At 37.3% G+C, this 123902-nt stretch overlaps 1 protein-coding gene across 1 annotated transcript; it reads left to right on the plus strand.

Moving 5' to 3' along the window:
- Positions 1-16209: 16209 nt before the first annotated feature.
- Positions 16210-81870, plus strand: otk (protein tyrosine kinase 7). The gene is made up of 9 exons (XM_073991052.1): positions 16210-18027; positions 28674-28811; positions 28904-29065; positions 69670-70595; positions 76068-76503; positions 76571-77406; positions 80704-80861; positions 80940-81276; positions 81345-81870. Exons 1-9 carry the CDS (start codon positions 17958-17960, stop codon positions 81435-81437), a joined length of 3156 nt encoding a protein of 1051 aa, XP_073847153.1. The 5' UTR covers positions 16210-17957; the 3' UTR covers positions 81438-81870.
- Positions 81871-123902: the final 42032 nt, after the last annotated feature.

A 123902-nucleotide genomic window follows, 5' to 3' on the forward strand; every position in this document is an offset into this window, starting at 1 on the left:
AAAGCGTCATAAGAAGCAGCATTTCCTTTGGAAAGGGTCATAAGAAGCAGCATTTCCTTTGGAAAGGGTCATAAGAAGCACCCTTTCCTTTGAAAAGAGTCATAAGAAGCACCCTTTCCTTTGAAAAGAGTCATAAGAAGCACCCTTTCCTTTGAAAAGAGTCATAAGAAGCACCCTTTCCTTTGAAAAGAGTCATAAGAAGCACCCTTTCCTTTGAAAAGAGTCATAAGAAGCACCCTTTCCTTTGAAAAGAGTCATAAGAAGCACCCTTTCCTTTGAAAAGAGTCATAAGAAGCACCCTTTCCTTTGAAAAGAGTCATAAGAAACACCCTTTTCTTTGAAAAGAGTCATAAGAAGCACCCTTTCCTTTGAAAAGAGTCATAAGAAACACCCTTTCCTTTAAAAAGAGTCATAAGAAGCACCCTTTCCTTTGAAAAGAGTCATAAGAAGCACCCTTTCCTTTGAAAATAGTTATAAGAAGCACCCTTTCCTTTGAAAATAGTTATAAGAAGCACCCTTTCCTTTGAAAAGAGTCATAAGAAGCACCCTTTCCTTTGAAAAGAGTCATAAGAAGCACCCTTTCCTTCGAAAAGACTCATAAGAAGAACCCTTTCCTTTGGAAAGCGTCATAAGAAGCAGCATTTCCTTTGGAAAGGGTCATAAGAAGCACTCTTTCCTTTGCAAAAGGTCCTTCGAAGCTCTCTTCCCTTTGGAAGAGTTCCTTAGAATCAGTCTTTGCTTTGGAAAGGGTCCATAGATGAACTTTTTCCTTTGAAAAGAGTCATAAGAAGCATAATTTCCTTTGGAAAGGGTCATAAGAAGCACCCTTTCCTTTGAAAAGAGTCATAAGAAGCACCCTTCCCTTTGAAAAGAGTCATAAGAAGCACCCTTTCCTTTGAAAAGAGTCATAAGAAGCACCCTTTCCTTTGAAAAGAGTCATAAGAAGCACCCTTTCCTTTGAAAAGAGTCATAAGAAGCACCCTTTCCTTTGAAAAGAGTCATAAGAAGCGCCCTTTCCTTTGAAAAGAGTCATAAGAAGCACCCTTCCCTTTGAAAAGAGTCATAAGAAGCACCTTTTCCTTTGAAAAGAGTCATAAGAAGCACCCTTTCCTTTGAAAAGAGTCATAAGAAGCACCCTTTCCTTTGAAAAGAGTCATAAGAAGCACCCTTTCCTTTGAAAAGAGTCATAAGAAGCACCCTTTCCTTTGAAAAGAGTCATAAGAAGCACCCTTTCCTTTGAAAAGAGTCATAAGAAGCACCCTTTCCTTTGAAAAGAGTCATAAGAAGCACCCTTTCCTTTGAAAAGAGTCATAAGAAGCACCCTTTCCTTTGAAAAGAGTCATAAGAAGCACCCTTTCTTTTGAAAAGAGTCATAAGAAGCACCCTTTCCTTTGAAAAGAGTCATAAGAAGCACCCTTTCCTTTGAAAAGAGTCATAAGAAGCACCCTTTCCTTTGAAAAGAGTCATAAGAAGCACCCTTTCCTTTGAAAAGAGTCATAAGAAGCACCCTTTCCTTTGAAAAGAGTCATAAGAAGCACCCTTTCCTTTGAAAAGAGTCTTAAGAAGAACCCTTTCCTTTGAAAAGAGTCTTAAGAAGCCCCCTTTCCTTTGAAAAGAGTCATAAGAAGCACCCTTTCCTTTGAAAAGAGTCATAAGAAGCACCCTTTCCTTTGGAAAAAGTCTTAAGAAGAACCCTTTCCTTTGAAAAGAGTCATAAGAAGCACCCTTTCCTTTGAAAAGAGTCATAAGAAGCACACTTTCCTTTGAAAAGAGTCATAAGATGCACAGTTTCCTTTGAAAAGAGTCTTAAGAAGCCCCCTTTCCTTTGAAAAGAGTCATAAGAGGCACCCTTTCCTTTGAAAAGAGTCATAAGGAGCACCCTTTCCTTTGAAAAGAGTCATAAGAAGCACCCTTTCCTTTGAAAAGAGTCATAAGAGGCACCCTTTCCTTTGAAAAGAGTCATAAGGAGCACCCTTGCCTTTGAAAAGAGTCATAAGAAGCACACTTTTCTTTGAAAAGAGTCATAAGATGCACCCTTTCCTTTGAAAAGAGTCTTAAGAAGCCCCCTTTCCTTTGAAAAGAGTCATAAGAGGCACCCTTTCCTTTGAAAAGAGTCATAAGATGCACCCTTTCCTTTGAAAAGAGTCATAAGGAGCACCCTTTCCTTTGAAAAGAGTCATAAGAAGCACACTTTCCTTTGAAAAGAGTCATAAGATGCACCCTTTCCTTTGAAAAGAGTCTTAAGAAGCCCCCTTTCCTTTGAAAAGAGTCATAAGAGGCACCCTTTCCTTTGAAAAGAGTCATAAGGAGCACCCTTTCCTTTGAAAAGAGTCATAAGAAGCACCCTTTCCTTTGAAAAGAGTCATAAGAAGCACCCTTTCCTTTGGAAAAAGTCATAAGAAGCACCCTTTCCTTTGAAAAGAGTCATAAGAAGCACACTTTCCTTTGAAAAGAGTCATAAGATGCACCCTTTCCTTTGAAAAGAGTCTTAAGAAGCCCCCTTTCCTTTGAAAAGAGTCATAAGAGGCACCCTTTCCTTTGAAAAGAGTCATAAGGAGCACCCTTTCCTTTGAAAAGAGTCGTAAGAAGCCCCCTTTCCTTTGAAAAGAGTCATAAGAGGCACCCTTTCCTTTGAAAAGAGTCATAAGGAGCACCCTTTCCTTTGAAAAGAGTCATAAGAAGCACACTTTTCTTTGAAAAGAGTCATAAGAAGCACCCTTTCCTTTGAAAAGAGTCATAAGAAGCACCCTTTCCTTTGAAAAGAGTCATAAGAAGCACCCTTTCCTTTGAAAAGAGTCGTAAGAAGCACCCTTTCCTTTGAAAAGAGTCATAAGAAGCACCCTTTCCTTTGAAAAGAGTCATAAGAAGCACTCTTTCCTTTGCAAAATGTCCTTAGAAGCACTCTTTCCTTTGGAAAGGGTCCATAAATGAACTATTTTCATTGAAAAGAGTCATAAGAAGGACCTTTTCCTTTGGAAAGGATCATAAGAAGTACTTTTTCCTTTGGAAAGGGTCATAAGAAGCACTCTTTCCTTAGAAGCACTCTTTCCTTTGGAAAGGGTCCATAGATGCACTATTTCCTTTGATTGATAGTGTCATAGGAAGCACCCTTTCCTTTGGAATGGGTCGTAAGAAGCAGCATTTCTATTGGAAAGGGTCATAAGAAGCACTCTTTCCTTTCCAAAAGGTCATTCGAAGCTCTCTTCCCTTTGGAAGAGTTCCTTAGGACCAGTCTTTGCTTTGGAAAGGGACCATAGAAACACTATTTCCTTTGGAAAAAGTCCTTAGAAGCACACCCTTCCCTCTGCTGTGAAGCAAGTTAGGCATATAACCTTTAAACCCCATAAGTGATCATTTATTTATAGAAAGGGTCATAAGAAGCACTCTTTCCTTTGCAAAAGGTACTTCGAAGCTCTCTTCCCTTAGGAAAGGTTCCTTAGAACCACTATTTCCTTTGGAAAGGGTCCTTAGAAACACTATTTCCTTTGGAAAAGGTCTTTAGAAGCACAACCTTCCCTCTGCTGTGAAGCAAGTTAGGCATCTAACATTTAAACCCTATAAATGATCATTTATTTATAGAAGTCCTTTTAAAAGTCGTTGAATATATTTTTATCGCTAAAAGTCTCAAAGAGTGTCACTGTACTTGTTTATTAGACCGTACTTATTAACAAAGAGCAAGTGGGGTGGCCAGCCAGCTTGGAGATGAGAAAGAGTTTCACTTCCTTGTGTTTTTAGGGGGGGTTTTTTCATCGACGATTTTAATCCTGACAATGATACTCTCTAATGACGATTATGGGAAGGTCGTTTTAAGACAAAAACACACACACACTCGCACTCCATAACAAAAAAGGGAAAACAAAGCAAAGCAGAAACCAAAACCAAAACAAAAATCCAGGACGAACAGTTAGTCCAAACAAAAAAATACTTACTGTAAACCAAAGCAAAGCAAAAAACAATAAAACAAAAACAACAAAGAGAGCAGAAGAGGAAACAGGGACTGCTTGCTGTTTTACTACCGCACTTCCGAGCGGTAATTCTCAGTTTTTATAGTTTTTTTCCTCTGCTGCCCTCCTAGCAACCCTCAATTTCCACCCATCAATAAATGCAATGAGTATTTTTATATGTTTTTTATGACTGTTGAGCTCTGGTGAATGGTTCCAGTTGTGTGTCTGTGTGTGTGTGTTAGCAAGATATGCAGATACAAGAAGGTAAGCAAGTTCGGTGATCCTTTTTGGGTTTGTTGGTTTGGCTGCTTGGCTGGCTAACTGGGCGCTTCTGCTACCATTACTATTACTCCGTGTTGTTGTTGTTGCTGTTCCATTCATTTGTTTGGTGCGGCATTATTACACCAAAAATGCTATAAAAATCCTTTTTGTTTAGTTTCATTTTTATATCGTGGCATTACAACGTTAACCCAACAACTCCCCTCGGTTACAACGGGGTGGAATTTGAATTTGGCACACACAGCCAGCCAGTCAGCCAGCCAGCAAGCTATTCTATTACTGCTGCTGATAACAAAATACGCAGACACATATCGGACCTTAACACAAACCCCGCATAGCTTAGTAGCAGTAGTAAAACGCACAAACTCAAAAGGATGAGGAGGACGAGGAAGAAAACCACGACGACGACTACTACGACGAATGAACTGAACACGACGAAATCATTTCATTCTTTGACATTTATTGATGCCATAAACTTGAGAATTTATGTTTCACGGCGTCTGCTGTTATTACAATGACAGCTACAGCTGCGGCGAGAGCGACAGCAATGAATGACGAAGACAACATTGACGGCAAACACACACTCTCCCCGAAAGAATGGCACAAAGAAATGCTAAAATTTTAGTCGCCTTACTTAACAGTTACTTTTACTATCGCTGCTTGCTGCCTGGCTTAGAGCCACTTTTAGTGCCCTTCTATGGCATGTCCTGGTGGCACTTACTGTAGTTATTACCGCTGCTACTGCCAATTTAACTGTTTCCACTGCTGCTCCCGCTGCCGCTGCTGTTAATGTTAATTTGGTTGCCGCTGTTGAAAGCATATCCTTTTTATCCTAAATCCGGTAAAACTAAAATGGGAATTATGTTGATTATGGTAGATCTAAAGCACTAACCACCACCACCACCTCCACTGCTTAGAACAGAAACAACAATATTTTCATAAATTGAAATTAAATATGTGTCGGATAAAGTTTTCCTTAGAGAAGTGTAAAATTTTTTGAGTTATTATAGCTTTGATGGAGGCCATAAGAAATCTAATGGAAAAAGAAGTCAAGCCATTGGAACTGAAAAAAAATAACAGAGGATTAATAGAAAAGTTCATCGGACAAAACTTTTTCTACAGATAAGTTCATCGGAGATGACATTTTCTAGAGTAACGGCCATAGGAGATGACTTTTTCTGCTGAAACTGTCATCAAAGATGACTATTCCTACAGAAAAGCTAATCGGAGATGAATTTTCCTATAGAAAAGGTCATCGGAGATGACATTTCTATAGAAAAAGATCATCGAATATGACTTTTCATATAGTAACGATCATAGAAGATGACTTGTCCTACAGAAACGGTCATTGGAGATGGCTTTTTCTAAAAGAAAAGTTCATTCTAGATGATTTTTCCTATAGAAAAGTTCATCGTAGACGACTTTCCCTATTGAAAATTCAATGTAGATGATTTTCCTATAGAAAAGTTCATCGTAGACGCTTTTTCCTATAGAAAAGTTCATCGTAGATGACCTTTCCTATAGAAAAGTTCATCGTAGAGGACTTTTCCTATAGAAAAGTTCATCGTAGATGACTTTTCCTACAGAAAAGTTCATCGTAGATGAATTTTCCTATAGAAAAGTTCATCGTAAATGACTTTTCCCATAGAAAAGTTCATCGTAGATGATTTTCCTATAGAAAAGTTCATCGTAGATGACTTTTCCTATAGAAAAGTTCATCGTAGATTACTTTGGCTATAGAAAAGTTCATCGTAGATGACTTTTCCTATGGAAAAGTTCATTGTAAATGACTTTTCCCATAGAAAAGTTCATCGTAGATGACTTTTCCCATTGAAAAGTTCATCGTAGATGACTTTTCCCATTGAAAAGTTCATCGTAGATGACTTTTCCCATAGAAAAGTTCATCGTAGATGACTTTTCTACAGAAAAAATCATCGTATATGACTTTTCCTATAGAAAAGTTCATGGTAGATGACTTTTCCTATAGAAAAGTTCATCGTAGATGATTTTTCCTATAGAAAAGTTCATCGTAGATGACTTTTCCTATTGAAAAGTTCATCGTAGATGACTTTTCTTATGGAAAAGTTCCTCGTAGATGACTTTTCCTATAGAAAAGTTCATCGTAGATGACTTTTCCTTAGAAAAGTTCATTGTAGATGACTTTTCCTATTGAAAAGTACATCGTAGTTGACTTTTCTTATGGAAAAGTTCCTCGTAGATGACTTTTCCTATAGAAAAGTTCATCGTAGATGACTTTTCCTATAGAAAAGTTCATCGTAGATGACTTTTCCTATAGAAAAGTTCATCGTGGATGACTTATCCTATAGAAAAGTTCATCGTAGATGACTTTTCCTATAGAAAAGTTTATCGTAGTTAACTTTTCCTATAGAAAAGTTCATCGTAAATGATTTTTCCAATAGAAAAGTTCATCGTAGATGACTTTTCCTATAGAAATGTTCGTCGTAGATGACTTTTCTTTTAGAGAAGTTCATCGTGGATGACTTATCCTATAGAAAAGTTCATCGTAGATGACTTTTCCTATAGAAAAGTTCATCGTAGATGACTTTTACTATAGAAAAATTCATCGTAGATGACTTTTCCTATTGAAAAGTTCATCGTAGATGAAAGAAAAGTTCATCGTAGATGCCTTTTCCTATAGAAAAGTTCATCGTAGATGACTTTTCCTATAGAAAAGTTCATAGTAAATGATTTTTCCCATAGAAAAGTTCATCGTAGATGACTTTTCCTATAGAAAAGTTCATCGTAGATGCAAGAAAAGTTCATCGTAGATGCCTTTTCCTATAGAAAAGTGCATCGTAGATTACTTTTCCTATAGAAAAGTTCATCGCAGATGACTTTTCCTATAGAAAAGTTCATCGTAGATGACTTTTCCTATAGAAAAGTTCATCATAGATGACTTTTCCTATAGAAAAGTTCATCGTAGATGACTTTTCCTATAGAAAAGTTCATCGTGGATGAAAGAAAAGTTCATCGTAGATGCCTTTGCCTATAGAAAAGTTCATCGTAGATGACTTTTCCTATAGAAAATTTCATCGTAGATGACTTTTCCTATAGAAAAGTTCATCGTAGATGAAAGAAAAGTTCGTCGTAGATGCCTTTTCCTATAGAAAAGTTCATCGTAGATGACTTTTCCTATAGAGAAGTTCATCGTAGATGAAAGAAAAGTTCATCGTAGATGCCTTTTCCTATAGAAAAGTTCATCGTAGATGACTTTTCCTATAGAAAATTTCATCGTAGATGACTTTTCCTATAAAAAATTTCATCGTAGATGACTTTTCCTATAGAAAATTTCATCGTAGATGACTTTTCCAATAGAAAAGTTCATCGTAGATGACTTTTCCTATAGAAAAGTTCATCGTAGATGACTTTTCCTATAGAAAAGTTCATCGTAGATGACTTTTCCTATAGAAAAGTTCATCGCAGATGACTTTTCCTATAGAAAAGTTCATCGCAGATAACTTTTCCTATAGAAAAGTTCATCGTAGTCAGCGAAGATATAGAAAAGTTCATCGTAGATGACTTTTCCTATAGAAAACTTCATCGTAGATGACTTTTCCTATAGAAAAGTTCGTCGCAAATGACTTTTCCCACAGAAAAGTTCGTCGGAAATGACTTTTCCCATAGAAAAGTTCATCGTAGATTACTTTTGCTATAGAAATGAACTTTTCTATAGATAGATTACTTTAGATTACTTTTGCTATAGAAAAGTTCATCGTAGATGACTTTTCCTATAGAAAAGTTCATCGTAGATGACTTTTCCTATAGAAAAGTTCGTCGCAAATGACTTTTCCCACAGAAAAGTTCGTCGCAAATGACTTTTCCCATAGAATAGTTCATCGTAGATTACTTTTGCTATAGAAAAGTTCATCGTAGATTACTTTGGCTATAGAAAAGTTCATCGTAGATGACTTTTCCTATAGAAAAGTTCATCGTAAAAGACTTTTCGTATAGAAAAGTTCATCGTAGATGACTTTTCCTACAGAAAAGTTCATCGTAAATGACTTTTCCTATAGAAAAGTTCATCGTAGATGACTTTTCCTATAGAATTCTTTTATAGGAAAAGTCGAAATCGTCTCTGAAGAACTTCTCTATAGAAAAGAGCATCTACGATGACCTTCTCCATAGGAAAAGCTATATCTGATGCAATTTTATAGGAAAAAGTCATCCCTGATGAACTTTACTATTAAAAACAAAACATATCTGATGAAAGTTCCTGCAGGAAAATTCATCTTCGATGAAGTTTTCTGTAAGCAGAGTCGTCTACGATCAACTTTTCTATAGAAATTGTCATCTTCGATGAACTTTTCTATTGGAAGAATCCTCTACGATGAACTTTTTCATAGGAAAATTCATCCACGATGAACTTTTCTCTAGGAAAATTCTTCTACGATGAACTTTTTCATCGTAGATGACTTTTTCCATTGGAGATAACTCTTTACATTTGTCTAACTTTGAAGAGCTTTTTCTTTGTCTTGTTTATGAACGATTTTAGTTAATAAATTGTCTTCCAAGCATCACAGACACACAAATCCAATGGAAGAAGGACGGATGGATGGATGAGTGGTGGATAGATGGATGTACACAAAAAAATATGTAAACAAATTCTAAAGTGCACAAATGAAAGATGCAATTTATTAAAAAAGGAAAAGAAAGCAATTCAAAATATCCCCTCCCCCATCCTCCTCCCAAAAGACAACGACCACAATAGACTAAACAAAACAATAAACTACATAAATAGCGAGAGAGCAAGTGAGAGCTTGAGAACAGGGCCAAGCAGGTTAGAGGAAAGAAATCAAATTAGTTGCTTGTTTTATGGACATGCATTTAATTTTTATTTCTTTCCTGGCTAGAAACAAAAAAAGAAGCGAAAAGACGAAAACTAAAACCCCAAAACAAGAAGCTACAACAACGAATCTCCACACATTCAGGGCAATAAAATCAATGGCAGGCAATACGTTTGCAGAGGGCAGCCAGGCATGCATTCCTGTTTCTTTGATTTCTATGGAGAAATGCATAAGGAGAACCCCAAACACACACACACCCATGTGTCCCATGTGTGATGGTTGCAACACCAGCATGAGTAAAAGATATTGCCAGCAACAACAGACGATCATTGACTCCTGAACTTCAATAAAAGTGCAATAAAAATACAAATTACCATTCAAATGCAGCGGCAGCATCTTCAGCATCCATCCACTGGCATCAGGGCCGTTCGTTCGTTCATTCGTTTGTCGTATTAGTCGTTTTCGTCATTGCCACCAGGTTCTTCTCTTTTTTTCGTGAAGTCTCTGACACTAAAATGTAGTCAAATGAAGTGATGTTCATTCCACGGAGGCTCCCTGCCTTCGTTGCGCCCCTTGAAAAAAGAGATGTGTCCAAACATCAAAGAAGAACAGAAATCGCTGCTCCTGAAAAAAAGAAACCGAAACGACAACAGCAGCAACAACAATGTAAATGATGTGTGTGAAGAATGCAAATGTAGTCATTTAATTAGTAGTAGCTGGGACGACGACGAAGTTCTTTCGTTTTGTATTCGTCATTATGATTTTGATTTGCCATATCGGCAAGTTGGAAAGAGGGAGGAGGGCTGGTGGTGGGCAAATAGTGTAACAAGATCAAATAAATAATGATGATGTTGATGATCATGATTATCATCAACGCCTCACGAAACTTCATAGCCACCCGCAATACAAACTAAATCATGAAATAAAATACACAATAATAATAAAACCAAAAGAGAACTAAAACAAAAACAGCTCATAAAATACAACAAAATGTTGCCGATGGCGGCATTAAAAGGAAGTGCAGTGACGGAGCCAACATAAAAGTGAAAGTTCGTTGGGGAAACATTTTTCGTAATGAGTTTTTCTTCAGAAAAATTAATCATGGTGGACTTCTCCAATTGGCCTTTTTATTAAAAAAGTTCGTCATGGATGCATTTTTCTATAAAAAATTTCATCGTAGATGACTTTTCCTATAGAAAAGTTTATCGTAGATGACTTTTCCTATAGAAATGTTCATCGTAGATTTTTATACCCTCAGCCTTTAGGCTAAAGAGGGTATTTACACTTTGATACGACCAAAAATGTGCCTCATCGAAATAATGGTTTTAGACCCCAAGTATGTTTGTACGATATCCGTTTCAGACAATTTGGAGTAGATCTAGCAATGTCCGTCCGTCTGTCTGTCTGTCCGTCTGTCTGGCTGGCTGGTGCGCACGATAACTCTCGAACGGATCAATCGATTCGGTTCAAATTTTGGGTATCGAAATATTTTGTCCAGATTCGATTTAAGTTCGAAGATGGGCCATATAGGTCCACTCCTTCAGGTACCTCCCCCACAAATTTTCAAAAATTGTCGCAAAACTTGTGCGCACGATAACTCTTGTAGGGAATAACAGATTTGGTCCATACTTTGCACATCGTGTAATTTCTACCAAACTTAGATGAGGTTCTAATATGGACTCAATCGGTCCACCCCTTCGGGTACCTCCCACCCAAAATTTCGGAAAAGTTCAGTTTAGGACCTGGTCTCGAATCGCTTTGATTTCTGTTTACGCAAGTTGTATTCGCTGTCCTCTGTACGACGCTGAAAGTTTCATTAGGGGCAAGTCCATACTTCCTGAGAAAATAGCCTGAAAGGTACAAAAAACCCTATGACACCGTGTGTAGTGGTTGGAGCGCAAGATAACTCTCGAACGGATCTGCCATTTCGGTCCAAAATTTGGCTTTCGCAATATTTTGTCCAAACTTAGTTCAAGTTCAAAGATGGATTATATCGGTCTACTCCTTCCGGTCCCTCCCCCACAAAAGTTCGAAAATGTTCGGAAAAATTTTGCGCACGATAACTCTTGAAGGGAGTGACCGATGTTATCTATACGTTGCACATCCTAATATATCTACCAGATTTAGATCAGGTTCGAATATGGACTATATTTGTCTACTCCTTCTGGTACCTCTCACACAAAATTTCGGATAAGTTCACTTTAAGACCTGCTCTCGAATCACTTTTATTTTTGTTGAAGCGATTTGCATTCGCTACTTCCATTACGGCGGTAAAAGTTTTTTCAGGGGCAAGTCCATATTTATTGGGAAAACACCCCGAAAGGTGTAAAAAACACCTATCGGTCGGAGAGCACGATAACTCTCGAACTGTTCAACCGATTTGGTCCAATATTTGGTCTTCGTCATATTATATCCAAACTTAGTTTCATGGGCAATACCGGTCCACAACTTTCGGTACTTCTCCCCAATATTTAAAAAATGTCACTAAAATGCTAAGACGATATCACGTAAATGGGGCCACCAATTTGGTCCAAACTTTGGATCTCCTAATGTTTTATCAAAATTTAGTTTAACTTCTAAAATGGCACATATCGGTCCTTCCTACAAAAGTTCAACAATTGTGTCTTAGTGCAGTTAATTCCTAATCCACATTTTTGTCGGCAAGGTCCACAAAATTCTAAAGAGACCTTAAATACATTCGATCTGCTCGGATGTGAAAGTTTCGCTTTACCTTGGCTGAGGGTATATATCTGTCGGCAAAGCCGACTGACACTTTTTCACTTGTTTTTCCCATAGAAAAGTTTATCGTATATGACTTTTCCTTTAGAAGAGTTCATCGTAGATGATTTTTCCTATAGAAAAGTTCATCAAAGATGACTATTCGTATAGGAAAATTCATCGGGGGATGCCTTCTGCTGTAAAATTTTATCAGAACGACTTTTCTCAAAGAAAAGTCTATGGAAGAGACTTTTCCTATAGAAAATTTCCGCGTAGATAACTTTTCGTATAGAGAAATTCATCGGAGATGACATTTCGTATAGAAAAATTCATCGGAAATGGTTTCATCGATGATGACTTTTGAAAAGTTTACCGGATATGATTTTTTCTATAGAAAAGCTCATCCTTGATGACTTTTCCTATAGAATAGTTCTTTAATAATTAATCTTTTATAGAAATTTTCAACGGTGATGACCTTTCCTATTTCCGATTTCATCCTTGTCCAATAAATTATTTCCATTGAACTTTTTGATTCAATTATAAAATTTCCAATTATAAAATGTATTGGGCATTTAATTTTCTAAAAAGCACCACTTCTTTAAGAAAACACAAAACACTGATTTATTCACTCACTTTACCGTCTTAACTCAACGATTGTATTTAGAAAACTGAAGAAAAACGAACAACATAATTCATACCATTTTTTTCATTTCCTCTTCGCTTGCTACGTTGGATAACAACAACAAAGCACGAAATACACGTGTTTGGCAGCATACACACCACCAAAACACAAACTTTTTACTCTCACGTCTTCGCTTCTGCGTCTTCTATCACACCATACACACAGCTCTTTATTATAAAACAGAATCCTATCTCCACCCATAAAAAATATGTTGGTAACCAAACAAATGAAATTGAGATATGTTACAAAATGTTGCAAACATATATTTGTTCGGACACAAACAAATTATGTTTGGATCCAAACATATATCTGTGGACAACCAGTCCCAAACAAATATTTGTTTGGTTCCAAACATATTTCTAGCATATATTTTTCTGCGTGCAGTAAGAAAAGGACCAAAGACCGGCGGTGTCGACTATACGGATGAAAATTAAAAATGTCCGGATTATCGAGTAGAATAATCTCACTATTTTTTCACGTAGAGCACTTTAGTTCGGTTTAGCAATTACAATTTAAAAAGTATAATACGTCTACAACGGGAAAATAAAAAATAATTTTTATTATTCGGTAATTTGGACACCGCCGAAACATGTGTCCGGTTTATAGAGATTATACAGTATATATAGGAGCAATATCCAAATATGAATAGATTTCAATATAATTTTGCAAACTTTTATCCAGATCAAATTCGGCCACACATTCCAAATTTCATCAAAATGGTGCACCAAATACATAAAATTGTGAGAAAATATATATGATAGCTACATATATCCAAATCTGAACCAAAATAATTAGGGTTAGCCCTAAGGCCAAAACAATGATCTTCTTCAATTTTTAGGCGAATCGGACAATAAATGCGACCTGTGCTTTGTTTACAAAAATACTCGTACATGGCCAGAGGGACATGTCTAAATCTACGCAGAAAGTGAATCTATGCAGATCAACAAAATTAACTAAGGGTCCATTTCGTTTCGTTAAAATATGGTTATATGTCTGTTTGAATACCACTTATTTATAAAATATGAAAGATTTTATGTAAAATTCAATATTTTCTTTGTATTAATGTGTTGCATATGTTGCATAATTTGTGCATATGCAAAATATGCAGATATGGTAAAAAATAAAAATATGAGCCCGTCATTGCATTCAGTATTCTTCGAAACGAATTTTGGAACAGTCAGAATTTTCGTATCTTTATTACTAAATAAAAAATATGCAAAATACGATGTCTAGTGATGACTTTCCCATAAAAAAGTTCTTTATGGATGACTTATCCTTTTCCTGTAGAAAAAAATTCATCGGTGATGACTTTTCCTTTAATAAGTTCATCATAGATGATTTTTGCTATAAAAAACTTTATCATGGATGAATTTTTCATAGAAAAGTTCATCGGTGATAACTTTTCCTATAAAAAAGTTCATTATGGATGACTTATCCTTTAAGAAAAATCATCCTTGATGACTTTACCTATAGAAAAGTTCCTATATAATAGTTCATCATGGATGCCTTTTTCTATAGACAAATTCATCGGAGACGACTCTTTTAAAAGAAAAGTTCATCGGTGTTAACATTTCCTATAGAAAAGTTTATTGGCTATGACCATGAAAAGATAATCGGAGATCAATTTTGAAAAGTTTACCAGAGATGAAAAAAGGAAAAGGAAAAGTTCATCATGAATGACTTTTCTTAAAGAAAAGTTCTTCATGGATGAATTTTCTTATAGAAAAGTTCATCATGGATGACTTTGCCTACAGGAAAATTCATCGCGACTGTATTTGCTTATAGAAAAGTTCATTGGAGATGACTTTTCCTATAGAAAAGTTCTTCAGTGATGACTTTTCGCACAGAAAAGTTTATCGGTGATGACTTCTTTTCATACAGAAAAGTTCATCATTGTTGATGAATTTTCTTATAGAAAAGTTCATCTGTGATTACTTTTCCTACAGAAAGGTTCATAATCGATGACTATTCCTATAGAAAAGTTCATCATGGATGATCTTTCCATTAGAAAAATTCATGGTGGATGAGTTTTTTTTTTTATAGAAAAGTTCATTGTAGATGGTTTTCCTCAAGAACAGTTCATCGGTGATGACTTTTTCTACAGAAGGGTTCATCATATATGACTTTTCATATAGAAAAATTCATCGTTGATGACTTTTCCTATAGAAAATTCATGATGATGACCTTTCCATTAGAACAATTCATTGTGGATGAGTATGTCTATAGAAAAGTTCATTGGCAATGACGTTTCCCATAGATAAGTTCATCGCTGTTGACTTTTCCTTTAGAAAAATTCATCATGGATGAATTTTCGTATAGAAGAGTTCACCATGAATGACTTTTTTTTATAGAAAATTCAGTGAAAAGTCATCACTTTCCCATTAAGAAGATTCGGTGGTGATGACTTTCCCCACAGAAAATTTCAAAATCATCACGCCTATAGAAAATTCATAAAAAGTTTATGGATGGTGACTTTTCTTCTAGAGAAGTTCATCGGTGATGGCTTGTCATATAGAAAAGTTCATCGTGATGATTTTTCCTTTAGAAAAGTTCATTGGTGATGAGTTTTCCCACAGAAAAGTTCATCGGTGATGAGTTTTCCTATAGAAAAGTTCATCGGTGATAATTTTTGCTATTGAAAAGTTTATCGGTGATAAGTTTTCCCAGAGATAAATGAATTTTCTTAGAGAAGGGTTTATCGGTGATGTTGGTTCCTATCGAATAGTAAATTGAAAGATCAGCTGTGATTCTCTTTGTATAAAAAAGTTCTAATCCTATAATAAAGCTCATCAAGGGTCACTATTCCTATAGAGAAATGCATCGCTGATGACTTTTTCTATAGAAGAATTTACCGGAGATGACCTTTCCTATAGAAACTTTAATTTGTGTTGACTTTTTCTAAAGAAAAGTTCATCGGTTTCCACTTGTTTCCTGGAAGAGTTCATTGGAGAGGAGCAATTCCTCTACATTTTTCCTTGGCCCAAAAATTTACCCTCTCCGCCCATGTCCTCGTGTGTGGCTAATTTGTAATTTGGTACGATTTATTTCAGAGATTTTATTTCATTTTATTTATTTATTCTAGATGCGGTTGTTGATAATTTCGGAAGTCACAAAAAAACCAAAGAAAGAAAACGAACGATCATGAAAAAGCACTTGCTAAGCAACAAAATCCAAACATGCAGCAGCAGCAACGAACTGCGGTAATAAAATCAGAACTCTGTGTGTTATGGTTTTGTTCATTTTAGCGGTTTTTGTAAACAAAGAAGCAAAAAAAAACGACGATTTTATTAAACGCTCGTAAAAGTCAAAAGGAAACAACACAAAAATGCATAAAATTTTCTTATAAATAACATAAAAGGAAAATGCATGGGAGAGCGGGAGAAAAAGGGGGCCAATAAAATTCCCCCAAATGCATGAGGCAGGCGGTGCATTCTTATTGGAGTTTGTGGAGAAAATATAACATTTGGCTGTTATTATAGCAGAGAGGGAGAGATTTAACAGCACAGGACGAGAGTTGTTGGCCGATTGCTCTCATTCTTAGGGGTGTTGGGGGATACATTCATACTGCCCGAATGCCTGTGTTTTGTTTGGTTAGAACCGGCTTTTTATTATTTTGTGTTAAATTGCTTCCTTTGCTTCTTCGTGTTATGTTTCAGTGGTAGAGAGCAAGAGAGAGAGAGAGAGAGTGATGCAGAAAGCCGTATTGGCTATGCAACTCTACATATGTATGGAGAAATTGAGTTCGTAGAGTTTGTGCATTTCGGCTTCGCTTGTTGGCTTCAGTTTAGTTTGGTTGGCGTACGGAAACGGTTGTTTTAAAGCGGATACGGAAAAGCCAAGCACACAGGGTTGTGTGAAATGTTAAAACAAGAAGAAGCAACATATTTTAATAAGAAAAAATAAATACTTAAAAAAAAGAAAATTTAAGGAATTTTTAAAGCAAAACAGAAAAAATAAAGAAAACAGTTTTTAAAAGCCGGTTATTTTGTGTTTTTTGCCCTCGTGAGTGAATGTCTGTGTGAACCCATAAACCAAATTAAATGCATTTTTAACGAAAGGTGCACAACAAAGTGAAGCCAATAACAATAAATGTTTGTGTGTACGTGAGCATAAAATTAATGCCGCCATTGGCGTAGATAATGAGTCCCGTCCCGCTGTTTGATTAAGAATTTACGTTTACTTTGAAGTTAAACTGCCAAACGTGATAGAAAAGATAGATAGCCTAGCTAGGTAGATGACGATGATGATGATGATGGTTGTCAACCATTAAAAGGTGAAAAAAGGAAAATAAAAACAAAAACAAACATACAATTTATGTTGAGATAAAAAAGAACGTCTAAAAAACTTCTTTCCAACTTGGAGTTGTTGGTGTTGGTGTTTTTTATGGCTATCCAAATATCAATTAATATTAAGTGAAAACAAATAAAAACATATCACCATCACCGGAGTGGAGTGTAGTATTGTTGTAGTTGTGCATTTCAACGTGTGCATGCTTGTTTAACCAATGCAAACTGAAAACCCATCCATGCCTGAATGCATTTGACAATCATCATAAATGAACTCTCCGAAAACAACACCACAGACCAGAACGGAGTAGATTGACAACTACTCGGACTTTACATTTTGTGTGTGAAGTTGAAGTCCCTTTGCCGGGCAGCAAGTCCATTACCAGACATTCAGCCATTCACGGCAGACAAATAAAAGTCAATATACAAATTAACTGAATAACAACAAAAACAACAACATCCCCACAAACTCATTTGCCGCACAACGTATTTGCTTGTCGTTGTTGTTCTTGTTGCTGTGGTACACATTTCGTTTAATATTCGTGTTTTTATGCCTGTGATTTATAACACCGACAACGAACCAGACAGACAGACAAACATTCTGCGCACTGCGTTGCATTTTGGATACAACAACAAGAAACCAAAGACCCAGACTAAGCAACAAAAACAACAACATCGCCTCATCCTCCTCATAATTTCTTCCAGTCATCTTTACTTTGATTTACCTGCCAAGAAGAAGCAAATGTTTTTATAAATCCACGTCTTCCCTGCCCTCAACTGCCTTACCAACAGAAAAACACATTGGCCAAATATTGAAAGAGAAGAAACAAAACACACACACACCGAGATAGTCTTTATCATCCTCAGCATCATCATTATTTTACCGTTTGTTAAACTCTCAAATAAATCACAGACTAAAAAGCAGAGAACACAGTCGTCTCCCAAACAAGAGAGCACTTAAAAAGCATTAAACAAATACAATAACAACAACAATAATAATAGTTAAAAACGAACCAAGTCCTGCCAAAAAAAGCAAAAAGAACCCAGAAAATGAAAAGATTTTTATAAAAGGACTCAACTCAAAAAGGAGACACAAAGTAAACTACTGGCATTCTTCTGCTTTTAGACAGTTTGTCCGAGAGTGTTGTCAGTAGTCATCAATTAACTAATTGGATACTTGAAAAGAGAGGAAGGAGTAGCAAAAGGAGTCGTATCAGCATAACTTATCATCGTCATCAACATCATGGATCTCATTAACATTGTAAAGGATTTAAAGTTATTAACTTTTCTGCTAATTATTTGCAGTAAACAAGGTAAGTGTGGCAATTTAGGTAGATTGGCTTTGAAAAGGATATGAAGTAAATAGTAACTACAACAACAACTCAAAGGACCAAAGACATAATATACAGAAATCTTTAAAGGAAATATTTACAGTTCATTAACTATGACTTTTCCTATAAAAAAAGTTAATCAACAATGACTTTCGTTATAGAAATGTTCATCAACGATGACTTTTCTTATAGAAAAGCTCATCTACGGTGACTTTTCTTATAGAAAAGTTCATCAACGAAGACTTTTCTTATAGAAAAGTTCATCAACGATGACTTTTCTTATAGTAAAGCTCATGAACTATGACTTTTCCTATAGAAAAGTTCATCGTCGATGACTTTTCCTATAGAAAAGTTCATCGACGATGACTTTTCCTATAGAAAAGTTCACCAACGATGACCTTTTCTATAGAAAAGTTCATCAACAATGACTTTTGTTATAGAAATGTTCATCGACGATGACTTTTCTTATAGAAAAGTTCATCGACGATGACTTTTCCTATAGAAAAGTTCATCGACGATGACTTTTCCTATAGAAAAGTTCCTATAGAAAAGTTCATCGACGATGACTTTTCCTATAGAAAAGTTCATCGACGATGACTTTTCCTATAGAAAAGTTCATCGACGATGACTTTTCCTATAGAAAAGTTCATCGACGATGACTTTTCCTATAGAAAAGTTCATCGACGATGACTTTTCCTATAGAAAAGTTCATCGACGATGACTTTTCCTATAGAAAAGTTCATCGACGATGACTTTTCCTATAGAAAAGTTCATCGACGATGACTTTTCCTATAGAAAAGTTCATCGACGATGACTTTTCCTATAGAAAAGTTCATCGACGATGACTTTTCCTATAGAAAAGTTCATCGACGATAACTTTTCTATAAGAAAAGTTCATCAACGATGACTTTTCTTATAGAAAAGTTCATCAACGATGACTTTTCTTATAGAAAAGTTCATCAACGATGACTTTTCTTATAGAAAAGTTCATCAACGATGACTTTTCTTATAGAAAAGTTCATCAACGATGACTTTTCTTATAGAAAAGTTCATCAATGATGACTTTTCTTATAGAAAAATTCATCAACGATGACTTTTCTTATAGAAAAATTCATCAACGATGACTTTTCTTATAGAAAAATTCATCAACGATGACTTTTCTTATAGAAAAGTTCATCAACGATGACTTTTCTTATACAAGAGTTCATCAATGATGACTTTTCTTATAGAAAAGTTCATCAATGATGACTTTTCTTATATAAAGTTCATCTACGATGACTCTTCTTATAGAAAAATTCATCAACGATTACGTTTTTATAGAAAAGTTCATTAACAATGACTTTTCTTATAGAAAATTTCATCAACGATGACTTTTTCTGTCATTACCGATTGTTTTTTTCTGTAGAAAAGGTCATCAAAGATGACTTTTCCTATAGAAAAGTTCATCAACGAAGACTTTTCCTATAGAAAAGTTCATCAACGAAGAATTTTCTTATAGAAAAGTTCATCAACGATGACTTTTCTTATAGAAAACTTCATCAACGATGGCTTTTCTTATAGAAAACTTCTTCAACGATGACTTTTCATATAGAAAAGTTCATTAAAGATGACTTTTCTCACAGAAAAGTTCATCAACGATGACTTTTCTCACAGAAAAGTTCATCAACGATGACTTTTCTTATAGAAAAGTTCATCAACGATGACTTTTCTTATAGAAAAGTTCATTAACGATGACTTTTCCTATAGAAAAGTTCATCAAGGATGACTTTTCTTATAGAAAAGTTCATCAACGATGACTTTTCTTATAGAAAAGTTCATCAACGATGACTTTTCTTAAAGGAAAGTTCATCAACGATGACTTTTCTTATAGAAAAGTTCATCATCGACAATGACTTTTCTTATATAAAAGTTCATCAACCATGACATTTTTTTTCTTATAGAAAAGTTCATCAACGATGACTTTTCTTATAGAAAAGTTCATCAACGATGACTTTTCTTATAGAAAAGTTCATCAACGATGACTTTTCTTAAAGAAAAGTTCATCAACGAAGACTTTTCCTATAGAAAAGTTCATCAACGAAGAATTTTCTTATAGAAAAGTTCATCAACGATGACTTTTCTTATAGAAAACTTCATCAACGATGGCTTTTCTTATAGAAAACTTCTTCAACGATGACTTTTCATATAGAAAAGTTCATTAAAGATGACTTTTCTCACAGAAAAGTTCATCAACGATGACTTTTCTCACAGAAAAGTTCATCAACGATGACTTTTCTTATAGAAAAGTTCATCAACGATGACTTTTCTTATAGAAAAGTTCATTAACGATGACTTTTCCTATAGAAAAGTTCATCAAGGATGACTTTTCTTATAGAAAAGTTCATCAACGATGACTTTTCTTATAGAAAAGTTCATCAACGATGACTTTTCTTAAAGGAAAGTTCATCAACGATGACTTTTCTTATAGAAAAGTTCATCATCGACAATGACTTTTCTTATATAAAAGTTCATCAACCATGACATTTTTTTTCTTATAGAAAAGTTCATCAACGATGACTTTTCTTATAGAAAAGTTCATCAACGATGACTTTTCTTAAAGAAAAGTTCATCAACGATGACTTTTCCTATAGAAAAGTTCATCAACGAAGACTTTTATTATAGAAAAGTTCATCAACAATGACTTTTCTTCTATAAATTTTATCAACGATGACTTTTCTTAAAGAAAAGTTCATCAACGATGACTTTTCTTAAAGAAAAGCTCATTAACGATGACTTTTCTTATAGAAAAGTCCATCAACGATGAATTTTCTTAAAGAAAAGTTCATCATAGATAATTTTTCCTATTGAAAATATCTTCCTCGATGACTTTTCCTGTAGAAAATTTCATCAACGATGACTTTTCTACAGAAAAGTTAATCACTGTTGACTTTTTCTAGAAAATTTCGTCGTAGATGACGTTTTGTAGAAATGTTCATCGCATATGGCTTTGGCTATAGAAAAGTTCATGGACCTATAAAAAGGGACATCGGCGATGACTTTTCTTATAGAAGAGTTCATCGAATATGACTTTCCAAATACAAATAACAAAGTTCTTGGGAAACTTAATCGGAGATGACTTGTCTTGGAGAAAATTCCATTTGCTGTAGAAAATTTCATCAAATATATCTTTGCCTATAGAAGATCTCATCAACGATGCCTTTTACTGGATAAAAGTTCATTAACGACGACTTTTCCTAAAGAAAAGTTCATCAACTATGACTTTTCCTGTAGAAAAATTCATCGGAGTTGACTTTTCTTCATGAAAAGTTCATTGCAGATAACTTTTCTTATAGAAGAGTTCCATGAAGATGATTTTTCGTATAGAAAAGTTCATCGGCGATTAGTTTTCTTAGAGAAAAGTTATCGGATATGATTTTTCTGTAGGAAAGTTTATGGGAAATTTAATCGGAGATGAGTTGTCTTAAAGATACGTCCATCTGCTATGACTGTCCCTGTTCGTCTAAAATCTATTTTCCGGTACAAAAGTTCATCAACAATGACTTTTTCTATAGAAAAGATGAATGAAGATGACTTTTCGTAAAGAAGAGTTCATCGGACATAACTTTTCTTATAGAAAAGTTCATCGGAGATAACTTTTTTATAAAAAGGTTCATCGGAGATGACTTTCCCTTTAAAGAGTTAATCCGAGATGACTTTTCTTATTAAAAAGTTCTTCGGCGATGGCCTTTCTTCTAGAGAAGTTCATCGGATATGACTTTCCTTAAAAAAACTTTATCGTAGATGAATTTCTCTTTAGAAGAGTTCATAAAAGATGATTTTTCCTATAGGAAAGTCCATCGGTGATGATTTTGTTGATAGAAAAGTTCATCGCAGAAGACTTTTCGAAAGAGTTCATTGGATATGACTTCTCTTATAAAGAAGTTCATCGGAGATGATTTTCCTGTAGAAAAGTTGATAGGCGATGTTTTTTCTCATAGAAAAATTCATCGGAGATGACTTTTCTTATAAAAAATTTATCGCCTGTGACGTTTTCTATAGAACATTTCATTGCAGATGATTTTCCAATATAAATGTTCATCGTATATGACTTTCCTTATAGAACAGTTCACTCTTCCCTATCAAAGTGTTCATTGGAGACGAATTTCTGCAGAAAAGTTAATCGGAGCTAATTTTTCTTATAGGAAACTTCATCGATGATAACTTTTCTTATAGAAAAGTTCATCCAAAATGACCTTTCCTACAGAAAATTCATAGAAAATATATTTACCTATCAAAGGGTTCATCGGCGATGATTTTTCTAAAAAAATTCTATAGAAAAGTTCATCGGCCTATAAAAATATTCGTCGGCAATGACTTTTCCTATAGAAGAGCTCATCGGATATGACTTTCCTATATGAAAGTTTATGGGGAACTTTATCGGAGATGACTTGTCCTATAGAAAAGTTAATCGACGATGACTTTTCGTATAGAAAAGTTATTCGGGAGTTACATTTCTGATCGTTCATGATTTTCTTAAGTTCATAGCTCATAACTTTCCCTTTGGAAGAGTTCATCGGAGTTGACTTTTCTTATCGGAGAGTTCAACGGAGATACATTTTCATAGAGAAAATTTATCGAAATTGACTTTTAGTATAGAAAAGTTCATCGGCCTATAAAAATGTTCATCGGAGAAAGGTTAATCGAAGATGAGTTAATCGGTGATGATTTTTCGTATAAAGAAGATTAATGGTGATAAATTTTCCTTTGCAAAAGTTCATCGGAGATGACTTTTTTCATGGAAAAAGTTCATCGGGTATGACTTTTCTTATAATGAAGTTGATCGGCGATTACATTTCCAGTAAAAAAGGAAATCTGAGATGGTTTTTCCTAGAGTAAAGTTAATCGGATGATATGAGAGAAGTTTCCCTTGTCCCTTCCGGGTTGTTTGTGGAACGTTAGTAGAGATTACTAATTCTTTAGAAAAATTCATCGGAAATGTCTTTTCCCATGGAAAAGCTCATCGAAAACATCTTCCCTTATTAAAGTGTTTATCGGAGAAGATTTTTCTGTTCATCGTTGTAGGTTTGAGAAGTTTTTTTTCAATACCTTTCTTTGCTATAAGTAGCTACCTGGTCCCACTTCAGACACATAAATCAACTTTATCTATTCTCCTGTTGTATTGACATTATTTATTCATATGTTAACAAGTATCCTTAAATCTCTCTCTTTCGAATGGCTTCTCCGGGAGACCAATTGATGACAGGCCTTTGAGTGTGTGTGAAGATTGAATAAAATTGGCATCGTCTAAAGGAATTTCGTTTTTGTTTGCATTGTAGTTAAGAAGATATCCTCTTGAGATGTTTTCAGATCAATAAATACAAAAGTACTTGAATATTCATTCGAACTGTGGCTGGGAGTAGCTACTTTCGGGGGAAATGTTTTTGGTTGGGGGACTAAGGTTTTGTGTGTTTGGTTAATACTCTCTTTATGTGACCATGTAACAAAGACATTCATTCTTCCTTCTTCAAAATTAGAGGACAAGAACAATGTAGGTGAGGTCGGGGTATTGTTGTGGTCTTTTGTCATTTGTGCAAATAAGGAGGACAAAACAATCATGCGGAATGGAAGAAATGTTACTACAAAGTGGATATTACTGACAAAAAGGGAAAGAATGTCATTGTTCTGAGTAGAGCAGCTCGTTAGTGTTCCCAAAAGGAAAAGAACTTTTTCCCTAACATAAGTTATTTCCGATGAATTTTGTCTGAGGAAGAAGCCATCGAAGAGGAACTTTTCTAAAGCGGACAGTTATCACGGAAGAACTTGTCAATGAACTCTTGTGGCATTTTTAGTAGGAAAAGTCATCTATGATGTACGCGAATGAACTTTACTATGGGAAAAGCCATTCGCCAATGAACCACAATCATAACTGATGAGACTTTTCAAATTAAATTTTGAAATTGAACTCCACAAATCAAATTTTAAAGCATGGCATACTTGACTGATTAGAAGACCATTGAACCCTTTTCTGTGTATTAATTATCCTGGCTAAGGACATGTCAAGCAATATTTATGTTAAGCAAACACAAGAATACATTTCCTATCAACGCACAGAAGCAGCAGCTCAATTATTTAGTAGACCGACTGTGACGGACAGACGGACATGTTTGCATAGAGGCTTAATGAGGCTTCGACAAATAATGAATTGGCATGCGAAGTAGAAGAAGTACACATATGGAGGATTTTGCATAAGCTGGAGTATTATTTGATGGATATTCATTCCAACACACATACATATGCATTTTCATATATTCCACATATTAATCTACAATTTATGCCAATAGAATTGAAGCCTTTTATGCTTTTGTAGGTAATGTTACAAATCATAACCTGGTGGAGTACCTACTTGGCAAGTACTTAGAATCTGGCTCACACACACACACACTAGCACACTAACTGCAACAAACAACATAATATCCAACTCGTGTTCGTTTGCTGGTCATATTGTTGTGGTGGCCCAAACCCATCCTGGTAACCATAGCAGAACACAATTGAATAACAACAACAACAATGAGAACACATGGATGAATGGCTGGCCGGTTGGTAGGTTTCGCTGAAAATACTTAGGACGGCCACTTCAAACAGATAATTTGCACTCACTCAACGTTCGAGTGTAGGCAGGCAGACCGCTTGTTGGACTCCTGTAGACCATGAAAATGAAATTGTAACATCTTTCAAAGAGGGAAATCTAATACCTGGAATAGCAAAAAACTGCACAAAAAGAATAGCCACATAAATGAAAACATGCGTAAAACTACCAATGAAACGGTGGATGATGAGAATTCAAGTGTCCAACAGCAACAAAGCGATCGAATTATGTGGCTGCCTGCCATCCAAGCGAATATTACGTGGGCCTGTTGGACAACACTTATCTCCATTGTTTTTATTCCTGTTTGTTTTTTTGTTTTCTTCTTTTAAGAGGCTGTGTCCGCTCTTAAATCTTCCGCTCTCGATGTGCGTTTATTTGGGGATTTGTTGCACACAAATGTGTCTGTCTGTCTGTCTGTTGCGAAGATTTCGCAATTTTTTGACATCAAAACTTTTGATGTGTCAGCATTATCAAAACCTATCATTACCGTTCTCCGTCTGTCTGTCCTCTTGCTTCCTTTAATTCCCTGAAATTCTTTCAGTTTTTCTGTTTAAAGGTTGTCGGGCTTATCTGGCAAACGACGCAAAGAAATGACGAACCCAAATTCGCCATTTGCCCAGAACTTGAAAGGAATTGCGGATTTTGTGTAGAAATAAAAGAGGGATTGACAGAACCGATAATTATGATAATGATGATGACGATGATGAAGGTAATGATGGTGAACTACAACAACAGGAACAAGAATAAGAACAAACTATTGGACCCCTCACACGCACAAAACTTGCATGAAGATGAAGTTAAGAGGAATTTTGCTGAGTTAGCGTAAAAATTCCTTTAGAAGAAGTCGTGTTTTGCTGGATGTTCAGTATAGGAGGAGTGGTATAAGAAGGTGGTGAAAACTCTTATTCATAGGAGATGATTTTTCCTATAGGAAAGTTCATCGGAGATGGATTTTCCTATACAGAAGTTCATCGGAGATGTAATTTTCCTATAGAAAAGTTCATCGGAGATGAATTTTTCCATAGAAAAGTTCATCGGAGATAAATTTTTCTATAGAAAAGTTCAATTTTTACATAGAAAAGTTCATCGGCGATGACTTTTCCTATATACAAGTTCATCGGCGTTGAATTTTCTTATAGAAAAGTTCATCGGAGATGAATAGTCCATAGAAAAGTTCATTGGAGATGAATTTTCCATAGAAAAGTTCATCGGAGATGCATTTTTCCATAGGAAAGTTCATCGGAGATGAAAAGTTCATCGGAGATGAAATTTTCCATAGAAAAGTTCATCGGAGATGCATTTTTCCATAGAAAAGTTTATCGGAGATGAATTTTTCCATAGAAAAGTTTATCGGCGATGATTTTTTCCATAGGAAAGTTCATCGGAGATGATTTTTTTCATAGAAAAGTTCATCGGAGTTGCATTTTTCCATAGAAAAGTTCATCGGAGATGAATTTTCCCATAGGAAAGTTCATCGGCTTTGAATTTTCGTATAGAAAAGTTCATCGGCGATGACTTTTCGTATAGAAAATTTCATCGGCGATGACTTTTCGTATAGAAAAGTTCATCGGCGATGACTTTTCGTATAGAAAAGTTCATCGGCGATGACTTTTCGTATAGAAAAGTTCATCGGCGATGACTTTTCGTATAGAAAAGTTCATCGGCGATGACTTTTCGTATAGAAAAGTTCATCGGCGATGACTTTTCGTATAGAAAAGTTCATCGGCGATGACTTTTCGTATAGAAAAGTTCATCGGCGATGACTTTTCGTATAGAAAAGTTCATCGGCGATGACTTTTCGTATAGAAAAGTTCATCGGCGATGACTTTTCGTATAGAAAAGTTCATCGGCGATGACTTTTCGTATAGAAAAGTTCATCGGCGATGACTTTTCGTATAGAAAAGTTCATCGGCGATGACTTTTCGTATAGAAAAGTTCATCGGCGATGACTTTTCGTATAGAAAAGTTCATCGGCGATGACTTTTCGTATAGAAAAGTTCATCGGCGATGACTTTTCGTATAGAAAAGTTCATCGGCGATGACTTTTCGTATAGAAAAGTTCATCGGCGATGACTTTTCGTATAGAAAAGTTCATCGGCGATGACTTTTCGTATAGAAAAGTTCATCGGAGATGACTTTTCGTATAGAAAAGTTCATTGGAGATGACTTTTCGTATGGAAAAATTCATCGCAGATGACTTGTCGTACAGAAAATTCATCGGAGATGACTTTTCGTATAGAAAAGTTCATCGGAGATGACTTTTCGTATAGAAAAGTTCATCGGAGATGACTTTTCGTATAGAAAAGTTCATCGGAGATGACTTTTCCTATAGAAAAGTTCATCGGAGATGACTTTTCCTATAGAAAAGTTCATCGGAGATGACTTTTCCTATAGAAAAGTTCATCGGAGATGACTTTTCCTATAGAAAAGTTCATCGGAGATGACTTTTCCTATAGAAAAGTTCATCGGAGATGACTTTTCCTATAGAAAAGTTCATCGGAGATGACTTTTCCTATAGAAATGTTCATCGGAGATGACTTTTCCTATAGAAAAGTTCATCGGAGATGACTTTTTCTATAGAAATGTTCATCGGAGATGACTTTTCCTATAGAAAAGTTCATCGGAGATGACATTTTCTATAGAAATGTTCATCGGAGATGACTTTTCCTATAGAAAAGTTCATCGGAGATGACTTTTCCTATAGAAAAGTTCATCGGAGATGACTTTTCCTATAGAAAAGTTCATCGGTGATGACTTTTCCTATAGAAAAGTTCATCGGAGATGACTTTTCCTATAGAAAAGTTCATCGGAGATGACTTTTCCTATAGAAAAGTTCATCGGAGATGACTTTTCGTACAGAAAAGTTCATCGAAGATGAATTTTCCTATAGAAAATTTCATCGGAGATGCATTTTTCCATAGAAAAGTTCATCGGAGATGACTTTTCCTATAGAAAGCTTTAACTTAGCTGACTGTTCTTATTGAAAATTCATCGGATATAACTTTTCCTATAGAAAAGTTTATCGGAAATACTTTTCCGCATCTTTCATATCTACCTCCTCTACCTTTATATTAAAACCCAGTTTTTTTCCTCTCCAATGTGAGAATCTAAACTCACACAAGAACGCAATAATTCCATGTGAACTCACTTTATTGGTTGTCTGTCTGGTTGCTGGGTTTGTTGGCGATTCGTTCGTTCGTTTATCTGTCGTTCTGTCTATCTGGCTGTCATTTAATAAGTCAGATCTTTGAATCACGTTGATAGTGATGGTTGGTGGCGGGTATAGAGGCAATACATGTTTTGGGTTTAGTTTAATGAAAGTGGTCCCTTTTGGCTGCTGCCAGCGAGATGACTGGCTGGCTGCCTCACTGCTTGCCTGCCTGCCACGCTGGAACAAATGCTGATGCTGTTGATGGTTAATGGCGAAAATCGATTCTTCATGCATGAACAGTTCAATCTGTAGTTTTGTGATTTTTATTTAATGTTTTCGTTTCCTTCATCGTTCTGTGCGAGCGACACAGCACTGTGTGCCATGTTACGGACCAAATACTTTGGATTAAATGCCAAATAACATAAGTTTGGTTTTGTGCAGAATTAATAGCAAATTGCTGTTAGTTTTGTGGGGAGTTTCAGGAATTTTCTGTTTTTGTTAGTTGTCCCGATTGGCGTTTTATACGAGTTTTATGTTCGTTCTGCTTTTAATCAATGGCAAGGAAGTCTGTTCTTCCATGTTTACCTTTTGGCATAGCCTAGATAGAGAATGGAGGAGTAGCATGTAACGTGTGATTGCTCCATAAAATAATAATTTGTTCAGCACTATTATTTTTTATGAAAACCACACATTCGCAAACACATACACTCGTACTTACAGACATTGATTTCATTGTCCTTTGTGTTTAAATGTTGGCCAGAGAGTAGAGAGAGATAAACTTGTCGTTTTTATTGAATTTCTTTTTTTTCTGAATGTTTTTCTTTAATTCTTCTTTTCTTCTTAATTTTCTAGTTTTTTGTTCTTTGGCCGAGACATCATCACGTTTCCTCACTTTGCCCCAGTCACAGTCGGTTGCCGAAGGAGATACAGCAGATTTTAATTGTCATGCCACACCTACGCGTGGCCTAATCTATTCCTGGACATTAAATGGTAATTATCCCGGGCAAAATTTGTCATGGCTCACTTTTTTGAATTTGAAACCAAAAAATTGTTTTGTTCATTCTTTCTTTCTTTCTTTGTAGGCCAATTAATCCAAAATTCAAGTCGCATCTACCAGAATGGCTCCGATTTACATATTGAAGCGGTTAGCCGTGAAAGTGATGGCGGTGATTATGTATGCATTGCCACCAATGTGGCAAGTGGTGCTCGGCAAGCATCACCACCGGCACGTTTGACTGTCATATGTAAGTACAAACAAATATACGTACATACATACATGTAGATGTAAGATGAATACATATGTAGGTAACCATACACACATACATAACTCAAGGTGGAGAGAGAGGCAGTTACTCGGAAAACTTCAAATGAGCATCTCCGGCAAAATGTTTCAAGGAAAATTAATCTAGGGTGACATTTTTCAGAAGGAAAGTTATCCTGGATGAATGTCTTAGAACTGTCCTTTTGGATGAATTCTCTATAAGAAAAGTGATTCTTTTTTATATGAAAAATTCATCGCCAATGAATTTTTCTATGGGAAAAGTCATCCCAAATGAAATTCACTATGAGAAAAGCCATCGCAGAAGAACTTTGTTTACAGGAAAAATCATACCAGATGTACTTTTCTATAGGAAAAGTCCTTCCAGATGAATCTTTTTATAGGATAGGTCATCCCGGATGAACTTTTCTGTAAAAAAGTCAACCTAGATAAACTTTTCAATACAAAAAGTCATCCCCGATGCATTTTTCCATAGGGAAAGTCATATCGGATGAACTCTTCTATGAAAAGATAATACCGGATGAACTTTTCTATAGGAAAAAGTCAATTTCGATGAACTTTCCGATGAACGTTTCTATTGGATAATTTTTTTCTGGATGAACTTTTCCTTAGAAAAAATTATTATGGATGAACTTTTATGTGATGAAATTTATCCCTGATCAACATTTATATTGGGAAATTCACCTCGGAGGAACTTTTCTGGAGGGAAAGTCATCCCTGTTAAACTTTTCTATAGCAAAATAATTTTTCCGATGAACTTATTTTCTATGAAAAGGCATCTCTGATAAACAGTTTTTGGGAGTTCATCCCACATGAACATTTCTGGATGAACTTTTATAGCGAATGGACTTTTCTATAGGAAAAGTCATCACCGATGAACTTTTCTTACAAGCTTCTGGTATAGAAAAGTTATCTATAGAAAAAGTCATTATGGATGAACTTTTCTATAACAAAAACCATTGCCGATGGATTTTTCTATAGGAAAAGTCATATCCGATGAACTTTTCTTATAGGAAAATTCATCGCCGATAAACATTCCTGTAAGAAAATTCTTCTCCGAAGGACTTTTCTACACGAAAATTCATCTCCCATGAATTTTTCTATGAGAAAACTCTTTTCCGTTTAACTTTTCAGTTTTCTGTCATTTCTGATGAACTTTCCTATGAGAAATGTCATTGTTCATGAATTTCTCTATAGGAAAAGTGATCTTCGAGGAACTTTTCTATAGGAAAATTCATCTCTGATAAACTATTTCTATGTTAATGTTCATCTCTGATGAACTTTTCAATGGGAAAATTCATCTGCGATGAACTTTTCTATGGGAAAACTCATCACGGATGAACTTTTTTATCGGAAAATTCATTACCGATGAACGTTGCTATAGGAAAAGTCATCTTCTATGAACTTTTCTATGGAAAAATTCATCACCGACGAAATTTTCAATGGGAAAATTCCTCTCCGATGAACTTTGCTATAGGAAAATTCATCTGCGATGAATTTTGATAAGGGAAAACTCATCACCGTTGAACTTTTTATCAGAAAAATTATCACTGATGAAATGTTCTATAGGAGAATTCATCATCGATAAATGTTTCTATATGAAAAGCCATCTTCGATGAACTTTGCTGTGGAAAAATGCATCTCCGATGAACTTTTCTATGGAAAAATGCATCTCCAATGAACTTTTCTATGGAAAAATTCATCTCCGATGAACTTTTCTATGGAAAAATTCATCTCCGATGAACTTTCCTATGGATAAATTCATCTAAGATGAACTTTTCTATGGACAAATTCATCTCCGATGAACTTTTCTATGGAAAAATTCATCTCCGATGAACTTTTCTATGGAAAAATTCATCTCCGATGAACTTTCCTATGGAAAAATTCATCTCGGTTGAACTTTCCTATGGAAAAATTCATCTCCGATGAACTTTTCTATGGAAAAATGCATCTCCGACTAACTTTCCTATGAAAAAATTCATCTGCGATGAACTTTTCTATGGAATAACTCATCTCCGATGAACTTTTCTATGGAAAAATGCATCTCCGATGAACTTTCCTATGGAAAAATTCATCTCCGATGAGCTTTCCTATGGAAAAATTAATCTCCGATAAACTTTTCTATGGAAAAATGCACCTCCGTTGACTTTTCCTATGGAAAAATTCATATCCGATGAACTTTTCTATGGAAAAATGCATCTCTGATTAACTTTCCTATGGAAAAATTCATCATCGATGAAAATTTCTTACAAACGTTTGGCATAGAATAGTTCTCTATAGAAAAAGTCTTTGCCGATGAACTTCTCTATATACAAAGTCATCTCCTATGAAATTTTCTATAGAAAAAGTCTTCTTCTGAGAACTTTCCTATTAGAAAATTCGTCGCTGATAAATCTTTCAATTGGAAAATTCATAATCGACGAATTTTTCATAGCCTAATTCACATTCAAATTTTCTATATGAAAGTTCATCTTAAATGAACTTTTGTAAGGGAAAATTCATTCCGGATGAACTTTTCTATAGACAAATTTATCTTGGATGAACTTTTACATAGGAAAATTAATAACGGATGAACTTTTCTATAGGAAAATTCATCTTAAATGATCTCTTTTTCTATAAGAAAAGTCCTCGCCAATGAACTTCTCTATTCTGAAAGATATCTCTGATGAATTTTTCTGAAGAAAATTCAACTTTTCTGTAGACAAATTCATCCTGGATGAACTTTTGAAAAGGAAAATTCATTCCGGTTGAACTTTTCTATTGACAAATTTATCTTGGATGAACTTTTATATAGGAAAATTAATAATGCATGAACTTTCCTATAGAAGAATTAATCCCTGATGGTCTTTTCTATAGAAGAATTCATTCCGGACGATCTTTTTTATAGGAAAATTTATCCTGAATGAACTCTTGTAAAGAAAGATTCATTCCGGATGAACTTTTCTATAGGAAAATTCATCCTGAATGAACTTTTCTATAGGAAAATTCATCTTGAATGAACTTTTCTATAGGAAAATTCATTCTGAATGAACTTTTCTGTAGGAAATTTCATCCTTGATGAACTTTTCTGTAGGAAATTCCATCCTGGATGAACTTTTCTATAGGAAAATTCTATAGGAAAAGTCATCCTGAATGAACTCTTGTAAAGGAAGATTCATCCTGAATGCACTTTTCTATAGGAAAATTCATCCTGAATGAACTTTTCTGTAGGAAATTCCATCCTGGATGAACTTTTCTGTAGGAAATTTCATCCTTGATGAACTTTTCTGTAGGAAATTCCATCCTGGATGAACTTTTCTATAGGATAATTCATCCTGAATGAACTCTTGTAAAGGAAGATTCATCCTGAATGCACTTTTCTGTAGGAAAATTCATCCTGAATGAACTTTTCTATAGGAAAACTCATCCTGAATGAACTTTTCTGTAGGAAATTTCATCCTTGATAAACTTTTCTGTAGGAAATTCCATCCTGGATGAACTTTTCTATAGGATAATTCATCCTGAATGAACTCTTGTAAAGGAAGATTCATCCTGAATGCACTTTTCTATAGGAAAATTCATCCTGAATGAACTTTTCTATAGGAAAACTCATCCTGAATGAACTTTTCTGTAGGAAATTTCATCCTTGATGAACTTTTCTGTAGGAAATTCCATCCTGGATGAACTTTTCTATAGGATAATTCATCCTGAATGAACTCTTGTAAAGGAAGATTCATCCTGAATGCACTTTTCTGTAGGAAAATTCATCCTGAATGAACTTTTCTATAGGAAAACTCATCCTGAATGAACTTTTCTGTAGGAAATTTCATCCTTGATAAACTTTTCTGTAGGAAATTCCATCCTGGATGAACTTTTCTATAGGATAATTCATCCTGAATGAACTCTTGTAAAGGAAGATTCATCCTGAATGCACTTTTCTATAGGAAAATTCATCCTGAATGAACTTTTCTATAGGAAAACTCATCCTGAATGAACTTTTCTGTAGGAAATTTCATCCTTGATGAACTTTTCTGTAGGAAATTCCATCCTGGATGAACTTTTCTGTAGGAAAATTCATCCCGGATGAACTTTTCTATAGGAAACTTCATCCTGGATGAACTTTTCTGTAGGAAAATTCATCCTGAATGCACTTTTCTATACGAAAATTCATCCTGAATGAACTTTTCTATAGGAAAATTCATCCTGAATGAACTTTTCTGTAGGAAATTTCATCCTTGATGAACTTTTCTGTAGGAAATTCCATCCTGGATGAACTTTTCTGTAGGAAAATTCATCCCGGTTGAACTTTTCTATAGGAAAATTCATGCTGAATGGACTCTTGTAAAGGAAGATTCATCCTGAATGTACTTCTCTATAGGAAAATTCATCCTGAATGAACTTTTCTGTAGGAAATTTCATCCTTGATGAACTTTTCTGTAGGAAATTCCATCCTGGATGATCTTTTCTGTAGGAAAATTCATCCCGGATGAACTTTTCTATAGGAAAATTCATCCTGAATGAACTTTTCTGTAGGAAAATTCATCCTAGATGAACTTTTCTGTAGGAAAATTCATCCTGAATGAACTTTTCTGTAGGAAATTTCATCCTTGATGAACTTTTCTGTAGGAAATTCCATCCTGGATGAACTTTCCTGTATGAAAATTCATCCTGAATGAACTCTTTTAAAGGAAGATTCATCCTGAATGCACTTTTCTGTAGGAAATTTCATCCTTCATGAACTTTTCTGTAGGAAATTTCATCCTTGATGATCTTTTCTGTAGGAAATTCCATCTTGGATGAACTTTTCTGTAGGAAAATTCATCCCGGATGAACTTTGCTATAGGAAAATTCATCCTGAATGAACTCTTGTAAAGGAAGATTTATCCCGGATGAACTTTTCTATAGGAAAATTCATCCTGAATGAACTTTTCTGTAGGAAATTTCATCCTTGATGAACTTTTACGTAGGAAATTCCTTCCTGGATGAACTTTTCCGTAGGAAAATTTGTCTTGTCTAGAGGAGAATTTATGCAGGATGAACTTTTCTATGGGAAAAGTAATCCCGGATGAACTTTTCTTCACGAATGAATTTTTCTAAAGGAAAATTCGTCACGGATGAACTTTTCTATAAGAAATGTCATAACGGATGAACCTTTTTATTGGAAACGTCAGCCCTTATGAACTTTTTGATATTAAAATTCATTCCGGATCAACTTTTCTATATACAAAGTTGTCTACGATGAACTTTTAAATTCATGTCAAATCAACTTTTTTGTGAGAAAAGTCATCGTCGTTGCTTCACATTTTTGGGAAAATTTCCTCCCCACTCTCTTAAACTTTATCAATTAGTTTGATAAAGGTGCGCTAAGGAAGTTTCCTAGGGTTTTGTTCCCAACATTTAATGCCTACCACAAATAAAAGTAAGAAACAATTTTTATTTGGCAAATTATGTTCCATCTTTTGGTTTTGGCATACCAACACCCCCATCATCCTGGAAAATTCGTGACATTCTTTAGTTTCTGTTAAGGTGTTTCCTAGTTGGGCATTCCCTGCCTGGTTGGTACCTGTGATGTGATGATATTCATGGTGCATAATTTGTATGTTTTTTTCTCATCCTGACACAAAACTCACTTATCAATGTATGAATGTATGATGAGCATGTGTGTATAAAGCAAATGAGTATTTTTTTGTATAGAATCCTGAAATGAGGACTTTTATTCATTCGTTGTTCGTTCGTGGTATCTACTCCTGCCAATTTTATGTAAATTTTTGGGGAATGAAATTCAAAGCAAAAAAAAGTGATGTTAAGAAGAATTATATTGTGGTTCTGGAACATATTTTCACGTATTTTGAGAGAGTTTCTCACTACTAATTGGTTGTGTTGTTGGTGAGGAGGAGGAGTTGTCAGGTATGTTGGTTTCTGGAAAAAAATACCTAACCTTAGACATGTTGTGCAGAATTGCTCCTTTTGTGTGTTGATGAATATTTTTTGGAAGATGAGGAAAATGAAAATGGAATATAAATGAAGAATGATAGACATAAATAATCGACCTATGCCAAGCTATAAAATGTAATTAAATTTGAAATGTGTTTTAAAGGGAAATTTTGGAGAACTTAGGAATTTTTTGGTGTTAAAATAAAAAAAAACTTCTTAACAATTAATTGAAGATTGAAAAATACAAAAAATCTTCCAAAGGGAAATAAAAAATGTGTGAACTCATCACCCACGAGTTCAATGACAAAATGATTGACTGAAATGCATTTTAATATTAATGGAAACCCTTCTTAAGCTGCAAGCTGCGAAGCAAATTAATTAAAATCCCTTCCTTGGAATTTTTTAAATCCTAGAATATTCCATATAAAAAATACAGCTTTAAATTCCCCCACAATTTAAAGGAATATATGGTCCCTGATTTGTTGTTTTTTTTTTGCCTCTGCATAACCTGAAGTGGAAACAAGAACAACAACTACAACATCGTTATTCTCATCATCAACACGTCAACGTTAAGCAAATACCAAGAGGCAACCAACAACAGCAAAAGCAATAACAACAAGAAGGTAGCAAGCAATGGCAGTAGCTGTGGCAGTTGCATGGCAGGCAAATATAACGAATGAATAAAACAACAACAACAAAATTAAAATGTATGTTGCAGCACACATAAATACTAGGGCATATACAAATTCAACTAAGTACTTATATACATACATTAACAAATACATACATACACAAACACGTACGCACACACACACCTCCTCCGTCGATTATTCAGGCATTGCAGGCAGCCTAGCCTAGCCCATTATAAGTGTTTGCATATACAAATTTTAAGTGGTTTTTGAGTTTGCATTTTGTATCCACTACTGGGGTATCCTTAAGGATAATAAATGCAGTTACACTTACACACACCAACACAAATATTCATATTCATTGCATATTCAAACACATCACATTCATTTACCTCCTAGCTTGCTTACTTGCTGCTGTTTGGCTTCGTTCGGTTAGTTCATTCTCCCCAACCCCCTTAAACTTTTTTTACTACTCTTGACTTCTTCCAACTCATTTCCAGTTAAAATCAAAAAAACTGAAAAAAATAATTCTTCTCCAGCACATTGCAATACAAATGTCCCGAATAGCTCGACAACAACAACCATATGAGCTCCGTATTTGGCTGAAGTGCCAGATGTGTACACTTGGAGAAAAAGAAAAATAATAAAAACAGGCTCTAGGGTTGTTGTTGTCGTTGTTTTTTGGTGGATAAGTAGTAATGCCATGTAATATTCATTAGAAGCCAGAGGGAGGGATGGAGAGAGAGAGTTTAGATTTAGATTTTCAGGATTAAATTAAATGGAATTTAAAGCTGTAGGAAATGTGTAAAGGATTAATGAGGATAAGTCCATGTAATGAGGGCAATTGCATTTGAAAACTTAAAAACGAAAGAAAAAGAATTTCTTCTATAAATAAAAGATCATCATGTAGTACATTGTCTGCAGCTCTTCTATTGGCGTAAAATCTTCCTTGGAGGACCACTTTCTTATAGAAGTGGCTTGGAAGCCCACTTTCTTCACAAAAGGGTCTTAAGAAGCATCCTTTCTTTACGAAAGGGTCTCTAGAAGAACCCTTTCTTTACGAACGGGTCTTTGGAAGCTCCTTTTCTCATAGAGAAGCACCCGTTCTTTTTGAAAAGGTCCTTAGAAGCACCCTTTCTTATAGAAGGGATTCCTGGAAACTACTGTTTTATAGAAAATATCCTTGGAGACAGCCTATCTTATAAAAAGGGTCCTCGGTAGCACGCTATCTTATAGAAAGGGTACTTCGAAGCACCCTTTGGTATCCAAAGAGTCCTTAGAATCGCCCTTTCTTAATCAAGGTGTCCTTAGAAGCACACTTTGTTATTCAAAGGTTCCTTAGAAGCACCCTTTGTTATTCAAAGGGTCTTTAGAAGCACCCTTTGTTATTCAAAGGGTCTTTAGAAGCACCCTTTTTATCCAAAGGGTCCTTAGAAGCACCCTTTGTTATTCAAAGGGTCTTTAAAAGCACCCTTTCTTATACAAAGGGTCCTTAGAAGCACCCTTTCTTATACAAAGGGTCTTTAGAAGCACACATTGTAATCCAAAGGATCCTCAGAAGCCCCCTTTGTTATCAAAAAGTTCTTAGAAGCACCCTTTGTTATCCAAAAGGTTCTTAGAGGCATCCTTTGTTATCCAAAGGGTCTTTAGAAGCACCCTTTCTTTTGGAAAGGGTCTTTAGAAGCACCCTTTGGTATCCAAAGAGTCCTTAGAAGCATCCTTTGGTATCCAAAGAGTCCTTAGAAGCATCCTTTGTTATCCAAAAGGTCCTTGGAAGCACCCTTTGTTATCCAAAGGGTCCTTAGAAACACAATTTGTTGTCCATAGGGCCCTTAGAAGCACCCTTAGTTATCCAAAGGGTCCTTAGAAGCACCCTTTCTCTTGCAAAGGGTCCTTAGAATCACCCTTTGTTATTCAAAAAGTCCTTAAGAGCACCCTTTGTTATCCAAAGAGTACTTAGAAGCACCCTTTGTTATCCCAATAGTCCTAAGAACCACCTTTGTTATCCAAAGGGTCCTAAGAAGCACCCTTTGTTATCCAAAGGGTCCTAAGAAGCACCCTTTGTTATCCAAAGGGTCCTAAGAAGCACCCTTTGTTATCCTTAGAAGCACCCTTTGTTATCCAAAGGGTCCTTAGAAGCACCCTTTGTTACCCATAGGGTCCTTAGAAGCACCCTTTGTTATTCAAAGGGTCCTTAGAAACACCCTTTGTTATAAAAAGGGTCCGTAGAAGCACCCTTTGTTATCCAAAGGGCCCTTAGAAGCACCCTTTGTTATCCAAAGGGTCCTTAGAAGCACCCTTTGTTATCCAAAGGGTCCTTAGAAGCACCCCTTGTTATCAAAAGGGTCCTTAGAAGCACCTTTTGGTATCCATAGAATCCTTAGAAGCATCCTTACTACTAGAAAGGTCCTTAGGTGCACCCTTTGTTATCCAAAGGGTCCTTAGAAGCACCTTTTGTTATCCAAAAGGTCCTTAGATGCACCCTTTGTTATCCAAAAGGTCCTTGGATGCGCCCTTTGTTATTCAAAAGGTCCTTATATGCACCTTTTGTTATCCAAAAGGTCATTAGATGCACCCTTTGTTATCCAAAAGGTCCTTAGATGCACCCTTTCTTTTGGAAAGTGTCCTTAGAAGCACCCTTTGGTATCCAAAAGGCCCTTAGAAGCGCCCTTTGTTACCCAAAGGATCCTTAGAAGTACCCTTTGTTATCCAAAGGGTCCTTAGAAGCACCCTTTCTTTTGGAAAGTGTCCTTAGAAGCAACCTTTCTTTTGGAAAGGGTCCTTACACGCACTTTTTCTTTCTGAAAGGGTTTAAAGCGGCACCCTTTCTTTTGGAAATGGTCTTTAGAAGCATTCTTTCTTTTGGAAAGGGTCCTTAGAAGCACCCCTTTGTTGTCGAAATGGTCATTAGATGCACCCTTTGTTATTTATAGGGTCCTTAGCACCTTTTCTTTTGGATAGGTTCCTTAGAAACACCCATTCTTTTGGTATGGGTCCTTAGAACCACCATTTGTTATTCAAAGGGTTATCTAAAGGGTCCTTAAAAGCACCCTGTGTTATTCAAAGGGTTATCTAAAGGGTCCTTAAAAGCACCCTTTGTTATCCAAAGGGTCCTTAAAAGCACCCTTTGTTATCCAAAGGGCCCTTAGGAGCACCCTTTCTCTTGGAAAGGGCCCTTAGGAGCACCCTTTCTCTTGGAAAGGGTCCTTAGAAGCACCCTTTGTTATCCAAAAAGTCCTTAGAAGCACCCTTTTTTGGAAATTGTCCTTAGATGCACCCTTTGTTAACCAAAAGGTCCTTACATGCACCCTTTGTTATCCAAAAGGTCCTTAGATGCACCCTTTGTTATCCAAAAGGTCCTTAGATGCACCTTTTGTTATCCAAAAGGTCATTAGATGCACCTTTGTTATCCAAAAGGTCCTTAGATGCACCCTTTGTTATCCAAAAGGTCCTTAGATGCACCCTTTCTTTTGGAAAGTGTCCTTAGAAGCACCCTTTGGTATCCAAAAGGTCCTTAGAAGCACCCTTTGTTATCCAACTGGCCCTTTGTTATCCAAAGGGTCCTTATAAGCACCCTTTGTTGTCCATAGGGTCCTTGGAAGCACTTTTTCTTTGTTTAAGGGTCCCTAGAGGCACCCATTCTTTACGAAAGGGTCTGTAGAAGCCCCATTTCCTTTGGAAAAGATCCTTAGAAGCTCAATTTCGTTGGGAAATATGTCCCTTGGCATAAGTTTTAATCATCTGTGAGCTCCCCGCCTAAACATATGCCATAAGAATAAAGAACTCATGGCTCTAATTAATTTTCATTTGAATTGCGTTCGTCCTTCGCCTTCAAAGTCAATCAATCATTCGCATTAATTATTTACAACCCAACATTTATTTTCTATTTTAAATATTAACAAATTAACAGTATTGCCTAGGATATTTGAAGGACCTCTCATTTCAACATGTTGACTCTCCCTCCAACACATCATCATCAACATTCGTGTAGAGCTCATAATGCCCTCCTGGTATAGATGATGTCCTTTAGTAAATTATGGGAAAACCTTCCATGTTGTTTGGCAGTTGACTCTTGGTGGCGTGAAGAGCACTTAAATCATAACTCATACTTCCCTCCAAAAAGGAACACCTCCTCCTCTTCCTCCTCCAGCTTTCTTAATTGCTCTACAGCGTGCTGTACAACATGGCACGTACATTGACAACAAATTACGACGCAACAAAATATTTTTCAACACCCCAATTTAAATATTTTTCAAGTGAATGACAGGCAGGGGATCGTGGAAGGCAAGCAGAGTCAGGCAGGCTGGCAGGCAGTTAGAAAGGCAGACTATTAAATATAATGGCAGGCAGCAACAACAATAACCCAAGAAACCAGCTTGTAAATTATTCCTCATTACGGAGTTGATGATGATGATGGCTTGGTGCCTGATCTTCAAGTTGTTGTTGCTGCTGCTGTTGAGCACAACAACACAATGACATTATGTCAAAAATTTTTGAAGATTACAAAACTAACAACCAACCAACATTGTTTAGTTAAGTAACAGCAGCAACAACAACAAGAACAACAAACAACAACAGCTACAAAAGCCAACAACAAGGACATCACTTTGAGAATATTAAGTGGCCGTATTCTTTGCCAGTTTATGATGAGTGGTGTATGTTATCCTTTCGGGTTAATAGTATACAAAATTAAGTTATTATGGAGAGTAGAGCGAGCAGCAGGACACTGACACACGCACACAAACTGCTCATCATACAAGCAACCAGGCTCTGAACAAGCAAAACAGGCCGTTTGAAGTTGACGACCTACTACCCTTAAAATGAAAATTGAATTTAAAAAAACGTTTGAAGTGTATGAATATCCGTGTGTGTGTTTGGCATGCCTGTGACGTGACATTTGCCTTGTCATTTTGGCTTGTAAAGCATAATTCCAGGGAATTAGTGACGTTTTTGTTTCAACTAATTCGTTGATGAATCACTTAAACGTTTTGAAAAAGAGATTTGGAAATAGTGATTTGTATTTCTTCTTCTTCATCTAGGGCTTTGGGTAAGAAAATGATGTCATGTCATATGTGGTGTGGTGTGTGATGTCCTTAAGAGGTATTATGTCCAACACAAACAAATTTATGATCTCTATTAAAATGTTGGACGGCAGGGTGAGGGGTTGTCACCACACCACTGTGATGGCTCTGCTGGAGCCTTGGATGTTTTTAACGTTCCGTATAGAAATAACCAAACAACATGAACAACAACAACAACTGTTGTGGCAGCAGGAAAAAAGTAATAATTATCCTTAGAATCCCCTTTTTTGCAATAAAATTGTGTAGAAAAGTCCTTCAATTGTTTAAATGTGTCTGCATAAATACAAAACAGCAACAACAACAACTGCCACACAACATGGATGATGATATCAACAGCCAACCAACCAACCATTCCTATTCCTGGCGAAAGTATGGTCCATGATTATAAACAAACAGCCACCCAAACAGTAGTCGTCACAGCCAGCAGCGGGAGCATCAGGAACAACAAGCAGTCAGCAGCCAACAGCAGCCTGGATACAGGATGATATTGTCGAGGGAGTCATAGATTTAATGCTTCTGCTTTGCTCATAAAATTTTATGTGTTTTTTGTTTTGTTGGAATTGTTTTGCCACAAGGAGAGGGGAGACACAGTGGTTGTTCATGGTGGGTGGTGCTGTTTTTGTTCTATTTTTATGCCAGGACATCCTTGGTTATGTTGCTAAGTTGATATGGTCATAAAAACAACAACAACTCGATGACTAACTCCAATGTTTAGCCAAATGTTGTCGTGTTTTTGTTGTTGTTGTTTAGTTTATTTTAAATGTTTGTTGGGTATTCAATTCAATTCATTCTTTCCTGAAGTCAAAATGGAAAGCCAAGATCCCAGCACAATCCCAGTCCTCCGCTAAACCAGACAGCTAGCCAAGCCAAGCCAAGCAACTGTAAACAGTTAGTGAGCCAAAAAAAAAAACACACACATACAACCGATAGACAACAACATTCATTATTTCCGGCTGTTGGCATGAATGGGGAATTTTGAAGTTAGTCAAAACATACTTTGGAGGATGGCATGGAAATTTGGGTAACTTTTTAGGGAAAACACTCGCATTTGACCCCTGAACTGCCTAAAAGTATGCATCACACACAGATACATTATTCACGGAAATCTTCTGCACAGAGATAATAAGAAACTCTTTCACACGATCTCAGGATAAAGAGGAAATCGTGCCCATTTTCTGTAGATGGGGAGAAAAATCTATCCACGTTTTCAAAATAAGAAAAAAACTTTATCCACATTGTCCGGATAAATATAAAACGTTATCTACGCTATCTGGATAAGTAGAACAACTTGTCCACGTTTACTGGATAACTAGAAAACCTTATCCGATATGTCTGCATAAGTACAAAACCTCATCAAGATTGTCTGGATAAGTAGAAAACCTTACCCGAGTTGTCTGGATAAGTAGAAGAACTTATCTACGTGTTCTGGATAAGTAGAAAATCTTACCCGAGTTGTCTGGATAAGAAAAAACGTTATCCACGTTATGTGGATAAGTATAACAACTTATCCACATTGTCTGGGTAAGTAGAAAACGTTATCTGAATAAGTAGAATAACTTATCCACATTGTCCGGATAACTGGAAACCCTTATCCACGTTGTCTGGATGAGTTGAAAACCTTACATGAGTTGCCTGTAAATCTACAAAACCTTATCCACAGTGTATGGATAAGAAGAAAAACATTATCTGAATAAGTAGAACAGATTATCCACGTTATCCGGATAAGTGAAAAACTTACCCGAGTTGTCTGAATAAAAAGAAAACGTTATCCACTTTATATGGATAAGTAGAACAACTTATCCACGTTTCTCGGATAAGTAGAAAACCTTACCCGAGTTGTTTGCATAAGTACAAAACCTTACCCACATTGTAGAAAAAGTTATCCACATTACCTGGATAAGTTCAACACTTTATCAACATTGTCGGAATAAGTAAAAAACGTTATCCAAGTTTTTTAGAAGAGAGAAAACTTTATCCACGTTTTCGGGAAAAGTAAAGTAACTTTTCCACGTTGTTTGGATGAGTCGAAAACCTTACCCGAGCTGTCTGGATAAGAAGAAAACGTTATCCAGGTTATCTGGATAAGTAAAACAACTTATCCACGTTGCTCGGATAAGTAGAAAACCTTACCGGAGTTGTTTGGATAAGTACAAAACATTATCCACATTGTCTGGATAAGTAGAAAACGTATCCACTTTATCTGGATAAGAAAAAAACTTTATCCACGTTATGCAGATAAGTAGAAGAACTTATCCACTTTATGTGAATAAGCAGAAGAACTTATCCGTGTTGTCTGGATAAGTAGAAATCCTTACCCGAGTTGCCTGGATAAGTAGAAGAACTTATCTACGTGTTCTGGATAAGGAAAAACCTTACCCGAGTTGTCTGAATAAGTAGAAAATTTTATCCACGTTTTCTGGATAAGAAAAAAAACTTAATCCACGTTTCCAAGATACGAAAAAAAATTATCCACGTTATGTGGATAAATAGAGGAACTTATCCTCGTTGTCTGGATAAGTAGAAAACCTTACCACTGTTTCCAGATAAGTCCTAAACCTTATCAACATTGTCTGGATAAGCAAAAAAGCTTATCCACATTGTCTGAATAAGTAGAAAAGCTTATCCACAGTGTCTGGATAAGTAGAGAACCATATCTGGATAAGGAGAAGAAATTATCCATGTTGTCTGGATAAGTAGAAAACTTTACCCGAGTTGTCTGGATAAGTAGAAGAACTTATCTACGTGTTCTGGATAAGTAGAAAACCTTACCCGAGTTGTCTGGATAAGAAGAAAACGTTATCCACGTTATCTGAATAAGTAGAACAACTTATCCACGTTGCTCGGATAAGTAGAAAACCTTATCCACATTGTCTGGATAAGTAGAAAACGTTATCCATGTTATCTGGATAAGTGTTCTGGATAAGATAGGTGTTTTGGATAAGTAGAAAATTTTATCCACGTTTTCTGGAGAAGAAAAAAACTTCATCCACGTTTCCAATATTCGAAAAATCATTATCCACGTTATGTGGATAAGTAGAAGAACTCATCCACGTGGTCTGGATAAGTAGGAAACCTTACCTGTCTTGCCAGATAAGTACTAAACCTTATCCACATTGTCTGGATAAGTAGAAAACCTTATCCACATTGTCTGGATAAGTAGAAAAGCTTATCCACAGTGTCTGGATAAGTAGAGAACCATATCCACGTTATCTGGATAAGTAGAACAACTTATATAGGTGTTCTGGATAAGTAGATAAGTAGAAAAATTTATCCACGTTTTCTGGAGAAGAAAAAACTTCATCCACGTTTCCAAGATGCGAAAAAAAACATTATCCACGTTATGTGGATAAGTAGAAGAACTGGTTTGGATAAGTTGAAAACCTTACCTGAGTTACTAAATAAGTACTAAACATTATCCACATTGTCTCGATAAGTAGAAAATCTTATCCGCATTGTCTGGATAAGTAGAAAAGCTTATCAACATTGTCTGGATAAGTAGAAAAGCTTATACACATTGTCTGGATAAGTAGATAACCCTATCCACGTTATCTGGATAAGTAGAAGAACATATCCATGTTGTCTGGATTCGTAGAAAACCTCATCCGAGTTGTCTGGATAAGTAGAAGAACTTATCTACGTGTTCTGGATAAGTAGAAAACCTTATCCCCATTGTCTGGATAAGTAGAAAACTTTATCCATGTTATCTGGATAAGTAGAACAACTTATATAGGTGTTCTGGATAAGTAGATAAGTAGAAAAATTTATCCACGTTTTCTGGAGAAGAAAAAACTTCATCCACGTTTCCAAGATGCGAAAAAAAACATTATCCACGTTATGTGGATAAGTAGAAGAACTGGTTTGGATAAGTTGAAAACCTTACCTGAGTTACTAAATAAGTACTAAACATTATCCACATTGTCTCGATAAGTAGAAAATCTTATCCGCATTGTCTGGATAAGTAGAAAAGCTTATCAACATTGTCTGGATAAGTAGAAAAGCTTATACACATTGTCTGGATAAGTAGATAACCCTATCCACGTTATCTGGATAAGTAGAAGAACATATCCATGTTGTCTGGATTCGTAGAAAACCTTATGTCTGGATAATTAGAAAACCTTATCCATATTATCTGGAGAAGAAGAAAACCTTATCCACATCTCGGATAAGTTCTTCTACTAATCTAGATAACGTGTATAACGTTTTCTATTTACCCAGACGATGTGTATAAGGTTTTGTACTTATCCAGACATTGCGGATGGGGTTTTCTACTTATCCAGACAATGTGGATAAGATTTTCTACTTAACCAAACAATGTGGATAAAGTTTTGTACTTTTCCAAATAAATCGGGTAAGGTTTTATACATATTCGAGCAACGTGGATAAGTTGTTCTACTTATCCAGATAACGTGGATAAGGTTTTCTTCTTATCCAGATAACTTGGGTAAGGTTTTCTGCTTATCCAGACCACGTTGATGAGTTCTTCTACTTAACCAGATAACGTGGATGGGGATCTGTACTTATCGAGACAATGTGGATAAGCTTTTCTACTTCTCCAGACAAAGCGGATAAGATTTTCAACTTATCTAGAAAATGTGGATAAGGTTTAGCACTTATCTGGGAAGGTTTTCTGGGTAAGGTTTTCTAATTTTCCAGACATGAGGATAAGGTTTTCTACTTATCCAGACTACGTGGATAAGTTTTTCTACTTCTCCAGATAACGTGGATGACGTTTTATAGTTATCCAGATTGTCTACTATGTCTGGATAAGTAGAAAACCTTATCCTTATATCTGTATAAGTAGAAAACCGTACCCGAGTTGTCTGGTTAAGTACAAAACCTTATCCACATTATCTGAAGAAACAAAAAAGCTTATCTACATTGTCGGGATAAGTAGAAAAGCCTACCCACAATGTCTGGATAAGTAGAAAACCTTACTTGAGTTGTCTGCATAAGTACAAAACCGTATCCACATCGTCTGTATAAGAAGAGAACCTTATCCACATTGTCTGGATAAGTAGAAAACCTTATCCAGATTATCCGGATAAGTATAAAACCGTATCCACATCGTCTGGATAAGTACAAAACCTTATCTACATCGTCTGTATAAGAAGAAAACCTTATCCACATTGTCTGGATAAGTACAAAACCTTATCTACAACGTCTGGATAAGAATAAAACCTTATCCACATTTTTCTGGATAGGTAGAGAACCCTATTTACGTTGTGTGGATAAGTAGAAAACCTTATCCACATTGTCTGGATAAGTAGAGAACCCTATCCACGTTGTCCGAATAAGAAAACCTTATCCACATTGTCTGGATAAGCGGCAAACCTTATCCACATTTTTGGACAATTATAAAACCTTATCCCCATTTTCTGGATAAGTACAAAAACTTATCCGCAATGTCTGGATATGTAGAAAACCTTATCCACATCGTCTGGATAAGAAGAAACCTTATCAATTATGTCTGTATAAGTAGAAACCCCTACCCGAGTTGTCTGGAAATGTAGAAAACTTTATCCACGTTGTTTGGATATGCCTTAAAGCCTTATACAATTTGTCTGGATAAAACACATTTTCCGTGTTGCCAGGTTGGGCAGAAAACCATGTCCAAGTCGTATGGATAAAGGGAAAATCTTAACCACGTTGTGTAGACAACAAGAAGCTATTGTCTGCGTTGCCTGGATAAGTTTGCGGACATATCGTTTTTGTGGATAACAAAAACCCTTATACACATCTTTCTGGTAAGGGGATAACCTATACCATTTTTACCATTATCTGGCTAAGAGAAAATTCTTATCGGCGTTGTTTTTTTTAATTTTTAGATTCAGGGAACTCTATGCTTAATTCCTATGGAATAATTCTCCCCCTAAAAGTATGCACCAGTCATGAAATAAACCCATTGCTCTCCAATGTTTTCTCAAATATTTTCCCTGAAACTGCACATTTTAAATTGTATGCTTCATTTCTCAATTTCCATACTCCCCTCGAATGTATGTTGAAGACTAAACTCATTTCTCTGGAAAACCCATTTCAGAATAGACACTGTATTATTTTTATGGAGCTCTTCTGTGTGTTTTTTTAATATTATTAAAAAAATTCTAAAACCAGAATAGGGAGTTTGGTTTGTGGATTTGTGCAGTGCAATCGTCATCCAGACAACATCATCACACATCCTCATGCGATGTTGTTGATGACGGGAGCAGTGAGACAGACGCGTAATAACGAACTCTTCCACAACATACGCTCGCACTTGTTTCCAGTACAATGGTCATATTCAATGGCTGAAGAGTCACTTGAAAAAAGTTATATTTTTGTAAATATGCCAAACAAATTGAACAAAACATTTTAATTGTTTTGAAACAAAGTTTGCAATTTTTTTTATTTATTTATTTTGCATTTTTTCTTGTTTTTGAGAAAGAAAACAAAAACTGCGTGTGGAGAGAGAGGAAATAGAGACTTCGGTGGGGGCAGGCTTAGATGTAAATTTATTTGTGAGGACTATTGATTTTTGGAGTGTTTGTGAGGAATTTAACAGACAATTGAATGTAACCATATGTTTTGCTAACAAGAATTAGTTATTTAGCCTTATTTTCTTATATTGGTGCATACTTTTAGGCATTAGTAGTATGCTTCAAGAACTTTTGATGAGCATCAGGTAGTTCAACATTGTTTTACTGTTCGAGTGAGCGCGCGGATTATTAGATAGTTAAATTACAGTAATGTTCCCAGAGAAAAGACTGGTGCTGGCTCACTTTCAAAATTATTGAATATTATTGAATGTAAAAAAGTATATAGGGGTCAAAAATCTTTTGCCACCTAAAATTATGCACAAAACATAAGCTTATTAAATAAATTTTGGAAATTTTTGTTTTTGAAGTAATGAAAATACGTAAAAATTTGAGTTAAATATTTCTACATATCTCCATTACTTCAACAACTAAAATTCCAATTTCTAAAATTATTTAAATAGGCTCATGTTTTGTGCATAGTTTTAGGCGGCAAATAATTTTAAGACCCCATATTTCATTTTGTTTCAAACATCTTCAAAATTAAAATCTTTCTTTACGGATTTATAACTATTTTCCAATTTGTTTTATGGTTATTCTATAAACATCCTCCATTCTAACCCCGGTAAACTTTTTCCTTAACCTTAAATCGAAATTGTTAACTTTTTCTTATTTAATTTCCACATGTCTGCATACATTTCCATCTCTGAACGAAAAAAATGTTCATGTTTACGTTACATTTATTTTGTATTCCTCTCCTGTTGAAGAAATATTTTACTGAGCCAGAAGTGAAATACCATATCCTCCTCTATGTCCGTCCTCCCGCCGCTGTACGAAGCCCTATTTGCCGTGTTTGTTTGCTTGTTCGACGAATGTGGCCATAGTTAGGAGAAGAATAATAACTTGGTCCTTTCCAGGCTGGCAGACAGTATAATAATATCGACATACATACCGAGTATGTTTGTAACGATGAAATGTTGTATGTGTGTGACGGTGTGTTTGTTTTCGAATGTCTGGTTGGCTGTCTGCCCGATTCCTTAGGTATAAAATGTGTGCGATTTTTGTGCTCAGAACAGGGGGTCTTAAAATTATTACGACGAATTATAAGGATCAAAAGAACATGTTATCAACGAAGACTGGATAAGTAAAACTTATCCACTCTGTGTATATACGTAGATAATTTTATCCACATTGTCTGGATAAGTTTAAAACCTTATACACAATGGCTGGATAAGTTGGAAGCTTTATCCACATTGTCTGGATAAGTAGAAAACCTTATCCACATCGTTTGGATAAGTTTAAAAATTTATCGGCATTGTCTGGATAACTAGATAACATTATCCACATTGTCTGGATAAGTAGAAAACCTTATCCATATTGCTTGGATAAGTAGAAAACATTATCCACATTGTCTGGATAAGTAGAAACCCTTATCTACATCCTTTGGATAAGTTGAAAATTTTATCCATATTGTCTGGATAAGTAGAAGACCTTATCCACATTGTCTGGATAAGTAAAAATCCTTATCCACATAGTTTGGATAAGTGGAAAACTTTATACACATTGTCTGGATAAGTAGAAAACCTTATCCACATTGTCAGGATAAGTATAAAACCTTATCCGCATTGTCTGGATAAGTAAAAAACGTTATCCACATCGTTTGGATAAGTTTGAATTTTTATCCACATTGTCAGGATAAGAAGAAAACCTTATCCACATTGTCAGGATAAGTAGGAAACCTTATCCGCATGGTCTGAATAAGTAAAAAACGTTATCCGCATCGTTTTGATAAGTTTGAAACTTTATCCTTATCCACATAGTTTGGATAAGTGGAAAACTTTATACACATTGTCTGGATAAGTAGAAAACCTTATCCACATTGTCAGGATAAGTAGAAAACCTTATCCGCATTGTCTGGATAAGTAAAAAACGTTATCCACATCGTTTGGATAAGTTTGAATTTTTATCCACATTGTCAGGATAAGAAGAAACCCTTATACACATTGTTTGGATAAGTAGAAACCCTTGGATAAGTAAAAACCCTTATACACATGGTTTGGATAAGTTGAAAACCTTATCCACATTGTTTGGATAAGTAGAAACCCTTATCTACATCCTTTGGATAAATTGAAAACTTTATCTACATTGTCTGGATAACTAGAAAACATTATCTACATTGTCTGGATAAGTAGAAAACCTTATCCACATTGTTTGGATAAGTAGAAACCCTTATCTACATCCTTTGGATAAGTGGAAAACCTTATCCACATTGTCTGGATAAGTAGAAACCCTTATACACATTGTTTGGATAAGTAGAAACCCTTATCTACATCCTTTGGATAAACTGAAAACTTTATCTACATTATCTGGATAACTAGAAAACATTATCCAAATTGTCTGGATAAGTAGAAAACCTTATCCACATTGTTTGGATAAGTAATAACCCGTATCTACATCCTTTGGATAAGTTGAAAACTTTATCCACATTGTCTGGATAAGTGAAAAACCTTATCCACATTGTCTGGATAAGTAGAAACCCTTATACACATGGTTTGGATAAGTTGAAAACCTTATCCACATTGTTTGGATAAGTAGAAACCCTTATCTACATCTTTTGGATAATTTGAAAACTTTATCCACATTGTCTGGATAAGTTGAAAACCTTATCCACATCCTTTGGATAAGTAGAAAACTTTATCCACATTGTCTGGATATGTAGAAAACCTTATCCACATTGTTTGGATAAGTAGAAACCTTTATCCACATTGTCAGGATAAGTAGAAAACCTTATCCGCATTTTTGTATAAGTAGAAAACATTATCCACATTGTCAGGATAAGTAGAAAACCTTATCCACATAGTTTGGATAAGTTGAAAACTTTATCCACATTGTCTGGATAAGTAGAAAACCTTATCCACATTGTCAGGATAAGTAGAAAACCTTATCCGCATTGTGTGGATAAGTAAAAAACGTTATCCACATCGTTTGGATAAGTAGAAAACTTTATCCACATTGTCTGGATATGTAGAAAACCTTATCCACATTGTTTGGATAAGTAGAAACCTTTATCCACATTGTCAGGATAAGTAGAAAACCTTATCAGCATTTTTTGTATAAGTAGAAAACATTATCCACATTGTCTGGATAAGTAGAAACCCCTATACACATGGTTTCGATAAGTTGAAAACCTTATCCGCATTGTTTTGATAAGTAGAAAATCTTATCCACATTATCTGGAAAAGTAGAAAGCCTTATCTACATCGTTTGTATAAGTTGAAAACTTTATCCACATTGTCTGAATAAGTAGAAAACTTTATCCACATTGTCTTGATAAGTAAAAAACCTTATCCATATTGTATTGATACATAGAAAACCTTATCCACATTGTTTGGATAAGTTGAACATTTTATTCCCATTGTCTGGATAAGTAGAAAACCTTCTCCATATTGCCTGGATAAGTAGAAAATTTTATCCACATTGTCTGCATATGTACAAAACCTTATCCATATTGTCTGGATAAGTAGAAAACTTTATCCAAATTGTCTGGATAAGTGGAAAACTTTATCCATATTGTCTTGATAAGTACAAAACTTTATCCACTATGTCTGGATAATAAGTAAATCATTTCCACGTAGTTGGTATAAGTAAATATTCTTATCCGCGTGGCCAGCGTATGAAGAAACCCTTACCCACGTTTGCTGTGTAAGGAAAATCTGTTATCCGCGTTGTTTGGATAAGTACTAAACCTTGTTTACGTTATGTTAATGGATATAATACCATATCTACGTCGTCTGGATAAAGATAAAACATTATCCACGTTATCTGGATAACTAGAAAACATTATCTATGTTATCCATTTTTATGGATAAGGATAAAAACGCGTACACATATTCTTTGAAAAATATATCCATATTAGTTGTATAAAAAGAGAAACCCATGTGATTACTCTCATTTTTGCTCATTTTATCATTTAAAAATTTTTATAATTTTTTAAATTAATTTTTTTTCTCAAAATTTCGCCACACCCTGTTGTCATTCCATTGAGGAGTTGTATGTTGAAATTCCTATATTTTGCTGTTGTTTCCTTGTTTTTATTTATTTTTTCTCTACTCATATCCATTGCATATTTTGCTTTCACGATGTTGTTGCTGTTGTTTTCATGGATGTTTTTTTTTATTATTTTTGTTTATATTTTGTTGTTGTTGTTGTAGCTATATTCTATGACTGTAACTCAGCTGAGCTTTTTGGCTGATGACTAGGTCTGGTGTTTCTTTTTCTTCTTCTTGTTTTCTGTTTTTTTTTTGCAATTCCATTTGAAATGAATGAAGCTGTGGCTGGCTGTCGTCGGAGGGACTAGATGGCGGAATAGTAGTCTACTGTTCCTGCTGCATGTGTGTGCGTGTGTTTTTGTGTGTATGTCTGGTTTTGTGTCTAAATGAGTCGAGAGTTCAGTTCAGTTGAATTGAACAGAGTTGAGCTGAAGTTTTGGTTCGGTTCGTTAGGTTTTGGTTATGTCAGGATATGATGATGTTTGTTTGTTGGTTATGATGATGTTGCTGTTGTTGCCTAGAGAGTGTTCGCTGTGCTGCACAATGCCATGTGGAGATACATATATGGCAATGGGGTTGGTGGTGGGGGTGGTTGGTTTGCTTGGGATGCAGTTGGGTTTTAGCCAGCCAGCCAAGCAAAGTGGTTGATAATGTTTAACCAGTCTGTGTGTAACAAACACCACCAACAACAACAACAGCTACACATAACTACCCTTATAGAAATGATAGACTGTAACTTTAACATTGACTTGTATTCTTCTTCCTTAACAACAACAGCAAAGCACAACAGGAACAGCTATGGAACATAGGTGAGTGGTATGTGAGAGTGTGTGTGTGCGTTGCTCTAAGAGAGTGTTTTGTTGTTTGTATTTTGATGATGATGATGTTGTCTTCGTGTCTTTTGTTGTCCTTGTTGTTGTGTTGTTGTCTCATCATGCATTTTTCGCTGGCGTTGATTGTCTATCCTGCTTAAGGGGCTTTTGTGTCATAGCTTGACTCTGTTATTTTCTTCTTTATTTTCATGAATGGTTGTTGTTGTTTTAGTTCACCAGGGAGAGAGAGAGAGATGGAGAGAAAGAGTAAACCATTTAATTCCTTTCAAAGATTTTAATGATAATTTGTGTTGAAAATTGTCATTGAAATCAAATATGAAAATCGTAGAAAAAAATTGAATAGAATGAAAGTATCCAAAGAGACTAAAGGCAAGGGATTACATTAGCGTATTAATAGATTGTTATCATAATGAAAGAGTGATACATATACATACATAGATACATAGTGACATGGCAAGAGAAAGGGAGAGGAGCTGTGGCAGAGTATCAATTTTAATGAATTAAAATGAAATTGTTTAAATGTAATGAATACTCATCTAATCTCTGCTGAAAGAGATGTCATGGTTGTCATGGTTTAAATTGTGTGGTATTATTATAGAGAACTTGGTCCAATATTAAGCCATTGTATTAGGTTTGGGTATGTGTGGTGCATAGTTTTTGGGGCAAGTAGAAAATATTTTCATTCTCAAATTCTAGGGATTTATTTGGCATATCTTGTGGAAATTTAAGAGGATTTTTGAACATTTTTTGAATGCATTTTTGACAGCCTCTCTTAGAAGGAAACATTTTTAAACATATGTATGCCAAATATTATTATTAGAGAAAAATGGTTCAATATTAAGTCCTTGTATAAGGATTGAGTATTTGTGTTGTATACTTTTATGGGCTGTTAAAAAACAATGTTTTATTATGGTTGAACAAAGGTAATATTCACCTTAAATTATTTCAAGGAGTAGTGACTACTTTTAAGTTCCTTAACCTGGCCCCTAAAGGGTCTGTATATTTATTACTAAGTCTTAATTTTGGTCTTAAGAAGCACCCTTTCCTTTGGAAAAGCTCTTAAGAAGCACCCTTTCCTTTGGAAAAGCTCTTAAGAAGCCCCCTTTCCTTTGGAAAAGCTCTTAAGAAGCACCCTTTCCTTTGGAAAAGCTCTTAAGAAGCACCCTTTCCTTTGGAAAAGCTCTTAAAAAGCACCCTTTCCTTTGGAAAAGCTCTTAAGAAGCACCCTTTCCTTTGGAAAAGCTCTTAAGAAGCACCCTTTCCTTTGGAAAAGCTCTTAAGAAGCACCCTTTCCTTTGGAAAAGCTCTTAAGAAGCACCCTTTCCTTTGGAAAAGCTCTTAAGAAGCACCCTTTCCTTTGGAAAAGCTCTTAAGAAGCACCCTTTCCTTTGGAAAAGCTCTTAAGAAGCACCCTTTCCTTTGGAAAAGCTCCTAGAAAGCACCCTTTCCTTTGGAAAAGCTCTTAAGAAGCACCCTTCCTTTGGAAAAGCTTTTAAGAAGCAACCTTTCCTTTGGAAGAGCTCTTAAGAAGCACCCTTTCCTTTGGAAAAGCTCTTTAGAAACACCCTTTCACTTGGAAAAGCTCTTAAGAAGAGTCTTTCCTTTGGAAAAGCTCTTAAGAAGCACCCTTGCCTTTGGAAAAGCTCCTAAGAAGCACCCTTGCCTTTGGAAAAGCTCCTAAGAAGCACCCTTGCCTTTGGAAAAGCTCCTAAGAAGCACCCTTTCCTTTGGAAAAGCTCTTAAGAAGCAGCATTTCCTTTGGAAAAGCTCTTATAAAGCACCCTTTCCTTTGGAAAAGCTCTTAAGAAGCACCCTTTCCTTTGGAAAAGCTCTTAAGAAGCACCCTTTCCTTTGGAAAAGCTCTTAAGAAGCACCCTTTCCTTTGGAAAAGCTCTTAAGAAGCACCTTTTCCTTTGGAAAAGCTCTTAAGAAGCACCCTTTCCTTTGGAAAAGCTCTTAAGAAGCACCTTTCCTTTGAAAAAGCTCTTAAGAAGAACCCTTTCCTTTGGAAAAGCTCTTAAGAAGCACCCTTTCCTTTGGAAAAGCTCTTAAGAAGCACCCTTTCCTTTGGAAAAGCTTTTAAGAAGCACCATTTCCTTTGGAAAAGCTTTTAAGAAGCACCATTTCCTTTGAATAAGCTCTTAGGAAGCACCTTTTCCTTTGGAAAAGCTCTTAAGAAGCACGCTTTCCTTTGGAAAAGCTCTTAAGAAGCACCCTTTCCTTTGGAAAAGCTCTTAAGAAGCACCCTTTCCTTTGGAAAAGCTCTTAAGAAGCACCCTTTCCGTTGGAAAAGCTCTTAAGAAGAACCCTTTCCTTTGGAAAAGCTCTTAAGAAGCACCCTTTCCTTTGGAAAAGCTCTTAAGAAGCACCCTTTCCTTTGGAAAAGCTTTTAAGAAGCACCATTACCTTTGGAAAAGCTCTTAAGAAGCACCCTTTCCTTTGGAAAAGCTCTTAAGAAGCACCCTTTCCTATGAATAAGCTCTTAAGAAGCACCTTTTCCTTTGGAAAAGCTCTTAAGAAGCACCCTTTCCTTTGGAAAAGCTCTTAAGAAGCACCCTTTCCTTTGAATAAGCTCTTAGGAAGCACCTTTTCCTTTGGAAAAGCTCTTAAGAAGCACCCTTTCCTTTGGAAAAGCGTCTTAAGAAGCAGCCTTTCCTTTGGAAAAAGCTCTTAAGAAGCACACTTTCTTTTGGAAAAGCTCTTGAGAAGCACTCTTTCCTTTGGAAAGCTCTTAAGAAGCACCCTTTCCTTTGGAAAGCTCTTAAGAAGCACCCTTTCCTTTGGAAAAGCTCTTAAGAAGCACCTTTTCCTTTGGAAAAGCTCTTAAGAAGCACCCTTTCCTTTGTAAAAGCTCTTAAGAAGCAACCTTTCCTTTGGAAAAGCTCTTAAGAAGCACCCTTTCCTTTGGAAAAGCTCTTAAGAAGCACCCTTTCCTTTGGAAAAGCTCTTAAGAAGCACCCTTCCGTTTGGAAAAGCTCTTAAGAAGCACCCTTCCGTTTGGAAAAGCTCTTAAGAAGCACCCTTACCTTTGGAAAAGCTCTTAAGAAGCACCCTTTCCTTTGGAAAAGCTTTTGAGAAGCACCATTACCTTTGGAAAGGGTCTTAAAAAGCTTCAGAAAAAAGGGTCTTGAAAGAATTTCAGAAAATAATGTTTTTATTGATGATAGCAAAAAATTAGATAAAAAACTTCTGAGATTACAAAATTTAAAAATTTGGGGAAAATTAGGGGATTTTGAAAAATGTACTGGAATTTTTTTTTTATTAAAAATTGCTAAAAATAAGCTAAAAACTGCATTTAAAAACACGGGGAAATTTTTAAAAATATTCTAGGAATTTTTCTTTTTGCCTTGTAGGGGAGACCTAAGGAGATTACATTAAATAAATGATATCTAGCGAAGTCCTACACACACATCAGCCGCTATGCGACGATCGTTTCGTTAGCTGGTTAGGCTTACATCCTCAGGCATATTAGATGTTGTTGTTGCTAGACAATTTTCGCCACTTGGAGCCCCTATTTATACATCCACGATTGCAAATTTGCATTTGTGAATTTCAAATTGAAGCTTTTTTATTTTCAAAGACGACTCATTTGTCCCCCTTCTATTCCAGAAATAAATTTTTCAATATTACATTCATATTACAGCCAATGGCTTTTTCTAGGATTTTTTTTAATTGAAGATAAAAAAATCTGGGGATAATTGGGGAGATTTAGAAAAGTATTTATTTTATTAAAAATGGCAAAAATTAAAGATACGTAAAATATTAAATCCGGGGAAAATTAGGGGGGTTTTGAAAAATAACGGTGGAAAATAGTTTTGTATTATAAAATTTAAAAACATGGAAAAACGAGGGAATTTTTAAAAATATGGAGGGGATTTTTTTTAATTTAAAATAATAAAAAATATTGAAAATCTGGGTATAATTGGGGAGATTTAGACAAATTTTTTTTATTAAAAATTGCAAAAATTAAAGTTGCGTAAAATATTAAATCCGGGGAAAATTAGGGGGTTTTGAAAAAATAACGGTGAAAAATATTTTTGTATTATAAAATTTAAAAACATGGAAAAACGAGGGAATTTTTAAAAATATGGAGGGGACTTTTTTTAATTTAAAATAATAAAAAATATTGAAAATCTTGGGATAATTGGGGAGATTTAGAAAAATATTTTTTTATTAAAATTGGAGGATTTTGCAAAAAAAGCTGGAAAATAGCAACAAAAAAGCTGTTTTGGTATTGAAAATAAGGTTACACTATGCGACACGAAAATTATTAACCATATTAACCGCAGCGTGATAGAAGACCAAAAATAAGAAGACACGTGTCCCGACGTTTTTCCCTATAACTTCAACTTTCGCGGTTATGGACCCATAGAGTCCTGAGTCCTTGATGTCAAAAGGGATCATTTTGTCATGCACATATCTTCTAAACCGCTTAGATTTTGGGGTTACTCGTGGAAGCAAGGCTGTAGCTCTCGTCCTAAAGACTAATAGTTGTGAACACATAAAAACCATTCAACTTCATCTTCAAGGGCAAAATCGTCAAGGTCAAATTTCCATTATATATTTTTTCTCGGATCTTAGTCTGCAGATATCAAACCGATTAAAATTGAAGCAAACAACCAACTAGTAAAATGTTCCTTAGATCCCAATAAACAACTTTCTAGAACATTCGAACTCTGTAGAAACGGTTCTTAATGACCAAAATAGCTAAACAAATGTGATTTTTATCCTTTTTTCTCGGTTTGCGCTCCATAGATACTTAACCGTTCAAATTTTTAGAGAATTTTATGTTCTACAACTTTTTCTTTAGTCACTTTTTAATCGATCTAAGCGTTTTCAAAGCAAATGAAAAACAACTGCGTCATGTCAACTTCCTCTTGGGTGCCGTGGTAATGTTTGCATATTGTGTATTGATTGGCTTGTATCTTAGGAACGGTGACTCATATGCGGACATCGTAAAGAACAAACTTATAGGAAATATTGTAATATAAATCTTTTTCTTTAAACACTTTTTGGTAGGTTGTACGGGTTTCGAAATAAGTTTAATATAATCGCGACAGGTCGCACAGGTGCCATAAAATTACCTAAATTTTCTATATTGCGTGGCTCATATCTCAAGAACCGTAGAACCTAGGTCAATGGTTCAAAGAACATTTTCATAGTCTGTAGTCTACAAATCTATTCTTTGCATCGGGATGAAAGAACCTATAGTTTCTGAGATATGCCCAAAAAACCAACGTTTGTAAAAAATACGAGAAACAAAAAACAAGTTCTGCTACCAACTGCAACATCCGCATCTGCTACTCAACACTTATATAGAGTATACTACCAGGTTCAAACATGGCATGACTGGGGCTGGAAACTAAAAGATAATAGTCTAGAACCTATTAAAACGTTACTTCCACCTGCTCCAGAAAAACTTTTCAATACTATTTCTTGCAATTACAAAAAAGGTTGTAGTGATAAATGTGGCTGTAAAAAGATAGGGTTGTTATGTTCTCAAGCATGTACTAATTGCCAAGGTCAGTCTTGTTCAAATATCCAGTTGATTATCGCAGAGAAAGATACCTGTGATGTTAATGACTCAGCTACATTTGAACCAATTATAAAACTCCAAGAGGAAGAAGAAATAGAAAAAGAGTTTGTCGTAGAAGGATATGATTAGGACTAAAATATATTTACTAAGCTTTAAAATTATCACAAAAGATAGTATGCCTATAGGGGAAACCACGTTAAAAAAGCGCGCCGGGTGCACTACCCCACAGGTGGTGTGTCAATGTGTGCATATCATGAATTGATTGACTCGTATCTCAATAATAATTGATTTTATGTAGAATCTGTAAAGACCACATTTTTAGAGAATTTTCTATTCTACAACTTTTTCTTTAGTCACTTTTTAATCGATCCAAGCGTTTTCAAAGCAAATGAAAAACAACTGCGTCATGTCAATTTCCTCTTAGGTGGTGTGGTAATGTGTGCATATTGTGTATTGATTGGCTTGTATCTTAGGAACGGTGACTCATATGCGGACATCGTAAAGAACAAACTTATAGGAAATATTGTAATATAAATATTTTTCTTTAAACACTTTTTGGTAGGTTGTACGGTTTTCGAAATAAGTTTAAAATAATCGCGACAGGTCTACTAACTCACAGGTGCCGTAAAATTACTTAAATTTTCTATATTGCCTGACTCATACCTCAGGAACCGTAGAACCTAGCTCAATGGTTCAAAGAACATTTTCATAGAAAATTTTGTAGTCTACAAATCTATTCTCGGGATGAAAAAACCTATTGTTTCTGAGATATGACCCAAAAACCAAAAAAAGTCCCAAAATTGTACCTTACACCCCGAATAACTTTTTTTGCACACATGGGATCGATGGGGACTTTTAGGACGTTGCTTCTAATGGCCAACCCTAGCTCTCCACCAAAATTCAGCTTTGTGGGAATTTTTGCTATTTCCCCCTTATACGCATGTCTAAATAAATTTTAATTATTTGATAAAAGTGACTAAATTTTGCATTTCGTCTCTCTGAGGGATACAAAATCAGCTTGTAGAAGATTGTCAGGTTATATAGAGTTTTTAATTTTTGTTAAACAATTCTTGAAATTATTTTATTTTATTCTCCAAGTGAAACAAATTTAATACCCCTTTTAGCCCGTTTAATTTTACAACAAAATCGCTGTATCTGTTTCCAATTTCCTTTTTGGGCTAAAAGAAAGAAAAATTACATTTAAAGCCAAACAAACGCTTTATTGATTACATTTTAAAGATATGGGGATATGGGTTTATAAAAGCCTATAAATTTTCACTTCCACCTTACCCCTTCTCCAAGATTTTGATGTGTAGACAGAGCGACAGACAGACAGACATAGACCTGGATATGCGTGCAGCGTGACGACCACGGTATTTTTTTTTTTTTGGTTTGCAACATAAAAAGGGGGTAAATGAAATGAAATGTGCCGAGGAGTTTTTTGTTGTTGCTGTTGGTTTTGTTCTTTTGAAGTTGTTGCCTTATCAATTCCAAAGATAACAGACATTAAAAAAGTGAACGTGTCGGCAAAAGCTTTTGTTGTTCAAACATAAACAATAACAACAACAGAAACAAAAAAAAAAAAGAACTTGCACAGGCATTGATCGAATGCAAGCGAATGGAAGAAAGAAAGACATGTGCATTTCAATGGAAAGAAAGGCAGAGGCAGGCACAAAATGCCATAAAATCAACATTAAACAGAAAGCCCAATAACAACAACAACAAAAATAACAACATCGATATTAATATGAACATCAATCAATGCGCCTAACAAGGCAGGAAGGTGGGTAAATGGTTGGGGAGACTGGGGAGAGGGGACTGGTTGCTGTTTGAGTGTTGAATGAAGGGAGGAAGTGTTGGGTGATGAGAACTAGTGGGTGTTGAAGGCAAAGACTTTGATGGGCTTTTACAAGTTTTGTTACTCAAATCATCCTTAAATAATGTAGGCTGTAAGATTGTCTCCCTCCATGCTGTTGGGGGGTGGGAGCACAGAAGATATAAAGACTTGCAGATTTATATTGTAAACAGTTAAAAAAGGAAAACCAAATACGTGTTTGGAAATTTAACTAATTTAACGTACGTGTATCGCAGGCATACCTATGAATTTTCCCATCAAGTTGTAAATGCTACTCGGATATCTTTCGGTGGTTATTTACTCACGTTGTTGACGAACATTGGATCAAACTCAAACATTGTGTGGGCCCAAATAAAACCAAGGCACGTTTGCCTTGTTAACACCAACCAGAACAAAACCAACAAAAAATTAATAAAACAAAACTGAAATTGATTTGGTGTTGAAAAGTAACAACAGCAGCAACAAAAAAATTGTTGTTTAGACATCCTCATTTAAGGCATTGGGGGAAAAATCTCTATATGCTCATCCCCCCTTTTTTGGGTTATGTTTTCCCTTGCCACGTATCTCCGTGTTTGTTGTGTGTGAAAATTTACGATATGCTGAATGCAATAAAACAAAAAAACAACATAAAATTCCCATTTCATTTGATGGCTGTTTTGTTGTTGTTGTGTTTACCTAGACTACATTCTTTTTTTTTCAAAAAACATAGAACACACAAACAACCATAAAAAGTTATAACATGCTTTACATTTTGCTGTTGTTGTTGGTGGTAATAAACCCCTCCTGTCAGTCAGTCAGTCATTCATTTAGCCAGCCAGTCTGAAGTGAAGGATGGGGAGTTGGAAAATATCACACATGCCTGCCTGCACTTGGTAAATGCAGCCAGTCAGTCAGCCACTTGATTAGATAATATTATTTACCCTCTCTCACACTCTCATCCTCGGCAAACTCCTCCAAAACTCAACCATAAAATGAAATGTTTATTATTTACTTTTGCCCAATTTTAGTGCTTGAGTTTGAGTTGGTGTTTTTTTCTTCGTTCTTTTTGGGATAGAAAATTAATTAATTTATTTGAAATTTTTTATTTACATTGTGATGAGTGATAACCATCATCATCACCAGCACCAACCATCACTAGCACCACCACCACCAACGAATGCAACATCTAGCAAAGTGTTTAACTTTGATTTTTGTTTAAGAGGTTGATAACAAACTCTGCATTTTCGGAGGTTTTATAAGGGGGAAATAACCAAAAACAAGGGGATAATAAAAAAAATAAAATTCACATGTTGATGTTAAATTTTGTTAACAATTGATAAATATCACAAAATAATGCTAAAAGTTTCATAAATCATTTCAAATTAGAAATAAAGGAAGGGAAATTTTTATATTTAACCAAATTTTTTTTTTAATTAATTAAGGTAAAAATTGTATAGATTATAAAGTTTGAAAAAGTGAGGAAAAATGTTAAAATTATAGAAGTAAAACAATTTGGTGACAGTGGGGGATTTTGTAAAAAATACAGGGAAATATATTTTTTTTAAATTCAAAAATTTAAATTATAAAATTTGACAAAAATGCAGAGAATAGCAAAAAAATCATAAAAAATCAAATCATAAAATTTTTAAAATCTGGGGAATATTTTTTTTAATTTTTTTTCAAATTTCAAAATGTTTTTTCAATTTCAAAAAAAAAAATGAGTTAAAAATTTTATAGATTATAAAGTTTGAAAAAGTGAGGAAAATTGCTAAAATTATAGAAGTTAAACAATTTGGTGACAGTGGGGGATTTTGGTATAAAAAACAGGGGAATATTTTGTTTTAAATTATAAAATTTGAAAAAAGCTTGGTTAAATGAGGGAGTTTGACAAAAATGCAGAGAATAGCAAAACAATTCATAAAATTTTTAAAATCTGGGGAATATTTTTTTATAAAAAAAAACATAAAAAATGCTTATGTTATAAAATCTCGGAAAAATGAGGGGGATGTTGAAAAATATGCTGAGAAAATGTTTTTACAGAAGATAGCAAAAAACAGGCAAAACATTGCAAATAATTTGAAAATCTAGGGAAAATTGGGATATTTTAAAAAATATGCTGGGATTTTTTAAATTTTAAATTTTTTTAAATTTTAAATTTTTAAATTTACTGAACATTGGGGAGATTTTAAAAAGTATGCTAGGAGATAATTGTTTGAAGATAGAAAAAAAATGTACAAAAAGCTTAATTATACAATTTAAAGAACTTGGGAAAATTGTAAAAATTATACAATTTAAAAAAATCGGGGGAAGTTGGAGGTTGCTTGGAAATCTTACTTACTTACTTACTTAGCTGGCTCATTACAGAACATTTGTTTCATAGACCGAACTAAGAAAAGATCTCCAATTCTCTCTGTACCCAGGCTTCGGAGCCACACATCAGCACGGGTAGTATCAGTGTTATGTAGAGCGTTATTTTTGTTTGACGAGTTGTGGCTTTGTTTTTAAAGTGCTTACTTAAGCCAAAATATGACGTACCCTTAACGTCATTTCGCCTAAAGATACTTCTTGAAGTCTAGATTTTCGTCTTACTTACCTGGCCCATTACAGAACATTTGTTCCATAGACCGAACTAACTCTCTCTGTTTCGTGGTTCGCTTTTTGGAAAACCGCGCCTTGTCATCTCTTCATCCACTTGTTTGCGCCATCTACTCTTTGGCCTGCCAATCTTGCGTGCACCGCCATGTGGCTCGAATTTATACGCCTTTTTAGCTGGTTCATCATCGCTCATTCTTATGATATGGCCTAACCAACGCAATCGCTGCATCTCGATACGATTAACTATATTGATGTCGTTGTATGGCAGATACAGCTCGTGGTTCATACGACGTCGACATTCACCGTCAACGCAAATCGGCCCGTAGATCTTTCGAAGAATTTTCCTCTTAAACATACCAAGCACTGCCTTATCTGCTTGCGCAAGTACCCATGCTTCGGAGCCATACATTAGCACGGGTAGTATCAGCGTTTTGTATAGTGTTATTTTTGTTTGACGAGTTGTGGCTTTGTTTTTAAAGTGCTTACTTAAGCCAAAGTAGCATCTGTTGGCCAATACAATTCTTCTTTTTATTTCACAACTGATGTCGTTTGTTGTGTTTACGGCGGTGCCGAGGTATACAAAGTCTTTTACTACCTCAAAATTATAGGAACCAACTTCAACAATTGGTCCGATCTCAATTGACGCATTGCGCGTCGACACCATGAGCGTGGTCTTCTCGCCGTTTACCGCCAGACCCACTTTAGCAGATTCTCCTTCGACCTTCATAAAGGTATCAGTTACTTCTTTTAGTGATCGTCCCATGATGTCTATATCATCAGCATAAGCAAGTAACATGTGGCTATTGATGAAGATTGTGCCACTTTTTTTGACGTTTGCCTCTCGTATAACCTTTTCCAGCAGGATGTTGAAGAGATCACACGAAAGGCTGTCTCCTTGCCTGAAACCTCTTTTGGTACAAAACTCTTCGGAGAGGTTCTTTCCTATTTTTACTGAAGATCTTGTGTCAGTTAGAGTCATTTTACAAAGCCGAATGTGCTTTGCGGGGATACCAAATTCAGACATGGCGTGGAATACCTTTGAACGTAGCGGGCTGTCGAAGGCTGCTTTATAATCGACAAAAAGGTGGTAGGTGTCGATCTGCATCTCTTGGGTCTTCTCCAGGATTTGTTGCAGGGTAAATATCTGGTAAATGGTGGACTTGCCAGGCCTAAAGCCGCATTGGTATGGTCCAATTATCTCGTTGACCATGGGCTTTAGTCGTTCGCACAATATCCCTGACAATATATTGTAGGCGATAGGGAGTAGAATTATGCCCCTATAGTTAGAGCATACAGTCTTATCTCCTTTCTTATGGACGGGGCACAGGATACTCAGGTTCCAATCGTCGGGCAAGCGTTCTTCCTGCCAGATGGAGCTAACTAGCTGATGCATACATCTTATCAGCGAGTCGCCTCCGGTTTTAAACAGCTCGGCTGGTATCCCATCAGCTCCTGCTGCCTTATTATTCTTCAGCCGGTTTATTGCTGTCTTTACCTCATCTTGGCCGGGTGGTATACATTCAATACCATCTTCTGCGATTGGGTCTGTGGTCTCTTCGTCGACTTCGCTACTATTGGATACCAACAGTTTCGAAAAATGCTCTTTCCATATCCTTAGCACACTATCTGTATCAGTTACCAGATTACCTTGCTGGTCTCTACAGGAGGATGTGCCTGTACCAAAGCCATCAGTTTGATGTTTCGCTCTTTGGTAGAATTTTCGGACTTCATTCTGTCTCCTGTACATCTCGATTTGTTCACACTCCCGCTTTTCCATCTCTCTCTTTTTCCTGCGGAAAAGACGTTTTTCCTCTCTCCTTTTCTCCCGATACCTCTCTCGTGCGCTACGCGTTGCTACTGATTGTAAGGTAGACCTATATGCCGCATTTTTCTCTTCGGTACCAGCACGACACTCCTGGTCATACCATGGATTCCTTGGTGGAGGTCTCTGGTATCCAAGTACTGATTTTGTTTGCATGGAGTGGGCAATGTTTTGCCATTGACCCGATATGTTATCGGGACGAGGAGTGCTTTGAGTAAGCAATTGGGCCAGTTGAGTGGAATATGCTGTGGCTATCTGTTGTGATTGCAGCTTACCGATATCCAACTTCCGTGTTGTGTCTGTTTGCACTTTGTTTGCTACGTTTAATCTGGTACGTACCTTTGCTGCAAGAAGGTGGTGGTCCGAGTCTATGTTTGCAACTTGGAACGATCGTACATCCAACACGCTTGATGCATGTCTTCCATCTATCACAACGTGATCAATTTGATTTCTTTTTCTTTGATCTGGCGACAGCCAGTTGCCCTTATGAGTATCGAGATGCTTAAATCTGGTACTGCTAACTACCATGTTTCTTGCAGCTGCAAAATCTATCAGCCTCATACCATTGTCAGATGTTTCGCTGTGGAGGCTGAATTTCCCGACTGTTGGGCCAAAGATATTCTCCTTTCCAATTTTGGCATTAAAATCGCCTAGAATGATTTAATGTCATGGGCAGGGCAACGGTCATATATTTCTTCTAAGCGCTCGTAAAATATATCTTTGGTCTGTTCGTCGTTTTCTTCAGTGAGAGCATGAGCGCAAATAAAGCTGATGTTGAAGAATGTTGCTTTTATTCGAATTGCAGCAAGTCTTTCATTCACTGGAGTGAAGCTGGATACCACATGTTTTAGTCTCCGACTAACTACGAATGCACAACCAAACTCATGCTTTACGTCATGGCAGCTATAATACAGTGCGTCACCTTTAGGTGTTGTAGTGACGCGTTTCCCAATCCATCGTGTTTCCTGTATGGCAGTAATATCGGCCTTGTACTTTTCAAGTACGTCTGCCAATGCGAAGACTGCACCTTCTCTATAAAGAATGCGAACATTCCAGGTGCAGATTTGCAGATCATGGTCCTTAAAACGTTTGCGGGGTTCGTCAACTTTAGAGGGGTTTGTTTTTCTTTTCTTTCGTTTTTTCAGAGTAGGGTTACTAACCCGACGCCCAAACCCAAGTTTTTAACGTTCTTATGGGGGAACGCGCGGCACATGTTAGCTCACTACCTTTAACGGGTGTTAAAGGCATTTCCCCAGGTTACACCACGGGGAGGTCAGTGTCCACTTGAGATGAAAGAGGGACCAAGATAAATCCTAGGCTTTGCCATGTTAAAGCCGGCCAGGAATTTGAGGTGCGTTTAAAAGGAATTGTGCGATGTGCAAAGGTTTCGGCCAAGTCGGATACTCAATTCAGAAGTTATGGTGCTTATTAAATATTTTAGTTGGTGCCGGTAGGCTATTTGAGCTTTTGGGCCCTTACCTTCGGAAGCATGTACTTTTCGAAGAAAATAAATATATCATGACAAAAGCTATGTTCGGTAAAAATTCCGAAGCGATTCTTGAAGAGCGCTTATCATGTACGTAGTTAAACTTACGGGAGGTACTGGAGGGAGTGGACCAACTCTGAATTTGCTGTAAGTTTGGAAGAAATATTACGATTAACAAAATTTTGATCAAATTGGTTACTGCTTTTGTGAGTTATCAGGTTAACTATACCGATCCACTAGATCGACTCCAAATTGTCGGAAATGGATTTGGTCTTCATATGTATGGGATGTCTGTAGCCATTAGAACCCTTTCATTGTTCCGTTCGACCGAGACTTTAGCTCTGTTTCATGTGCTTTTTATGTTGAAAACTGTCCCATTGGTATATTTATGTCAGCTTGAAATAATCCAAGTTATTGTGCAGTGTATCCTGCTTACGGTGTTGTAGTTGTTGTGGCCACAGCTTAATATGGTGTGACCAACAGCCAGGAAATTCCATGTGTAGTGCAGAAATTTAAAGCTTTAGAATGCTGCTGCTTGAACTCCCTTCGTTTTTTGCCATTATACCACAAAAAAAAGAAGAAGGGTTTGAATACCAGTAACAACAACAACAGCCCGGCAACGACAGCAATTACAACAACAACACATTCGTGTGAATGCAGCAAAATAAAAAAAAATTATTTAAGCGTACAATAAATTGCACTTAATGCATTTCCATAACAATCGTAGATGTCATGAATGCCAGGCCATTCAACGGCAATCCCGGCAGTTCACCATGGAGTAGCAGCAAACAACAACAGCAACGCCTTGGTTGGCAATGTTGTGACTTGCTGCAGGCGAAAATTTCATTTATTGGAAAACACAAAACTCAAGAATGTGTTAATGCAGAGAAGGGGGGGTTCGTTCCATAAAGCAAACACAAAAAATTGCAGTACATTGCATACAAATCCATTCAGAAGTAGCAGATTATGATGATGATGATGGAGCATGGAGCATGAATCTAGGAGTAGCTAGTCAGCTTTGTTTAAAAGTAATCTTCAAACTAACAACAACATGAGTGCAGCAGCAGCACATTGCAAGTGTTCGGCTGGGGTTGTTGCTTCAGAAGGCTTGACAAGGTTTGTGTTGCAGATGCAGTGCAATTTGGAATGAATGCTAGCTGGTTGTTTGGTTTAGGGATACCACCTTAAAATGACATGTGCCAGCTAACATTGTTTATGTTAAATAACAACAACGAGAAGAGTACGAAGAATAAGAAAAATGGGGAAAAGTAATTTAGAAAATAAAATTGTTGAAATGTGGTTTTTGTTTTCAGTTGAACAAATAATGGAAGTCTTTCTTCCTCCTGCAGGAGAGTTTTAATGTCATTTCAGTTATTCAAAAATGTTGCCGTTTAGGAGTTCCTTAAACAGTATTTAATTTTAATTGAAATTCCATTTCAAATCCCCATATTTAAATCCATTAAAACACCATTAAATATGGAAAATATTTCCCCTGACATTTTGGGATTATTCATTTGTTTAATAACTAAAATTAAACTATTTAAAATATACTTCCACACACACAGTCACATAAAGCAACCAAAATAAAGAGAGATTAAAGCTAAATTATGTATTCTTTTGCTGTCATTGTGGTTATTAACAAAACACCATCTGTGGTATATCTGACTGACTGTCTGTCTGTCTGCCCAGCCCGTCCGGTGTTGTTGTGGAAGTTTATTTGTTTGTCTTGTGGCACATTTATGGGAAGTTTTTGTTGTTGTTTTTCAACTGTGTATTATGGATTATTTGCTTTAATGGGGAATTTTTATATGTATGTATGTGTGTAAAATATATATTAAATCCCTACATATTTAAATATATTTTTAATTTATTTATAATGAACTGTAATCAGTGGATTCCCCAGAGATTTAAAGATGAGGGGGAAACAAGGGGATTTATGACAAAAATCTAGGGGTATAAATACAACCAATTGTGAATTGGGTGCGATATTGAAAAAGTGTTATGCAAAATATTTTTGATGAAGAGCCATAGGCTTTTTAATACAAAATAAAGAGCAAATAAAATTAAATTAAATTATTTAAAATTAAAATCTTATAAAATCAACGCCTATTGTGGTCTTTGGGTGGTCCCAAAAATCTTTAAAAATTCACGCCCTTTGTCCTCTTTGCTATACCCTAAAAAATCTGTAAAAATCCACGCCTATTGTCCTCTTTGGTATACCCTAAACATTTTGAAAAATCCACACCTATTGTCCTCTTTGGGTGGTCCCAAAAAATCTTTAAAATTCCAAGTCAATTGTCCTCTTTGGGTGGTCCCAAAACAATTTTAAAAATCCACGCCCTTTGTCCTCTTTGGGTGGTCCCAAAACAATTTTAAAAATCCACGCCCTTTGTCCTCTTTGCTATACCCTAAAAAATCTGTAAAAATCCACGCCTATTGTCCTCTTTGTTATACCCTAAACATTTTTAAAAATCCACACCTATTGTCCTCTTTGGGTGGTCCCAAAAAATCTTTAAAATTCCAAGTCAATTGTCCTCTTTGGGTGGTCCCAAAACAATTTTAAAAATCCAAGCCTATTGTCCTCTTTGGGTGGTCCAAAAAATCCCCTCCCATTGTCCTCTTTGGGTGGTCGAAAAAATCCCCTCCCATTGTCCTCTTTGGGTGTTCCCAAAAAATCTTTAAAAATCCACGCCTATCGACCTCTTTGGGTGTTCCCAAAAATCTTTAAAAATCCACGCCTATCGACCTCTTTGGGTGTTCTCAAAAAATCTTTAAAAAATCCACGCCTATCGACCTCTTTGGGTGTTCTCAAAAAATCTTTAAAAATCCACGCCTATCGACCTCGTTGGGTGTTCTCAAAAAATCTTTAAAAATCCACGCCTATCGACCTCTTTGGGTGTTCCCAAAAAATCTTTAAAAATCCACGCCTATCGACCTCGTTGGGTGTTCTCAAAAAATCTTTAAAAATCCACGCCTATCGACCTCGTTGGGTGTTCTCAAAAAATCTTTAAAAATCCACGCCTATCGACCTCTTTGGGTGTTCCAAAAAAATCTTTAAAAATCCACGCCTATCGACCTCGTTGGGTGTTCTCAAAAAATCTTTAAAAATCCACGCCTATCGACCTCTTTGGGTGTTCTCAAAAAATCTTTAAAAATCCACGCCTATCGACCTCTTTGGGTGTTCCAAAAAAATCTTTAAAAATCCACGCCTATCGACCTCGTTGGGTGTTCTCAAAAAATCTTTAAAAATCCACGCCTATCGACCTCTTTGGGTGTTCCAAAAAAATCTTTAAAAATCCACGCCTATCGACCTCTTTGGGTGTTCCCAAAAAATCTTTAAAAATCCACGCCTATCGACCTCTTTGGGTGTTCCCAAAAAATCTTTAAAAATCCACGCCTATCGACCTCTTTGGGTGTTCCCAAAAAATCTTTAAAAATCCACGCCTATCGACCTCTTTGGGTGTTCCCAAAAAATCTTTAAAAATCCACGCCTATCGACCTCTTTGGGTGTTCCCAAAAAATCTTTAAAAATCCACGCCTATCGACCTATTTGGGTGTTCCCAAAAAATCTTTAAAAATCCACGCCTATCGACCTCTTTGGGTGTTCCCAAAAAATCTTTAAAAATCCACGCCTATCGACCTCTTTGGGTGTTCCCAAAGAATCTTTAAAAATCCACGCCTATCGACCTCTTTCCCAAAAAATCTTTAAAAATCCACGCCTATCGACCTCTTTCCCAAAAAATCTTTAAAAATCCACGCCTATCGACCTCTTTCCCAAAAAATCTTTAAAAATCCACGCCTATCGACCTCTTTCCCAAAAAATCTTTAAAAATCCACGCCTATCGACCTCTTTGGGTGTTCCCAAAAAATCTTTAAAAATCCACGCCTATCGACCTCTTTGGGTGTTCCCAAAAAATCTTTAAAAATCCACGCCTATCGACCTCTTTGGGTGTTCCCAAAAAATCTTTAAAAATCCACGCCTATCGATCTCTTTGGGTGTTCCCAAAAAATCTTTAAAAATCCACGCCTATCGACCTCTTTGGGTGTTCCCAAAAAATCTTTAAAAATCCACGCCTATCGACCTATTTGGGTGTTCCCAAAAAATCTTTAAAAATCCACGCCTATTGTCCTCTTGTGGTGGTCTCAAAAAATCTTTAAAAATCCGCGACGATTGTTCTCATAATTACGTACCCTCCCTCTTTTTAAAACATAATCTTTATTCATATATTTTTATTTTATTTCATTATTCTTCGTCTTCTTCTTCTTCTTCCTCTTTTTCCAGGGATTCAAACTGCCAATGTCCAATTACTGGCCAATTATCAACATGAAGTTATTTTGAAGTGTCATGTAGAGGCTTCATCTGGTGATGGCCTCCTGGAAATTGAATGGTTCCGCAACAGTGAAAAGTTAAGCAGCCTCAAGAACATCGAACTGGCGGAGAATCGTTTAATTATACGCAACCCAACGGGCCAGGATACCGGATTATATCGTTGTATTGCCTCCAATGCTGCTGGTCGTGTTATGAGCCGCAAAGGTTACATTTTGAAATGGTCAAATGTCAAAGAGTCCTCCAACTGCCTGCCACGTCTAAAGAAAAACTACATAATACCCGATGGCATGAAGGACATGTTCTTGTGTCGTGGCAAACGGGGTGGTGACAATCAACATGGTGCCGCTGATGATAAATTACCCCCGGCAACGGATGTACAAATAACCCAGCCGCCACAAAAACGTGCCACTGTCAAGGAGAATGATCCAACTGAATTATATTGTCAATATGCCATACCTGAGAAATATTTGAAGACAGCAGAAGCGGCAAATGAGATTTTGCTGCGTTGGCGTAAGGATGGCAAAATTATACGGCAAATAGAATTGAATACCGGCGGAGCCACATCATCGATGTCACAACGTTCTTTGGATGCCAACAAGGATCCCATGTTACGTGGTGAAGACACACGCGTTTCCATATCCAAAGACAATGGCTCTCTCGTCTTTTCCAGTGTCATAGCCAGCGATGCTGGTCAATATGTTTGCCAAGTGGTCATTGAAGGTTATCGCCCTGTTACTTCGGAGCCAGGGGAGTTGCAAGTCATTGAACAATTGAAATTCATGCCACAGCCTACTTCGAAAAATCTAGAATTAGGTTCGGTAGGTAAAGTACATTGCAAAGCCCAGGGTACACCAATACCCCAAGTTAAATGGCTTAAGGTAAGTTTCGCATTTCTCTACACGCTCCATTTTTTCTCCTACTATTCTAACATTCCAGGATAGTGGGAGGGGGGTTTAGTTTTATGTTTACTTCAGTGTTGTTGTGTTGTTTGGGGCGAAGAAGATTTAGTTGGCACAGCCAAGTTAGCAGCAGGTGCAGTGTTAAGATAGTGGCTTAAGGGCAATTATGTGAAAAACAAGGTGAAAATACAAGATAATGAAAGAGATAAGAAGGAAGGAAAAAGTTTGTTAAAATGTAAATAGTTTTGGAAAAACTTAGTAGTCAATTTGGCACAGTGGGGAATTTTAAGAAAAAAAATGGCAATTGGAATCAAGACCTGAAAAGGCTGTATAGCAAATTTCCTAAGGAAAACACTATTCAGCCCGGCCGAATTGAAGATTTCCTATAGAAATCCCTATTTAGCCAGGCTGAATTGAAGATTTCCTATAGAAATCCCTATTCAGCCAGGCTGAATTGAAGATTTCATATAGAAATCCCTATTCAGCCAGGCTGAGTTGGAGATTTCCTATAGAAATCCCCATTCAGCCAGGCTGAATTGAATATTTCCTATAGAAATCCCTATTCAGCCAGGCTGAATTGACGATTTCCTATAGAAATCCCTATTCAGCCAGGCTGAATTGACGATTTCCTATAGAAATCCCTATTCAGCCAGGCTGAATAGACGATTTCCTATAGAAATCCCTATTCAGCCAGGCTGAATAGACGATTTCCTATAGAAATCCCTATTCAGCCAGGCTGAATAGACGATTTCCTATAGAAATCCCTATTCAGCCAGGCTGAATAGACGATTTCCTATAGAAATCCCTATTCAGCCAGGCTGAATAGACGATTTCCTATAGAAATCCCTATTCAGCCAGGCTGAATAGACGATTTCCTATAGAAATCCCTATTCAGCCAGGCTGAATAGACGATTTCCTATAGAAATCCCTATTCAGCCAGGCTGAATAGACGATTTCCTATAGAAATCCCTATTCAGCCAGGCTGAATAGACGATTTCCTATAGAAATCCCTATTCAGCCAGGCTGAATAGACGATTTCCTATAGAAATCCCTATTCAGCCAGGCTGAATAGACGATTTCCTATAGAAATCCCTATTCAGCCAGGCTGAATAGACGATTTCCTATAGAAATCCCTATTCAGCCAGGCTGAATAGACGATTTCTTATAGAAATCCCTATTCAGCCAGGCTGAATAGACGATTTCCTATAGAAATCCCTATTTAGCCAGGCTGAATAGACGATTTCCTATAGAAATCCCTATTCAGCCAGGCTGAATAGACGATTTCCTATAGAAATCCCTATTCAGCCAGGCTGAATAGACGATTTCCTATAGAAATCCCTATTCAGCCAGGCTGAATAGACGATTTCCTATAGAAATCCCTATTCAGCCAGGCTGAATAGACGATTTCCTATAGAAATCCCTATTCAGCCAGGCTGAATAGACGATTTCCTATAGAAATCCCTATTCAGCCAGGCTGAATAGACGATTTCCTATAGAAATCCCTATTCAGCCAGGCTAAATTAAAGATTTCCTATAGAAATCAACATTCAGCCAGGCTGAATTAAAGATTTCCTATAGAAATCCCCATTCAGCCAGGCTGAATTAAAGATTTCCTATAGAAATCCCCATTCAGCCAGGCTGAATTAAAGATTTCCTATAGAAATCCCCATTCAGCCAGGCTGAATTAAAGATTTCCTATAGAAATCCCTATTCAGCCAGGCTGAATTAAAGATTTCCTATAGAAATCCCTATTCAGCCAGGCTGAATTAAAGATTTCCTATAGAAATCCCTATTCAGCCAGGCTGAATTAGAGATTTCCTATAGAAATCCCTATTCAGCCAGGCTGAATTAGAGATTTCCTATAGAAATCCCTATTCAGCCAGGCTGAATTAGAGATTTCCTATAGAAATCCCTATTCAGCCAGGCTGAATTAAAGATTTCCTATAGAAATCCCCATTCAGCCAGGCTGAATTAAAGATTTCCTATAGAAATCCCCATTCAGCCAGGCTGAATTGAAGATTTCCTATAGAAATCCCCATTCAGCCAGGCTGAATTGAAGATTTCCTATAGAAATCCCCATTCAGCCAGGCTGAATTGAAGATTTCCTATAGAAATCCCCATTCAGCCAGGCTGAATTGAAGATTTCCTATAGAAATCCCCATTCAGCCAGGCTGAATTGAATATTTCCTATAGAAATCCCCATTCAGCCAGGCTGAATTGAAGATTTCCTATAGAAATCCCCATTCAGCCAGGCTGAATTGAAGATTTCCTATAGAAATCCCCATTCAGCCAGGCTGAATTGAAGATTTCCTATAGAAATCCCGATTCAGCCAGGCTGAATTGAAGATTTCCTATAGAAATCCCCATTCAGCCAGGCTGAATTGAAGATTTCCTATAGAAATCCCCATTCAGCCAGGCTGAATTGAAGATTTCCTATAGAAATCCCCATTCAGCCAGGCTGAATTGAAGATTTCCTATAGAAATCCCCATTCAGCCAGGCTGAATTGAAGATTTCCTATAGAAATCCCCATTCAGCCAGGCTGAATTGAAGATTTCCTATAGAAATCCCCATTCAGCCAGGCTGAATTGAAGATTTCCTATAGAAATCCCCATTCAGCCAGGCTGAATTGAAGATTTCCTATAGAAATCCCCATTCAGCCAGGCTGAATTGAAGATTTCCCATAGAAATCCCCATTCAGCCAGGCTGAATTGAAGATTTCCTATAGAAATCCCCATTCAGCCAGGCTGAATTGAAGATTTCCTATAGAAATCCCCATTCAGCCAGGCTGAATTGAAGATTTCCTATAGAAATCCCCATTCAGCCAGGCTGAATTGAAGATTTCCTATAGAAATCCCCATTCAGCCAGGCTGAATTGAAGATTTCCTATAGAAATCCCCATTCAGCCAGGCTGAATTGAAGATTTCCTATAGAAATCCCCATTCAGCCAGGCTGAATTGAAGATTTCCTATAGAAATCCCCATTCAGCCAGGCTGAATTGAAGATTTCCTATAGAAATCCCCATTCAGCCAGGCTGAATTGAAGATTTCCTATAGAAATCCCCATTCAGCCAGGCTGAATTGAAGATTTCCTATAGAAATCCCCATTCAGCCAGGCTGAATTGAAGATTTCCTATAGAAATCCCCATTCAGCCAGGCTGAATTGAAGATTTCCTATAGAAATCCCCATTCAGCCAGGCTGAATTGAAGATTTCCTATAGAAATCCCCATTCAGCCAGGCTGAATTGAAGATTTCCTATAGAAATCCCCATTCAGCCAGGCTGAATTGAAGATTTCCTATAGAAATCCCCATTCAGCCAGGCTGAATTGAAGATTTCCTATAGAAATCCCCATTCAGCCAGGCTGAATTGAAGATTTCCTATAGAAATCCCCATTCAGCCAGGCTGAATTGAAGATTTCCTATAGAAATCCCCATTCAGCCAGGCTGAATTGAAGATTTCCTATAGAAATCCCCATTCAGCCAGGCTGAATTGAAGATTTCCTATAGAAATCCCCATTCAGCCAGGCTGAATTGAAGATTTCCTATAGAAATCCCCATTCAGCCAGGCTGAATTGAAGATTTCCTATAGAAATCCCCATTCAGCCAGGCTGAATTGAAGATTTCCTATAGAAATCCCCATTCAGCCAGGCTGAATTGAAGATTTCCTATAGAAATCCCCATTCAGCCAGGCTGAATTGAAGATTTCCTATAGAAATCCCCATTCAGCCAGGCTGAATTGAAGATTTCCTATAGAAATCCCCATTCAGCCAGGCTGAATTGAAGATATCCTATAGAAATCCCCATTCAGCCAGGCTGAATTGAAGATTTCCTATAGAAATCCCTATTCAGCCAGGCTGAATTAGAGATTTCCTATAGAAATCCCTATTCAGCCAGGCTGAATTAGAGATTTCCTATAGAAATCCCTATTCAGCCAGGCTGAATTAGAGATTTCCTATAGAAATCCCTATTCAGCCAGGCTGAATTAGAGATTTCCTATAGAAATCCCTATTCAGCCAGGCTGAATTAGAGATTTCCTATAGAAATCCCTATTCAGCCAGGCTGAATTAGAGATTTCCTATAGAAATCCCTATTCAGCCAGGCTGAATTAGAGATTTCCTATAGAAATCCCTATTCAGCCAGGCTGAATTAGAGATTTCCTATAGAAATCCCTATTCAGCCAGGCTGAATTAGAGATTTCCTATAGAAATCCCTATTCAGCCAGGCTGAATTAGAGATTTCCTATAGAAATCCCTATTCAGCCAGGCTGAATTAGAGATTTCCTATAGAAATCCCTATTCAGCCAGGCTGAATTAGAGATTTCCTATAGAAATCCCTATTCAGCCAGGCTGAATTAGAGATTTCCTATAGAAATCCCTATTCAGCCAGGCTGAATTGAAGATTTCCTATAGAAATCCCTATTCAGCCAGGCTGAATTGAAGATTTCCTATAGAAATCCCTATTCAGCCAGGCTGAATTGAAGATTTCCTATAGAAATCCCTATTCAGCCAGGCTGAATTGAAGATTTCCTATAGAAATCCCTATTCAGCCATGCTGAGGAGCATATTTCCTATGGAAATCCTTATTCAGCCAGGCTGAATTGCAAATTTCCTATGGAAATCCTTATGTAGCCAAATTGCAAATTTCCTATGGAAATCCTAATTCAGCCAGGCTGAATTGCAAATTTCCTATGGAAATCCTAAATCAGCCAGGCTGAATTGCAAATTTCCTATAGAAATGTTTATTCAGCCAGGCTGATTTCCTATAGAAATCCCTATTCAGCCAGGCTGAATTAAAGATTTCCTATTGAAATCCACTGTTCACATGCCCAACAATCCAGAAATATCTTAAGGGGAGCACTAGTAACTGGAAAATAGTTGAAGTTGTGGAAAATAAAAAGGGCATAAATAGCCCAACTACCAACGAACGAACGGAGAAAGAAGCAGAACACAAAACTGACACAGAATTAGTTTTATTGGAGAACATTATACTTTTTTTTAAAGATAAATACTTTAAAGAGCTTAGACTAGTAAAAAGTCAGCGTCGCATTGGCAAATATTGCTCCACGGATGGTTGGCTGGCTGGGTGGCTGCTAAACTTATGGGGAGGAAATTTGCTTTTTGGCGTTGTTGTAGTTGTTGTTATTGTTCGTAACAACAAATAAAACAAGTCAATGACCAACAACGACAATGGCTGAGAAGTGTTTGATGTCCCGCAGGCACAAACACTCATATCGTAACAATGGGAAACCATAGAACCATGACGGTTGGTTGGTTGGCCGTTCGGTTTACAACAGATTTGGATAGGGAAGGGTCAGTTTATTAACTTGGAGTTTGTTACCGGCTCGTTGTTGGCCATTGTCTGTAGCATTGCAAATAAAAAAGTTTCAAGAAGAGTTTTATTTTTATAAATTTGCTCACTTGTTTCCTCCTTCTGCTCCTTCTCTCCCACTCCAGGATCTCAAGGATGACTTGCCAGATACATTGGAGGACATTAATGGCACTTTGACTTTTAAAAATGTTACTGCTGAACATCGTGGCAACTACACTTGTGTGGCCATCAATTCACAAGGACAAATAAATGCCACTGTCAGCATTAATGTTGTGGTTGCACCCCGCTTCCTGGTGGCTCCCGAAGGGCCCATTGAAAGTGTGGAGTCCGGTGTGGCATTGATGCATTGTCAGGCAACGGGTGACCCCAAACCCACCATACAATGGGACAAGGATTTGCAGTACTTGAGTGAAAACAACACAGATCGCAGTCGCTTCAATTTCTTGGAGAACGGCACTTTGCAAATCACCAATGTCCAGCCGGAGGATGAGGGTAGTTATGGCTGTACCATTGGCAATAGTGCTGGCTTGAAGCGTGAGGAAGTGAGATTTATTGTAAAGGGTAAGTTTGAAACAAAGAAAAAATTAAGAAAATAGAAACTAATTTATGACTCTCTTTTCCTTTACAGCCACAGGTGATGTTGAGGCAGAGCCCCAGGAAGGTTTTCTCATAACTCGGGCCGTTTTGATTACCATGTCCGTGGCCTTTGCCTATATTATTTTGGTGGTGGGTCTCATGATTTGGTGTCGCTATAGACGCCAAGCCCGCAAGGCCCGTCTCAATGAGGGTCGTGACAATCCCGAGGCCGGGGAGGGTGAAAAGAATGCCGAAAACGAACCATGCCTATCCGAATCCAAGACAGCCAAGGTACGCAAGGCCAATGGCAACAACAATCCCAAGGCCAACGGTGGCGGTAATGATGCCCAGAAATCTGATGACACCGCCTGCAGCAATCATTCCAAAACTTCCAAGAAATCCAATGTCTATGACCAGCTAAGTTTCCCCCGCTCAGGCATTACAGAATTGCTACAAGTGGGTCGTGGTGAATTTGGTGATGTTTTTGTGGGCAAAATCAAAACTTCCCTCATTAAAACCAGTGTCGATGATAAGGACACAGATACGGAAAAGAATAGCAACAGCGATAATGGCAATGGTTCAGCGGCCACCACATCCACCACAGTGGAGAAAAGACGTTCCAAAACTTCCATGGATGACATTGAAGAAATCAAAGAAGAACAGGAAACATGCAGCAGTGATAATGAAGCGAACGCTAATGCCAATACGGATGAATATAAACTGGTTATGGTTAAGGCTTTAAATAAAATTAAGGATGAGACGGCCTGCCAAGAATTTCGAAGACAAATTGAAATGTTCCGCACATTGACGCATAAGGGAGTTGTACGGCTGTTTGGTTTGTGCAGGGAAAAGGATCCACATTATATGGTTTTGGAATATACCGATTGGGTAAGCAAGAGGAAGCTTCAAAGAAATCTTCTAAAAATCACTTATTTCGTAGTAAATCTTTTATTCAACCTGGCTGAATAGGAATTTCCACAGGAAATTTGCTAATCAGCCTGGCTGAATAAGGATTTCCATAGGAAATTTGCAATTCAGCCTGGCTGAATAAGGATTTCCATAGGAAATTTGCAATTCAGCCTGGCTGAATAAGGATTTCCATAGGAAATTTGCAATTCAGCCTGGCTGAATAAGGATTTCCATAGGAAATTTGCAATTCAGCCTGGCTGAATAAGGATTTCCATAGGAAATTTGCAATTCAGCCTGGCTGAATAAGGATTTCCATAGGAAATTTGCAATTTAGCCTGGCTGAATAAGGATTTCAATAGGAAATTTGCAATTCAGCCTGGCTGAATAAGGATTTTCACAGAAAATTTGCAATTTAGCCTGGCTGAATAAGGATTTCCATAGGAAATTTGCAATTCAGCCTGGCTGAATAAGGATTTCCATAGGAAATTTGCAATTCAGCCTGGCTGAATAAGGATTTCCATAGGAAATTTGCAATTCAGCCTGGCTGAATAAGGATTTCCATAGGAAATTTGCAACTCAGCCTGGCTGAATAAGGATTTCCATAGGAAATTTGCAATTCAGTCTGGCTGAATAAGGATTTCCATAGGAAATTTGCAATTCAGCCTGGCTGAATAAGGATTTCCATAGGAAATTTGCAATTCAGCCTGGCTGAATAAGGATTTCAATAGGCAATTTGCAATTCAGCCTGGCTGAATAAGGATTTCCATAGGAAATTTGCAATTCAGCCTGGCTGAATATGGATTTCCATAGGAAATTTGCAATTTAGCCTGGCTGAATAAGGATTTCCATAGGAAATTTGCAATTCAGCCTGGCTGAATAAGGATTTCCATAGGAAATTTGCAATTCAGCCTGGCTGAATAAGGATTTCCATAGGAAATTTGCAATTCAGCCTGGCTGAATAAGGATTTCCATAGGAAATTTGCAATTCAGCCTGGCTGAATAAGGATTTCCATAGGAAATTTGCAATTCAGCCTGGCTGAATAAGGATTTCCATAGGAAATTTGCAATTCAGCCTGGCTGAATAAGGATTTCCATAGGAAATTTGCAATTCAGCCTGGCTGAATAAGGATTTCCATAGGAAATTTGCAATTCAGCCTGGCTGAATAAGGATTTCCATAGGAAATTTGCAATTCAGCCTGGCTGAATAAGGATTTCCATAGGAAATTTGCAACTCAGCCTGGCTGAATAAGGATTTCCATAGGAAATTTGCAATTCAGCCTGGCTGAATAAGGATTTCCATAGGAAATTTGCAATTCAGTCTGGCTGAATAAGGATTTCCATAGGAAATTTGCAATTCAGCCTGGCTGAATAAGGATTTCCATAGGAAATTTGCAATTCAGCCTGGCTCAATAAGGATTTCCATAGGAAATTTGCAATTCAGCCTGGCTGAATAAGGATTTCCATAGGAAATTTGCAATTCAGCCTGGCTGAATAAGGATTTCCATAGGAAATTTGCAATTCAGCCTGGCTGAATAAGGATTTCCATAGGAAATTTGCAATTCAGCCTGGCTGAATAAGGATTTCCATAGGAAATTTGCAATTCAGCCTGGCTGAATAAGGATTTCAATAGGCAATTTGCAATTCAGCCTGGCTGAATTTGCAATTCAGCCTGGCTGAATAAGGATTTCCATAGGAAATTTGCAATTCAGCCTGGCTGAATAAGGATTTCCATAGGAAATTTGCAATTCGGCCTGGCTGAATAAGGATTTCCATAGGAAATTTGCTATTCAGCCTGGCTGAATAAGGATTTCCATAGGAAATTTGCAATTCAGCCTGACTGAATAAGGATTTCCATAGGAAATTTGCAATTCAGCCTGGCTGAATAAGGATTTCCATAGGAAATTTGCAATTCGGCCTGGCTGAATAAGGATTTCCATATGAAATTTGCTATTCAGCCTGGCTGAATAAGGATTTCCATAGGAAATTTGCTATTCAGCCTGGCTGAATAGGGATTTCTATAGGAAATTTCTTATTCAGCCTGGCTGAATAGGGATTTCTATAGGAAATTTCTTATTCAGCCTGGCTGAATAGGGATTTCTATAGGAAATTTCTTATTCAGCCTGGCTGAATAGGGATTTCTATAGGAAATTTCTTATTCAGCCTGGCTGAATAGGGATTTCTATAGGAAATTTCTTATTCAGCCTGGCTGAATAGGGATTTCTATAGGAAATTTCTTATTCAGCCTGGCTGAATAGGGATTTCTATAGGAAATTTCTTATTCAGCCTGGCTGAATAGGGATTTCTATAGGAAATTTCTTATTCAGCCTGGCTGAATAGGGATTTCTATAGGAAATTTCTTATTCAGCCTGGCTGAATAGGGATTTCTATAGGAAATTTCTTATTCAGCCTGGCTGAATAGGGATTTCTATAGGAAATTTCTTATTCAGCCTGGCTGAATAGGGATTTCTATAGGAAATTTCTTATTCAGCCTGGCTGAATAGGGATTTCTATAGGAAATTTCTTATTCAGCCTGGCTGAATAGGGATTTCTATAGGAAATTTCTTATTCAGCCTGGCTGAATAGGGATTTCTATAGGAAATTTCTTATTCAGCCTGGCTGAATAGGGATTTCTATAGGAAATTTCTTATTCAGCCTGGCTGAATAGGGATTTCTATAGGAAATTTCTTATTCAGCCTGGCTGAATAGGGATTTCTATAGGAAATTTCTTATTCAGCCTGGCTGAATAGGGATTTCTATAGGAAATTTCTTATTCAGCCTGGCTGAATAGGGATTTCTATAAGAAATTTCTTATTCAGCCTGGCTGAATAGGGTTTTCTATAGGAAATTTCTTATTCAGCCTGGCTGAATAGGGATTTCTATAGGAAATTTCTTATTCAGCCTGGCTGAATAGGGATTTCTATAGGAAATTTCTTATTCAGTCTGGCTGAAGAGGGATTTCTATAGGAAATTTCTTATTCAGCCTGGCTGAATAGGGATTTCTATAGGAAATTTCTTATTCAGCCTGGCTGAATAGGGATTTCTATAGGAAATTTCTTATTCTGCCTGGCTGAATAGGGATTTCTATAGGAAATTTCTTATTCAGCCTGACTGAATAGGGATTTCTATAGGAAATTTCTTATTCAGCCTGACTGAATAGGGATTTCTATAGGAAATTTCTTATTCAGCTGGTCTGAGCCTGTTTTTTATAGTGCCGAATTTAATTTTTTTTTTGTTTTTAATTTTTCTTATTAATTTTTTTCTTTCTTCCATTTTCAGGGTGATCTCAAACAATTCCTGTTGGCCACCGCCGGTAAAGTTAATACTTCGACAAATTCCTCTTCACCACCACCTCTGCTAACGGGACAAGTTTTGGCTGTGGCTTATCAAATTGCTCGTGGTATGGATGCCATATATCGGGCAAGATTTATACACAAGTAAGTCCAAACTCCATGGCAACCAAAGAAAAATTATTAATGAAAAATATTTCTTTCCCTCTCTTTTGCTTTCCACAGAGATTTGGCCACCCGCAACTGCATTATTTCCAGTGATTTCATTGTTAAGGTTTCATATCCTGCCCTCTGCAAAGACAAATACAGCCGTGAATATTTCAAACACCGCAATACCCTGTTACCGATTAGATGGCTGGCTCCCGAGTGCATTCAAGAGGATGAATATACCACCAAGAGTGACATCTTTGCTTTCGGTGTTGTGGTGTGGGAATTATTTACCCAAGCCACCAAGATACCATTCGAGGAATTAACCAACGAAGAAGTGATACAAAGAAGTCAGACACAGAAATTGGAATGGCAGTGTGCAGAGGGTACACCAGAATGTCTCAAAGAGATATTGGTAAGTTAAGACAAAGAAAAGGGACCACGGACTCTTTAATAATGAAATTTATTCGTTTTTCCTTTTAGACTTCCTGCTGGAACCACAATCCCAAAGAAAGGCCCTCATTTAGCCAACTGGGTTCTGCTTTGAGCAAGGCCATACAAAGTCTGGACAAGTAATTCTTCCACGGAGTGATCATATAAGCATTTATTGTCATTAATTCATCCAACCAACCAATCAACAACAACAACAAATTCATTCAAAAGCCAAAAATTACTTAAGTCTTTTTTTATACTGCCTCAGAAGAAATAAACGAAACAAACGAATAGATTGATAAATTAAATTAAAATAGTTTTTAAGCGTAAAACAAAACCATTATTAAAAAATACAAATTATTTATTAACAACAATAACAAATGGAAATAATCGATAACTTAGTTTTTAAGTTAAGTTTCTGTAAAAACAAAACAAACAATGAAACCTCTTAATTTTATAATCCTCCATTTCTTTTTGTCTTCGTCTTAAGATTAAGTGTCCAACACTTGTGACTTTCTTTGATTGATTAATTTTATATAATCGAATGAAAAACAAAAAACGAAAAAAAAGAAAAAAACAATTTTAATTAAAGCAATTTTTTATATTTATAAGTAAGAAGGTAATCAACAATTTTTAAGAAAACATAATTTTATTTAATTATTTTTAAAGATAAAAAACAAGAAGCAAAAACAAATGTGTAAATCTTAAAGAAAATCGTGTAGTCTTTTAGCAGTATTTTCTCTTCTAATGTCTACAACAACCTCCATCATCCATCCCACTGTACATATTTTAATTTTAGCAAGTGATTTCCTCTCATCCCTTCCTGATCCCTGATCCCTGCCTACACTCTCATCCCCATAATTAACAAAGTCGAATAAGTAGCAAAAGAGCATTTTGTGTAAACCCATGAAAGCTGATCGTGCACATCGATCCAGTTACCAGATAAGCATTTATAGTTTGTAAAATAAAAAAAAGGAAGAAAATGAAGGAAACGCCATCATCACCATTAAAAATATAAAAACAAAATAATAATAACAATGATAAATAAAAATATAAAATATATAATTAATTACAAAAGGGAATGCTTTTTATTCGGAATATTTTTGTAATTATAAAAAAGAAAAGAGTCAGACATTAATGTTTATAGGGTCTATAGAAACGCCATTTCTTGCAGAAAGGTTGTATAGAAGCACCCTTTCTTGCAGAAAGGTTGTATAGAAGCACCCTTTCTTGCAGAAAGGTTGTATAGAAGCACCCTTTCTTGCAGAAAGGTTGTATAGAAGCACCCTTTCTTGCAGAAAGGTTGTATAGAAGCACCCTTTCTTGCAGAAAGGTTGTATAGAAGCACCCTTTCTTGCAGAAAGGTTGTATAGAAGCACCCTTTCTTGCAGAAAGGTTGTATAGAAGCACCCTTTCTTGCAGAAAGGTTGTATAGAAGCACCCTTTCTTGCAGAAAGGTTGTATAGAAGCACCCTTTCTTGCAGAAAGGTTGTATAGAAGCACCCTTTCTTGCAGAAAGGTTGTATAGAAGCACCCTTTCTTGCAGAAAGGTTGTATAGAAGCACCCTTTCTTGCAGAAAGGTTGTATAGAAGCACCCTTTCTTGCAGAAAGGTTGTATAGAAGCACCCTTTCTTGCAGAAAGGTTGTATAGAAGCACCCTTTCTTGCAGAAAGGTTGTATAGAAGCACCCTTTCTTGCAGAAAGGTTGTATAGAAGCACCCTTTCTTGCAGAAAGGTTGTATAGAAGCACCCTTTCTTGCAGAAAGGTTGTATAGAAGCACCCTTTCTTGCAGAAAGGTTGTATAGAAGCACCCTTTCTTGCAGAAAGGTTGTATAGAAGCACCCTTTCTTGCAGAAAGGTTGTATAGAAGCACCCTTTCTTGCAGAAAGGTTGTATAGAAGCACCCTTTCTTGCAGAAAGGTTGTATAGAAGCACCCTTTCTTGCAGAAAGGTTGTATAGAAGCACCCTTTCTTGCAGAAAGGTTGTATAGAAGCACCCTTTCTTGCAGAAAGGTTGTATAGAAGCACCCTTTCTTGCAGAAAGGTTGTATAGAAGCACCCTTTCTTGCAGAAAGGTTGTATAGAAGCACCCTTTCTTGCAGAAAGGTTGTATAGAAGCACCCTTTCTTGCAGAAAGGTTGTATAGAAGCACCCTTTCTTGCAGAAAGGTTGTATAGAAGCACCCTTTCTTGCAGAAATGTTGTATAGAAGCACCCTTTCTTGCAGAAAGGTTGTATAGAAGCACCCTTTCTTGCAGAAAGGTTGTATAGAAGCACCCTTTCTTGCAGAAAGGTTGTATAGAAGCACCCTTTCTTGCAGAAAGGTTGTATAGAAGCACCCTTTCTTGCAGAAAGGTTGTATAGAAGCACCCTTTCTTGCAGAAAGGTTGTATAGAAGCACCCTTTCTTGCAGAAAGGTTGTATAGAAGCACCCTTTCTTGCAGAAAGGTTGTATAGAAGCACCCTTTCTTGCAGAAAGGTTGTATAGAAGCACCCTTTCTTGCAGAAAGGTTGTATAGAAGCACCCTTTCTTGCAGAAAGGTTGTATAGAAGCACCCTTTCTTGCAGAAAGGTTGTATAGAAGCACCCTTTCTTGCAGAAAGGTTGTATAGAAGCACCCTTTCTTGCAGAAAGGTTGTATAGAAGCACCCTTTCTTGCAGAAAGGTTGTATAGAAGCACCCTTTCTTGCAGAAAGGTTGTATAGAAGCACCCTTTCTTGCAGAAAGGTTGTATAGAAGCACCCTTTCTTGCAGAAAGGTTGTATAGAAGCACCCTTTCTTGCAGAAAGGTTGTATAGAAGCACCCTTTCTTGCAGAAAGGTTGTATAGAAGCACCCTTTCTTGCAGAAAGGTTGTATAGAAGCACCCTTTCTTGCAGAAAGGTTGTATAGAAGCACCCTTTCTTGCAGAAAGGTTGTATAGAAGCACCCTTTCTTGCAGAAAGGTTGTATAGAAGCACCCTTTCTTGCAGAAAGGTTGTATAGAAGCACCCTTTCTTGCAGAAAGGTTGTATAGAAGCACCCTTTCTTGCAGAAAGGTTGTATAGAAGCACCCTTTCTTGCAGAAAGGTTGTATAGAAGCACCCTTTCTTGCAGAAAGGTTGTATAGAAGCACCCTTTCTTGCAGAAAGGTTGTATAGAAGCACCCTTTCTTGCAGAAAGGTTGTATAGAAGCACCCTTTCTTGCAGAAAGGTTGTATAGAAGCACCCTTTCTTGCAGAAAGGTTGTATAGAAGCACCCTTTCTTGCAGAAAGGTTGTATAGAAGCACCCTTTCTTGCAGAAAGGTTGTATAGAAGCACCCTTTCTTGCAGAAAGGTTGTATAGAAGCACCCTTTCTTGCAGAAAGGTTGTATAGAAGCACCCTTTCTTGCAGAAAGGTTGTATAGAAGCACCCTTTCTTGCAGAAAGGTTGTATAGAAGCACCCTTTCTTGCAGAAAGGTTGTATAGAAGCACCCTTTCTTGCAGAAAGGTTGTATAGAAGCACCCTTTCTTGCAGAAAGGTTGTATAGAAGCACCCTTTCTTGCAGAAAGGTTGTATAGAAGCACCCTTTCTTGCAGAAAGGTTGTATAGAAGCACCCTTTCTTGCAGAAAGGTTGTATAGAAGCACCCTTTCTTGCAGAAAGGTTGTATAGAAGTACCCTTTCTTGCAGAAAGGTTGTATAGAAGTACCCTTTCTTGCAGAAAGGTTGTATAGAAGCACCCTTTCTTGCAGAAAGGTTGTATAGAAGCACCCTTTCTTGCAGAAAGGTTGTATAGAAGCACCCTTTCTTGCAGAAAGGTTGTATAGAAGCACCCTTTCTTGCAGAAAGGTTGTGTAGAAGCACCCTTTCTTGCAGAAAGGTTGTGTAGAAGCACCCTTTCTTGCAGAAAGGTTGTATAGAAGCACCCTTTCTTGCAGAAAGCTTGTATAGAAGCACCCTTTCTTGTGTAGAAGCACCCTTTCTTGCAGAAAGGTTGTGTAGAAGCACCCTTTCTTGCAGAAAGGTTGTATAGAAGCACCCTTTCTTGCAGAAAGGTTGTGTAGAAGCACCCTTTCTTGCAGAAAGGTTGTATAGAAGCACCCTTTCTTGCAGAAAGGTTGTATAGAAGCACCCTTTCTTGCAGAAAGGTTGTATAGAAGCACCCTTTCTTGCAGAAAGGTTGTGTAGAAGCACCCTTTCTTGCAGAAAGGTTGTATAGAAGCACCCTTTCTTGCAGAAAGCTTGTATAGAAGCACCCTTTCTTGTGTAGAAGCACCCTTTCTTGCAGAAAGGTTGTGTAGAAGCACCCTTTCTTGCAGAAAGGTTGTATAGAAGCACCCTTTCTTGCAGAAAGGTTGTGTAGAAGCACCCTTTCTTGCAGAAAGGTTGTATAGAAGCACCCTTTCTTGCAGAAAGGTTGTGTAGAAGCACCCTTTCTTGCAGAAAGGTTGTATAGAAGCACCCTTTCTTGCAGAAAGGTTGTGTAGAAGCACCCTTTCTTGCAGAAAGGTTGTATAGAAGCACCCTTTCTTGCAGAAAGGTTGTGTAGAAGCACCCTTTCTTGCAGAAAGGTTGTATAGAAGCACCCTTTCTTGCAGAAAGCTTGTATAGAAGCACCCTTTCTTGTGTAGAAGCACCCTTTCTTGCAGAAAGGTTGTGTAGAAGCACCCTTTCTTGCAGAAAGGTTGTATAGAAGCACCCTTTCTTGCAGAAAGGTTGTGTAGAAGCACCCTTTCTTGCAGAAAGGTTGTATAGAAGCACCCTTTCTTGCAGAAAGGTTGTGTAGAAGCACCCTTTCTTGCAGAAAGGTTGTATAGAAGCACCCTTTCTTGCAGAAAGGTTGTGTAGAAGCACCCTTTCTTGCAGAAAGGTTGTATAGAAGCACCCTTTCTTGCAGAAAGCTTGTATAGAAGCACCCTTTCTTGTGTAGAAGCACCCTTTCTTGCAGAAAGGTTGTGTAGAAGCACCCTTTCTTGCAGAAAGGTTGTGTAGAAGCACCCTTTCTTGCAGAAAGGTTGTGTAGAAGCACCCTTTCTTGCAGAAAGGTTGTATATAAGCACCCTTTCTTGCAGAAAGGTTGTGTAGAAGCACCCTTTCTTGCAGAAAGGTTGTATAGAAGCACCCTTTCTTGCAGAAAGGTTGTGTAGAAGCACCCTTTCTTGCAGAAAGGTTGTATAGAAGCACCCTTTCTTGCAGAAAGGTTGTGTAGAAGCACCCTTTCTTGCAGAAAGGTTGTATAGAAGCACCCTTTCTTGCAGAAAGCTTGTATAGAAGCACCCTTTCTTGTGTAGAAGCACCCTTTCTTGCAGAAAGGTTGTGTAGAAGCACCCTTTCTTGCAGAAAGGTTGTATAGAAGCACCCTTTCTTGCAGAAAGGTTGTATAGAAGCGCCCTTTCTTGCAGAAAGGTTGTATAGAAGCACCCTTTCTTGCAGAAAGGTTGTATAGAAGCACCCTTTCTTGCAGAGAGGTTGTATAGAAGCACCCTTTCTTGCAGAAAGGTTGTATAGAAGCACCCTTTCTTGCAGAAAGGTTGTATAGAAGCACCCTTTCTTGCAGAAAGGTTGTATAGAAGCACCCTTTCTTGCAGAAAGGTTGTATAGAAGCACCCTTTCTTGCAGAAAGGTTGTATAGAAGCACCCTTTCTTGTAGAAAGGTTGTATAGAAGCACCCTTTCTTGCAGAAAGGTTGTATAGAAGCACCCTTTCTTGCAGAAAGGTTGTATAGAAGCACCCTTTCTTGCAGAAAGGTTGTATAGAAGCACCCTTTCTTGCAGAAAGGTTGTATAGAAGCACCCTTTCTTGCAGAAAGGTTGTATAGAAGCACCCTTTCTTGCAGAAAGGTTGTATAGAAGCACCCTTTCTTGCAGAAAGGTTGTATAGAAGCACCCTTTCTTGCAGAAAGGTTGTATAGAAGCACCCTTTCTTGCAGAAAGGTTGTATAGAAGCACCCTTTCTTGCAGAAAGGTTGTATAGAAGCACCCTTTCTTGCAGAAAGGTTGTATAGAAGTACCCTTTCTTGCAGAAAGGTTGTATAGAAGCACCCTTTCTTGCAGAAAGGTTGTATAGAAGCACCCTTTCTTGCAGAAAGCTTGTATAGAAGCACCCTTTCTTGTGTAGAAGCACCCTTTCTTGCAGAAAGGTTGTGTAGAAGCACCCTTTCTTGCAGAAAGGTTGTGTAGAAGCACCCTTTCTTGCAGAAAGGTTGTATAGAAGCACCCTTTCTTGCAGAAAGGTTGTGTAGAAGCACCCTTTCTTGCAGAAAGGTTGTGTAGAAGCACCCTTTCTTGCAGAAAGGTTGTGTAGAAGCACCCTTTCTTGCAGAAATGGACTATAGAAGCACCCTCTCTTTCAGAAAGGGTCTAAAGAAGCACTCTTTCTTGCAGAAAGGGTCAATAGAAGCAGCCTTTAGAAAGGGTCTATAGAAGAACGCTTTCTTTCAGAGGGGTCTAAAGAAACATAATTTCTTTCAGAAATGGACTGTAGAAGCACCCTCTCTTTTAGAAAGGGTCTATAGAAGACCCTTTCTTTTAGAAATGGCCTATAGAAGTAACCTGTCTTTCAGAAAAGGGTCTAAAAAGCACTATTTCTTGCAGAAAGGGCTAATAGAAGCAGTGTTTTTTCAGGGAGGTCCTGTAGAAGCACCCTTTCTTTCAGAGGGGTATAAAGAAACACAAATTCTTTCAGAAAGGGACAATAGAAACACCCTTTCTTTCAGAGGGGTCTAAAGAAACACAATTTCTTTCAGAAAGGGACTATAGAAACATCCTTTCTTTCAGAAAGGGACTATAGAAGCACCCTTTGTTTTAAAAAGGGTCTATAGAAGTAGCCTTTCTTTCAGAATGGGTCTATGGAAGCACCTAAAGAAGCACTCTGTTTTCAGAGAGTGTCTAAAGAAGCACAATTTCTTTTAGAAAGGGACTATAGAAGCACCCTTTCTTTCTGAGAGGGTCTATAGAAGCACCCTTTCTTTTAGAAAGGGCCTATAGAAGTAACCTGTCTTTTAGAAAAGGTTCTATAGAAGCACCCTTTCATTCAGAAAGGGTCCATAGAAGCACCCTTTCATTCAGAAAGGGTCTATAGAAGCACCCTTTCATTCAGAAAGGGTCTATAGAAGCACCCTTTCATTCAGAAAGGGTCTAAAGAAGCACCCTTTCTAGCAGAAAGGGTCAATAGAAGCACCCTTTCTGTTAGAAAGGGCCTATAAAAGTAGCCTGTCTTTTGGAAAAGGGTCTATAGAAGCACCCTTTCATTCAGAAAGGGTCTAAAGAAGCACCCTTTCATTCAGAAAGGGTCTATAGAAGCACCCTTTCATTCAGAAAGGGTCTATAGAAGCACCCTTTCATTCAGAAAGGGTCTAAAGAAGCACCATTTCATTCAGAAAGGGTCTAAAGAAGCCCCCTTTCATTCAGAAAGTGTCTAAAGAAGCACCCTTTCATTCAGAAAGGGTCTAAAGAAGCACCCTTTTATTCAGAAAGGGTTTAAAGAAGCACCCTTTCATTCAGAAAGGGTCTAAAGAAACACCCTTTCATTCAGAAAGGGTCTAAAGAAGCACCTTTTCATTCAGAAAGGGTCTAAAGAAGCACCCTTTCATTCAGAAAGGGTCTATAGAAGCACCCTTTCATTCAGAAAGGGTCTAAAGAAGCACCCTTTCTAGCAGAAAGGGTCAATAGAAGCACCCTTTCTTTTAGAAAGGGCCTATAAAAGTAACCTGTCTTTTGGAAAAGGGTCTATAGAAGCACCCTTTCATTCAGAAAGGGTCTAAAGAAGCACCATTTCATTCAGAAAGGGTCTAAAGAAGCACCCTTTCATTCAGAAAGGGTCTAAAGAAGCACCATTTCATTCAGAAAGGGTCTAAAGAAGCCCCCTTTCATTCAGAAAGTGTCTAAAGAAGCACCCTTTCATTCAGAAAGGGTCTAAAGAAGCACCCTTTTATTCAGAAAGGGTTTAAAGAAGCACCCTTTCATTCAGAAAGGGTCTAAAGAAGCACCCTTTCTTTTAGAAAGGGCCTATAAAAGTAACCTGTCTTTTGGAAAAGGGTCTATAGAAGCACCCTTTCATTCAGAAAGGGTCTAAAGAAGCACCCTTTTATTCAGAAAGGGTTTAAAGAAGCACCATTTCATTCAGAAAGGGTCTAAAGAAGCACCCTTTCATTCAGAAAGGGTCTAAAGAAGCACCCTTTCTTTTAGAAAGGGCCTATAAAAGTAACCTGTCTTTTGGAAAAGGGTCTATAGAAGCACCCTTTCATTCAGAAAGGGTCTAAAGAAGCACCATTTCATTCAGAAAGGGTCTAAAGAAGCACCCTTTCATTCAGAAAGGGTCTAAAGAAGCACCCTTTCATTCAGAAAGGGTCTAAAGAAGCACCCTTTTATTCAGAAAGGGTCTAAAGAAGCCCCCTTTCATTCAGAAAGTGTCTAAAGAAGCACCCTTTTATTCAGAAAGGGTTTAAAGAAGCACCCTTTCATTCAGAAAGGGTCTAAAGAAACACCCTTTCATTCAGAAAGGGTCTAAAGAAGCACCTTTTCATTCAGAAAGGGTCTAAAGAAGCACCCTTTCATTCAGAAAGGGTCTAAAGAAGCACCCTTTCATTCAGAAAGGGTCTAAAGAAGCACCCTTTCATTCAGAAAGGGTCTAAAGAAGCACCCTTTTATTCAGAAAGGGTTTAAAGAAGCACCCTTTCATTCAGAAAGGGTCTAAAGAAACACCCTTTCATTCAGAAAGGGTCTAAAGGAGCACCCTTTCATTCGGAAAGGGTCTAAAGAAGCACCCTTTTATTCAGAAAGGGTTTAAAGAAGCACCCTTTCATTCAGAAAGGGTCTAAAGAAACACCCTTTCATTCAGAAAGGGTCTAAAGGAGCACCCTTTCATTCAGAAAGGGTCTAAATGAGCACCCTTTCATTCAGAAAGGGTCTAAAGAAGCACCCTTTCTAGCAGAAAGGGTCAATAGAAGCACCCTTTCTTTTAGAAAGGGCCTATAAAAGTAGCCTGTCTTTTGGAAAAGGGTCTATAGAAGCACCCTTTCATTCAGAAAGGGTCTAAAGAAGCACCCTTTCATTCAGAAAGGGTCTATAGAAGCACCCTTTCATTCAGAAAGGGTCTATAGAAGCACCCTTTCATTCAGAAAGGGTCTAAAGAAGCACCCTTTCATTCAGAAAGGGTCTAAAGAAGCACCATTTCATTCAGAAAGGGTCTAAAGAAGCCCCCTTTCATTCAGAAAGTGTCTAAAGAAGCACCCTTTCATTCAGAAAGGGTCTAAAGAAGCACCCTTTTATTCAGAAAGGGTTTAAAGAAGCACCCTTTCATTCAGAAAGGGTCTAAAGAAACACCCTTTCATTCAGAAAGGGTCTAAAGAAGCACCTTTTCATTCAGAAAGGGTCTAAAGAAGCACCCTTTCATTCAGAAAGGGTCTATAGAAGCACCCTTTCATTCAGAAAGGGTCTATAGAAGCACCCTTTCATTCAGAAAGGGTCTAAAGAAGCACCCTTTCTAGCAGAAAGGGTCAATAGAAGCACCCTTTCTTTTAGAAAGGGCCTATAAAAGTAACCTGTCTTTTGGAAAAGGGTCTATAGAAGCACCCTTTCATTCAGAAAGGGTCTAAAGAAGCACCATTTCATTCAGAAAGGGTCTAAAGAAGCACCCTTTCATTCAGAAAGGGTCTAAAGAAGCACCATTTCATTCAGAAAGGGTCTAAAGAAGCCCCCTTTCATTCAGAAAGTGTCTAAAGAAGCACCCTTTCATTCAGAAAGGGTCTAAAGAAGCACCCTTTTATTCAGAAAGGGTTTAAAGAAGCACCCTTTCATTCAGAAAGGGTCTAAAGAAGCACCCTTTCTTTTAGAAAGGGCCTATAAAAGTAACCTGTCTTTTGGAAAAGTGTCTATAGAAGCACCCTTTCATTCAGAAAGGGTCTAAAGAAGCACCCTTTTATTCAGAAAGGGTTTAAAGAAGCACCATTTCATTCAGAAAGGGTCTAAAGAAGCACCCTTTCATTCAGAAAGGGTCTAAAGAAGCACCCTTTCTTTTAGAAAGGGCCTATAAAAGTAACCTGTCTTTTGGAAAAGGGTCTATAGAAGCACCCTTTCATTCAGAAAGGGTCTAAAGAAGCACCATTTCATTCAGAAAGGGTCTAAAGAAGCACCATTTCATTCAGAAAGGGTCTAAAGAAGCACCCTTTCATTCAGAAAGGGTCTAAAGAAGCACCCTTTCATTCAGAAAGGGTCTAAAGAAGCACCCTTTCATTCAGAAAGGGTCTAAAGAAGCACCCTTTTATTCAGAAAGGGTCTAAAGAAGCCCCCTTTCATTCAGAAAGTGTCTAAAGAAGCACCCTTTTATTCAGAAAGGGTTTAAAGAAGCACCCTTTCATTCAGAAAGGGTCTAAAGAAACACCCTTTCATTCAGAAAGGGTCTAAAGAAGCACCTTTTCATTCAGAAAGGGTCTAAAGAAGCACCCTTTCATTCAGAAAGGGTCTAAAGAAGCACCCTTTCATTCAGAAAGGGTCTAAAGAAGCACCCTTTCATTCAGAAAGGGTCTAAAGAAGCACCCTTTTATTCAGAAAGGGTTTAAAGAAGCACCCTTTCATTCAGAAAGGGTCTAAACAAACACCCTTTCATTCAGAAAGGGTCTAAAGGAGCACCCTTTCATTCGGAAAGGGTCTAAAGAAGCACCCTTTTATTCAGAAAGGGTTTAAAGAAGCACCCTTTCATTCAGAAAGGGTCTAAAGAAACACCCTTTCATTCAGAAAGGGTCTAAAGGAGCACCCTTTCATTCAGAAAGGGTCTAAATGAGCACCCTTTCATTCAGAAAGGCTCTAAAGAAGCACCCTTTCATTCAGAAAGGGTCTAAAGAAACACCCTTTCATTCAGAAAGGGTCTAAAGGAGCACCCTTTCATTCAGAAAGGGTCTAAAGAAGCACCCTTTTATTCAGAAAGGGTTTAAAGAAGCACCCTTTCATTCAGAAAGGGTCTAAAGGAGCACCCTTTCATTCAGAAAGGGTCTAAAGGAGCACCCTTTCATTCAGAAAGGGTCTAAATGAGCACCCTTTCATTCAGAAAGGCTCTAAAGAAGCACCCTTTCATTCAGAAAGGGTCCAAAGAAACACTATTTTTTTCAGAAAGTGTCTAAAGAAACACAATTTCTTTCAAAAAGTGTCTATAGAAGCAACCTTTCTTTCAGAAAGGTTTTAAAGAAGCACTCTTTCTTTCCACCGTATGGTGGATAGGACTTCCCCACATTTCAGGAGGTATCTTCATGATCTCGAGAGAGAGTGGTCTATTGTTAGAAGAAAGAATAGGGGAATGGGTGAATAGAGACAATTGCATTCACAGGGAGGCAGCCAACCGCAGATGCAATAAACAACTATCGCAGCTGATGAACGTTAGCTGCCAAGACAAACCGGAGTAGTTTTGGCTCAACTACATTCAGAATGGTGCAGTCGTCTAACTTGCTAGAGGGAAGGATTGATGAAACCATGCAAAACATCTACCCAGGATCATATGTTACAGGTACACAAGCGATGTTATAAATTTTCAAATTCTCTGTTGTAACTATTCCCCAAACTCTAGTAGCTTTGTGGTCACTAGCAATCGAAGTACCCACATTCCTAGACCTGTATATGATCCAGAACCGGATTAAGCAAGAAAACGAAGCATAGAAGACACCATGGTCTTCTATAAAAAGAAGGAAGGCCTTTAGGAAGATATTCTTTTTTGTATTAAAACAACGTTTACATTTAAACAGTTTTTACCTTGAGATCCAGGTTTTTCATAAGAAGGCCTTCGGATGTATTTATGATGTACATACATATTTTCTATATTTCATGGCTTATTTTCGCTGCATCTGTTTTGAATCTTTTACCTGGCAATATCCCAAAGACTTTCAACGCGGTTTTATTTTTTACTAAAGCTTATTTGCCGATAAAATTTCTATGCGCTTGCCTTTGCTAATGCTTTTCAAAGCATTTTGTATTTGTAAAAGCTTATATTTTTCTTTTAAGCTTTGTGGTTCAAAACAAAACTTCTCCAATTGAATTTAACTTTCAAAAGCATTGTGGAATATTTCTACATAGTCAATGAGCTCTTTTATCCATATTTTTGTGTAGAGTAGATGTGTGTAGCGGACATGCGCAGTAAATTGAGATCCACACAAAAATAGAATCCAAAATTCATTAACGACATTTATTTGAATTAAACAAAAGAAATATTTAAAAGATTTTTTTTTATTTTTTTTTTTTAAATTTATTTACTTTGTTTTCTTTACAATAAAAAAACAATATTTTTCATAATAATACTAATAATAATAATGATGATGATAATAATAATAATACAGATTTTTTTTGATTTTTCTCATCTATGAATATTTTAGTTTCAGAATCCGCAAAAACTTCCCAGGTGTAAGCTCCTTTCATTTAAAGTTGGGTCGAGAGCACCGTGTATACCGATTGCTAGCAAAAATTTAAGAAAATACCTAATCGTCATCCATTGGAAGAACTTCTGGTCTCTTCTATAAGGCTATTTCTTTTTTTCCATCCCAAGACCTTCTGGTATTCTATAGAAACACATCTGGCACGATTAACATACAGCTCCCTTAGACTTCTAAAAGGAGTTATGTCGGATTTCTATGTGAAGGCATTAAAGACTTCTTTGAGAAGAGTAACTTCCCCAAACCAACAACGACTGAAGGCCGTTGCATTTGTATTACGTTAACTTTTTCGGGAATAGCTGAACACTGTAGGAGGTAAGAGGGGCCCTATTTTTATTATTCCACTGATGGCTATCTAATAGGAAGTATATGGCCACCGTGATCATCATTAAAATCAAAATATGTACTTAAGTTAATCTTGCTACCTGCAATTAAACTACCTTTAACAGCCACAGCCTCTTCTCTTTCCTTCAAAATGAATTCACCTCAACGTTTACCATAAATGAAATGTAAACAAAAGAATTTAATCTAATTACCTCGATTTGCAATTAAAGTGAACAGAAGGAGAAGGAAGCCACTTCGACGTTGTCGATGATTTGTTCAACAATTCGAAGAGAACTTCGTTTGACTTGCCTTGTCGGGAGAAATTAAGGTGATGTTTCCTTAAAAAATCAAAAACCAACCGTTTTTTTGTTGTTGAACGCAAATTATGTTGGAAAACTAAGAAGAAGAAAAAGAAGCGGAAAAATTAAGGAAAACATAAGAAATGTTGCCCAAGAGAGGGAGAGAGAGTGAAAAGGCGAAGTCAGGAAGCCAAAAAGGCGTAAATAATTTAAAGTTAAATATTTTGATGGTAAATATTGCGGCATGGCAGCAAATCCTTGGTGAAAATGGGGTTAATTTTTGGCATTCGCTTTGTGGCCACGTAACGGAAGCAATTTTTATTTTAATCAAAGTTTTGGTGAATGTTATGAATTTGTGATTTGAGGGAGGAGAGTGTGTAGAGATGAGGGGGAGGAATAAGCTTAAAGGATTGTCTAAAGCAATATTTGTTGCTCCGACAATATTTTTTATCATAATAAGTAAGACATCAAACCAGAGGACTTAATGGATAGCAGTAAAACAAATTACGGAGGATTCTCCATACAGAAGCATGTACATTCCTTCTATAGGAAAATCTTCTATGAAAAGGCCTTTGTATTTTTTAAATATATTCTGGGTTTTTTATGTAAATAGCTTCCATAAACCCTTTCTGAAAGAAAGAGTGCTTCTATAGTCCCTTTCTGAAATAAAGGGTGCTTCGATAGACCCTTTCTAAAATAAAGGGTGCTTCTTTACAAACTTTCTCAAAGAAAGGATGCTTCTTTAGAACATTTCTCATAGAAAGGGTGCTTCTATAGAAACTTTCTGAAGGAAAGGGTGCAGCTATAGTCTCTTCCTAAAATAAAAGGTTGCTTCTATAGTCCCTTTCTGAAAGAAAGGTTGCTTCTATAGTCCCTTTCTGAAAGAAAGGTTGCTTCTATAGTCCCTTTCTGAAAGAAAGGTTGCTTCGATAGACCCTTGCTAAAAGGAAGGGTGCATCTATAGTCCCTTTTAAAAAGAAAGGGTGCATCTATAGTCCCTTTTAAAAAGAAAGGCTGCTTCTATAGAACCTTTCTCAAAGAAAGGGTGCTTCTATAAAACCTTTCTCAAAGAAAGGGTGCTTCTATAGAACCCTTCTCAAAGAAGGGGTGCTTCTATAGAACCTTTCTCAAAGAAAGGGTGCTTCTAAAGAACCTTTCTCAAAGAAAGGGTGCTTCTATAGAACCTTTCTCAAAGAAAGGGTGCTTCTATAGAACCTTTCTCAAAGAAAGGGTGCTTCTATAGAACCTTTCTCAAAGAAAGGGTGCTTCTATAGAACCTTTCTCAAAGAAAGGGTGCTTCTATAGAACCTTTCTCAAAGGAAGGGTGCTTCTATAGAACCTTTCTCAAAGAAAGGGTGCTTCTATAGAACCTTTCTCAAAGAAAGGGTGCTTCTATAGAACCTTTCTCAAAGAAAGGGTGCTTCTATAGAACCTTTCTCAAAGAAAGGGTGCTTCTATAGAACCTTTCTCAAAGAAAGGGTGCTTCTATAGAACCTTTCTCAAAGAAAGGGTGCTTCTATAGAACCCTTCTCAAAGAAAGGGTGCTTCTATAGAACCTTTCTCAAAGAAAGGGTGCTTCTATAGAACCTTTCTCAAAGAAAGGGTGCTTCTATAGAACCTTTCTCAAAGAAAGGGTGCTTCTATAGAAACTTTCTCAAAGGAAGGGTGCTTCTATAGAACCTTTCTCAAAGAAAGGGTGCTTCTATAGAACCTTTCTCAAAGAAAGGGTGCTTCTATAGAACCTTTCTCAAAGAAAGGGTGCTTCTATAGAACCTTTCTCAAAGAAAGGGTGCTTCTATAGAACCCTTCTCAAAGAAAGGGTGCTTCTATAGAACCTTTCTCAAAGAAAGGGTGCTTCTATAGAACCTTTCTCAAAGGAAGGGTGCTTCTATAGAACCTTTCTCAAAGGAAGGGTGCTTCTATAGAACCTTTCTCAAAGAAAGGGTGCTTCTATAGAACCTTTCTCAAAGAAAGGGTGCTTCTATAGAACCCTTCTCAAAGAAAGGGTGCTTCTATAGAACCTTTCTGAAAGGAAGGGTGCTTCTATAGAACCTTTCTCAAAGAAAGGGTGCTTCTATAGAACCTTTCTCAAAGAAAGGGTGCTTCTATAGAACCCTTCTCAAAGAAAGGGTGCTTCTATAGAACCTTTCTCAAAGAAAGGGTGCTTCTATAGAACCTTTCTCAAAGAAAGGGTGCTTCTATAGAACCTTTCTCAAAGAAAGGGTGCTTCTATAGAACCTTTCTCAAAGAAAGGGTGCTTCTATAGAACCTTTCTCAAAGAAAGGGTGCTTCTATAGAACCTTTCTCAAAGGAAGGGTGCTTCTATAGAACCTTTCTCAAAGAAAGGGTGCTTCTATAGAACCTTTCTCAAAGAAAGGGTGCTTCTATAGAACCCTTCTCAAAGAAAGGGTGCTTCTATAGAACCTTTCTCAAAGAAAGGGTGCTTCTATAGAACCTTTCTCAAAGAAAGGGTGCTTCTATAGAACCTTTCTCAAAGAAAGGGTGCTTCTATAGAACCTTTCTCAAAGGAAGGGTGCTTCTATAGAACCTTTCTCAAAGAAAGGGTGCTTCTATAGAACCTTTCTCAAAGAAAGGGTGCTTCTATAGAACCCTTCTCAAAGAAAGGGTGCTTCTATAGAACCTTTCTAAAAGAAAGGGTGCTTCTATAGAACCTTTCTCAAAGAAAGGGTGCTTCTATAGAACCTTTCTCAAAGAAAGGGTGCTTCTATAGAACCCTTCTCAAAGAAAGGGTGCTTCTATAGAACCTTTCTCAAAGAAAGGGTGCTTCTATAGAACCTTTCTCAAAGAAAGGGTGCTTCTATAGAACCTTTCTCAAAGAAAGGGTGCTTCTATAGAACCTTTCTCAAAGAAAGGGTGCTTCTATAGAACCTTCTCAAAGAAAGGGTGCTTCTATAGAACCTTTCTCAAAGAATGGGTGCTTCTATAGAACCTTTCTCAAAGAATGGGTGCTTCTATAGAACCTTTCTCAAAGAAAGGGTGCTTCTATAAAACCTTTCTCAAAGAAAGGGTGCTTCTATAGAACCTTTCTCAAAGGAAGGGTGCTTCTATAGAACCTTTCTCAAAGAAAGGGTGCTTCTATAGAACCTTTCTCAAAGAAAGGGTGCTTCTATAGAACCTTTCTCAAAGAAAGGGTGCTTCTATAGAACCTTTCTCAAAGGAAGGGTGCTTCTATAGAACCTTTCTCAAAGAAAGGGTGCTTCTATAGAACCTTTCTCAAAGAAAGGGTGCTTCTATAGAACCTTTCTCAAAGGAAGGGTGCTTCTATAGAACCTTTCTCAAAGAAAGGGTGCTTCTATAGAACCTTTCTCAAAGAAAGGGTGCTTCTATAGAACCTTTCTCAAAGAAAGGGTGCTTCTATAGAACCTTTCTCAAAGAATGGGTGCTTCTATAGAACCTTTCTCAAAGAAAGGGTGCTTCTATAAAACCTTTCTCAAAAAAAGGGTGCTTCTATAGAACCTTTCTCAAAGAAAGGGTGCTTCTATAGAACCTTTCTCAAAGAAAGGGTGCTTCTATAGAACCTTTCTCAAAGAATGGGTGCTTCTATAGAACCTTTCTCAAAGAATGGGTGCTTCTATAGAACCTTTCTCAAAGAAAGGGTGCTTCTATAAAACCTTTCTCAAAAAAAGGGTGCTTCTATAGAACCTTTCTCAAAGAAAGGGTGCTTCTATAGAACCTTTCTCAAAGAAAGGGTGCTTCTATAGAACCTTTCTCAAAGAAAGGGTGCTTCTATAGAACCTTTCTCAAAGAAAGGGTGCTTCTATAGAACCTTTCTCAAAGAAAGGGTGCTTCTATAGGACCTTTCTCAAAGAAAGGGTGCTTCTATAGAACCTTTCTCAAAGAAAGGGTGCTTCTATAGAACCTTTCTCAAAGAAAGGGTGCTTCTATAGAACCTTTCTCAAAGAAAGGGTGCTTCTATAGAACCTTTCTCAAAGAAAGGGTGCTTCTATAGAACCTTTCTCAAAGAAAGGGTGCTTCTATAGAATCTTTCTCAAAGAAAGGGTGCTTCTATAGAACCTTTCTCAAAGAAAGGGTGCTTCTATAGAACCTTTCTCAAAGAAAGGGTGCTTCTATAGAACCCTTCTCAAAGAAAGGGTGCTTCTATAGAACCTTTCTCAAAGAAAGGGTGCTTCTATAGAACCTTTCTCAAAGAAAGGGTGTTTCAATAGAACCTTTCTAAAAGAAGGGGTGCTTCAATAGAACCTTTCTCAAAGAAAGGGTGCTTCAATAGAACCTTTCTCAAAGAAAGGGTGCTTCAATAGAACCTTTCTCAAAGAGAGGGTGCTTCTATAGAACCTTTCTCAAAGAAAGGGTGCTTCTATAGAACCTTTCTCAAAGAATGGGTGCTTCTATAGAACCTTTCTCAAAGAATGGGTGCTTCTATAGAACCTTTCTCAAAGAATGGGTGCTTCTATAGAACCTTTCTCAAAGAAAGGGTGCTTCTATAAAACCTTTCTCAAAGAAAGGGTGCTTCTATAGAACCTTTCTCAAAGAAAGGGTGCTTCTATAGAACCTTTCTCAAAGAAAGGGTGCTTCTATAGAACCTTTCTCAAAGAAAGGGTGCTTCTATAGAACCTTTCTCAAAGAAAGGGTGTTTCAATAGAACCTTTCTCAAAGAAAGGGTGCTTCAATAGAACCTTTCTCAAAGAGAGGGTGCTTCTATAGAACCTTTCTCAAAGAAAGGGTGCTTCTATAGAACCTTTCTCAAAGAATGGGTGCTTCTATAGAACCTTTCTCAAAGAATGGGTGCTTCTATAAAACCTTTCTCAAAAAAAGGGTGCTTCTATAGAACCTTTCTCAAAGAAAGGGTGCTTCTATAGAACCTTTCTCAAAGAAAGGGTGCTTCTATAGAACCTTTCTCAAAGAAAGGGTTCTTCTATAGAACCTTTCTCAAAGAAAGGGTGCTTCTATAGAACCTTTATCAAAGAAAGGGTGCTTCTATAGAACCTTTCTCAAAGAAAGGGTGCTTCTATAGAACCTTTCTCAAAGAAAGGGTGCTTCTATAGAACCTTTCTCAAAGAAAGGGTGCTTCTATAGAACCTTTCTCAAAGAAAGGGTGCTTCTATAGGACCTTTCTCAAAGAAAGGGTGCTTCTATAGAACCTTTCTCAAAGAAAGGGTGCTTCTATAGAACCTTTCTCAAAGAAAGGGTGCTTCTATAGAACCTTTCTCAAAGAAAGGGTGCTTCTATAGAACCTTTCTCAAAGAAAGGGTGCTTCTATAGAACCTTTCTCAAAGAAAGGGTGCTTCTATAGAATCTTTCTCAAAGAAAGGGTGCTTCTATAGAACCTTTCTCAAAGAAAGGGTGCTTCTATAGAACCTTTCTCAAAGAAAGGGTGCTTCTATAGAACCCTTCTCAAAGAAAGGGTGCTTCTATAGAACCTTTCTCAAAGAAAGGGTGCTTCTATAGAACCTTTCTCAAAGAAAGGGTGTTTCAATAGAACCTTTCTAAAAGAAGGGGTGCTTCAATAGAACCTTTCTCAAAGAAAGGGTGCTTCAATAGAACCTTTCTCAAAGAAAGGGTGCTTCAATAGAACCTTTCTCAAAGAGAGGGTGCTTCTATAGAACCTTTCTCAAAGAAAGGGTGCTTCTATAGAACCTTTCTCAAAGAATGGGTGCTTCTATAGAACCTTTCTCAAAGAATGGGTGCTTCTATAGAACCTTTCTCAAAGAAAGGGTGCTTCTATAAAACCTTTCTCAAAGAAAGGGTGCTTCTATAGAACCTTTCTCAAAGAAAGGGTGCTTCTATAGAACCTTTCTCAAAGAAAGGGTGCTTCTATAGAACCTTTCTCAAAGAAAGGGTGCTTCTATAGAACCTTTCTCAAAGAAAGGGTGTTTCAATAGAACCTTTCTCAAAGAAAGGGTGCTTCAATAGAACCTTTCTCAAAGAGAGGGTGCTTCTATAGAACCTTTCTCAAAGAAAGGGTGCTTCTATAGAACCTTTCTCAAAGAATGGGTGCTTCTATAGAACCTTTCTCAAAGAATGGGTGCTTCTATAAAACCTTTCTCAAAAAAAGGGTGCTTCTATAGAACCTTTCTCAAAGAAAGGGTGCTTCTATAGAACCTTTCTCAAAGAAAGGGTGCTTCTATAGAACCTTTCTCAAAGAAAGGGTTCTTCTATAGAACCTTTCTCAAAGAAAGGGTGCTTCTATAGAACCTTTATCAAAGAAAGGGTGCTTCTATAGAACCTTTCTCAAAGAAAGGGTGCTTCTATAGAACCTTTCTCAAAGAAAGGGTGCTTCTATAGAACCTTTCTCAAAGAAAGGGTGCTTCTATAGAACCTTTCTCAAAGAAAGGGTGCTTCTATAGAACCTTTCTCAAAGAAAGGGTGCTTCTATAGAACCTTTCTCAAAGAAAGGGTGCTTCTATAGAACCTTTCTCAAAGAAAGGGTGCTTCTATAGAACCTTTCTCAAAGAAAGGGTGCTTCTATAGAACCTTTCTCAAAGAAAGGGTGCTTCTATAGAACCTTTCTCAAAGAAAGGGTGCTTCTATAGAACCTTTCTCAAAGAAAGGGTGCTTCTATAGAACCTTTCTCAAAGAAAGGGTGCTTCTATAGAACCTTTCTTAAAGAAAGGGTGCTTCTATAGAACCTTTTCTTAAGAAAGGGTGCTTCTATAGAACCTTTCTCAAAGAAAGGGTGCTTCTATAGAACCGTTCTCAAAGAAAGGGTGCTTCTATAGAACCTTTCTCAAAGAAAGGGTGCTTCTATAGAACCTTTCTCAAAGAAAGGGTGTTTCAATAGAACCTTTCTAAAAGAAGGGGTGCTTCAATAGAACCTTTCTCAAAGAAAGGGTGCTTCAATAGAACCTTTCTCAAAGAAAGGGTGCTTCAATAGAACCTATCTCAAAGAGAGGGTGCTTCTATTAGAACCTTTCTCAAAGAAAGGGTGCTTCTATAGAACCTTTCTCAAAGAAAGGGTGCTTCTATAGAACCTTTCTCAAAGAAAGGGTGCTTCTATAGAACCTTTCTCAAAGAAAGGGTGCTTCTATAGAACCTTTCTCAAAGAAAGGGTGCTTCTATAGAACCTTTCTCAAAGAAAGGGTGCTTCTATAGAACCTTTCTCAAAGAAAGGGTGCTTCTATAGAACCTTTCTCAAAGAAAGGGTGCTTCTATAGAACCTTTCTCAAAGAAAGGGTGCTTCTATAGAACCTTTCTCAAAGAAAGGGTGCTTCTATAGAACCTTTCTCAAAGAAAGGGTGCTTCTATAGAACCTTTCTCAAAGAAAGGGTGCTTCTATAGAACCTTTCTGAAGGAAAGGGTGCTTCTATAGAACCTTTCTGAAGGAAAGGGTGCTTCTATAGAACCTTTCTGAAGGAAAGGGTGCTTCTATAGAACCTTTCTGAAGGAAAGGGTGCTTCTATAGAACCTTTCTGAAGGAAAGGGTGCTTCTATAGAACCTTTCTGAAGGAAAGGGTGCTTCTATAGAACCTTTCTGAAGGAAAGGGTGCTTCTATAGAACCTTTCTGAAGGAAAGGGTGCTTCTATAGAACCTTTCTGAAGGAAAGGGTGCTTCTATAGAACCTTTCTGAAGGAAAGGGTGCTTCTATAGAACCTTTCTGAAGGAAAGGGTGCTTCTATAGAACCTTTCTGAAGGAAAGGGTGCTTCTATAGAACTTTTCTGAAGGAAAGGGTGCTTCTATAGAACCTTTCTGAAGGAAAGGGTGCTTCTATAGAACCTTTCTGAAGGAAAGGGTGCTTCTATAGAACCTTTCTGAAGGAAAGGGTGCTTCTATAGAACCTTTCTGAAGGAAAAGGGTGCTTCTATAGAACCTTTCTGAAGGAAAGGGTGCTTCTATAGAACCTTTCTGAAGGAAAGGGTGCTTCTATAGAACCTTTCTGAAGGAAAGGGTGCTTCTATAGAACCTTTCTGAAGGAAAGGGTGCTTCTATAGAACCTTTCTGAAGGAAAGGGTGCTTCTATAGAACCTTTCTGAAGGAAAGGGTGCTTCTATAGAACCTTTCTGAAGGAAAGGGTGCTTCTATAGAACCTTTCTGAAGGAAAGGGTGCTTCTATAGAACCTTTCTGAAGGAAAGGGTGCTTCTATAGAACCTTTCTGAAGGAAAGGGTGCTTCTATAGAACCTTTCTGAAGGAAAGGGTGCTTCTATAGAACCTTTCTGAAGGAAAAGGGTGCTTCTATAGAACCTTTCTGAAGGAAAGGGTGCTTCTATAGAACCTTTCTGAAGGAAAGGGTGCTTCTATAGAACCTTTCTGAAGGAAAGGGTGCTTCTATAGAACCTTTCTGAAGGAAAGGGTGCTTCTATAGAACCTTTCTGAAGGAAAGGGTGCTTCTATAGAACCTTTCTGAAGGAAAGGGTGCTTCTATAGAACCTTTCTGAAGGAAAGGGTGCTTCTATAGAACCTTTCTGAAGGAAAGGGTGCTTCTATAGAACCTTTCTGAAGGAAAGGGTGCTTCTATAGAACCTTTCTGAAGGAAAGGGTGCTTCTATAGAACCTTTCTGAAGGAAAGGGTGCATCTATAGAACCTGCATCTATAGAACCTGCATCTATAGAACCTTTCTGAAGGAAAGGGTGCATCTATAGAACCTGCATCTATAGAACCTGCATCTATAGAACCTTTCTGAAGGAAAGGGTGCATCTATAGAACCTGCATCTATAGAACCTTTCTGAAGGAATGGGTGCATCTATAGAACCTTTCTGAAGGAAAGGGTGCATCTATAGAACCTTTCTGGAGGAAAGGGTGCATCTATAGAACCTTTCTAAAGGAAATGGTACATCTATAGAACCTTTCTGAAGGAAAGGGTGGCATCTATAGAACCTTTCTGAAGGAAAGGGTGCATCTATAGAACCTTTCTGAAGGAAAGGGTGCATCTATAGAACCTTTCTGAAGGAAACGGTGCATCTATAGAACCTTTCTGAAGGAAAGGGTGCATCTATAGAACCTTTCTGAAGGAAAGGGTGCATCTATAGAACCTTTCTGAAGGAAAGGGTGCATCTATAGAACCTTTCTGAAGGAAAGGGTGCATCTATAGAACCTTTCTGAAGGAAAGGGTGCATCTATAGAACCTTTCTGAAGGAAAGGGTGCATCTATAGAACCTTTCTGAAGGAAAGGGTGCATCTATAGAATCTTTCTGAAGGAAAGGGTGCATCTATAGAACATTTCTGAAGGAAAGGGTGCATCTATAGAATCTTTCTGAAGGAAAGGGTGCATCTGTAGAACCTTTTTGAAGGAAAGGGTGCTTCTATAGAACCTTTCTCAAAGAAAGGGTGCTTCAATAGAACCTTTCTCAAAGAGAGGGTGCTTCTATAGAACCTTTCTCAAAGAAAGGGTGCTTCTATAGAACCTTTCTCAAAGAAAGGGTGCTTCTATAGAACCTTTCTCAAAGAAAGGGTGCTTCTATAGAAACCTTTCTCAAAGAAAGGGTGCTTCTATAGAACCTTTCTCAAAGAAAGGGTGCTTCTATAGAACCTTTCTCAAAGAAAGGGTGCTTCTATAGAACCTTTCTCAAAGAAAGGGTGCTTCTATAGAACCTTTCTCAAAGAAAGGTGCTTCTATAGAACCTTTCTCAAAGAAAGGGTGCTTCTATAGAACCTTTCTCAAAGAAAGGGTGCTTCTATAGAACCTTTCTCAAAGAAAGGGTGCTTCTATAGAACCTTTCTCAAAGAAAGGGTGCTTCTATAGAACCTTTCTCAAAGAAAGGGTGCTTCTATAGAACCTTTCTCAAAGAAAGGGTGCTTCTATAGAACCTTTCTCAAAGAAAGGGTGCTTCTATAGAACCTTTCTCAAAGAAAGGGTGCTTCTATAGAACCTTTCTCAAAGAAAGGGTGCTTCTATAGAACCTTTCTCAAAGAAAGGGTGCTTCTATAGAACCTTTCTCAAAGAAAGGGTGCTTCTATAGAACCTTTCTCAAAGAAAGGGTGCTTCTATAGAACCTTTCTCAAAGAAAGGGTGCTTCTATAGAACCTTTCTCAAAGAAAGGGTGCTTCTATAGAACCTTTCTCAAGGAAAGGGTGCTTCTATAGAACCTTTCTCAAAGAAAGGGTGCTTCTATAGAACCTTTCTGAAAGGAAAGGGTGCTTCTATAGAACCTTTCTGAAAGGAAAGGGTGCTTCTATAGAACCTTTCTGAAAGGAAAGGGTGCTTCTATAGAACCTTTCTGAAGGAAAGGGTGCTTCTATAGAACCTTTCTGAAAGGAAAGGGTGCTTCTATAGAACCTTTCTGAAGGAAAGGGTGCTTCTATAGAACCTTTCTGAAGGAAAGGGTGCTTCTATAGAACCTTTCTGAAGGAAAGGGTGCTTCTATAGAACCTTTCTGAAGGAAAGGGTGCTTCTATAGAACCTTTCTGAAGGAAAGGGTGCTTCTATAGAACCTTTCTGAAGGAAAGGGTGCTTCTATAGAACCTTTCTGAAGGAAAGGGTGCTTCTATAGAACCTTTCTGAAGGAAAGGGTGCTTCTATAGAACCTTTCTGAAGGAAAGGGTGCTTCTATAGAACCTTTCTGAAGGAAAGGGTGCTTCTATAGAACCTTTCTGAAGGAAAGGGTGCTTCTATAGAACCTTTCTGAAGGAAAGGGTGCTTCTATAGAACCTTTCTGAAGGAAAGGGTGCTTCTATAGAACCTTTCTGAAGGAAAGGGTGCTTCTATAGAACCTTTCTGAAGGAAAGGGTGCTTCTATAGAACCTTTCTGAAGGAAAGGGTGCTTCTATAGAACCTTTCTGAAGGAAAGGGTGCTTCTATAGAACCTTTCTGAAGGAAAGGGTGCTTCTATAGAACCTTTCTGAAGGAAAGGGTGCTTCTATAGAACCTTTCTGAAGGAAAGGGTGCTTCTATAGAACCTTTCTGAAGGAAAGGGTGCTTCTATAGAACCTTTCTGAAGGAAAGGGTGCTTCTATAGAACCTTTCTGAAGGAAAGGGTGCTTCTATAGAACCTTTCTGAAGGAAAGGGTGCTTCTATAGAACCTTTCTGAAGGAAAGGGTGCTTCTATAGAACCTTTCTGAAGAAAGGGTGCTCTATAAGAACCTTTCTGAAGGAAAGGGTGCTTCTATAGAACATAGAACCTTTCTGAAGGAAAGGGTGCTTCTATAGAACCTTTCTGAAGGAAAGGGTGCTTCTATAGAACCTTTCTGAAGGAAAGGGTGCTTCTATAGAACCTTTCTGAAGGAAAGGGTGCATCTATAGAACCTTTCTGAAGGAAAGGGTGCATCTATAGAACCTTTCTGAAGGAAAGGGTGCATCTATAGAACCTTTCTGAAGGAAAGGGTGCATCTATAGAACCTTTCTGAGGAAAGGGTGCATCTATAGAACCTTTCTGAAGGAAAGGGTGCATCTATAGAACCTTTCTGAAGGAAAGGGTGCATCTATAGAACCTTTCTGAAGGAAAGGGTGCATCTATAGAACCTTTCTGAAGGAAAGGGTGCATCTATAGAACCTGCATCTATAGAACCTGCATCTATAGAACCTTTCTGAAGGAAAGGGTGCATCTATAGAACCTGCATCTATAGAACCTTTCTGAAGGAATGGGTGCATCTATAGAACCTTTCTGAAGGAAAGGGTGCATCTATAGAACCTTTCTGGAGGAAAGGGTGCATCTATAGAACCTTTCTGGAGGAAAGGGTGCATCTATAGAACCTTTCTGAAGGAAAGGGTGCATCTATAGAACCTTTCTGAAGGAAAGGGTGCATCTATAGAACCTTTCTGAAGGAAAGGGTGGATCTATAGAACCTTTCTGAAGGAAAGGGTGCATCTATAGAACCTTTCTGAAGGAAAGGGTGCATCTATAGAACCTTTCTGAAGGAAAGGGTGCATCTATAGAACCTTTCTGAAGGAAAGGGTGCATCTATAGAACCTTTCTGAAGGAAAGGGTGCATCTATAGAACCTTTCTGAAGGAAAGGGTGCACCTATAGAACCTTTCTGAAGGAAAGGGTGCATCTATAGAACCTTTCTGAAGGAAAGGGTGCATCTATAGAACCTTTCTGAAGGAAAGGGTGCATCTAATAGAACCTTTCTGAAGGAAAGGGTGCATCTATAGAACCTTTCTGAAGGAAAGGGTGCATCTATAGAATCTTTCTGAAGGAAAGGGTGCATCTATAGAACTTTTCTGAAGGAAAGGGTGCATCTATAGAATCTTTCTGAAGGAAAGGGTGCATCTATAGAAACCTTTCTGAAGGAAAGGTGCATCTATAGAATCTTTCTGAAGGAAAGGGTGCATCTGTAGAACCTTTTTGAAGGAAAGGGTGCTTCTATAGAACCTTTCTCAAAGAAAGGGTGCTTCTATAGAACCTTTCTCAAAGAAAGGGTGCTTCTATAGAACCTTTCTCAAAGAAAGGGTGCTTCTATAGAACATTTCTCAAAGAAAGGGTGCTTCTATAGAACCTTTCTTAAAGAAAGGGTGCTTCTATAGATCCTTTCTCAAAGAAAGGGTGCTTCTATAGAACCTTTCTCAAAGAAAGGGTGCTTCTATAGAACCTTTCTCAAAGAAAGGGTGTTTTTATAGAACCTTTTTTAAATAAAGGGTGTTTTTATAGAACCTTTCTCAAAGAAAGGGTGCTTCTAAAGAACCTTTCTCAAAGAAAGGGTGCTTCTATAGAACCTTTCTCAAAGAAAGGGTGTTTTTATAGAACCTTTCCCAAAGAAGGAGTTCTTCTATAGACCCTTTATAAAAGAATGGGTGCTTCTTTAGAATCTTTCTCAAAGAAAGGGTGCTTCTATAGAACCTTTCTAAAGAAAAGGGTGCTTCTATAGAACCTTTCTGAAGGAAAGGGTGCTTCTATAGAACCTTTCTGAAGGAAAGGGTGCTTCTATAGAACCTTTCTGAAGGAAAGGGTGCTTCTATAGAACCTTTCTGAAGGAAAGGGTGCTTCTATAGAACCTTTCTGAAGGAAAGGGTGCTTCTATAGAACCTTTCTGAAGGAAAGGGTGCTTCTATAGAACCTTTCTGAAGGAAAGGGTGCTTCTATAGAACCTTTCTGAAGGAAAGGGTGCTTCTATAGAACTTTTCTGAAGGAAAGGGTGCTTCTATAGAACCTTTCTGAAGGAAAGGGTGCTTCTATAGAACCTTTCTGAAGGAAAGGGTGCTTCTATAGAACCTTTCTGAAGGAAAGGGTGCTTCTATAGAACCTTTCTGAAGGAAAGGGTGCTTCTATAGAACCTTTCTGAAGGAAAGGGTGCTTCTATAGAACCTTTCTGAAGGAAAGGGTGCTTCTATAGAACCTTTCTGAAGGAAAGGGTGCTTCTATAGAACCTTTCTGAAGGAAAGGGTGCTTCTATAGAACCTTTCTGAAGGAAAGGGTGCTTCTATAGAACCTTTCTGAAGGAAAGGGTGCTTCTATAGAACCTTTCTGAAGGAAAGGGTGCTTCTATAGAACCTTTTTGAAGGAAAGGGTGCTTCTATTGAACCTTTCTGAAGGAAAGGGTGCTTCTATAGAACCTTTCTGAAGGAAAGGGTGCTTCTATAGAACCTTTCTGAAGGAAAGGGTGCTTCTATAGAACCTTTCTGAAGGAAAGGGTGCTTCTATAGAACCTTTCTGAAGGAAAGGGTGCTTCTATAGAACCTTTCTGAAGGAAAGGGTGCTTCTATAGAACCTTTCTGAAGGAAAGGGTGCTTCTATAGAACCTTTCTGAAGGAAAGGGTGCTTCTATAGAACCTTTCTGAAGGAAAGGGTGCTTCTATAGAACCTTTCTGAAGGAAAGGGTGCTTCTATAGAACCTTTCTGAAGGAAAGGGTGCTTCTATAGAACCTTTCTGAAGGAAAGGGTGCTTCTATAGAACCTTTCTGAAGGAAAGGGTGCTTCTATAGAACCTTTCTGAAGGAAAGGGTGCTTCTATAGAACCTTTCTGAAGGAAAGGGTGCTTCTATAGAACCTTTCTGAAGGAAAGGGTGCATCTATAGAACCTTTCTGAAGGAAAGGGTGCATCTATAGAACCTTTCTGAAGGAAAGGGTGCATCTATAGAACCTTTCTGAAGGAAAGGGTGCATCTATAGAACCTTTCTGAAGGAAAGGGTGCATCTATAGAACCTTTCTGAAGGAAAGGGTGCATCTATAGAACCTTTCTGAAGGAAAGGGTGCATCTATAGAACCTGCATCTATAGAACCTGCATCTATAGAACCTTTCTGAAGGAAAGGGTGCATCTATAGAACCTGCATCTATAGAACCTTTCTGAAGGAATGGGTGCATCTATAGAACCTTTCTGAAGGAAAGGGTGCATCTATAGAACCTTTCTGGAGGAAAGGGTGCATCTATAGAACCTTTCTAAAGGAAATGGTACATCTATAGAACCTTTCTGAAGGAAAGGGTGGATCTATAGAACCTTTCTGAAGGAAAGGGTGCATCTATAGAACCTTTCTGAAGGAAAGGGTGCATCTATAGAACCTTTCTGAAGGAAAGGGTGCATCTATAGAACCTTTCTGAAGGAAAGGGTGCATCTATAGAACCTTTCTGAAGGAAAGGGTGCATCTATAGAACCTTTCTGAAGGAAAGGGTGCATCTATAGAACCTTTCTGAAGGAAAGGGTGCATCTATAGAACCTTTCTGAAGGAAAGGGTGCATCTATAGAATCTTTCTGAAGGAAAGGGTGCATCTATAGAACCTTTCTGAAGGAAAGGGTGCATCTATAGAATCTTTCTGAAGGAAAGGGTGCATCTATAGAACCTTTCTGAAGGAAATGGTGCATCTATAGAATCTTTCTGAAGGAAAGGGTGCATCTGTAGAACCTTTTTGAAGGAAAGGGTGCTTCTATAGAACCTTTCTCAAAGAAAGGGTGCTTCTATAGAACCTTTCTCAAAGAAAGGGTGCTTCTATAGAACCTTTCTCAAAGAAAGGGTGCTTCTATAGAACCTTTCTTAAAGAAAGGGTGCTTCTATAGATCCTTTCTCAAAGAAAGGGTGCTTCTATAGAACCTTTCTCAAAGAAAGGGTGCTTCTATAGAACCTTTCTCAAAGAAAGGGTGTTTTTATAGAACCTTTTTTAAATAAAGGGTGTTTTTATAGAACCTTTCTCAAAGAAAGGGTGCTTCTAAAGAACCTTTCTCAAAGAAAGGGTGCTTCTATAGAACCTTTCTCAAAGAAAGGGTGTTTTTATAGAACCTTTCCCAAAGAAGGAGTTCTTCTATAGACCCTTTATAAAAGAATGGGTGCTTCTTTAGAATCTTTCTCAAAGAAAGGGTGCTTCTATAGAACCTTTCTAAAGAAAAGGGTGTTCTATAGTCCCTTTCTGAAAGAAAGGGGTTTCTATAGACCCCTTCTAAAAGAAAGGGTGCTTCTATAGAACCTTTCTAAAGAAAAGGGTGTTCTATAGTCCCTTTCTGAAAGAAAGGGGTTTCTATAGACCCCTTCTAAAAGAAAGGGTGTTTCTATAGACCCTTTCTAAAAGAAATGTTGCTTCGATAGACCCTTTCTAAAAGAAAGGGTGCTTCGATCTATAGACCCTTTCCAAAAGAAAGGGTGTTTCTATAGACCCTTTCTAAAAGAAAGGGTGCTTCGATCTATAGACCCTTTCCAAAAGAAAGGGTGCTTCGATCTATAGACCCTTTCCAAAAGAAATGGTACTTCGATCTGTAGAACCTTTCTAAAGAAAAGAGTGTTCTATAATCCCTTTCTGAAAGAAAGGGGTTTCTGTAGACCCCTTCTAAAAGAAAAGGTGTTTCTATAGACCCTTTCTAAAAGAAAGGTTGCTTCTATAGACCCGTTTCTAAAATAAAGGTTGCTTCGATAGACCCTTTATAAAAGAAAGGGAGCTTCGACAGACCTTTTCTTAAAGAAATGGTGCTTCGATAGAACCATTCTTACTTGATATCATAAGAAAACCCGCTGCCCTTGTGTCCTATAAGAGGACCACCCTGTAAAAAATATATCCTGTTACCCGTTAAAGGACTTACCCTGAAAATCTCCTGCTCTTTTATACCAGGACCATATTCGTCCTTTAATAGTTTCCTTATTACAATTTTAATATCCTTTAACATTTCAAGCAAAACATTGTTGCTTTGATTTAAATATTCCTGCCACTATTCATTTTATGTTCGCACACACACAAATACACACACACATGAACACACAGCCAATATCATTTGTTTTAATGTTTTAGTATGCGTTGCATCGACTTGCCATCATTTGCATCTGATGACAGCTGTATTAGGAGGAACGAGAGAGAGAGAGAGCGTAGAGAAGATGCGAAGCTCACGGCTTTACATCTGTCTTCAGTGCTGGCTGGAGGATATTGGATATCATCGGCATGATTGGAAATGAGGAAACAGATGATGATGTTGTTGTTGTTGTTGCACGCGATAATGGGGTAACACATTGACATTAAATGAATTATTCTCACACCATAGGAGGTAATATGTTAAAGAGGATGCAGCACATGGCGTTTCTTGTAAAGAAACAACAAAAAACAAACATACAGACATCTGAAGTAAGAAATTGAAAAGCAAGAAAAAAGTTCCAAGGAAACCATGTGTTAGACAAGCTGAAGGAACGAACAGGTGCCAGTAGATTGTTGCGGAACAACAGCGATATTTATATTTTATGAGTAAACTGGAAAATGAGTTTTCTTTTTCTTCTTGCTGTGCATGAAATGACATGATAAAGAATACAAAAAAAATGTTTTATATTTGACAAACGCATGTCAAATATGTATAAATAGTTAACAGCTCACTTTGTCCTTATGATTATTTTTACATTTCAAAGCGTTTTTTGTGTTTTTTGTTGTTCTTCTTTTTGCATATTAAATGGGGGGAGGGGGGCTAATTGTATTCCATTTGTTTGGAAATTTGCTTTTACTTGCTTCTCCACCTTAAAAATGGGTTTGAATACGACAGAAATCGTTTTCCAAATATATGCTCATCGATGTCATAAAAACCAGAAACACCAACAACGTGTTCTTTGTCGTGTATTGTTAAGCTTGTTGGGGATTTGCACTTTTGAGTAAACTTTTTTGTTCCCACATCGAAGCAGATAAAGAAGAATAAAGAGAGAATCATAAACATCCAAAACAGAAATTCCCATGAAAATGTAGTTTCAATTTTAGGAAGGAGAAAGGAAGGACGTTGTGAACGGGGTAATACAAGAGAAAGGATAAATGACAGTTCAATATGGTATTTTTTTCTCGGGCCATGCATGGATGTGTTGATTTGCCTGCTTGGTTGTCTGTCTTCTTGGATTGTACGATACTGCATTCAATTTTAGATAAATATTTTGTAGACTACAATGAGGCCTACATACAAGTAGGGCTTCTATAGACCCTTTTTGGAAGAAATTGGGTATAGAAGACCCTTTCTAAAAGGGAGGGTGCTTTAGAAAAGTGTCAATAACTTAGTAATTCTTCGTCCCTAACATCTATTAGACTGTATATATTTTAATTTTATTTGTATACCCGTGTTGCTTGTACACCTAATACCTGATCTTATAAACGTTTTGTGCAACCTGGTCATAAAAAAGAATTATTTGTCATTGCATGACTACGTGTCATGCATGGGAACACGTATGAACTTTGTTAAAATTTCCCTAATTGAGTTCAATTTTAAATCAAATTTTCTCAAACATGCAGGATGATGAAGTAGTATTGTGTGCAAAAAAGGAATATTTATTCATACGGTAGCGTATTAGTTATATAAAGACAATTTTAAAGTGAAATGTTGCTCATACGCATCGATGACAAAGGACAAATGCTTTTTGCATCAAGAGATATACATATGTACATACATGTGTATGTATAAATAAATGTCACCGTGGCAGCTCTCTGGGGCACAATAATGAGGAACTTAATCCTGATTTTCCATACTTTAAAGAGAAGATGATTTGGTCTTCTATAAGAACCAAAGGTTTTCGGTTAATTCATTGGAAGAATTTCTGTTTTTTCCATTACACCTTCTCACCTTTTCAAAGAAGACAATCTGACCCTTATTAAAAATACGTTCCGCCATTTTATAAAAGAAGATTCAGGTCATCAATGTGTGGATCGCCTACTCGTTTTCCAATTGAAAACCTAGTCTTTGAAAAGAGTAATCTGTTCATAATTTCTAAAAGCATGCTTCTCAAAAAACAAGAGATGACTTTTCGGACTTCTAGCAAAATCTCCAAAAAAAATTCAGATTATCAGCTTGTGGTTTCCTGTCCGAAAACAGCCGACTTACCTGTATAAAAAAACTTTGTGTTCTACAAGACAATGTGTTCTCTAATGAAAACAAGTAAAAAAGTGTCAGTCGGCTTGCCGACAGATATATACCCTCAACCAATGTGAAGTGAAACTTTCACCTACGGACAGATCGAATGTATTTAAGGCCTCTTCAGAATATTGTGGCACTTTTTGGACATTTGAACTTGCCGACAAAAATGTGGATTAGGAATTTACTGCACTAAGACACAAATGTTGAACTTTTGTAGGGCAGGTACCCGTAGAAAGGACCGATGTGGACCATTTTAGAAGTTAAACTAAATTTTGACAAAATATTAGGAGATCCAAAATTTGGACCAAATTGGTTGCCCCATTCAAGTGATATCGTCGTAGCATTTTAGTTACATTTTTTAAATATTGGGGAGAAGTACCTGAAGTTGTGGACCGGTATTGCCCCATGAAACTAAGTTTGGATATAATATGACGAAGACCAAATGCTGGACCAAATCGGTTGAACAGTTCGAGAGCTATCGTGCTCTCCGTCCGCCACATATGGTGACATAGGGGTTTTTACACCTTTCGGGCTGTTTTCCCAAGAAATATGGACTTGCACCTGAAAAAACTTTTACCGTCTTAATGGAGGCAGCGAAAAAATCAAAGTGATTCGAGAGCAGGTCTTTAAGTGAACTTATCCGAAATTGTGTGTGAGAGGTACCAGAAGGAGTGGACCGATTGAGTCCATATTGGAAACTCATCTAAGTCTGGTAGAAATTTTACCATGGGCAAAGTATGGATCAAATCGGTTACTTCCTTCAAGAGTTATCGTGCGCACAAAATTTCCGAACATTTTCGAACTTTTGTGGGGGAGGTACCGGAAGGAGTGGACCGATATAGCCCATCTTCGAACTTAAACTAAGTTTGGACAAAATATTACGAAAGCCAAATTTTGGATCGAATCGGTTGACCCGTTCGAGAGTTATCGTGCGCTCCAGCCAGCCAGACAGACGGACGGACATTGCTCAATCGACTCCAAATTGTCTGAAACACATTTCGTCCAAACATACATGGGGTCTAAAACCATTATTTCGATGAGGCACATTTTGCCCGTATGAAAGTGTATATACCCTCGTTAGCATAAATGCTGAGGGTATAATCAGTTCGTCCCCTAAAATTAAAGAATACATCCCTGTCTTCTAAAGGAAAACATTCTTGAGCTAGAAAAACTCTGTGGTTTTCTATAGGAAGACGTTCTGGTTTTCTGTTGGAATATCATCAGGTCTTCGGACCTTTTGGTATTCTTTAAAAATAACTAAAAGTATTCCGGTCGTCCATAGAAAGTTTTCTGGTCCCCTACTGGAAGACATTCAAATCTCCCATTTGAAGACCTTTTTATATTACTTCTGTTCTTCTGTTGGAGGAACTTTCAATCTTCCTTTTGGCTTTCTATAGGCCAACCTTCTTGTGTTCTGTATAAAGACCTTACGACTTCTATAAAAAGACTTACTGGTCTTCGAAAGAAGAAGACCTTCTTGTCTTCTATAATAAGACTTATATAAGAGGATCTTTCGGTCTTCGAGAAGGAAAACAATTATGACTCCAATACACAAAAAAAATTTTAGACATTTGAAAAAAAAAAAAAATTCAAAGATTCAATCAAAAATTTATCGATTTTGCGGCCATAAAAAAATGGTCATATTGACAAGACTCGATAAAATTATTTGATCACAAAGTAAAAATACAACCGATAAAATATTTCACATATTGACAAAAATATTTATAAAAATATTCCACATTGTGCTTGAAAAAAATATTTTCTTGATGAAAAAAATTGTATAAAAAATCGATAAATATTTTAGTCAATATGTGAAATATTTTATCAGTTGTATTATTACATTGTGATCAAATAATTTTATCGAATTTCGTCAATATGACAATTTTTTTTATCGCCGCAAAATCGATAAATTTCTGATTTTTTCCTTTGTACGAGACCTTTAAGTCTTTCTATAGAAGACCTTCAGGTATTCGAAAATAATGAGCTTCTGGTTTCCTATAGGAGGTCTTCCCGTATTCTATAGGAAGGTTTTCTGGAAGAAATTCAGAGGCCTAATTACGACATTCGATTCGATCGAATATTTGCTCGAGAATGAAAAAATCAAACTATGGTCCTTCCCGTCCATTGCACCCACTGCTATCCAAAGGGTCCGTAGAATCACCCTTTTTATCCTAAGAGTCCTTAGAAGCACCCTTTGTTATCCATAGGGTCCTTAGAATCAACCTTTGTTATTCAAAGGGTCCTTAGAAGCACCCTTTCTCTTGGAAAGGGTCTTTAGAAGCACGCTTGAGTATCCAAAGAGTCCTTAGAAGCACCCTATCTTTTGGAAAGGGTCCTGAGATGCACCCTTTGTTATCCAAAGGGTCCTTAGATGCACCCTTTGTTATCCAAAGGGTCCTTAGAAGCACCCTTTTTTATCCAAATGGTCCTCAGAAGCGCCCTTTGTTATTCAAAGGGTCCTTTGAAACAATTTTTGGTATCCAAAGGGCCCTTTGAAGCACCGTTTGTTATCCAAAGAGTCCTTAGAAGCCCCTTTGTTATCCGAAAGGTCCGAAGAAGCACCCTTTGTTATCCAAAGGGACTTTAGAATCACCCTTTCTCTTGGAAAGGGTCTTTAGAAGCATTTTTTGGTATCCAAAGAGTCCTTAGAAACACCCTTTCTTTTGAAAAGGGTCCTTAGATGCACTCTTTGTTATCCAAAAGGTCCTTAGAAGCACCTTTTGTTATCCATGGGGTCCTTAGATGCACCCTTTGTTATCGAAAGGGTCCTCAGGCCTTCGTCGGGAAAGCAGACCATCTTGTTTTTATAGGAGGACTTACCGCACTTCTGTAGGACGACATACCTGTCTTCTTGGTAACACATTCAGGTCTTCTATAGGAAAATGTTCTGGCCTCTATAGAAAGACCTTTAAGTTTTCTATAGGAGGAACTTCAGTCTTCGACAAGAGAAGACTTTCTTGTCCTTCATAGGGGACTTGACACTCTTCTGTAGGAAGACCTTCTGATCTACTATAGGAGGATCTTGCGGTCTTCTATACGACGTTTTTCTGTCTCTGTAGGAAGAACGTAAGATCTTCTATAGAAAGACTTTAAGTCTTCTACAGGAAGACCTTCAGGTCTTCAAGACAGAAGACCTTCTTTTCTTTTATAGGACGACCTAAAGGTCTTCTGTAGGAAGACCTTCTGGTCTTTTATGGGAAAGAAGGAAATTCCTGTCTTCTATAGGAAATCCTGCCCGTCTTTAATATGAGGTCTTATGTAGGAAGACCTTCTGCTCTTTTATACGGAGACATTTTAGTATTCTATAGGAAGACCTTCAGGTCTGCTGTAGGTATACATTCTAATCTTCTATAGAGAAACCAATGGGAAGATAAACCAGGAGAAAGCTTTGCTATAGGAGAGCCTTCTGGTCTTCGATATAAAGATCTACAGGTATTCTATAGAAGAGCTTCATGCTTTCTTCTATAGGAAGAACTTCAGGTCTCCGAGATTGAAGACCTTCTTATCTTCTATAGAAGGGCCTTCCGGTCTTCTACAGGAAATTTTTCAGGCCTCTATAGGAAGAACTTGGGGTCTTCTATAGAAAGACATTTTAGTCTTCTATAAGTAGGTGGACTTTCACGTACTCGAGAAAGAAGATCCTTTTGTCCTTTATGTTAGGACCTACGGTTTTCTGTAGGAAGACCTTAAGGTCTTCTAGAAGGAAGAAGGTCTTCTATAGGCAGACCTTCAGGTTTTCGAGAGGAAAGATCGTTTTGTCTTTTATAGGAGGACCTTCCGGTCTTCTGGAGGGAGATATTAAGGCCTTCTATAGGAAGAAGGTCTTGGAAAAGGAAGATCTGGTGGTCTTTTATAGGGGGACCTACAGGTCTTCGTTAGGAAGACCTTCAGGTCTTCGAGAAGAAAGATGGAAATATATAGATGAAAGATCTCTAGGTGTTCGAGATGGAAGACCATCAGATCACCTAAAGGAGAAAAAGTCTTCTATAGGAAGACCTTCTGTAGTGGAATTCTGTAACTCATTTTTTGAGTTACCGACAAATGTCGGTAACATTAAAAGGCAACATAATCAATGAATAATTTAAATAAATTGTGACAGCACTCTTGATATCAGTAGAACTTAACGACTAATACATTTTGGTCGATATCTTAATGAACAGTTTCGTTTCGTCAGGAATAATTTAATTTTACAGATTTTTTTCGGTTACTCGAGGAATGAGTTACAGAATTCCTCTACAGGTCTCCTTTAGGAAAACCAGAAGACTTTCAGGTCTTTCAAAAGGATGACCTGCTGGTTTTTTTTATGGGATCTACTTTTTTCCGGTCTTGTATAGAAAAACTTCCGGATGGCCGGAAAGACTTCTTGTTTTAGAAGATCTTCTGATCCAGTTTGAGGAAATCTTTGTGCTTCCTGCCTGATGTCGTTCTGGAGTTTTATACGAAAATTATTTAATTATATGAAAGATGAAGGTTGTCTGTAAATAGAGCCTGATTTTACAAAGGTGTAATATCCTTTCTTCGAAAAAATCAATGAGTGCACCCCGATTATATATTTAGCTCAAAAATATCAGACCAGTAGGCTATGTAAGGCTGAAATACTCAGAAAATATCGCCTGCATTACGCTGAGCCGATTTTGCGATCGTGTTTATTCAGGGTTCAAAGGAATTTCTTTACACCACGGTGATACCTATACTCTGTAATGTATTATTCTTCAGTCCGTTTGCAGATATTTTAATTTCATTCCAGCTACGTCTTATTAGATTTCTTACACATGATCATATTTATTCCTTCTATCAATGGGAGTTTGACTAAACTATTTTACTTTACTTCAGTACCCATTTAGCTTGGCTAAGATACAGCTTCTTTAGATCTTCAGGGATTCAGAGAATTTAAAAACAGTCAAAGTTTATAGCGGAAGGCTTTTTAAATAAGTGTACTTTTCTTAGTAAAAAAGAAATTCCTTTAAAGTTGTAATCTGCCTGCAGTAACGGTTTCCCTAGCCACTCTCATAGTATTTATCCATATGAGCATATTATGATTTGTCTTCTCCTCACCCTAACCCTTCCCACTCTCCTTCTTCAAACTCCATGACACATAATTGTCGTTAAAGTAAATTCTTGTCGATACTCATTCATGTCAAACCAACAAGGACTTCATTAAGAGGATAAATGCATGCAAATATGTCTGTGGCTGCGTTTGTGTGTGTGCGTTTAAGGACATTTATCGATTAATAACCAACAATTGCACATATTACAACACATTACATATTACACACATTTATATTTATATTTATGTACGGATATAAGACATAAGTGCTGCTGTAGACCAACTTCTGTTGCTGCTGCATCTGCTGCCGTTACATGAACACCAGAAACCCACAATCCACAATGTTATGTTTTACAATAAAAAACATAATTTTTAAAAAATTATAATACCATTTATTTTTTAATGTTATTCTTTCGTAGTGCTTGGCAAAATTTTCGAACTTTATCGACATATGTATGAACCTGCTATGTATGTGGAGATTATCGATTGTGGAAAATAAAGATTAAATCGTTTATGGATATTTTTATATGTATGTCTTAATATGTTGCGTGAAGAACAAGGGAGTGAACTGAAAAAAAATATTTTAAAAAGTTCAAAATTGTTGCCAATGAAAATGTTTAAAAAAACAATTAAAACAGTAGGCAAAGCCGACTGAGATATACCCTCAGCATGTGTATATTGAAACACATTTTTCCAAAAAACGTATGTATTTAGGGGGTTTTAAAAATTTTGGATGTATGAACCGACAAAAATGTTGATTAGGATTTAAGATCAAAAGTTTTGAGGAGGAGATACTTAAAGGAAGGGATCGACATTGAACATTATGGAAGTTGATCTCCAGCCACTACATATGGTGCCATAGGGGGTTTTTGCACCCTTCGGGCTGTTTGATCAAGAAGTATGGACTTGCCCCTGAAAAAAAATTTACCATCGTAATTGAGGCAGCGAATGGAAGTTGCTTCGACAAAAATCACAGTGATTCGATTGCAGGTCTTAAAGTGAACTTATCCGAAATTTTGTGTGGGAGGTACCGGATGGAGTGGACAAATATAGTCTATATTTGAATCTGATCTATATCTGGTAGATATATTAGGATTTGTAAAGTATGGACCAATTCGGCCACTTCCTTCAAGAGTTACCGTACGAACAATTTTTCCGAACATTTTTGAAATTTTGTGTGGGAGGTACCTGAAGGAGTGGACCAATATGGCTTATCTTCGAACTTAAACTAAGTTTGGGCAAAATATTACGAATGCCAAATTTTGGATCGAATCGGTTGATCCGTTCGAGAGTTATCGTGCGCTCCAACCACCTCACACGGTGTGATAGGGGTTTTTTGCAACTTTCAGGCTATTTCTCAGGAAGTGTGTACTTGCCCCTGATGAAACTTGTACCGTCGTATGGGGGGCAGTGAATACAAGTTGCTGAAAAAAAATTCAAAGCCATTCGAGAACAGGTCCTAAACTAAAGTATGGACCAAATCGGTTACTCCCTTCAAGAGTTATCGTACGTACAAAATTTCCGAACATTTTCGAACTTTTGTGGAGAAGGTACCGGAAGGAGTGGACCTATATAACCCATCTTCAAACTTAAACTAAGTTTGGATAAAATATTACGAAAGCCAAATTTTGGATCGAATCGGTTGATCCGTTCGAGAGTTATCGTGCGCTCCAGCCAGACAGACAGACAGACGGACGGACATTGCTCAATCGACTTCAAATTGTCTGAAACACATTTCGTCCAAACATACTTGTGGTCTAAAACCGTTATTTCGATGAGGCACATTTTGCCCGTATGAAAGTGTATATACCCTCGTTAGCATAAATGCTGAGGGTATAAAAATTTTTAATTCAAGGCATGTTCTTAAATTTCACTTTTGCAAAACAAAAAATATAAATATAAATTTAGTTTGGCAGGTACCCGCAAGAGTGGACCGATATAGTCTATATTCGAACCTAATTACGAGGAAAAAATTGGACCTAAATTTGGACAAAATATTACGAGAACCAAGGTTTGGATCAAATCGGTTAATCCGTTCGCGAGTTATCGTAGGTACTGGTCAATCAGAAAGATGGGCAGACAGATGGGCGAATAGGTCTAAATCGAGTTCAAATTTTCTGAAACGCATTTCGTCCGATCGGCCTTCGATTAGCCTAAAGGCTGAGGATATAAAAACCGGCGAAAATTCACCTGATCGTATATAAGAATAATCTTCAACATCCTATGGTTATGAAATAAAAGTCTATAAGGGAACGATGTTTAGTCCTATCAAAGCTTTCCAAAGCTGAATCTTCTGTCAACTGAAGACCTATCTTTGGTCTATAGAAAAATATTCTGGCCCTCTGCTATTGTTGGTAATGCTATGTATGGTAATCTATTTCAGTGATTTGTGGTTTTTCTACAAAGGTCTTTGGTCTACGGAAGGCCCTTCAATGTCCTTCAGCCCGTAGAATAGAGTTCTATTGCCCTCGGTCTATAGAAGACCTTCTGAAGGTCTACGGTCTATAAAAGACATTTCGATTGCCTTTGGTTCCTAGAAGACATTCAACCTTTTGATGGGCCCTAGAAAACCTTTCAATGTTCTTTGGTTTTCAAAATCGTTGGTTCCTAAAATAGCTTTTTGTCGCTTTCGGTCAACAGATTACAGTTCGAGCGGCTTCGGTATTCAGAATATCTTTCTATGGTCTTTGGTCTACAGAAGATCTTTCGAACTATAAATGAATTGAATGCCGTCTTATAGCAGATTTGGAGGTAATTTTATAGAAGTCCTGGAGGTCTAACTCTCATAGATGATCTTGAGGTTTTCTTGTAGAAGAAGGTCTTCTATTATAAGACCTTGGGGTCTTCTTATGGAAGTTAGTTATACAGGAGTCCTTAAAGTTTTAGGAAAGGTTCTTTAAAAGATGAAATGGATTTTTTCTTATAAAAAAAGACTCGGAAGTTTTCTTATAAAGAAAACCTGGAGATATTTTTATAAAGAATATCAGGAGGACATTTTATAAAGAAGACTTGTAGGTCGTACAATAAAAAAATTAGAAGTCTTCATTTTTAGGGTATTTTTAGGTTTTCACGATTTTGCTTGGAAACCACAAGTCCTATCTATCGAAAAGGGACTAAAGAGAATGTTGTAGCAGTGAAAATTCTCTACAAGATTAACCTTTATTATATTTTCGTAGGTTTTACCATTTTTGAGATATAAAATTGGGACAATGCATTGACATTATGGCCTCCTTATAAAACAATGTCATGCACAGTGTGTCGTAACTAAGTTTAAATGAAAACCGCTTACACCTGGGAAGTTTTTGCGGATTCTGAAATAGCAATGTTCTTAGATGAGAAAAATCTAATAACAAGAAAAAATCGCTGGAGGGATTGCAGTCAATATGAAATTTTTTTGTTTTTTTTTTTATTTTTTTCTTCTATGAACATTTAAGTTTCAGAATCCTCAAAAACTTTCCAGGTGTAAGCCCCTTTCATTTAAAGTTAATTAAGGCGCACCGTGCTAAAGGACTTCTTATATGGAAATTTCCATAGTAGCCTTGAGATAGACTTCTCTTAGTATACCTAGAAGACATGGAGGTCTTTTTATGAGGACTTATTATAAGAGACCTAAAGGTCTTCTTTTTTTGGTATTCGGTTTACAAAAGACATTTCAATGGGTGACGTAGGGGATGGAAGATACCAAGGAACGGTCCTGACCGGTTCTAACATGGCAAAGCCCTAGATTTATCTTAATCCCTCTTTCATCTCAAGTGGACACTGACCTCCCCGTGGTGGCACCTGGGGAATTGCAGTTAAAGGTAGTGAGCTAACATGTACCGCGCGTTCACCCATAAGAACGTCAAAAACAGCCTACTATGAAAAAACGAAAGAAAAGAAAAACAAACCCCTCTAAAGTTGACGAACCCCGCAAACGTTTTAAGGACCATGATCTGCGAATCTGCACCTGGAATGTTCGCACTCTTTATAGAGAAGGTGCAGTCTTCGCATTGGCAGACGTACTTGAAAAGTACAAGGCCGATATTACTGCCATACAGGAAATACGATGGATTGGAAAAGACGTCACAACAACACCTAAAAGTGACGCACTGTATTACAGCTGCCATGACGTAAAGCATGAGTTTGTTTGCGGATTCGTAGTTAGTCGGAGGCTAAAACATCTGGTATCAAGCTTCACCCCAGTGAACGAAAGACTTGCTGCAATTCGAATAAAAGCTAAATTCTTCAACATCAGCTTTATTTGCGCTCATGCTCCCACTGAAGAAAAGGACGAACAGACCAAAGATATATTTTACGAGCGCTTAGAAGACACATATGACCGTTGCCCTGCTCATGACATTAAAATTATACTAGGCGATTTTAATGCAAAAATTGGAAAGGAGAATATCTTTGGCCCAACAGTCGGGAAATTCAGTCTTTACAGTGAAACATCTGATAATGGTATGAGGCTGATAGACTTTGCAGCTGCAAAAAACATGGTAGTTAGCAGTACCAGATTTAATCATCTCGATATTCATAAGGGCACCTGATTGTCTCCAGATCAGAAAACAAGAAATCAAATTGATCATGTTGTGATAGATGGAGGACATTCATCCAGCGTGTTGGATGTACGATCGTGCCGAGGCGCAAACATAGACTCGGACCACCACCTTGTTGCAGCAAAGGTACTCACCCGCTTAAACGTAGCAAACAAAGTGCGAACAGACACAACGCGAAAGTTAGACATCGGTAAGCTGCAATCACAACAGATAGCCACAGCATATTCCACTCAACTAGCCCAATTGCCTTATGAGAGCACTCCTCATCCCGATAACATATCAGCGCAATGGCAAGGTATTGCCCACTCCATGCAAACAGCCGCAAAATCCATACTTGGATACCAGAGACCTCCACCAAGTAATCCATGGTATGATCAGTAGTGTCGTGCTGCCACCGAAGAGAAAAATGCGGCATATAGGGCTACTTTACAATCCGTGGCAACGCGTAGCGCACGAGAGAGATATCGGGAGAAAAGGAGAGAGGAGAAACGTCTTTGCCGCAGGAAAAAGAGAGAGATGGAAAATCGGAAGTGTGAAAAAATCGAGATGTACAGGAGCCAGAATGAAGTCCGAAAATTCTACCAAAGCGTCAAGCATCAAACTGATGGCTTTGGTAGAGGCACATATTCCTGTAGAGACCAGCGAGGCAATTTGGTAACTGATAAAGATAGTGTACTCAGGATATGGAAAGAACATTTTTCAAAACTGTTGGTATCCAATAGTAGCAAAGACGACGAAGATACCACAGTCCCAATCCCAGAAGATGGTATTGAATGTATACCGCCCAGCCAAGATGAGGTAAAGACAGCAATAAATCGGCTGAAGAATAATAAGGCAGCAGGAGCCGATGGCTTACCAGCCGAGCTGTTTAAAACTGGAGGCGACTCGCTGATAAGGTGTATGCATCAGCTAGTTAGCACCATCTGGCAGGAAGAACGCGTACCCGACGATTGGAACCTGAGCATCCTATGTCCCGTCCACAAGAAAGGAGATAAGACTGTATGCTCCAACTATAGGGGCATAAGTCTTCTCCCTATTGCCTATAAGATAGTGTCAGGGATATTGTGCGAACGACTAAAGCCAATGGTCAACGAAATAATTGGGCCATACCAATGTGGCTTTAGACCTGGCAAGTCCACCATTGACCAGATATTTACTCTGCGGCAAATCCTAGAGAAGACCCAAGAAATGCAGATCGACACATATCACCTTTTTGTCGATTATAAAGCAGCCTGCGACAGCCCGCTGCGTTCAAAGGTATTCCAAGCCATGTCTGAATTTGGTATCCCCGCAAAGCTCATCCGGCTTTGTAAAATGACTTCAACTGACACGAGGTCCTCAGTTAAAATAGGAAAGAACCTCTCCGAAGAGTTTTGTACCAAAAGAGGTTTCAGACAAGGAGACAGACTTTCGTGTGATCAACATCCTGCTGGAAAAGGTTATACGAGAGGCAAACGTCAAAAGAAGTGGCAGAATCTACATCAATAGCCACATGTTACTTGCTTATGCAGATGATATAGACATCATGGGACGATCAGTAAAAGAAGTAACCGATACCTTTATGAAGGTCGAAGGAGAATATGCTAAAGTGGGTCTGGCGGTAAACGGTGTGAAGACCAAGTTGATGGTGTCGACGCGCAATGCGTCCATTGAGCTCGGACCGAATATGGAAGTTGGTTCCTATAATATTGAGGTAGTAAAAGACTTCGTCTACCTCGGCACCTCCGTAAACACAACAAACGACATCAGTTGTGAAATAAAAAGAAAAATTGTAGTGGTCAACAGATGCTACTTTGGTTTAAGTAAGCAGTTTAAAAACAAAGCCACATCTCGTCAATCAAAAATAACGCTCTACAAAACACTGATACTACCCGTGGTGATGTA

The sequence above is a fragment of the Musca autumnalis genome, unplaced genomic scaffold (assembly GCF_047663935.1).
Source record: "Musca autumnalis isolate F117 unplaced genomic scaffold, ASM4766393v1 scaffold_5, whole genome shotgun sequence".
NCBI lineage: Eukaryota > Metazoa > Arthropoda > Insecta > Diptera > Muscidae > Musca > Musca autumnalis.

Excerpts from the sequence above, each read along its gene's own strand:
- otk (XM_073991052.1), top strand. The coding sequence starts at position 17,958 with ATGGATCTCATTAACATTGTAAAGGATTTAAAGTTATTAACTTTTCTG. Across the intron at positions 18,028-28,673 it reads AATTATTTGCAGTAAACAAG|TTTTTTGTTCTTTGGCCGAG; the intron begins GTAAGTGTGGCA and ends TTAATTTTCTAG. Across the intron at positions 80,862-80,939 it reads CGGGCAAGATTTATACACAA|AGATTTGGCCACCCGCAACT; the intron begins GTAAGTCCAAAC and ends TGCTTTCCACAG.